Source organism: Botryllus schlosseri, chromosome 14, assembly GCF_051294905.1.
Source record: "Botryllus schlosseri isolate E-star chromosome 14, Bs_hap1, whole genome shotgun sequence".
NCBI classification, from domain to species: domain Eukaryota; kingdom Metazoa; phylum Chordata; class Ascidiacea; order Stolidobranchia; family Styelidae; genus Botryllus; species Botryllus schlosseri.
The window spans coordinates 8,654,988-8,772,191 of record NC_137249.1 but is presented as its reverse complement, the minus strand read 5'-3'; the positions used below and the strand labels follow the sequence as shown (position 1 = coordinate 8,772,191).

The 117,204-nt window shown below is 41.5% G+C and overlaps 8 protein-coding genes across 23 annotated transcripts; 4 read left to right on the top strand and 4 right to left on the bottom strand.

Annotated features, from left to right (window-relative positions):
- The first annotated feature begins 19,880 nt into the window (after positions 1 to 19,880).
- On the top strand, positions 19,881 to 21,369 carry LOC145455212 (tumor susceptibility gene 101 protein-like). Its single transcript, XM_080333163.1, has one exon. The coding sequence runs from the start codon at positions 20,030 to 20,032 to the stop codon at positions 21,227 to 21,229; it is 1,200 nt and encodes a 399-aa protein (XP_080189289.1). The 5' UTR covers positions 19,881 to 20,029; the 3' UTR covers positions 21,230 to 21,369.
- Positions 21,370 to 23,619: 2,250 nt separating this feature from the next.
- LOC145455211 (dnaJ homolog subfamily C member 3-like) lies at positions 23,620 to 29,720 on the bottom strand. The gene is made up of 13 exons (XM_080333162.1): positions 29,579 to 29,720; positions 29,334 to 29,430; positions 29,028 to 29,138; positions 28,867 to 28,961; positions 28,692 to 28,796; positions 28,489 to 28,629; positions 27,945 to 28,126; positions 27,761 to 27,880; positions 27,383 to 27,488; positions 27,203 to 27,320; positions 26,981 to 27,113; positions 26,769 to 26,917; positions 23,620 to 25,148 (listed from the first exon to the last, which is right to left on the bottom strand). The coding sequence occupies exons 2-13, from the start codon at positions 29,413 to 29,415 to the stop codon at positions 23,815 to 23,817; spliced, it is 2,676 nt and encodes an 891-aa protein (XP_080189288.1). The 5' UTR covers positions 29,416 to 29,430; positions 29,579 to 29,720; the 3' UTR covers positions 23,620 to 23,814.
- A 4,468-nt stretch (positions 29,721 to 34,188) lies between these two features.
- Positions 34,189 to 37,270, top strand: LOC145455424 (mitochondrial chaperone BCS1-like). Its single transcript, XM_080333394.1, has 7 exons — positions 34,189 to 34,785; positions 34,892 to 35,077; positions 35,148 to 35,287; positions 35,780 to 36,038; positions 36,093 to 36,262; positions 36,449 to 36,563; positions 36,617 to 37,270. The coding sequence occupies exons 1-7, from the start codon at positions 34,652 to 34,654 to the stop codon at positions 36,870 to 36,872; spliced, it is 1,260 nt and encodes a 419-aa protein (XP_080189520.1). The 5' UTR covers positions 34,189 to 34,651; the 3' UTR covers positions 36,873 to 37,270.
- On the bottom strand, positions 36,415 to 39,007 carry LOC145455425 (SAGA-associated factor 29-like). Of its 2 annotated transcripts, XM_080333396.1 has the most exons (6): positions 38,480 to 38,703; positions 38,181 to 38,333; positions 38,010 to 38,124; positions 37,827 to 37,944; positions 37,138 to 37,296; positions 36,415 to 37,071 (listed from the first exon to the last, which is right to left on the bottom strand). In XM_080333396.1, exons 1-6 carry the CDS (start codon positions 38,622 to 38,624, stop codon positions 36,877 to 36,879), a joined length of 885 nt encoding a protein of 294 aa, XP_080189522.1. In that variant the 5' UTR covers positions 38,625 to 38,703; the 3' UTR covers positions 36,415 to 36,876. The 2 variants fall into 2 exon arrangements, with proteins under 2 accessions (XP_080189522.1, XP_080189521.1); XM_080333395.1 differs by having other exon boundaries at positions 36,415 to 37,296; positions 38,480 to 39,007.
- A 616-nt stretch (positions 39,008 to 39,623) lies between these two features.
- On the top strand, positions 39,624 to 42,795 carry LOC145455426 (NADH-quinone oxidoreductase subunit I-like). The gene is made up of 2 exons (XM_080333397.1): positions 39,624 to 40,004; positions 42,406 to 42,795. Exons 1-2 carry the CDS (start codon positions 39,734 to 39,736, stop codon positions 42,747 to 42,749), a joined length of 615 nt encoding a protein of 204 aa, XP_080189523.1. The 5' UTR covers positions 39,624 to 39,733; the 3' UTR covers positions 42,750 to 42,795.
- Positions 42,796 to 46,056: 3,261 nt separating this feature from the next.
- LOC145455750 (splicing factor U2AF 50 kDa subunit-like) lies at positions 46,057 to 54,442 on the top strand. The gene is made up of 9 exons (XM_080333728.1): positions 46,057 to 46,198; positions 46,287 to 46,483; positions 47,529 to 47,769; positions 49,083 to 49,289; positions 49,353 to 49,502; positions 49,993 to 50,113; positions 51,077 to 51,237; positions 52,923 to 53,072; positions 54,114 to 54,442. Exons 1-9 carry the CDS (start codon positions 46,172 to 46,174, stop codon positions 54,306 to 54,308), a joined length of 1,449 nt encoding a protein of 482 aa, XP_080189854.1. The 5' UTR covers positions 46,057 to 46,171; the 3' UTR covers positions 54,309 to 54,442.
- Positions 54,443 to 57,857: 3,415 nt separating this feature from the next.
- LOC145456111 (A disintegrin and metalloproteinase with thrombospondin motifs gon-1-like) lies at positions 57,858 to 82,711 on the bottom strand. Of its 15 annotated transcripts, XM_080334149.1 has the most exons (32): positions 82,554 to 82,711; positions 82,350 to 82,497; positions 82,170 to 82,293; positions 80,134 to 80,302; positions 78,621 to 78,800; positions 78,002 to 78,181; positions 77,188 to 77,370; positions 75,900 to 76,079; positions 75,031 to 75,210; positions 74,752 to 74,934; positions 74,102 to 74,281; positions 73,059 to 73,241; positions 72,595 to 72,774; positions 71,645 to 71,827; positions 71,164 to 71,343; positions 70,606 to 70,788; positions 69,955 to 70,134; positions 68,166 to 68,348; positions 67,160 to 67,339; positions 66,880 to 67,062; positions 65,249 to 65,428; positions 64,490 to 64,672; positions 63,681 to 63,860; positions 62,842 to 63,018; positions 62,590 to 62,769; positions 60,928 to 61,101; positions 60,494 to 60,640; positions 59,887 to 60,018; positions 59,707 to 59,825; positions 58,794 to 58,866; positions 58,572 to 58,736; positions 57,858 to 58,046 (listed from the first exon to the last, which is right to left on the bottom strand). In XM_080334149.1, the coding sequence occupies exons 1-32, from the start codon at positions 82,684 to 82,686 to the stop codon at positions 58,042 to 58,044; spliced, it is 5,190 nt and encodes a 1,729-aa protein (XP_080190275.1). In that variant the 5' UTR covers positions 82,687 to 82,711; the 3' UTR covers positions 57,858 to 58,041. The 15 variants fall into 15 exon arrangements, with proteins under 15 accessions (XP_080190275.1, XP_080190280.1, XP_080190278.1 ...); XM_080334154.1 differs by lacking the exon at positions 66,880 to 67,062; XM_080334152.1 differs by lacking the exon at positions 67,160 to 67,339.
- A 2,808-nt stretch (positions 82,712 to 85,519) lies between these two features.
- LOC145456001 (uncharacterized) lies at positions 85,520 to 116,011 on the bottom strand. Its single transcript, XM_080334033.1, has 24 exons — positions 115,884 to 116,011; positions 115,136 to 115,222; positions 113,916 to 114,133; positions 113,666 to 113,846; positions 113,157 to 113,424; positions 112,836 to 113,102; positions 111,935 to 112,096; positions 102,648 to 102,800; positions 101,996 to 102,148; positions 101,096 to 101,248; positions 100,439 to 100,591; positions 99,823 to 99,984; positions 99,196 to 99,357; positions 98,298 to 98,447; positions 98,052 to 98,116; positions 97,535 to 97,613; positions 97,405 to 97,463; positions 89,645 to 89,829; positions 89,486 to 89,587; positions 87,167 to 87,424; positions 86,828 to 87,104; positions 86,571 to 86,763; positions 86,020 to 86,316; positions 85,520 to 85,536 (listed from the first exon to the last, which is right to left on the bottom strand). Exons 2-24 carry the CDS (start codon positions 115,196 to 115,198, stop codon positions 85,520 to 85,522), a joined length of 3,777 nt encoding a protein of 1,258 aa, XP_080190159.1. The 5' UTR covers positions 115,199 to 115,222; positions 115,884 to 116,011.
- Between the last annotated feature and the right edge of the window lie 1,193 nt (positions 116,012 to 117,204).

Here is a 117,204-nt window from a genome sequence, read left to right as displayed (position 1 = left end):
AAATAAAAAATGTCAAAATTTTGACATTTTGGGTCAAACTTTTTCGTATTCTTGGCAAAAAAAATCCCCCCAGTAATAACTAGTGTACATTTAAAACAAATCGTGCAGGCCAAGGGGCGGTCGATTGACTTATTCATCGTATCGTTTCGATTCATTCCCTTTTTAATTTTCACAGTATATCAAAAATAGCATAATAAAATTATGATGAAAACTCACATGTTTAACACATTTTTGGAATTGAACCAAAATTTAGAATTTAGTCGCCAAATATCCCAACTATCACTACGTATGCAGGCGAGGTAAACTTGCTGATAGTCGTCGGGTGTGTGTGTGTGTTTGTGTGTTTGTGTGTGTGTGTGTGTGTGTGTGTGTGTGTGTGTGCGTGTGCGTGTGTGGAGGGAGCGAGGTACACTTTGCTATGGGCGCACCAAAGAGAAAAAGTGAAACATAGAGGCCTTTTTGAAGATTGAGGTTTTTTTTTACAAAACCTACCCATAGGCAGAGGTGGTCAAAGTAGTCAAGAAAGCTACTCAAGTAGAAGTAGCGACTCAAAAATCTACTCAATTACGAGTAGATGTAGTCTTTTTGAAAACAGCCCAAAACTACTTGAAGTAGTAATAGATTTGACCGAATTTAAATCTACTCAAGTAAGTAAGTACTTGTGAACTGTCAAAAGCTGCAAATTGAACTATGCGAAAGGTGCAGGGTTTGATTCATATTGATGCAATCCAGGAGGTATAAATTTTCGACTATATACTAATCCTCTGTTTACTCGAACACTCTGATTTAGAAAATATTAAGGTATGGCGCCCTCCCCCGTAGATTGGTCGAAGAGCAATACGGAGAAGCAATACTAGTCCATCCTCAAGATTACCGGACTACGACTGACCTATCGATCCCGCCTTCCATGACATGATGACACTCCATTATTGTCGCTTGCTTTTTTCTATACTGTCTTCTTTACTTTTCACTCAGTTTGCCTGCCTTCTCTTTACATCGCCTAGGCCGAGGTGGGTGTTTGATTCCATAGACTACTCCAAGTCGCTTCGACACCATCCTATCTTTTCATTGTATCGCATTTTGTGGTGTATTGAACTGATAAAAATTCCTCATAAAACAATGATGAAGTTGTGTCACATACGGTGTTAACACTTTACGCGATTAGTAAACGTTAATAAAAAATATGGCTGATCCTAAAAATGCCATATAGTGTAGCTTTATTTTCGGAAAATAGAGGAATTACTACACTCGCTTCTATACTTCAACATGTATGTTCTCCAGACAAAAGAACTGAAATTAATTAGAACTCAAAGTATCATAATGGGAATTGAAAGAGAAATATCAATACTACGTCTAAAAAGCGGAAAATATATTTCATATCTTTCGTCCAGAAAGTTTCAACAGTGGTCAGCTAAAACAGGTGTAAAGCTTTCTGATTGGAGGATTAAACTACTTCTATTTGGCAAACTAAAAATAGCGAAAAGTAAGTAAGTAGATCACAAAATATTACGAAGTAGAAGTAGCGTGAAATCTGATCTACTTAAGTAAGTACCCAAGTAGCGGAAAACTACTTCAGTACTTCAAAAAGTAGAAGTACTTCGTTACTAACCATGACCATTGACCACCTCTGGTTATAGGCCTATATGCAGGCCGTGTTATTTTTGGCATTTCAGTAGCCAGATGCCAAAACTGCCAAAAATAAAAATTTGAAAATGCCAAAAATAAGCAATTTTTGGCATATGCCAAAAATAACACGGCCTGCCTAATAGTGTATTTCGTTCATGGTGTTGTGTTAACAGGACCGCGTTACAAGCGAGAAGAGCGTTTGTGAAAGGCAGGTTTCTTAATCTGGGTCCAGCCCACCCATTAGGGGTGAAAGCATGGTGTCCTAAATGGCGTGGGCACAGCGACATTGAACGGCTGACTGCATTTGGTTTACGTCATACTTTCCATTTGTCGAAAGGCAATTTTACGACCATTTTTGACCGGCTTGTCGAGCGCTAAATTTGATAAAACGGGTATCAATGAGAAGCTGCCGCAGTACTGATTATTAAAATATAAATTATATTCTGCTCATGGAACTGGAACCCCCAAAATCAACCACGATTTTTGCATTGTGATCGAGTTGAACATTGTAACGCAACCAACTGTCTGGCTATTTCTGAGCTGCATAGTCTCGTTTTGCCAGACAGTCTTGTTGCGTCAATGTTCTTAAACAAGCTAACCTTCCCAGGACTCTTCCATGCGAGTTGGTAATATTAAAGCCACCTGAAGTGACAAAAGTCCTCCGAAAATATATTGGTAGACTGAAGGATAGATGATAGTCACGCTACTAAATAGGATGTGTTGAGAGGATGACACTGGTGAAGTGATCTCTATTCATGATGCATGGAAGCCGGTTCGGCCCTCCAAAGATTTTGAAGCTCTGAAAACCTTTTGTGGATGACTGGCAACATTCTGTCCCTCAACGGCTACCGATATTTCCCAGATTCGCTGGGCGAGAAGTGAATTTAGGAGAAACTTAGCTGACCTGAGTTTGGAAGCACTGTTAAAGTGCAAACGATTTAAGCCTATTCAACAGCTGTAACAATCAGCTGTTGAGCGTGTTTGTTAGGCTTTTCTTTTTTTTTTTTTTTGCTTATTGGCACCGATTCCGATGGATACTGCACATTTTGTGGTTTCGTTTGATATTATTAACCTATGAAATCGTTAGGTTTTTTCTTCTTCTTATTGATTGTTGACACTGATTATACGTGGGTGCTGCACATTTTGTGGTGTATTTCGACAAACTAGCCCAAATAAAGCGTTTTTGTGACTAATTCGAGGCTGAAACTATCTATTGAGAGGACGATGCCAAAACTGCCAAAAATAAAAATCGAAAAATGCCAAAAATAAGTTATTTTTGGCAGTTTTGGCATATGCCAAAAATAACACGGCCTGCCTATATGTCATGTTCACATTGATTCTTGTTTATCACATCAATGACATCATAGACCACATTTTACATTTTATGTCTTGAGCGGATATAATAATAATAATAATCGTGAGAAAATGTGAGAAATGTGAGAAAATGTGGCGATGCAAAATAAACATTGTACCGATAGTCATTGGCGCTACAGGGGTCGTAAGCAAAAAACTCATGAGACATATCCGACAGATTCCGGGTAACGTTCGATTCGACATGATCCAAAAGATCACGTTATTCGGCACTGTGCATATTCTTCGGAAGGCGTTGAATGCACCACTGGACTAAAATTATACTAGTGAATCACAGCATCATTTCTGTAATTTCGATTCTTCATTTTCAATCATCTCTACCTCTGCTCTGTAACCCTTGCCAATTCTTCATCTACTGCAATTCTGTAATCTGACTTAGAATCCATGTATTGCATAGGAATAACAATTTGACTGCATTACTGAAATTTAAAAAAATTTACTCCAATCTCGCCATTTTCCTTTGGGTGCAGGTTGCTCCCCGGATTATGTGTGTATTGACCAGTTTCTTACTGTGAATAAAGAATATAATAATCGATGAGTTATATTTTTCATCTGAACAAGTCACACACAATGTACAATGTGATAAGACACAATGCGATGTCATGAAGAGATAGGAGGATGTAGAACGACACGTATCAGTAGCGATCCTTTACTCTATCATCCACCTCGGCCTAGAGTGCCCGATGTCACAGTTCTTTTCGATGTTGATTTTTTGAAGCCGCGGCCTTTTCTACTAGTTTTTTCCATTCCTTGTGAGTGCTTTCTTTAGTCTGGTCTTTTTCTGGACTTTTTTGTCGCCGTAAGAACGGCAACGGCGGGGGAAGAGGAGCCCAGATAAACCTCCGACGGAAATCGAATCGGGTCCGCCAGATTTGTAGGCGCTTATCGTCACCAATCATTGGGTTATAATTTTCATCTGAACAAGTTACACACAATGTACAATGCGATAAGACTCAATGCGATGTAACGAACAGATAGGAGGATGTCGAATGACACGCATCAGTAGCGATCCTTTTCTGTAACATCCACCTCGGCCTAGAGACAGACAGACAGACAGAAGTTTATTTCCAGGTGTAAGAAAGTAATGCTGTGAAATGGTGGCCAGCGATACGCAGAGGTGGTCAGTAACGAAGTACTTCTACTTTTTGGAAGTACTCAAGTAGTTTTGCTCTACTTCTGGTACTTACTCAAGTAGGTTGTTGTTGTTGAGTATGATTTGATTGGCGATTTTAACTCAATGGTTTTGTTCGCCATTTTCGTGATAACTGTTCAGTGTTCATGCATTAGATGACTGCATTCGTTGATAGAGTGAAATCTATTACATCCTTGAAGAGACGTACGTCTGTCAGTAGTACTTCCAATCTCATTGGTACTTTGAGGTGCGAGCATTTGTTAATTAGCGCTTTCCTTTGGCGACGGTACTTTCGACAGTACATTACGTAGTGTGATACGTCTTCTAGTTCATTACACCACTCGCAATTTGGAGAATCCGACAAACCAATTCTGTTGAGATGTGCTCTTAATCCACAATGCCCGGTTTGTAGGCGGAATAAAATTGACTGGCTTTTCTTCGGCATTTCAAAGAGACTAACAGCTGAATAAACATCGGGAACAAACTTTTTGAAATGTTCTGCAGTTTCGGACCCTGTAAATCTCGAGTTCCACTCTTCATATACATGTGTTCGTATGATTTTAATGATTTCCTTCGAAGTCAGGCTTGGCTCGTCGTCTTGTAGAGCAGGTGAGCCGGCTTCCGTTTTCGCTAGGAGATCTTCTTTCTCGTTCCCGTGAATTCCGCTATGTCCAGGAATCCATACCAATACGACACCGATTCCTCTTCCTTTCAATGCGTGGATGCCTTGCACAATCTTTCCGATAAGGTGATGAGACTTCAATTCCATTTCCTGGATCGCTTGAAGGGCACTTAAGCAATCAACAAGTAATAGAATGTCCTGATGCGCATTTCCATTCGCCCAGTCTATTGCCAGTTGAATTCCAACAAGCTCGGCGGTAAATGACGACGAGTTCTTTCCCGACGATTTTGCTCCGTATATACTTTTAGAGATATAAAACGCCCCGGCGGCACCTGCTTGGCTTTTCGCTCCATCTGTGAATATTTTCAAGAATCCTTCATCATATGTGCCATTGATATACTCGTAGACAATTGTTGCCGCCCGGGTTGACCTTTCACCAATAGTTTTGTAATGTTCATATCGACAGACGCCTTCTTCACATTCCATGCCGATATGGGTGTGGGTGTAGGAATATGGTCTTGGCACAACGTCAATTTCATATCTATGAAGCCATCCCATGTTGATATTTGATTGAAACTCCTAAAAGTTTTTCGCTTTGGCCAGCATTCTTCCCATGAGGACAATAAAAGTTGGTCTCTCCATGGGTGATTTAGATTTACCATTATCGCATGCCTGAACTTCATGCATAAGAATCTGTGTCGTAAATCCAATGGCATTTCCCCGCATAGTACTTGTATAGCGCCGACTGGAGTGCTCTTCATTGCTCCACAGCACAGTCGTAGTGCCTTACTTTGCAATATATCAATTTTTTTCAGCCACGTGCGTGAACCGCAGTAGTATGCCTCAAAGCCTTATTCTATCAGTGACCGTATTAGAGTTCGGTACAAGATAAGCATCGACTCGAGTGGTGATCCCCAATGAGTACCTGAAATCATTCGTAGAAAGTTAATACGTTTCATACACTTTTTATGTAAATTGTCAATGTGGTAGCGGTATGTCAATCTCCGATCAAAAGTGATTCCAAGATATTCCACTTTATCTTTAACTGGAATCATATGAGAATTATATATCAGCTCGACGTTTTCGGTCTTCCGTCTATTGGTAAAATGAACTGCGACCGTCTTAGCAGTCGATACCCTCATACCCCATGTATTGCTCCAGGATTGGAGATTTTCCAGATCCTTTTGCAGAGAACTTGTTATTGACTGTACATTCAAACCAGATTCCCAAAAAACTAAATCATCAGCAAATAAGGCTTGTTTAGAGGATATGTGTTCCGGTAAGTCATTTATCATAATGGAAAATAATATTGGGCTGATGACACTCCCTTGGACGATGCCGTTCTCCACAAAATATTTCTCGGATAGCTGTGACCCTACGCGAACTTGTGCAGTTCTCTCGGAAAGAAAGGATCCTAGCCAGCGCAGCATCTTTCCTCTTATGCCCATGTGGAACAATTTTGCGAGCAATCCTCTGCGCCATACCATGTCATAAGCTCGTTCAAAATCTACGAATATCGCAATCACGCACCTTTGATTTGAGACGGCCTTATCTATATCATCGTGCACTGCTGTTATATGATCACGAGTACTTCTACCAGGTCGGAAGCCCGATTGGCATGCTGGGGATAGGATGTTATGCTGAAAAAGGTACCATTTCAATCGTTCTGCAACCATTGTCTCCATAATTTTGGACAGGTGACTGGTGAGGGAAATTGGCCGGTATGAGGATGCCACCTCATTTGGTTTGTTCCCTTTGAGAATCGGTATGACGATCGAGTGTAACCAATTTTCTGGAACTATACTTGTGCCCCACGATTCATTATATAGATTCAGCAAATGTAGCAGCGCTGTGTCGCTCAAGTGTTTTAACATAGTATAACTGACCTTGTCACAGCCAGTTGCCGTCGATTTCTTCCGTGCTATCGCCCATTGCAATTCCCACATTGTAAAAGGAGCGTTTATCTCGTCGTCAAAGTTCAAGTGTAATGGTAATGCTTCAAATGTATTTTCCTCGTAGTATTTCCTGTGTGACACAAATGGTTCCTGGAGATTTCCATCGCTACTTATGTCATAATAGCAGTCCGCTATCAAATCCGCTTTTTCTTTGTCTGTCGACATTATGTTATCTCCGTGTTTTAGTGGCGGGATATGGAAACTGGTACGTTTACCCGAAAAGGCATTTGCCATCTTCCACATTGTTTGCAAATTCGTTGTTTCCCCCAGGCCTCCACAGAACTGTTTCCAACTTTGTTTTTTGGCTTCCTGGATAGTTCTTCGGCATTTAGCTCGCTGAAGCTTGAAACTTACAATTTCCTTCAGATTGAAGGACCGTTTCATCTTTAAATATGCCACCTTTTTCAATCGTACTGCTTTCGCGCATGCGTCGTTCCACCACGGCACTGGTTGTTTTCTATTTGGTTTATCACCAACCAGAGGTATATTGTGTCTGGCAGCTGCAAGTATTGATTCCGTAATGTAATCGTTTCTTTGATTTACGTTTCCAATCCCAAGATCAAATTCGTGGAGGGTGTCGTCAACGTGTGAGGAAAATGCTTTCCAATTTGCTTTTTTGAAATTCCACCTTGGTATTTTCTGGTTTAATGACCGATCCGGTATACAGTCGAAATATGTCATATTTACGTAATGATCACTCCCGAGAAGTACGTCCGAGACGAATGTGCTGCATCTGTGGGCAATGTCCGACGAAGCGATGGCCAAATCAATTAAACTCCATCGGTGTTGAGCATTAGCGGACAAATTGATTCTTGTTGGAATCTCCGTGTTAAGAATAGTAAAGTTGCACTCATTTACTATCCTATCAATGTCGTTCCCTCTTCTGTTGGAGTAATGAGACCATGTGTAATGGTGGGCGTTGAAATCCCCCACCATGAGAGATTTCCTTTTGCATTCATGCATGAACCGCAACGACATGCGTTGGGTGTTTGGCGGGGCGTAAACATTTACAAACTTATATCGACCAATGTGAAATATTTGCGTTTCTAGTCCATTATCGTCCTCAACCGTACGCTCGGTAAATGCAATGTTATTTTTGATAAATGTTGCTAATCCGCCCCCTTTTATATTTCGATCCCTCCTTTTGAGCGTGTACCCCTCCAGATTTGGTTTATATTTATCAACAAGATGCGTTTCCTGTATCATGATTATATCCGGTTTTCTAGCGCAAGACGATATATAGTTTTTAAATTCCGGCAATTTCCGATATAATGACCCACAGTTCCACTGCATCACAACCATACCTTTTCCCTTTATGTTGAACATTCCCCAGCGTTTTCCCTCAAGTAAAAGCATTCTGACACGATATTCACAATGTCTGCTTCTTCTCGATTTGCGGCTGCTGCTAGCACTTTTTCGACCACTTCCGCTATGAAGGAATAGAAGCTCCATCGGTTTGTCTGGAGATTTCTGATCAATATTGTTGCCTGCTGTTCCGTTAATTCACATCGTGGGTTACTTTCATTACTCTCTACTACTTGATCAACTTCTTGATCGCTGTTACCTTGATATGATTTGTTCCATGGTACTTGTTGGGCTGTGGCAGCTTTGATCCTCAATTCAGCGTTACAGATTTTGGTTCCGCTATTTTCAAGGTGCCTCCCTTTTGTTGGATTCGCTCTCTTGGTCTTGTGAAATTGTTTCTTAGCTTCCCAATACGTTGTCTTTTTTTCGTTACGGATTTTTCGAATTACCTTCTCGTCTCGATACACACTACAACCGCCATACGCTGCACTATGATTGCCTTTGCAATTAACGCAGAACCGAGCCTTTTCGCATTTATCCCTTACGTGTTCCGAGCTGCCGCAATTTGGAGCATATTGCAGTTCCTCGACAATGTTTGGCGATGTGTCCGTAGTGATTACACTTGTAACATCGTCTTGGAGATGGATGATAAGGTTTAGTAAGGAACCTAAGATACATTATGTAGACGAAGTTTGGTGTTTCATCTGTATCAAATCCAACCAGTACCGACATACTCTCGACATATTTTTCCTGATCTGATTTTCTTTTCAACCTCTTTACAAATGTAGGCTTGCATGGAGTCATTTGTTGCAGAATCTCGGTTTCCGTTAGTTCCATTGGAACCCCAGAAATCACTCTTCTTGCTTTCGTGTTATCTATACGATACAATGTTGCCTTTATTGGTATGCTCTTGTCTTTGGATCCCAAGTCCTGACAATCCAACAGAGATTGCATCTGTTTTTTGTTAAAGCATTCCACTACTATGTCCCCATTTCTCAACACTCGGATATCTTTGTATGAGCCTATGAGTTCATTCAGCTGCTTGTTGACGAGAACCGGGTGATATGATTTCATGGTCCTTTTCGTTCCAGAGATATTGACGACGTGTCTTGATTCTGTCTGTTTCTGCTTTACAGAGTCCTCTGTCGCCCGTATTTTAGACATTAGTTCATTTTCAACGTCTTCCTCACGATCATCTATCGTCCTCTTGCTATTTTGCTGTCGCAAGCCCATGACCTCTTGCTGTTCACACATATTCGCCTTGTATTTCGCGTCGTATTCGGACGGCGCTCCCCTCCTAATTAGTTTAAATTGCTACGTTTGCTGCCGTTTCACGAGAACTGATAATGCGTCCGACCTTGCCGACGTCGACGGAACATGTGTACTCAAGTAGGTCTGATCTTAGCTACTTCCACTTCTACTTCGTAATATTTTGTGATCTACTTACTTACTTTTCGCTATTTTCAGTTTGTCAAGTAGAAGTAGTTTAATCCTCAAATCAGGAAGATAGCCTGGGCAATTTCGGGGCTGTTTTCACGGAGTATCTACATTCAATTTTCATAAAAGTTGAATAAAGCCCAAAATTTTCTTCGCGATTCGTGCTCAGTGTATACGGCGTAACCAGTATGATTTCACGAAAGTATCGGTGAATATATATTAGGTAGAGGGTTGGCGTGGTTCCGTTCACAACGCATTGTCGCCCTTCGCCGATGTGAAATATATGGCTCACCATAACGCTGCAAACTGATGTTCGCAATCTAGCATTTACTTATCGTATCGTAATCTAGCAGTAGGCCTACATGGCGTGTCCTAGTCTTGAAAAGTGGAATCTGACTTTCTTTTAGTTTTGGAGCTGTTTTAGCATACCACCTTTAAAAAATTCTGGATAAAGACATGAAATACATTTTTCACTTTTAGAAATAGTATTTCAATTTCTAGTATCAAATACTTTGAGTTCCAATTAACATCAGTTATTTTGTCTGGATAACATACATGTTGAGGTATAAAAGCAAGTGTCTTTAATTTCCAGAAATAAAGCCACACAATATGGCATTTTTACGGTACACTGTCTTTTTTATTAACGTTTACCAATCGCGCAAAGTGTTTACACCGTATCCTATACAACTTCTACGTATTGCTCTTCGACTAAACTACGGGCCTTATAATAGTGGGGAGTGCGCCATACCATGATATTTTCTAAAACGTGCTGTTCGATCAAATAGAAGATTAGTATCGCATTTTCATATCAATACTATCGTTTTCATCCTGTGACGCGGACTAATGCTTATGCTGTCGAACATTGAATACTTCCTGGTATGCATCAATATTAATCAAGCTCGGCACCTTTCGCATAGCTCAATCTGCACCTTTTGACAATCCATGCGAACGAATTACGATCGTTTTCACAGCTACTTACTTACTTGAGTAGATTTCAAGTCAGCCAATTCTACTTCTACTTCAAGTAGTTTCAGGCTGCTAATGGAAGAAGTACTTCTACTCGTACTTGAGTTGATTTTTTCGTCGCTACTTCAACTTCTACTTGAGTAGCTTTCTTGACTACTTTGACCACATCTGCGATTACCCCATGTCTGTCTACAATACTGTACATGTAGGACTGGGCGCTATTGTGCTAAATGGGCAAGTTTAGACGGATAATAATTACTATCTCTTCAAGTACCGGTATAAATTATCCGAAGGACATGAAAATAGCATCCTCATTTACAAATATTTTTTCAGTAAAAAAACACTAGATTTGCCGAATTTCGAAGGAAAATGCACTAGGATACTAGGTTAGGGTTACTATATTATTGTTTCACAAATTCCGGACGCTCTTCAGCGCCCACTAGCGGATTTCAAAATGAGGTATTAGCACATTGTCGATCAATATGACGTCCCCGCAGCAAAGCTTTATCTATCGACTAGAAGTGGTCACGATCCGGTTCAGGGGTATGTGATTTTGTGTTGTAACCAGGACCAAAATCATATTTTCAGCCGTGTACCACCTAAATGAACACTGATCTTGGGCCCACCGTACGGTAATCGATGCAACTTGTAGGGGCTTACTATATGCATCTGGTCGGTAAATAATTTGAATTAATCATGTCAATAATTTTGGTTCTTCCATATATAACTATATAATGTTGATCCTCTCTCCGCCCACATGATCAGAGTTAGCGTTAGAGCTAATGGAGGATGATGACTTCGAAAATGCAAGAAACGTATAATTGTACATCGTTAAGTCATATCCATGTCACAAACTGAGCTATATAAACCGAAAAGATTATTATCAGCCTGATGTCGGTGCGCACTGCACCACCGAGCTATATAAACACCCCACATCCTGTGGTTTACAGCCTCCTATGGTCGCAACTCAATTTCCAATTAGAAAATGTTCCGTGGCCCAGCTCAAAATTTGATGAGCTGATTACTATGATTAAAGGTCGGCTCATTTGCCCAGACTTACTCACGGTCTAATCTCACTGAGCTGATTACGTTCAACATATGCGCGAACTCGAGAATAAAGGCGAACTACCCAAGGTTTAGAACCTCTATCTTTGAATAAAACATCCAAACGGCCTAAACTGACTCTACGAATATACCGTTATCTTGTAATTGCGAGTACAATTAAATTATTTTTGTAAAGCAATGTAATTTTTATTTATTTTCGATCGCAGTTCTGGTGAGGGTGGTAGCCCCCCATATTAAAACCAATATACGCGATAAGAAATCGCGCGCAGCGCGAAAAAATTTCATGTAGCATAAATCTGCCCAAAAATAATATTGTTTATGTCGATTTACGAAAAAATTATGACCTGAAGCCTTCAAAATTCCGGACATTTAGGCGTATTTTAGAAATTCATCCCGGACGCAGTTTTAACAGTGAAATTCCGGACATGTCCGGGAAATTCCGGACGTATGGCAACCCTATACTAGGTCAAGTCAAAATACTCTGGATCTAGTGTAAAAACACTAGGAGCGGCACCACTGACCACAAACAACGACAACGCAGGCTATGTAAGTAGCCTATACCAATCACACACCACAATTAAGGGTTATAGGTATTGCAGTTGAACACAGCATGAAAGACGACAAACAACGCCAACGCAGCCTATGCAAGTAGCTGTCACATACCACAATTTAACGTAGCTATGGATGGAAAATACATAACACCTACATAAGTAAGGGAATGTATTTACTACCGAGCGAGATAGTGTAATGGTTATGCGTCCGGCTTCTCGAGCGGTAGGTCGTGGGTTCGATCCCCGGCCGGGTCATACCAAAGACTCCAAAAATGGTATCCGCAGCTATCCTGCTAGGCGCTCAGCAATCACGGATAGCATGATGGAGGAGAGAAAAAACGGGGGCGCAGACTAGATGACCTCATGGGGCCGTATCGCAACTCCGTCGCCAAAGCATCTCGATGGTGCAGGCGAGAAAGAATATCATATCTCTCTCTCTCCGCATTACGTATTTGCCGTCGCTACTATATAATTCCTACATGACTGTTGTATTCCGAAATCGATAGCGCGTTTCACTGTGCTGCGATAGTTCAATTGTTAGCGAATAGTGCATGAGGCAGATTCGTTTGTACCTCACCTGTCTATCGTTTCTCTGCGACGGCATTTTCTGTAATAAAGCCGAGTGTCACCTTCCTTGGCGATTTTGGAGGGGTTCTGGTGCTCTGATAGTGTTAATATTTGGATTTTTAGAATCAGTGTGACGATAGCATTTGATTGATACCAGTTATTATGAATTCCGAGCTATTTATGATGAATTGCATTGTCTTAGGTGAGGCATGCACGACCCGCCCGTGCCTCACCTGTGCCTCGCCTCTCCTTTGGCGCTGTATTTTTGAATAATAATAATGCAAATTGATGGTGTTGGGTAAAAAAATGTTCAAATTTCGTCATTTATGAACATCGATGTAAAGTATATCAATATAATCATCGACTCATGGAGGGTTTTCACAATTTTCACTCACTCACCCTGACGACAGGTGAGGCACTGCCTCACCTGCCTCATCGGACCGCGCGTCACTGCATGATCGTGACATCTAATATTGCATTTGAAATATCGGTAGGATCCGCGACGTACAAGGTATAGCAGGAGTTCCACCATGTTCCACCCACTGGCGTAGCAGCATATGCTGCCGCCCCTGGCTCTCGCTTAAAATGCCGACCCCCCCCCCCTATAAGTAGACCGCAGCAAATTTCGACAAATATTCATGTTCAAGCAGTCTTTTCAATTAAAATTAGTACAAATAATATGCCGCGCCTCAGTCTCGCCGTCTCAACGGTAATAAGGCCAAAAATAATAGAGACAAGACATCAGTGTTGGGATGACTCGAGTCAACTTTTTCGAATGACTTGACTTGACTCGAGTAACTTTGCAAAAATGACTTGACTTGACTTGACTCGGCGCTTCAAAAATGTGGATTGACTCGTGACTCGGAGCAAAGTTTACGAGTCAATTTCAAGTCATCAAGTAAACGGTGTCGACTAAATCAATGTTTTTGTACATGTTCGCATTATTCACGATACGCCGTTGTAACTTGTGAGAGCGACCAGTCATTCACTCGTTGCACGTTTCACTGATCCTACATTGTTACATCACAAATACACTGACCGCAAACGAAATGATCACACTTTGCGTTGTCGTAGTAGCAGTAATTTAATAGCAACGTATTGCTGTTTATTGGACGGCTCTGTCCTTACATTAAACCAGAGGTCTCAAACACGCGGCCCGCGGGCCGCATGCGGCCCGTCAGAGCATTTTGTGCGGCCCGCGACGACGTTTTAGATTTTTAATAATTTGACAATATATAAGTGTCACATATATCTTTTCAGGATATAAAGTCAAAATTCTTTCTTAAATTCCTCCGAAAACCTGAAACTATTCATCAAACTTCACTATCACATCTATTGCAAACGCTACCATGCAGGGGAAGATTCACTATTTCGCCAAATTTCCAATTCATGATGACAAAACCTGACCCTTAGACGATTCGTGACGGAAATGTGTGAGTTGGACTTGGACGCGACCTTTCTGAGAATTACTCAGACTCGGGCTAACTCGATGGCAAAATGAAAATGACTCAAGTGGACTCGGAGTGACTCGGAATGCCGTGGATTTGTTAGAACCATGGACACAACAAACTAATCGTTTATCAGGGGAATAGTTATAGATCGTAAGGTCGCAGCTTGGTATTTCGCTAACTAAGCAAGTAGTTATGACAACCATTGGAAATCTGTTAGTTACATCTTTGGTCGCTAAACCATGTTATTAAGGCAACTTCAAGGTACCGAGTACCGTATTGGTACTCTCCAACGATGTAACAACAGTGGGCCGTTCGGCGTTCCGACATTTCAATCACTAAGACACGTTCCATTTTTTTCTGCTCCTGTATTTGAAGATATTTGGCCGGGCTATGAGATTAATATAGCCTACATGTCAGAAAGTACACCCGAATCCTGGATTTAAATTACAATGCTCAACCTAAAAATGTTTTGATATTAGATCAGTCTCTATTAGCCTAATAATCTGCTAAATTCAAAATATTCATAGTAGCTGCAAAATTATAACCCGATAGCTTTTATGATAGCATCATACATTTGTCCGCCCATATGATGTATACATCTTATAATTAATATATATCAAGCACAACAACAATTATATTCAAATAGTTATAAATGTGACGATTCTTTTCGTGCGAGGCCTAAATTGATACAAGAGTAAATCACATTTTGACGATATGTGTTTACTGTCAGTCTGCTGGATCGGCTCACTTTCAATAGGACAATTCATTCCCGCCAAATAAGGCCAACTTGGAAAGATATAGAATACCCCTATAAGTGCTGCGGCCCGTGGCGTCGTCAAAACGGGTAAGCTGGCCCGCGAGCACATTTGAGTTTGAGACCTCTGCATTACACGGTGCTCACCTTTACAAACCCTCTTGTATGATTTAAATCGAACAAATATATTTTATGCATTTATATCCTCGCGGATGTGTATAGATGGCTAGTGTATTTTACGATATCAATTTCTTTCATCTTCTCGAGGCTTCGTATTCGATCCTCTATTTTGGCTGATAATAAGAAAATGTAGCATGTAGCTCTGAGTTGTCAAACTCAACTGACGTCGATGGTCAAATTCAAATATTCAGATCACTCGCGGGCCGCACTAGTCAAATGATTCCAAAATATTACTAACTCTTAACTCAATATATGCGCTTTTTCGCATTCTCGGAATTGGGTGTCAATGTCAGCGATTTTCTCCTGACGATGACTACAATCAAAACTCCGCTGTCGGGTGGTTATAATGTGGCCTATGAACATGAGCTGAACATACTCGAAATTTGCTATCTTGAATATTTAAATGTGTTAGATAAAATTACGCAATTTTCAACATATACTCATAATTTCTTCGCGGGCCGAATGAAATCATTTGGCGGGTCGTATGTTTGACATCCCTGATGTAGCTATACAGTTACTGAAATATTTTATTAGCAGTTCTACGTGTGCGTGAGCGATACAACGCATTTTTGCATGTATATTTAACTTTTTATTCGTTATTTGATTCAAGATAAATGACCAATATTGATCTCTTTAACAAAGCTATAATAAAATATAATGAATTTGAATGATCACTCATACTTCGATTTGAGTGACTTGACTCGTGACTTGACTTGACTCGAGTCACCTCCAAAAAACGAGTGATTTGACTTGAATCGAGTCACCTTTGAAAATCGATTGACTTGACTTGACTCGAGTCCAAATGTCCAATGACTCGAGATGACTCGTGACTCGAAAGTAGTGACTTAATCCCAACACTGCAAGAAATAGCGAACGAATGTATTTCATTTTCGAGTCTTAATTAACACTTATATAAATTTACGCACAATGTGTCAATCTGACAATTATTACCAACTCAAACAGTTCCTGACCGGTTTACCTTCACAGCTGTCTCAGTCTGCTGTACCAAATCGTAACCCGGAGTATAATTAAATAGTATATTCATATTGAAATGAACCCGAATATTTTCGGCTGACACTCGTCAGGGGTAATCGTCAGCAACTAGTAGAGAATTGGAAAGAACATTGTATATCAACAATCGTATCACAAAATATGACGTCACCAGCATGAAATTTCGAATGAGAGAGCGTTCAATGTACTATTTTTAGGTATCACCTAAAAATAGTACATTGAACGCTCTCTCATTCGAAATTTCATGCTGGTGACGTCATATTTTGTGATACGATTGTTGATATACAATGTTCTTTCCAATTCTCTACTAGTTGCTGACGATTACCCCTGACGAGTGTCAGCCGAAAATATTCGGGTTCATTTCAATATGAATATACTATTTAATTGTATATTGAAGTTCTGTACCTCCAAGAAGCTCTTCAACCCGGAGTATAGATCACTAACCTACAGATAGATGGGCAACTTATAGTTGTCACACTTGAATACCCAGACAAGCCTACTGCTGAGACAGCGAAAAGCAGCATAATTGGTCATGTTCATCCTATTGTTGGCCAGGCACTTCAAGCGGTCAAATTTAACAATGCTGCTCTTAATCGAAAGCTATCGTTGCCCTGATTCCGGAAATACAATTAAAATGCTGGTCTGAGAATCGGCATTTTTCCGAATAATCGCTCGATATAATTTACATTATCATGGTCAATTGGTCATTGTGTTGTGGCGCTCCCATTGTTAGGAACAAGCGGCCTTGACGGCTATTTAGGAGTGATTCCATTGTCATGCCACTATGCAGCCTCATTTTGCCGCCCCCTTGGAGCCTGCCGCCCCTGGCGCAGAGCCAGAACCGCCAAGTGGCTGCTACGCCACTGGTTCCACCATGCAAATTTTCTCAGTAATCCCAGATTCATGGGTGAAATTTCATTAATGATAGTTTCAACAGGCCGACATGAATTTGATCTGATGAAATTATGAAGAGACTGATATACTTACAGAATCGTTGCGGTGGAATCAAAGTACCTTAGGTCCATTTTTCAAATTTTGAGATCCCTTTTTCAAAGTTACAGTAAATCAAGTTTTTGTTGAAATTTTAATTTTTTTCGGTCATATCGATGATATATCATTGGCCATATCTTGGCCAAGACCAAGATGTTTAAAAGTTGATCATCGCCAAAATATGGCCGAAACAAAATGAAAACTTCACATGAAGTAAATTTACTGAAAATCTGTAAAATGGACATAATCTACTCCGATTCCACGGCGATGGGATACGCTTATTACACAATGCAATACGAAAATCACAAAGTGAACCATAAGATAGCACGAATATGATGATAGCATTCGACAAATGTGCACCAAAGGACTGGTAAGTAATCAAGTTTTGCAATACGTTCATGTAAAATGTTGTAGACGAGCTTTCTTGTTGTTTTGACGCTTATTTATATAGCTCAGTGGTATTTATTCAGATACGGAACTGCCGTCTTTTTCGTGGCGGTGCTTTTTAGGGTTACCCCACGTTTCGTCCGCTCTCGTCTTATTTCCTTGATGCTGGAGTGTGAGTGAGGTGAGGTAAGAAGAGAACTGAGAAGAGGCTTGTCATGAAGTTGTCATTGTCACGCACCAGGAGTTTAGTCTTGGTTATAGATTACCAAACTACGGTGCTAATCTATAGGTTAGTAATCGATAGTTTTATTGCGGTGGCCGTACCTCGTTACTGTTATCGGTAACCTAGAGTCTAATCTATACATAACGAAAAAATAGAGTCACGATACAGCTGAACCAGGCTGCTTTTATCGTATATAATAGCCTCGATCATCTTTTATAGAAATAAATTTCACCTATATATACGGTGTACAGTTAAGTACCAGAATGCCACTCGTACCACTGGTACCAGTGCTGCCCGGTACCTTACCTCATAGGGCTGTTACCAGTTACGGCGGTTAGTGTCGCGCCGCGCAGTCACCAAGAAAACACCGTACTCTTCATTTCAATTGATAGCTCATAAATGTTTCTTTGTGTGATTTTTCATTTGAGTATTTCATAAGATGTCTTCTATTGACTGTGCACTAAGGTGTCTATATTTGATTGATGAACTTTAAAACGTCGTTTAGACTCCTGTCTTTTCAATGTATCATGATCCTGTTGTCTTTTAAATTGTTTAAGATATTTACAAGCAGATGCATGTATGAATTACTTCCCTGCACAGTGCACACTATGATTTTTGTGTTTGATATAATTGAAGCTTAACAGTTCCACTCACAATTTTGCTATCTGGTCAATGGTGGTGAAGTGAATAATATTCACTGAATAATAACATACTTTCAATAAATGACGAAATGACTTTCACTTTTTCCCTCATTCTGTAACTCCTTTCGTATATTGCTCAATATCCAGATATTTGTTATATTTATATTATAGTATACTATATATAATATTACCGTAAACCGGGGTAACTTTGGACAATTTTCAACAATTCCGCTTTGTATCTTGGAAATGCTAGGGTGTAGGGGAGGCAAGTTTTGTGTTTTTCAGGGGTCCTGGAGCAAAGATTAGAATTAACTAATCCAAAATCTTCACGGTCATAAATAAGTACCTTATTTTTGTAAATTAACCGTGTCTAAAGTTACCGCGGCATGTGGGGTAACTTTAGACAATGTAGTTTTTTGTACGTCTTTACACTCTATTGTTTATGAAACCTCGTAAATGAGGCTTATTTGGTAAGAGTTGATGAGAGCAGTGGCTAAAACTGAAACAAAATAGTATATGTCTGGCCTATTGCATGATTTTTACCTAATCCCCCCCCCCCCAAAATAAAATAAAATAGGTAGGCCTAGTTTATGAAGGCGAATGCCCCCTTATTCATCCCTTATCTCAATTTGACCTCATGCCTTCACCAATTGGGACTTATAAATAACATATCGTGATGAGGGGTATCCGACTGCCGATGTCAGCAATCAACAGCAAACATTAAGCATGTTACCGCGAATATTTTGCCGATTACAAATATATTACTGTTCTTTGAAAGATACACCTTCCCTTTCCTATGTCCTCTGGTGTATATATTTGTCGTAATTTACGATATCCCATATTCAGCAGTCGCACCTTCAAGAGTTGTGATTAGTTTTTGAAGTAGCTAACACCCGATTACAATCTCTCGGCTTATTGCCTACCCATTATTTCTATTTTGGCAAACTTTTAATTTATTAACCTTCTCATTCCGTTTTAAAAAGCCATCAGGCCGGTCATAACGAATAAAGTTGACGATACACTTTGACACATATGAAGCAGCCACTTGCCAGAGCTCTAAATATCACATTTCCCACTGTCCAAAGTTACCCCGTTAGGATAAAATATGACGGGGTAACTATGGACATCAGATTTTCTTATATTGATCTAAGGGGGAGCCCACTGAGATTTTTGCCATGTATTAAGACTACTTATAGATTCAAAACTTGGCAGCAGATACCTCTGACTCTCATGCTATCTATGTTTGGTTGTAAGAATTTTAGCAGCCATCAATTTTGATGAAATTGACCCCTGCCATTAATTTATCAATGTTGGGTCAAGTTCATCTGGTAGTGAAATGAATCCACCTTTTATTGAGACTACTTGTGGTACTGTTGCCTCATGAAAAAGAATTGGACATTCAGCGGCAACCCTTTACCATCAATAACCATTTGAATCTTTTACTGCTTAGTGTCCAAAGTTCCCCCGGTTTACGGGTATACCTTTTTAACTGAACCATAGTAAAATTGAACGACATTGTCATGTATATGGTAATAGGGATAATATCACTTGTTGATAAGAATGGCATCTGTATGTTTTCCTCTATTGCACTTTTACAACTTGTTACTGATTGAGTATCATTTTAGGTTGTGATTTTGAGGTTTTCAAGTGTGCAGTGTCAGCCATTCAGAGGCTGTCGGTGACACATTGTTGCCTAAATAATTCAGAGAATGTCAAATATTTAACTCAATGTTATATTGTGAAAAATGATTTAGATACTACATATTATATAAATATAGGTACATTGGCACAAGATATGGCATCCCATCACGCTCCATCAGTACAACAGATTCTGCAGGAGTGCAGATACAGCCAAATTCCTATGACAAAGACGCAGGTTAAAAATGTAATATCTCACTTTGGTGACTTGAAACCTGCTCGTGAGGTATTCACTTTTCCCAACGGTACCCAGAAGCATCTGCTGTGTTTGAACGGTACAATACCAGTTCCATATCGAGGAAATGTTTACAACATACCTGTCGCTATATATGTGCTTGACAACCATCCTGCTTCAGCTCCCTTCTGCTTCGTGAGGCCAACTGCCAACATGCAAGTACGTCCGAGTCAAAATGTTGATGTCAGTGGCAGGGTGTATCTGCCGTATTTGAATGAATGGAGGCAGAATTCACATGATCTGACCAGTCTTGTACAGATAATGTCTGTTGTTTTCGGTGATGTCCCTCCTGTTGTCGCGACTCCTTCCAGTCACAGGGGATTTCAAAACTCGACACCGCCATACCCTCATGCTGGTCACGGACATCCTAGAGGCCCCCCATCTACCAGTTATCAACCAGCAAATCCGCCATATCCTATGGCGAATCAATCGCATCCTCCATATCCAGTTAGTCCACAGATGGGTTATCCCAACACGCCTTATCCTGTTTCCGTACAACCCCATCAACCAATGATTCCATACCCGCCAGATATGAGCAAACAACAGCAGATATCTGACGATATGATCAAAGCCTCATTAATGAGTGCAGTCAATGATAAGTTGAAGCGTAGGATGAAGGATGCATGCTCCCAGGCTGATTCTGAGCTCTCTTCCTTGAAGCAAACCGAGTCGGAACTACGCAGCAGACAGGAACAGATTAAAGTCATCATGTCAAAGCTGGAAAATGAGCTGACCCAAGTTGACTCAAACATTGCCATTTTGAGTGAGAAAAATGAAGAGATGAAAGTTAAGATTGACGAAACGGAAGGGAAACAAGAAGAATTGGATGTCGATGAGGTAGTGTTTCCATCCACACCCTTATACAAGCAAATCCTCGACTCCTTTGCTGAGGAGCAAGCTATCGAAGACACCATTTTTTACCTCGGAGAAGCATTGCGAAAAGGTTCTGTTGACTTGGACTCGTTCTTAAAGCACGTACGATCTCTATCAAGGCAGCAATTTATTGTCTCTTCAACTCTTAAGAAGGCAAGGCACACTGCCAACCTTACCGATGTGTTTTGATCTTTTATTTGATCTACCAGCTGAAAGCAATTTTCTCTTTCACTCCCACTATCATGCATTCAGCTTGGCACCTGTAAGCTAGGCCTCTATACTGTCTGTATTTGGCGAATCGCTGTTACAATTATGGCACTCTGCTGTTGATTCCTGGGTACGCAAGATAGTTGGCACTTTCTTGCTTGTAACGAGTGTAACGAGCAGTAAAAATCACGAACCCCTAACCCTAATGGGTACGCAAGATAGTTGGCACTTTCTTGCTTGTAACGAGCAGTAAAAATCACGAACCCCTAACCCTAATTTGGTATGCTAGTGAAAATGCTGTTCAATAGTGCGATTTTTCTATTATACGAGGTTACTTGCTATGTAATTATTGTTTTATTATATATATCGAAACATTAAACAAGACCACCTGTCGAACTCTTCTGGTGAATGTTCTTGAGGGTAGTTATGCTGTTTTTAGAAATTTCAAGATCTTGGTTGTATGCATTAGAAATTTCAAGCAAGATCTTGGTTGTATGCAAAGCAATAATCTTATTTTTTCACACAAGCTTTTAGAGCTCCCGCTAGTCATTTAGAAAGTTAATTTAATGTTGCCACTGATCGTAACCCTCCATGTTCATTGGGATAGCGCTGAGTCGGTGTATATTTTACTCATAGCACTGGACACAGATCTTTAGATACTACATCACAGGGAACCGTGCTGCAGATACTTGAACATGTTCTTGTTCTGAGTAGTTGGTGTCAGTTAACTCGATAGTAAATTAGTGCAGGCACTTACACCCGTCATATACTAGCTCCACTGCAAGGCCCGATGTGTCAATTCATACCCCCTGTCACTAATATTATGACCGACGAGAATTTTCATACACTCGCTCCGCTCTACGACACCTAGATCACTGAGCCATTTCCGCAGGATTACCTTACAATATTTTATCGGAAAAGGAGGTCACTTTTTTAAAATTTTCAGACAGAATACTGAAGACAAATCCGAAAAAAAATGGTAGATGGGTGTTAGGTGACTAAAAAAATAGTGTCGACTTTCCGGCTCAACTCCAGAAATACAGTCTTTCTTTCACTTGACGTTGGTCGACTATAAAAAAAAAAGGTCTCCACTTTGGTTCGAACCATGAATTTCCTATTTAGCGTCAATCTTGCCCATTTCCACTCGAATCTATCCACTGTCTTAGCTCTAAAGTCTAAATGCTGTGAAGGATATTTTCGAAAACCTGAAAAAGGCGGACGTACGGTAACCCGAGGGTTATCTCCCTTAAGACAACGCTAGACCTGCAACGGACAGATCATATTTATATCTGCGAAGTGGCAAACTGGGTAGTAATCAGTGTCTTAGCTCTAAAGTCTAAATGCTGTGAAGGATATTTTCGAAAACCTGAAAAAGGCGGACGTATGGTAACCCGAGGGTTATCTCCCTTAAGACAACGCTAGACCTGCAACGGACAGATCATATTTATATCTGCGAAGTGGCAAACTGGGTAGTAATCAGTGTTGTATCAATGTCAGTGCTTGGGGTGTAATTCAAGGATAGATAGTTGACAACCTAATGACCCTACTCGTCTAACCCATGCAGCTGTGAGCACTACCACCCTACATTCCTTATAAAACAAATCAGACAGCATTGTTTGTAAAGTGCATATTTGGAATCCAAAACACAAGAGCGCCGCTCGCTGAGGCACTGCAAGAGCAAAAATAAAACATCTAGTAAAGTCAAAATATCGGCGCAATCTCCTCAAGAATCCGTCGGTCGAAAGGAACCTGTCAAATAAATGACGATCGTTTGCAGGCGTACTTAAAGCCATACACTCAGGTCAAGGCAGACTCGAACATGTCATAGTAGAGTTGCAGGTTGTTACAACTTACAAGTCAGTTGCTCGAGATTTTGCTTAGCAAATGAAGAAATGTGAAAATTTCCGAAGCATTGAACAAGCGACTACTTTATCGTACCTAAAATGTCCGCCGACGTGGACAGCAGCACTCAGAGCTGTAGTAGCTAGATTTCTTAAATCTATGGCACTAGTGTCAAAGCAACTGGCTAGGAGTCATACTTGGCACAGCCATGGCGGAGAGAAAGGCTGCTTCGCCTTTATGTACATACACAATCACATCCTTACCTATAAATAGTTCGATGATTTGTACGTTCAAAACTCGTCGTTGAAATGGAATTTGAATCCGCCGCCACCACCTCCGCCTCCAAACGGATTGAAATGAAAACCGTGTCCGCCTTGCCAGAATTTCTGTCCGCTCTCCTGCTCCGGGTCGAGCGGGTCCTGCCCGTTATCGAACTGTTGTCTTTTTTCTAAAACACGCAACAACGCATTTCCAATTACACGTTGATACCGTACTAACTAAGCGACAAAAAAAACGGAGTAACCGCGAAGCTCGGTTTTTTCAAGATTTTATTGCACAAGACAAACGACAAAGCATAACATCGCGACAAACAGTGACAAATATAATTTCAACGTGTAAAATTACGTGCAAAGCACACAGTCCTCCGGGTTAAAACCTTCTGCGAATCAAGGTTTTATCACGATTTCTAGTCCCGGGCGTCTTTCCGCTCGAGACTACAACACGCTTCACAGTTCTTCGTGCCACGGCGCTTTTCTCTTTCTGTTCTCAAACTGTTGCTGCTGCGCGCGCATGAGCCGCTGCGCTATCATCTCCTGCTGCTGCATGATTTCCTCAGTCAGCTTGTGAGCGGATCGGAATTGTTGGCTCGCCGGATTCGCGCGGCTGTCCCTTTGAAATGTTCCCGACTTTGCGGCTTCTGCGCGTCGCCATGAGTCTGACGCGGCGCCGGAAAACGTTGAGTCATCAAAATCATCGATTTCATAATCAGAAGACTTCCTGTCGCTTCGAAAATCGGCAGTGTTCCTGCCGCTGCGCGGATCGCTTCTGCCGGATTGACTGTTGTAAATACGTTTCAAGCCGCCGTTTGGCTGCAGGACGTACTCGTTGCCAGCCCGGTCATAAATCCTACCAAGAGAGTCCTGGTATTTTCCGTCACGATTAAACTCTCTTTTACGAGACTGGGGACCGCTGCTAACCACCCACTTCCCGTCCGGGCCCTTTTCATACCATTTCCCGTCGGTGCCCTTCGTGTACTCCGGTTCCGTCCGAAAATCTGACCCGAACGCAGATTTTCCAGATTTTTTCTTCGACTTCTTGCCCTTACGCCGTGGTTTCTTCAATTTCCTCGCCTTCCCCGGATCATCGAATCTACGACCGGACATTTCGTCCTCAAAATCGTCATAGTCTGTCATAGTCGACCGAAACGAACCCTGACGACCTTGGTTCGATTGTGATTCCCCTGAAGACTGCCGCCTCTTCAGATCTTTGATCATCTGCTCCTCGTGGGCGAGCTGCTCCCGCATCAGACTCATCTTCTCCTCGCGCACCTTCCTTTCCTGCTCCTCCAGCTCCTTGCGCTTGTGTTCGTCCCGTTTTCTCTCCCGCTCCAGAGCGCGCCTTTGCTCCTCCAAGTCCATCTTCAACTGCATCTCCTCCTTGTACCGTCGTCGCTCTTCCACCTTCGAACGCTTCTCGTCTTCCTCTTGCTTCTTCCGGTCGTGCTCCGCTTTCTTGTTGAGCTCCGCCTGGATCTTCCTCCTCTCGTCCTCGCGTATCAGTTTCTCCCGCTCTTCCCGCATCTTTTTCTCAGCCTTTCGTCTCCTGCTCTCACGGAGAAACTCCTCATCTTCGTCTTCATCCTCCGATTCCTGGGCCTGTCTTCTTCGGTCTGTCGCTTTCTTCGAAGACTTGTCCGTCTTTGCCTTGTTCGCAGCGGGGCCGGTGTGGAAGAAGAACTGGAAGATTTTGTTCATGTCTTCCGTCGACTCTCCTTTCTCCCATTCTTCGACGTCCTCGCGATCCAACGGGTCGTAGCCCGCCAGGTAGATCCGTAGCTTATCTGAAATCGGAAAGCGTGCAGGATTAGAGACATGATATCGACATGACCCCGGACACACGAGACTAATTCATCATACGGGACCATTTATATTACCAGGGAAGAGTTCATATTTGTAAGATTTGTACTTATAAAAATATATTTTCCTTATAACATTTACCTTATTTCTGACTTGTGTCCTTATGTGTCTTATTTTCAGCAACGAGGCCGGGACTAGAACTGGGCGATAGTGATGACCTTTTGGCCTATTCCTTTATCTAGTCATCAGTTTACAAACCGGATGGTAACCTTCCAAGTCACAATAAAAAAATATAAACACGATGTACCCCTAGATTACAATAAGTGACTGACAAAACTAAGCAATAGGCATAGAATAGTAATTTTTTCACTTGTTAGAAAATTGCTACTTTAGTAATAATTTACGTTGTGACTCTACTTGAACTCGAGTATTAATCATGATTATTTTGAATATCTTTTTCTATATACTCAACACTGGGTCAGCTCGCACGAACGGTTCGCTAGATGAAACTAAACAACAATTACAAAAAACAGCCGATACGTACCTCTAGCAAAAATTTGATGCTCCTCCGCAGCATCAAATTTCATCACTACTGCGTCGGCGAGCAAGCAGCGAACTACACTACGGCAGCAGAAAGAATTCAACTGAAAAACGTTTACAATCGTTCCGATACCGTATCCACATCCGAAATTCGTTCGACACATTACATCACCCGTCAGAAACCGCGAAATATTGAAATTCGACTCCTGCCGCGCCTACCGTAAATCTCAAACAATGCTACATTCTAACGCTGCTACACAGGATGAAAGAGTGGTAACTGATCGATAGCTACAGTTCTACAATCTACATACACGGTATTCATCTAACTGCCGGTAACGAATGCTGAGTAGAAGCTCCGAGTTCTGACTCTGAACAGTGACCACATTCTACAACAAATCTTTAAGCACGACAAGTTTTGCATCTTCACAAAGTTAGATACCGACGCAACTGCAATTCTCTCACCGAATACAGCAATTCGACATATGTAAAAGTATACACCAATACAAACTCGACTATTAAACTAGGGCTGGATTGGATTCAGAATTAAGTATTAGCCTTCGAGTCAAGCAGCCTATTTGAGTACCGCTCAGCATGATGTCAAAACGACTTGAACATATCAAAATTTTCGGCAACCATAAATAAGATGCTATTTAGGCAACACTACATTACAGATAATTTGCTATTTTTCGGCCATATTCATTTCATGGCACTTTTATGACAATGCTGATCACTATTTCGCTTCTGCTAACGTGCGGAGCCTTTCGTCACATGTTCTGCTGGTTTCAAGGCTTCCACGGCAAGACGAAAACATCGATGCTATCGTGCTAATTGATGAAATCACTCGTATAGTGGCAAAGGGCGCATAATTTCAATACTCGAAAAAAATTGATTTGCACAACCTAAAGCACTAGAACTAATACTCAATTCAGATCCAAGCACTCGCATCAACGCGCCTAACCATAACTCTGACTGAGGATGGTAATCTACTTACAAAACATTCGACTTGGTATCGAATATTGTGACAACAATTTCCATAAGTGGTTAAAAGGTCAGCAGCAACTCACCGGGATCCGTTAAAACTTCTTTGGCGGCGGCCAAGTCGATAAACTTCTGCTCGGCAGTCTTCTTCTCTTTCTCCCCCTTGAAATTATCAGGATGGAATTCTCGAGCCAACTTCCGGTATGCTTTCTCGATCTCTTTTTTCCTCGCATTCCTATAAAATACTGATGTTTTGTCCCTCCGCTCACTAGAACAAACGTTCATATTACGGTCACACCTGCTTACGCCCAAAATTTTATAATAATCTCTTTTCTTCGACTGTTTCAACATTTTTTGGGCTTGCTTGATTTTATCGTCCAAGCCTGGATAATTACCATCTATGTCTTTTGCTCTTTGTAACGTATTCACAGCTGAAACAAAAAACCACCATCAGCGTCGATGAATTGAATAACCGTCAATCAAAAATTAATCAGGCAACAGTTTTGAAATCGCTTCTTACCCTCTTCATACTGTGAGTTGAGAGTTTGCGCCTCAGATAAAAGTATTAAAGCAGGTATATTCCTGTCATCGAAAGCTAAAACGTCTTGGCAGAACTTGAGGGATTCAACGGAAGACATCTGTGCGTGAAATCATTGCCTCGTAACATGAATGCATCGGCTATCAACAAATGAATACAAACCTTTACAGAGCATTCACATATTTTAAGCTTCATTTCCAATGTAAGCATATGTATACGTGTTTCCTGTGTCAGTACTTTGTTGAATTTTGCAATTGCATCGTCCCATCTGCAATAGCCATCAGAGACAATGTTTTCATGAACTTGAAGTTTTAATAACAACTATATCTGACTAAGCTGGATTCGAGACCGATTCATCAAAAGATTTCAAAGCTATCATATGTATGTATGCGACATACAAATAAAACTTAGAAATCCACCATCTTGGAAGTGCTACACTATGACAAGTTCCTAGTGTCAGAAATTAAGAGAATCGCTTTATGGCTAAACACAAAGGCAGATTTAAGGAGTCATTATGTCACAAACTAAGCAATATTTTACCTGTCTTCTTTCATATAGCCTTTCCCGGATTCAATTGTTTTGAATAACTTTTTCACGCCTTTATAATGTGTGTAACACTCTTTGTGATCTGGGTCCAACTTGAGGCATTCTCGAATTTCTCTGCAATTTTGAAAATAAAAAATCAGGAAGTATATGAGCAATGACACTCTACATTTTCACTTACGCCAATGATTGTTCAACATCACCAAGTCGGTAATATAAAGAACTTATTTTGAGATGACCAGCTGTGTTATCGAGTCGCAACGTTGTTGTTGGTCGTAGATCAGATATAGCATTTCTCAAATCACCAAGTCCCTCGTAGGCCATTGCCCTAATCTCACGAAACTCTGCATTCCAAGGACAAGCCTGTGCATTGTGCAAGGAAGGAGAACAATTACAAAATGCCGCGACTGCAGAGAGTGGTCTACTTCATAATAGTGGTATAAGTGATATTTAAACATGGAGACTATCAGAAGTTCTGCAAAGTTTAAATTTATATCAGCGTCATGTTAATCTCAGAAGTTATATTATTTGTTACAGATATCCAGCTAAACATCGGACCAACCTTAGAGTATATTTTGTAAAATTTTGTTTACCTCAAGAATTGATCGAATTGGTATCTAGTGATCAATCACTTAGTGCCAATATTCATTCATAACTTACATAATCATAAATCTATATAAGGCTACAAACAGTACACACACAATTATTGAACATTGTATTTTTACCTCAATAACATCTTTCATCATAGCCACTGCTTGATTGTAGTCTTTGGTTTGCATTGCTCGACTGGCTTGATTTAAATTACGTCTCAAAGGTCGAATTACTTCTACCTTGCCTTGAGCTTCCATATTATCTTCCTGGCTCAGCTATGAAAAATAAGCTCAACAGTTAGCTTATTCACATTAATACAATCATTTTCACAACTTACGACAGACTCATAGTCGCTCTGTGCTTCATTAAACCTGCCCATTTTCAAATAAAGGTTTCCCCGTTGGAGTCGCGCTTTCACGAAATTTGGTTGTAAAATGATTACCTAGAAGATATATGATGTTAAATCGTAACATGAAAATGTATCATGTAGTAGAGGAGTGTTGTCGACGAACCTTGTCAAGATCGCCCAAGCCTGCTCTAGCTTTACCCATGGCAAGATACACAGTGGCTCTCATGTAATGTGCTTGATAATTTCTATGATCATTTTCTGAAGTAACGACATCACAATAATCTCAAAACCATGAGATAAAAAGGTCATAAAGAATATATTTACCTATCGCCTTGTGAAATTCTGCTAGTGCGTCTGCTAATTGTCCAGCATGCAGTAATTGACTGCCAGCAGTAAGATGCTTCTGAGATTGCGCTGTATTCAACCCTAACACACCTGAAATACACATTGTGTTACAAATCTTTATAGAGTAAAAATAGTATATCTTATGCTACTGTGGACTCTTTTAATGATTTAATGTATATTATAAATTTACAGTTACAGTGGAATTACCAAGGAAACTATTTCCAATTCGATTTTAATTACATGTGAACCATATAAATCAAGGAAAACTTGGAAAAACAGTATTACCTTCACAGTGAAGTTCAAATAGCACCAAAAGTATTGGTATCTGAGTAGTCATGAGCCTTATCAACTCGTCCACCTTGTTCATATTTCCTGTTAGTTCCTGAAACACAGTATTAAGTATGATGATAATGAATATGTAATTATACACGTTTATACATCGAATCGTATATTACAGATTATGCCTATACTTTGCCAACAACAAAAGTATGTGGTAGTATAACAGACGGATTGAATTATTGCGAGGTTACCTCAACTATGAATCCAAATGAATTTCCACCAACTCTACGACTGACTTCCTTTCTTGAGACGACTCAACTAGAACTCGACTACGCAGCCCTACTATGTAGCATCATATTTTGCAAAACAGTGCAAAAAAACACGAAGCATAACAGTCAGCGTACCGTGATACCCGTGTGATACTCTGATTGGCTCAAGTGAGAATCAAACCGTCACACAAGACTGACTGCTGCTGGTGACATTCCGGCAGAATAGATGTTGCTGAAGTTGATAAACATATTAATTATCGTGAGATCATTGTTGAGGTCAGATGATATTTTCATCTGAACAAGACACAACTTACTGTCTCTTAAACTGATATCCACATCGACGTAGTGGCGTGATGTCACAGTTCTGAGTTCAAGTTGAAGTTCAAGTTTATTCAAAAAAATTCATCATTTCAAAACATCACAAGACTGCGATACAATGAAAAGATAAGAAGGTGTCAGAACAACTTAGAGTATCCTTGAATATCAGACACCCACCTCAAAATACCGTTTGAGCATCACTGATGTGCTAATTTACGGCATATCACTCGCATTTTGCTCTAAATATGACCTCAATTTTCCAACAAGAGGACAAAATCTCAAAAAAGAGGACAGAAGGGCGTCCTCTGATGACTATTTCAAAGAATTCAAAAAATAGGACAAATCCTCTTAAAAGAGGACGTATGGTAAACCTACCTAAGAGCAGCGACTTCGGGGAAGAGGATCCTAGAGTAGCGTTGCCATATTTTTGTTACACAAATTCCGGTCGCTCCTTAGCGTCCACTAGTGGATTTTAAAATGAGGTATGAGCAGAATGTCGCTCAATATGACGTCACAACAGAAAGCTTTGTCTATCGACTAGAAGTGATCACGATCAGGTCCAGTTCAGGAGTATGTGGCTGTGTGTTGCAAGCTGTAACCACAGCCGACGCCACATTTTTTCAGCCCCCTCCCGCACAAATAAACACTGATTTTGGGCCCACCGTAGGGTAATCGATACAACTTCTGGGGGCTTCCTATATGCATCTGGTCGTTAAATGATTTGAATGAATTAGGTCGATAATATTTGTTCTTTCGTATATTACTATATAGTTTTGATCCTCTCTCCGCCTACATGATCAGAGTTAGTGGTAGAGCTGGTGGAGGATGATGATTTCGATCAATCAATCAGGTTTATTATTATTTTCAGCGTTTCAAAACATCACAAGACTGCGATACAATGAAAAGATAAGAAGGTGTCAGAACAACTTGGAGTATCCTTCAATATCAGACACCCACCTGAGCCTAGAGCGAAATAAAGAAGAGGCATGCACACTGAATGAAAAGTAATGCAGAGAATATAAGACGCAAGCGACAAAATGAGGTGGCATGTGGCGGAGGGCGAGGTCGATGTTAGGTCGTGGTCCGGTAATCCTGAAGACCGGCTAGTATTCGAAAATACAAGGAGCGTAATTGTACATCGTTAAGTCATGTTCATGTCACACCGTTAGTTATTTTTTATGATTACGCTCGCACGCACGCGTTTGCGAGCATTTCGATGTCGCAGTTTCGTAATGTCACTCTTTAATCACAATCGCTAATCAGCATACACTCGACGGCATATTGTCCCCAATCCATCGAGAGATAGGAGCCGAGCATGCTCAGCCCGAAACGCAATGGTTAGACCAACGATGATATATTTCGTACCAGGCCTATTGCAGATGCAATTGCGCAGGCCAGCGATAATATCGTGAGCACCAAGCCAATGCAGATGCGATTGTACAGGCCAGAGATGCCATGGTGCACAGGGTCTACTACAGATGAAGAGGTGGTCAGTAACGAAGTACTTCTACTTTTTAGAAGTACTCAAGTAGTTTTCCCCTACTTCTGGTACTTACTCAAGTAGATCTGATTTTCTCTACTTCTAAGACATGGCCCTTCAAAGTAAGGACAAATCTTAGAAATAAGGACGGTATGGCAACCCCGCGTATAAGATACAACTTTTCCGTATTGCTCTTTGCCTAAACTTGGGGCGTTATAAACATAGGGTAAGGCCCCATGTCATGATGTTCTCTAAAACGGGGTCTTCTAGTAAACTAAGGGTTAGCGTCACATTTTCATATCAATACTATAATTTGTATCCCATGATGAGGAAAAATGTTTATTCTGTCGAAAATTGATACCTCCTGGGATGCATCAATACGAATCAATCTCTCTGCACCTTCCGCATAGCTGAAATTGCAGGTTTTGACAGTCCATGCGAACGAATTATGACTGTTTTCAAAAACTATACTTACTTACTTGAGTAGATTTAAAGTCAGTCAATTCTTCTTCATAAATTAGTTTTAGGTGGCTTATGGAAGAAGTACTTCTACTCGTACTTGAGTAGATTTTTTTCGTCGCTACTTCTACTTGAGTAGCTTTCTTGACTACTCTGACCACGTCTGTGCGGATGCGTTTCTTCTAGCCAGCTGAACTAGACGCTTGTTGAAGACGCGATAAATCAGGCCAGCGACTATAGCCGAGCTCGCGGCAATCAACGACCCAATTTCTAGATCTTCTCAGCGAGAGATCGCGCCGCATTACATTTTGCGCACACTGGTGCGGAGTATGGACCGGAGCCGGATTGGATATCCGGCCGGATATATTCAATTTGGGCCGGACCGGACTGGATCGGAGCCGGATCAGTACTTTATCCTGATACGGCCAGAGGCGGATCGGAGCCGTACCAGAGAATTGGCAAACCGGATCGGAGCCGGACCAGAGAATTTGTCGATCCGCTCCGCACTACTGCACAGTCATATCTCGCTAGTTGGCCGCGCGCAACACTCATAATATGACTTATTTAAGCTCACTAAAAAGTGTAAAACGCATTAGCAACAATACTCCTTTATCCGGTTAACCGGCAGAATTATATCCGGATATCAGATAATTAAAAAAATGCGGTTAATCGGTTACAGTCCATCCTCAAGATTACCGGACCACGACTGACCAATCGATCTCGCTTCCCATGACATGCCGCCCTATTTCTTGTCGCTTCCTTTTTCTATACTATCCTCTTTACTTTCATTCAGTGTCGCCTAGGCCAAGGTGGGTGTCCGATTATCGATAACTAACCTACGTCCGATTCCATAGACAACTCCTAGTCGCTGCCACATCTTCGTTTCTTTTCATTGTATGGCATTTTTTGTGGTGTATTGAACTGATAAAATTGATAATAAACCAATGATGATGATGAACCGTTATCCGGATAATACAACCCAACGTCACTGAACTATGAGTGACTACCCTAGTCTTCAATGGATTAGGATCAGGATTGGATTCACCGATTTTCGGGGAGATTGGTGTCTGTGGCGAACGGCGACAAAGACTTACCAGAGTTACTTCATCTTCATTGGCACACCTTTAGCGTTTTATGTCTTTTTGCAGAATTATAGGCGTAAGATGTAGGCTTTCCAAGTGGAATTCCAAGTTTGAATCGGATTAGGATTGAAATAGGCTTGGGTGGGCTAAGGTGGGTGTCTGATCTTAGAGGCTACTCCAAGTTCTTTCGGCACCTTCCTATCTTCTCGTTGAATTGCAGTCTTGTGTTGTTTTGAAATGATGAAAATATTAATAAAACTGACTGATTGATTGATATACAAAATTTCTGGATTAGGCTTTCAAGCTTCGGATTTGGATTGGATTAGGGCAAGGGAATTTCAAATCCGCTCAACTCTTCTCAGGCTGTAAAAATCACTCAACCGGTACACTCGCATGTTGTTATTGTATTGCCGGCATTTGACCAGTGTTGCCAATTTAGCGATTTTCGCGCTAGATCTAGCGATTTTTCATCCGGTTTAGCGCCAAAAAATATGGATCTAGCGCCTAGATATAAATCTAGCGATTTTTGAAAAAGTATTTAGCGATTATTTAGCGCTTTTTTACCGAAATAACCAATAAAGATCAGTTCTGGCTGACGACTGCATTGGCTATACCGGTCACCAGAGAGCGGACTCCGATGATATATAATTATAGATTACTACCTACCGATAGATAGTAGTAGATACGCAACTCCTGGCGGTTACGCACGGGCAAACAGTGTCTCTTCTTGCTGAGTAATGTAATTGTAGCATAGTTGGCAGTGCTACATCTGGCGACCTTAACGCTGAAATTTAGTAAAATTGGCCAATGGCCATGATCGAAAGATAGTGTCGCAGTGATTTCGAAAATACAAAATAAAATCTCGTCCAGACAATGGAACCATGCACCCCGAAACAGCCCTCAAAGTCTGAAAACCGGCATTATTGCTCCAACAATGGCACCGCCGCAACACAATGAACATAACAATGACCAATTTCGTCCAGCGATTGTTCATATCAATGCCGATTTCCAGACTTTGGGGGCTGTTTTGAGGTCGCTCCAATGTCTGGTCATTCGTTTAAGACCGGATTAATTACAGTTAGCATTAATTACATTTTCCCGGGTTGGTCCTCGGATTATTTTCGTAGGCTAAGGTCTCTACTTATAGTGGCAAACAAACCCGTTTCAATGTCGTGTTGTGTCGGGTCAAGTCGCATGTCGTGTACACGGGTGTCATGTCGTGTTCAAGTAGGCCAACTCCAACACAGTTTAGAGAAGAAGTCAAGCGCATAACCACGGTACATTTCATCACGTATTCACGGACGCATCGAGTAAGGCACGCTGATATAGTGAGCGGTTATGCCTGCAAACCTGGTCAGTGTTCAGTCTGTTCACGTATAGCGATCGTTGCGCAAAGCGATCTGCTTTATCGAAATGCACTGCCGTTTTGTCCCGCTTAGATATGACTATTACGTATTATGAACTAAAAATATGATAAGTGACTTTGGCCCCAGACGAGTAAAATATAGCTGAGAAGAATATATCGATATAATGGTTCAATTTAATACCTTTGGCACCTTTTGCAGATTTAGCGCTATTTTTCAGCGCTTTTTTGTCAATATTTAGCGCCATCTAGCGATTTTCTTCCATCCGGAGTTGGCAACACTGCATTTGACCTGTTGCTGTGATTTCACGTACAGCCCGCACATCAAGGGTGCGTGTAAGTAACCCTTCGAGATGCCGTTGCCCGAAGCCCTATTGACCCTCGGTGACAACCCGTACTTTGGCGCGGGATTCGGACTTTTCGCTATTGGAACTGCAGCAGGCTTGCTCAAAAAGAGCTCTGGTTATGCTACCCAAGTCATGAGGAGGTATATTCGCATTCTTTGATACTCAAAATCTGTCCTCAGGCAATAAGTCGATAGCGCGTCCATTAGTATCACAAATGGTCATAGCCATCTTTCAAATTTTTTTAAGGTACCTCATCACCACCCTGGAGATACCAGTGTCCGATCACAGCTACGGCTGGGTGCTACAGTGGATAGCAAAGCGTCCAGACATGTCCTGTCACGTCAGTGTCAACACTGCATTTGAACAGCTTCACAGCGGGAAAATCTCAACCTCGTTCAAGTTCATGCCAAGCCCTGGATCACATTACATCTGGTATTCCGGTAGATCTTTTTTGAATTGCTGCAGTCTTGGTGCTAATGGGCTGTGTTTAAATATTTGACAGGTATAAGAAATTTCCAATTCGGATTGAAAGAAATAGAGAGAAACAGATGGTAGACCAATCACGGCATGTTCCCTATGAAACCGTAACTCTTACAACATTAGGGCGAAATAAAGAACTATTTGAAGACATATTATATGAAGGTAAGGATAACTCAAGTCAATGTAGGAATAGATCATATACCTATACTCTGACCCAATATATTTTCAGCACCCCAAAGAGGTCTTTTTACTGTCAGCTATCACAATGAAAGTAGAATTGTGACGTTTGAGTTCGATGTTCTACATTTCCTTGGTGGCCAAAAAGTTTATGACAGATTGTTGCATGTAAAAAGGCCCAGCTGTTACCGAGAACACCGAACAATGTGCGCAATAACAATTAGGAAAGTAGGGATGGCTGTAGTATTTTTTTTTTGTAATAAATACAATGTCTCGCTTCAAAGTCTTGTTTACAGTATAAGCAACTGACTCGAAATCCGTCCTCGGAGTACCCTTCATCGAAATGCGTCCTCGGAGTATCATTCACTTTTCTTCTATGGTAGGCCTAATATACTACATAGTGGTCACATTCTATGATGCTCCGCCATTAATATTCTTACTGAGCTCGAGCAAATATTGAATATTCAACTGTTTCAGCGAGAAACGATGCATTTATGGAACGTCAAGGCATGACGTTGGTATTCAAGCCAATGGGTCACGAATGGCGCCAATTTGGTAATCCGCAACGCCGTAGACCACTGCATTCTGTAATTCTCGACCAGGGACAAAGTGAAAGGATTCTCTCCGATGTTCGTCATTTTACATTATCTCAAGAGTGGTATACTGACAGGGGAATACCATATCGACGTGGTTATCTTCTCTATGGCCCACCTGGTTGTGGTAAAACAAGCTTTATGTGAGTTGTTTCTGTGCGCGTTCCATACAAATGTTGATTTGTATGTCTTAACAGTACAGCCCTGGCAGGAGAGCTGGAGTACAGCATTTGTGTTTTGAACATCGGCGATTGGTCGTTGTCAGATGATAGGCTGTTGAGTTTCATGGCCTCCGCTCCTCCTCAGAGCATAATCCTCTTGGAGGACATTGATGCTGCATTTGTGGACAGGACAGCTGTTCAAAATGGTGCGTGATATGATGAAATTCTTTCAGTATGCTTTCTTCGATTGCCCAGCCTTGGTTTTATATATACTGTGTGAAATAATATGAATATGGACTTTCTCCTTATCATGCGATAAAGCTAAAGTTGCTGCTACAATGCAGAATTGACACAAGCATTGTGTTTTAATCACTATTTTATTATTATTACAGATCCAAGATATCAAGGAATGGGGTCTATCACATTTAGCGGATTACTGAACGCTCTGGATGGCGTAGTGTCTTCGGAAGCAAGAATCGTCTTCATGACTACAAATCATATTGAAAGGTAATCGCCATTGCATTTTTGTGGTATATTTCTCCTGACATCCTGTTGTTCAGACTTGATCCCGCACTCTTGCGGCCTGGACGGGTGGACATGAAGGAAATGGTCAGCCATTCTACAGAGTACCAGCTGGCATGCATGTTCATAAGGTTTTTCCCGAATGCTACTGACACACAAGCACACGCTTTTGCGCAAAACTGTGCTAAGCACTCCCAGTCGCTGAATATGGCTCAAGTTCAGGCACATTTCATGCTTTATAAAGATGATCCGGACAAAGCACTGCTTCATTGTGACAAGATTTCTTCTCTATGAGGACCTAGCGACGTCGACCATCTCTCATCTCCTTGGGCACAACCACATACCTCTGCGCTACTGGAAGAGAGGGAGAGTATCCGTCTGGGTATGAACTGTCTTCAAAAAGAACCATATATTCATCTTGGGATGTCTTCGGTTGTGAACAAATGACGGCTCGGTAGAAGCATGTCGTCTGAGGATACAACGCCATCACCAGCTGAAAATTCATGGAAGTTGTGTTGATGAACCAAAAAACAGCACCACTACCACTACTACCCCATACCGTTCCTTTGCTGTATATGGCATCTGGATCTGTGTCTGGGTTAGCCCTCCACTGCGGCAGCGGGACTACCCTTCTCTTGCTTAAAGTGTGGCATTCTTTCCCCTCTTCGTCAATATCATCGACTTCGTATTTATTGCTGAGTTGGTTGAAAGAAACAACCTGAAAGATGATAATAGCAGGAAAAATACTTTATGAAAATGGTTAGTGATATGTGAATTGCGTAACCTCAGTTGTTATAGAGCTTCTTGGAGGTACAGAACTTAAATATACAACTGAATGGTATATTCATATTGAAATAACCCGAATATTTCCGACTGACAGTGAATATACTATTCCTTAGTTGTTATTGTGAAAGTACACTCATCAATTCAATTGGTTGTATGTGGTCAGCGGCTGTGGTGTCAATATCCAAATGCCAGTGAAACCATGGATCTGGTTAATCAATCCCTTTGGGATTTGAATTATGTGTAGGTGCATAATGGTATAAAGACGATTATGCTAAGCCAAGTCAAACTAAATGTGGATGTCTTTCAACTACGACATTGATACGAGTCGTTACTATTATTATCGTCGAATCCGAGTCCATTCAGACATCCCGACACTGCTTTGAACTACGTTAACAGAGGAGCCTTTAGTGTGTCGCTAACACTGCATAGTGCATGGGTATTGGGTAAGTCACCACCACCTACTTCTGCAAGTATCCATTGCTCTTCTTCTTCCATGCTCGGTACCCGTGCGGCTACTTTATCTCCAGGCTTGGCCACATAGTCTGCGGCTGGTGGAATAGCTCCACACAGTGGAGGTGGCCTGAACGAAAGACCACATAAACAAAGAGTCTAGGAAAGAGTTTTGTGCTGCTAATAGTTTTATACTTCTCTCCTGGTTTGCCAATCCAGAGCGGCAATGTTTGTGCTGATTTCTGCAACATGCTCATAAGAACACCCCTTCTCATTGTTTTGCGAGGCTGGTCTGTGCCGCCTTGGGATCCTACCAGTAAAACAGGTGTTTGATCATTGCATTTGGACAATGATATTTTAATGCACCTGTGTATCTCATCGCCATACGTTTTTCTTCTTGCAAGTTCTTGATTTTTGTTATAATTTCCAATCCGCTTTTCAACGCATCACATTCTTTTTCGGCATCTGTCAAGGCTGAGGAATAGAAATTCTTCAGCTTGTGTTTGTAGTATGGAGATACTGAAATGAAACAAGCATGTTATTCAATACTCCAATGATGATACTCCACTTGACTGACACAAGCTTGAAGCTATGAGCTTATACAATATACACACATACGATCGGAGTCAAATAGACTTCGAGACGGATAATGAGGTAATAATCACATTTGTTCTCTGCTTCAATCTTGTCATGAGCTTTTGAAATGTTGTCCAGATTTTTTTCGCTAAAGTTTCGTTCCTCTTGGGCTGAACAGACAGCGTCGTGTAAATCTTGCAGCAACGCCTTTATTTTGATATCGTGTTCACTCATAGTTGATAGTGCTGTAACTGAAAATACCTCTTGAAAGCTAAATCTGGAAAGCGAAAGATCATGACAGTGGTTTATCAGGCATATAACAAGTACTACCAGTGGGCCGAGGTGGTTGTTAAATTGACTGTACTTGGCCGTCCGACTTCCCTACCTTTCAATTTCATCACATTGTGTGCCTTAGATCGCCCATCGGAGGCAAATAATCGAACTGTCTATTACAGATACATACTGTATATATAAACTCTGCAGTAGCGGTCAGTTAAAATATTGCGTAAGTTCATGATTACATGCACTACACATATAACTATAGATTACTAACCTACCGCAGGGCGCAGGTTAGTAATCTATAATATAACCACCCAAAGAATAATATCTGCTATATTCAGTTTTCCATGAAAATATTCATTCGTCTGCCATATTACGCAAAAAAGAACGTAAAACAAGTGCTGCGCCGCTAGGTAGGCCTACTATACACTGCTGTGCGCTTTCTGTCTACGTTGTCGTGATTAGTGCAAAAGCAAAACAAGCGGGGTAGATTAAAATTGGCGATGTCAGCATGTCATGGACTAAGCAAGGAGCATGTTTTGTAAGCTAACCCCTGACTATAGTACAACGTGAAATCGCTGCAGTATATTTTGACATCGTCATCGTCAAAATATAATGATGACTTCGACAATGGGAATGTATCTGTTGTTGTGTTGTTGTACTGTTGATGTCGGAACCCTATCAATATCCGGTGTCACTAAAATAACGACAGCACCGAATTACGCGGACTACGGTAGAGTAATCATGAAATAATAATCGTTTTCCAGACGTACGCATAAGATGGTGAGAAATAAGATATATATGTTATATATGTATTATAATAAATGAGTGTTTTATCTCATAACGATGGAATAAACAAGAATGAAACGTAAACAAACTGATGCTTTTGTCATCGTCAGCTAAATCGTTCCGTTGTTTCCGCATACGCCATCATCCGTTTAAAGGCACCCTTGTACAATTGATTTTGTTGGTGGTGACTTTGGCTAAGCTTGACTACTGGCAGTTACCGGCCTCTTACTACTGCGTATCCTCGCATTTCTGTATGCCAGGCTAAGTCTGTGGAAATGTTGTCCTGTCGCCTATCCGGAGTCTGCAGGGTTGCTCAAGTTGCTGTTCGACGACCAATATATACTGCGTCCAAGTTAAGATCTTACAAAAATGTAAATGACAATCTGATTAATCCATCAGTGTCCGATGTGTTGGATGCAAATGCCACATCCCTTATGGCGTTGGAAGTATTTCGTGCTTCTGGGATAATCTTCGGTAAAATATTTTCCGAGCCAGCAACCATAAATTATCCGTTCGAGAAAGGTCCGCTCAGTCCTCGTTTCCGCGGTGAGTATATAAGTAAAATAGTATTTTATTTTCAATGTCAATCGTCTTACAGCTGAATTCAGCAATTCCGCTGCTTCTTTGCAGACAATTTAGTTATTTACAGGCAAAAACAGTTACTAAAACTGTTTGCAATACCATCCACCAGTCGCTGAGATATTTCAACTAGAATATATACGTACCGGTAATGCACCATTGTACTAATCGACTCCGCTTAATTCCGATAGGGTTGGTGCTCGTACCTTGCAAATGGGCAAGGACTGATTTCACCTTGCAAATAACCAAGAACAGCCGAAACACATGACATGGTGGGGTCATCAGCCCCCACTTGAGCAACCCAAATGGGTCCTCCCACCAAAAATTCGGCGAAATCCATAAATCCAGATCTTCATATGTAGGCCTACGCCCCGCTCAGCACTCGGCACCACCAATTCGGAGAAATCCAAATTTCCATCAAATACTATAACGAATAACGTCAGAATAACTGGTGCAATACAATAGACCTGGAGGTCTAACTAATGTGTGAAACCAACTATACATCTTACCCGATCAATCATCTTACTATGCTTTGAATTTTTTCCTTTTGCGCTGTTTTCCAGGAACGCGATCTGTTTTACTTTAATGGAGTTACATCTCAATTTGTACCGTGCCAACATTTCGATATTGTAAAATAGGATGCAACCCAAAGCCCCTCAGTATCCCCACTCATGAGATGACACCTTTCGTTTTCCATAACATAGTCATAGTAACGGAGATGTTAGACCTTAAATCCCGACTGGAATTTCGGTACGTTTTGCCTAATATATAGGCTATATAGCAGGTGAGCAGTGACGGTTCTAAAAGTTGAAGTAGGGCGCTCACAGGGAGCACAGGACACCGATTCCATACATGTGTTAATGAACGCATGTCAGTCAAAATATCATATCTGCTCCAGTTAGAATAAGTGCCTGGAATTCGACTCGCAAATGGAATCGGGCATTGGTTGGAGCTTAAAGGTTCCAGAAAATATTTGTCCAATGCATTCCATTTCGTCAAAAGACAGCCACCGGTACTCCTTTCAAAAATAGCATTAGATTCGTCAGTTGATGACATCTTCAGCAATACTGTCAACGAACCAATACATAATACCGCCTCTGGTTTTGTGAATATTCACCTATTAAAAGTGTTCATCAATTGGTAAACTGCAAATTTTCCGTTCAGAAGTTTCAGAAGTAGCCTACACTATTACACTCCAGAATTTTTGTGGGACGAAAGTTGTCAATCGCTGCATGTCGTGATATGACCCACCTGAATAAGCTGTTCTAGTGGAAGTATTGCGTTTTTAATAAACGACCCAAACTTTACATTTGGAATTCCGACTCAAATATGAAGCTACTTCTTTCCAGTGTTGGGATGACTCGAGTCAAGTCATGACTCGAGTCACCTTTTTGGTATGCCTTGACTTGACTCAAGTCACTTTGTTAAAATGACTTGACTTGACTTGACTCGGCTAAATTCACGAGTCAATTTCAAGTCATCAAGCAATCGATGTCGATAAAAATCACAGTATCTTGCAATCGGATTGTTCTTGAAATGCTGGTGTAACCCGTGAGAGCGACCAATCAATCATTCAATGATCGTGCGTTTTACTGAGCCTCGCCATTATTCTCTCACAAATAAATTGACCGCTTACGAAGTGATCGAAGCTTACAGCTTACGCTGTCGTAAACTAGTATAGTAATGTAAAGTAGTAAAGAAAAATGTCTATTACTGTTCTCTGTACCCGAACCAAACCTCTTGTTTTATTGAAATTAAATTCGAAGATAGGTTATATAGTCCTCGACCATTGGCGCAGGCTCGAATTGTATCATATCCATTTGTAAATGGGTGATGTATTACATCTTATCAATTCGTTTCTCTATTCTTTATTTTGGCTGGTAACTATAAACTGAGGCTATGCAACTATACTTGCGTAGTTTAGCATTTCTACGTATATGTAAGCGATACAGCGCCGTCTTACGTGTATATTTAACTTCATATTCGTTCATCGGTTCAAAATCAATGACCAGTCAATCTGTATTCAGACAGCTAGCAAAACGCAATGGCGTAGGCATGCTTCGTACTTCGAAAAGGCAACTTGACTTGAAATGTGACTTGACTCGTGACTTGACTTGACTCGAGTCACCTCCAAAAATCGAGTGACTTGACTCGAGTCACCTTCGAAAATCGATTGACTTGACTTGACTCGATTCAAAATGTGCAATGACTCGAAATGACTCGTGACTCGAAGGTAGTGACTTGATCCCAACACTGCTTCTTTCTGACTGCCTCATGACAATGACATTACCTTTACTCATAATAATCTGATTGTTTTTTGTGACTGTATGTTGGTTTGCTTGTATGATTTGCGCATTGTATTTTTTAGGTGAACATGCTCTGCGAAGGTACCCATCCGGGGAGGAGCGGTGCATTGCCTGCAAGTTGTGCGAAGCAATATGTCCTGCTCAAGCCATCACAATCGAAGCGGAAGAACGTAGCGACGGGAGCCGTAGAACAACGCGATACGACATCGACATGACAAAGTGCATTTACTGTGGGTTCTGTCAGGAGGCGTGCCCTGTGGATGCTATCGTTGAAGGCCCCAACTTTGAATATGCTACAGAAACTCACGAGGAACTGTTGTACAATAAAGAGAAATTGCTCGATAACGGAGACAAATGGGAATATGAAATAGCCGCAAATATTCAAGCCGATTACTTATATCGTTGATGGTTTGTTGGAAGATTGTTTGATCAAAGAGAAATTCTTTATAGAAGACTGTTTTCTGTTTGAGTGGTTCTGTGACATGCCGGTCCGCAGTATGACTCTGAATAAGTTAGTATCCAAGTAGTCAGCAGTGGTGGTCAAGTAATCGAAGCAATGCTGTCAATTTCTACTCAAAAAGTAGTGTAGATTTACAGGTATTTTAGGCTTAGTTTTGTGCAAATAAAAAACTAAAATCTGGCAAGATCAAGTAAGAGGTGCGAAGCTGACCCTAGAATGAATGATCTCTCCCGCTAATATGTAATGTGTTCGCTGACAATATCAGAAGATTTCAATCACTCCGTTATAAGAACAAACGACTACAGTATGAGCGAGCTTATGTTGTCGAATTGAAATTATAGGAACTATTTTCGCAGATGTCCGAGTCTCGTCCGGAATCCCCTCAGAAGTGATTACGATTCTGATCGGTGAGTTCAAACGCAAATCGAAATCAATTACGTCGCTGGAGTCTAACACCGGTCACACCCATCCGCTTACGTCAATCAATCAGGTTTATTAATATTTTCATCGTTACAAAACATCACCAGGCTGCGATACAATGAAAAGATAGGAAGGTGTCGAAACAACTTGGAGTAGCCTTTAAGATCAGACACCCACCTTAGCCTAGGCAAAGTAAATAAGAGGCATGCACACTGGACGAAAAGTAATGCAGAGAATATAAGACGCAAGCGACAAAATGAGGTGGCATGTGGCGGAGGGCGAGGTCGATGTTAGGTCGTGGTCCGGTAATCCTGAAGACTGGCTAGTATTGATTTAGCAGAAATTGCCTGTATTCCGACTTGAATGCGGACATGCTCGAGTGCTCGACGACTGTCGGATAGGCGTCCTCGCGGTCTTGAGCCGGCATGACATCACGATCGCAGGAGACACGATAGTTTCGACGGCCACTACGTATATCGTATCTCTACACAACAGGATATGCCAATCACTCGATTTCGCGTACAGCACAATTACAGTCTCAGCAGGTCGCCGTTCGTGTGTATTGTGCAATGTGCATGTGCAGTGTGCACCTGTGGTTCCATATATAGCCCATTCTCGCTAAATAGGATGTATTGATAATACGAATCGCTGACCTGCATAATGAGCTAAGAATGATCTGGGATACAATCGACATTTCTAAAGTGTGGGGTTTATAGTTTCAAGGGAGAGGGGGGCTATACGTGCCTGAGAAGTATAGTCCTAAATCATTAACAACTTGACGAAGTAGTGCGATTAGGCAAAGTCTAATTGAAGTACTTCCACAAGTAGAAGTATAGGCTACCTGCTTCGTTGCTGACCGTGTACCACTATTTGTAGTTGGTCTGGCTCATATACTACCAACGCCAACCATTTCGTGATTCAAATCATGACCGCTGATTGTTGCTCGATACGTTTAACTGGACGAGTGAACTAACAGAACTAGAGATTTTCAAGGCATGCTCCAGCTTTGGTAAGTCAATCACGGGTGAGAACTTTCGGAATTACAAAATTTCAACTTATCATTCTTTTCAAGTATAGTGATGCCACAAATAAACTGAATTTTTGAAACACACTCGAATACCATGATAGTTTCATTCAATTCGACGTTCTGGTTGATATAGAATGTAAGAAGTAGTTATAAGCCTCCAAAGGCATAGAAATACAATGGAAATAGTGTAAAATTACCACTACTTGATCGAGTAGGCCTATAAGTACTACGGCAATATAAAACTTTCGTCAGTAGGCTAGCTACAGTCCAAATTAATATATAACTACTTTTGTTACTATATGGTCGCCTCCGTCGGCAATTCAAATCACAGATGTCGAGTCATTTAGGACGTTTTTAGTTATCCGTACAATCACCTGGCTGACCAGGCAATAAATTTTTCTATTTAATTTATTCTCAACAATTTCATCATTTCACTACACCGGTTCTGCGATACAATGAAATATAGGAAGGGGTGTTGCACTTATGCGCTTTTGATTTCGAGGTTATTAAAAGTCATTAAAATTTTTTGGGAAGTGACCGCGATAGAACCAAAGGTGGTCAAAGTAGTCACCGTCGCTACTCAAGTAGAAGTAGAAGTAACGCCGGAATTTCTACTCAAGTAGAAGTAGAAGTAGTGGTTCACAAGTAAGTAAGTAAGTAGGTATTTTACGCTTATTTGTGCCTACAAAACTGAAAACTGTCAAGTAGAAGTAGAAGTAGTCTAAAATCATAACTACTTAAAAATTAGTGTGGGAAGAAAAAATCTACTTCAAGTACTTCGTTACTGACCACCTCTGGATAGAACTGATACACAAACTTGGCAATTTCTAGTTTACGCATATATTTTGTGTTTAGGAGACCGCAATTTTTGAGCAGTGATTTGTTGGACGCGCAGCCTGGCTCCCTGGGCCTGGCAATGATACGAAGGACCATATATTACCAAAAGGAGGACATTTTGGTGTTCTCGGAAGACATTTTCGATTTCTTGAAAAAGGTGGACAAATCTTCCTAGGACGTAAATGGTGACCCTGGTTTTTGACAATGATATAAATAAATCCAGAGGTGTTCAAAGTAGTCGTCCAAATATCATATGATCGACCGAAAAGATCATCGCTCTACCTGATGTGTGGAACAGTATCCCGCCGGCCATCCGACAGTCGACGAGCATGTCCACATTCAAGTCGAAATACAAGCAATTACTACTAAATAAATACAGTCCATCCTCAAGATTACCGGACCACGACTGACTTATCGATCTCGCTTCCCATGACATGCCGCCCGATTTCTTGTCGTTTTTCTATACTATCTTCTTTACTTTCATTCAGTGTGCATGCCTCCTCTTTACATCGCCCAGGTCAAGGTGGGGGTCTGATTATATAGACTACTCCAAGTCGCTTCGATATCTGTCTTTTCATTGTATCGCATATTTTTGTGGTGTATTGAACTGATCAAATTGCTAATAAACCAATGATGATGATGTAGTCACCGTCGCTACTCAAGTAGAAGTAGAAGTAACGCCGTAATTTCTACTCAAGTAGAATTAGGAGTGGTGGTTCACAAGTAAGTAAGTAAGTAGGCATTCTACGCTTATTTTTGACTACAAAACTGAAAACTGTCGAGTAGAAGTAGAAGTAGTCTAAAATCATCACTACTTCAAAGGTAGTGTGAGTAGGCAAAATCTGCTTCAAATACCTCAAAAAGTTGAAGTACTTCGTTACTGACCATCTCTGTATAAATCATTGTTTTAGGGAATATATATAGCAATTTATAACGTAGCTATATCAACATAGAGATGATCGCGACATATCTCAACACACGCTGTCGCTGTTTGAAGAAGCAATTTTTGGCGGATGTAAAATGTGTTCAGATTTGTCGGCGGCGTTGGCGTATTGAGTTGAGATTTCTGAATTTACGTAGCAAGATGGAAGCTGTCGGAGTCAATCACAAGGTACGATGTTATTCTATTTGTCAACCAGTGATGAGATTTCATGCCCACCGTGATGTAGAGTTTTTAGTAACGTTGCTCATGTGTATAGGATGCCGGCGGTGAAAATGGATTGCATACATTACCTCAAAATGCCGAAAAGAAAAATGACGGTGATGTAGAAAAAAGAGAACACAAAAAACGCGACAGATCTCGGGATCGGGACCGTGATCGGCGACGAAGCAGAGATAGAGACCGTGACCGAAAGCAACGCAGCAGGAGTAGGGACAGGGACAGGTCTCGAAGACGGTAAGTATATGAGTTCTGAAAAATATATTTAGCTGGAAATATTCATTATTTTCAAGCATCCAATAGCACTATAGCAGTGGTACTATGGTACAGTACATACATGGTACCATTACAGTACAGATGAACCAAAGCTCATTTTTCTTTTAGATATCCATTGATTATATTTTATGAGGTTCGGTATGTCACACAAAATATGATGGAATGGAATGATAAAAAGTGGTCATTCTTTTAGGCAATTAGTAAAATCATGTAATTTAATCAGCATTGGGGATTTTGTAACTGTTAATATTGTTCTATTTTCATAAATGTATATTTATTTGCATTTTAATATCTGTATCTTTGATATGTGTTAGATCAGGCTCATTTTTACCTAATTGTTTATTATTAATGTTCATGCTGACAATTGTCTTTTGTTATTGCACAATCTCATTTGACGAGCGTTTCGATAAATGTCATACGCAAGACTATACTAGGATGTGCTTTTCAGTTGCACTTGTTTTTAGCAGCTCACAATTACAATTACAATAAGGATCTGTCTTGACTAGGGCCAAAATGCTTTGAAGCAATTCAATTACACTGTTTCAGGCTAATGTATCATTAGCTGAGTGAGATTACTTGGTTTTTGATTTGTTGGGATACGTGGATTTCGTAAGCTATCAAGTAAAGAGATTTATGTTGAAATTAAACGTTCGATAAACTTATTTTGCTATTGTGCTCATTTTGTCATCTGTGAAAATGAGATTTGACGCCCTGCACTCTGCCATCCTCATAGACTTGTTAGCAATAGCAAGAAGTGAGGAATCTGGTGTTTTCAGTATGATCGTTTGCTCGCGAAATAGGCATCAGTATATCAGCTCTGGTTTTGATTACACGGTAAAAGTCGCCAGTTATGGCAAATAATACTCTTTAAAAATTTCTAGAATTCAAATATACGTATAGTTATGCCGTGACCAGAGATGTCACACTGTCGCTTTCAGCACAACGTTCAATTCATCACTCTTGTTTTCTAATTGCAGCCCCCCGAAATTTTTTTTACCCCAAACAGGCCCCGCTCTCGATCCAAGGAGAGAAGACGCCGGAGCCGGTCCCGCAGCAAGGAGAGGCCAGCCAAGAAGAAGAAGCAGTACAAGTACTGGGATGTAGCGCCGCAAGGATTCGAGCACTTGACGCCTTTGCAGTACAAGGCCATGCAAGCTGCCGGTCAGATTCCGTTGATGGCCACTACTCCGAGCCTGGGAGCCGGAGGAACCGCGACGCCTGGTGCACAGATGACGAGACAAGTCTGTGTGAGTTGACGATAGTACGCTATAATGTTTTTCAATGTGCATTGGTGTTTATGAATTTGGTTTGGTCCACATATCCAGCAACCTTTGCTTGATGTGCACTGTGCAGAAGTTTTTTGAATACCTGTTTTTTGGTCTTTTGCACTGGCACGATATAACAACAACAGCGAAGTCTTTCACATATGGAGCCTTGGCGCTTATAGATATGCGTATGGCTGGGTTCACAAAATAATTGCTTTTGTCCACAATCTCCACGTATAGCCTATGCTCTATCACCCTTCTGCTCGGTGTGCCTTGAATTTTTGAATATACATTTGCGGTCTTTGCACCAGTGTTGAGATCAAGTCACTACCTTCAAGTCACGAGTCATTTCGAGTCATTGCACATTATGACTCGAGTCAAGTCAATTGATTTTCGAAGGTGACTCGAGTCAAGTCAAGTTGCCTTTTCGAAGTACGAGGCATGATTACGTCATTGAATTTTCCTAGCTGTCTGAAATACAGATTGAGTGGTCATTGATTTTGAAACGATGAACTGATATAGAGTTAAATATACGTGCAAGAAGGCGTTGCATTGCTCACATGTACGTAGAACTGTTGAACTACGTAAGTAATTGCATAGCCTCAGTTTATAGTTACCAGCCGAAATGGAGAATAGAGAAACGAATTGTTAACATTCAATACATTACCCATTTACATATTGATATGATACAATTCGATCCTGCGCCAATTGTTGAGGCGTATATAAACTATATTCAATTTCAATAAAACAAGAGGTTTGGTTAAGGTAAGAACAGAAATAGATATTTTGCTACTAAATTGCTTTACTACTAGTTTACGACAACGTAAGCTGTAAGCTTCGATCACTTAATTTGTAGCCAATTTATTTGTGAGAGAACAATGGAAGCTCAGTAAAATGCATGGTCATTGAATTATTGGTCGCTCTCACGGGTTACACCAGCGTTTCGCGAACAATCCAAAAATATGCAAGATACAGTGATTTTTATCGACGCCGATTACTTGATGACTTGAAATTGACTCGTGAATTTTGCTTCCGAGTCACGAGTCAATCTACATTTCTGATAGGTCGAGTCAAGTCGAGTCGTTTTACCAAAGTGACTCGAGTCAAGTCATACAAAAAAGGTGACTCGAGTCATCCCAACACTGCCTTGCACTGGCCAGGAATAATGGAAGCAGCAATGTTGATAGATCGAGCATGAGGCTACTCGAATTTGTTGGGATTCAGCTGAAAATTGCAGAATAAGTTTTGAACTTGTTCGCGTTGAACGCTTTTCTAATTCGGGTCTCATTTTGCAGCCGTTCTACTTGTTTCAAGCCAGACGTCTGTACGTCGGCAACATTCCGTTCGGCGTGACTGAAGACGCCATGATGGATTTTTTCAATCAACAAATGAAAATGTCAGGGCTGGCGCAGGCGCCTGGCAATCCGGTTCTCGCCGTGCAGATCAACTTGGACAAAAATTTCGCATTCTTGGAATTCAGGTCCGTCGACGAGACCACTCAGGTAAAAAATGTGATGAGTCCGGGGTCGTTCATAATGTCCCTGTTAAACTTTCCTTCTCTTCAGGCGCTCGCTTTCGACGGAATCAACTTCATGGGGCAGTCGTTGAAGATTAGGCGTCCCAGCGATTACAAGCCGTTGCCAGGATCATCCGAGACTCCGTCTGTGCATTTGCCCGGCGTTGTTTCCACAGTCGTACAGGACTCGCTTCACAAGGTGGCCTACTTGTTGCTGTTCTTGTGTAACGACGTCAAGTCGAGCTCTTGCATCCGATGCTGTTTGAGATTTTGGTGTGAGGTCGATTCACAAGTATTTGGAAAGTTCTTGAATGAATTTAGTTATTTTTTGATGCCGGGTGAACCTGATATGGATGGGATGTCAGCGGTACGACCGTGTTACTCGGCATGTACATCAAGGGACAGCACGTTGGCGTTGATCGTGAAATTTTGAGCCAAATCATGTGTGTAATGATTTATTGGTCCGATTCCAATCGTGAGCAGTACCAACGTATAAAACGGATGTATATTGGCTGGAAACTGTCAATGCTTTATTTCTTCAATTCAACTTTCCTTACATATCCGCTTTGTGTTTTCATTGTGCGTGTGATAAGGTTGAATATTTGTGAATGGAAGGGGTAATGTTGTGTTGCATGTTTTAATTTTTGTTACTTCTGGCAGCCAAGTCGGTATGTGAAATTGTTTCGCAGGTATTTGTCGGCGGACTGCCAAATTATCTCAATGAAGATCAAGTCAAGGAACTCCTCACGTCTTTCGGCCCACTTCGTGCGTTCAACCTTGTCAAGGATAGCGCAACTTCCTTATCGAAAGGTAAGTTTTGAAACATTATGTTAGGCACGGTGTGATACGGTTGGTGAAAGGTGGGACGAGGTCACTGGTTCTGCAATTGATTTTACTGATCTATATTTGATTTGGGGCAATCGATGAAAGATTAGAAAATTTAATCTTGGGTGGTGATAGGGATGAGCAAAATTGAGTAGCTTAGTGATTGCATTTCGAGTTGAGTATTCCGTTGTCACCTAATAAACTCCCTTGTCTGCTATTTTCAAGACGAGAATATTAATCATGATTTTAACACCAACAAAAAAAGGTACATATATTCATCGTTGCGATTTCATATTGGATTTTGTTGCCTTGATTACTGTACTAACATGTGGAACTGGAATGATAATTTTAAATATATAGACTTTCTAATCATTGATTTTAGTTGCAACGTCATACATGTGGAATCAATTTGTAAGACGTAAAATTGTAAGGTGGCAGTCGGTGTTTGTGCCCGAGCATCGTTCAGGTTCAGGCAGTTGTTGCGCTCATTTTGAAAAAATATGCTCACGCAACTTCCAATGGCCCATGCAGCAACTGGAATCTAGCTGAGCCACTGATTCGTCAATTGAATTCATTTGATATAGATGAAATGCGAGAAGCTAGTTTATTATCATTAGAGATAGACTTTTCGTATTGTAATTTTATTTGAATCCCTGTATCTTTGCTAAGTTACATGATATTGCATGTGCGTCGGAGCAGGACTAAGTGTGCTTGCGATTAGAATATTAACTTGAGCGAGAATCAAATCCCGTCACAAGAAATCTGTGGGAACCACCCAATCAAAGTGTAGTATATTTATATTATATCTACGCGAGGCAAATTTGTCGGGGTATAGGGGTGCTATTGTCGAATGGTCTTCACTCTTCAAGGATCAATAAGTGGAATATCGAAATGAATATTTGAAAATTAAAATGTAAATATCAAATACTGGAGTCGCGTCGTTTTCAGGCTACGCCTTCTGCGAGTACGTCGACCCCAACATCACCGACCAGGCCATCGCCGGCCTGAACGGCATGCAGCTCGGCGAGAAAAAGCTTATCGTTCAGCGGGCCAGCGTCGGCGCCAAGACCGGACTGATGAACATGATGACGACGCCCGTCACGCTGCAGGTGAGCGACCGTGTCTCGGCAGGCGGTCGTCTGATAGGGATCCATCGCTAGTGTTTATGTAGCGGTCAAAGTAGTAGTGTTTCATGGAGAGGAGGTCATAGTAGACATTGGTTCTCAAGTAGTAGAAGTAACATCAAAAATTTCTAGTCAGGTACAGGTAAAAGCAGCGATTAACAAGTTACTAAAGGTAAGTATTCTAGGGTCTAGACCAGTCGTTGCAACCTTTTTTACATCGTGCCCCCTCAGAAAATTTTGTGAAATCCACATAATATTGTAGAGCAGTGGTTTTCAACCATTTTGGATGTCTAAGCCGCATTTCAAACTTCAGAGTACGTATGGAGCCGCATGAAACCACTTAGGGTACTAATACCGAAATTTTGAGACCGCTAGCTGACCTCTGGATCCCGACATCCAGCTAATTCAAAAGCATGCACATTGCACATAGACTTCTATCGATTTTATATCGGTTATTTTAGCATTGATAGACGCACATTGGCGAGTGCTATGCATTGAAATAAACTCAAAATGCATATCATTACTACAGCATACTGATATGTCGTTATGTGATAGCGCTGCAGACGTTCCAGCACTTGCTGCACAAGTTTAAGGGGATTATACGCTGAGTAGCGAGTAGTATTGGACTTGTTGCAATTAATACTTGACTATGAGTCGTCATTTTTATGTTAGTAAAATTGTGTCGAAATTTACTCAAGAGACAATCCGTAAGGTCTATGATAAGCAGAACGCAAGATTCGTCCCTATATTCATCAATGCGTTTTACGCTACTCACCAAGGTTTCTCTTTTCCCGGTTTTAAGAAGCGGCCCTGGGAGGCTTTAGACGTAACTAATATCCCTTATTTTAGCATTCATTTACAGAAATTGATTATAACTATTCATAAAACGATCAATCAGAGCCGCTAGAAGGCTAGTTTGGAGCCGCGGTTAGGAATCGCTGGTGTAGAGGCAGCATTAATTAGTGGTTACATTTTCAGTATAATATGATTGTCCTAGAGAGCCAGTCGCATGTCGTATTGAATATACAAGACACTACGCTACTGCTTCTTCGGAAGTACTGCCATGCAATGGCATGACATGACCCTCCGGTTACGCTTTACTTCGTTTGACCCTCAAACTATCTTTCTCAGTCGGTTGTGGCTTTAAATTTCTATTCGTTTCAATATATTTCCTTTGTTATTGTAAAGATGATGATTTGTTAAACAGGTCGGGAGCTCCTAGTGTAGAGTGTCTTTTGCCTAAAAAACTGAAAACCATTGAGTTGAAATTAACGTGAATAATATATTCATATTGAGGCAAACCTCATTACTTTCGTCAGGGGTAATCCTCGGCAAGTAGCAGATAATTGGGAAGGACATGGTATAGCTACAATGAACAATCAAAATGGTCCAATCTAGTCTGTGATAACAGTGGGAGTTTGTGTATCACTGCATTGAGCTTATACCATCTGTTTGCCTCGATTATCTCGTGATACCATTGTTGATAACCAACTTTCTTTCTCTACTAGTCGATGTAACCATGATGAGTGTCAGCCGAAGATGTTTGGGTTTATATCAATATACTGTTCAATTTTATATTGAAGTTCTGAACCTCAATGAGTCGAGAAATAATAGTGGATTAAAACATAGCCACTCGAGTATGTGTTGCCGGCACTTTCCATTCGCTCCAGGTTCCGGGTCTGATGTCCGCCGCCCAGCAAGGACCTGTGACGGAGGTCATATGCTTGCTGAACATGGTCACTCCCGAGGAGCTGCAGGACGAAGAGGAGTACGAGGACATCCTGGAGGACGTGAGAGACGAATGCAACAAGCTCGGAAAGGTGGGTGCCGCCTGTCGGCTGATTTTTTATTGGTGTACCCGGATCGCCGCCTATTGAGATCTGTCCTTGTTACGAAGGCCGACATCTCATGAAATGAGTCGCCCCTATTTCCAAGAATTTTCCTGATTTTTTGACTCGAGTATCGATTTTCTCAAATTTTCAACAATTACAAGACTTCTGTCTCGTCAATCCTATATGCTTGTTGTAACTGTGACGTCATTATCTAAGTGCAAAAATTTGGTCACCACCGACCCCGCCTCCCAAATACTTTATCGAGACGTAAGGCCGAAGACGTTGTCTCCCCTGGTGTTGGTGCCCGCACCAGAGGTGGTCAGTAACGAAGTACTTCTACTTTTTGAAGTACTTGAAGTAGATTTTGCCTACTCACACTACTTTTTAAGTAGTTATGATTTTTGACTCCTACTTCTACTTGACAGTTTTCAGTTTTGTAGGCAAAAATAAGCGTAGAATACCTACTTACTTACTTGTAAACCACCACTCCTACTCCTACTTGAGTAGAAATTCTGGCGTTACTTCTACTTCTACTTGAGTAGCGACGGTGGCTACTTTGACCACCTCTGGCCCGCACTAAGAACATATTTCCAGATTCTTTTGTAAAACATAGCTTTGAAGTAAGGAAGTGCAAACTTGATTTTCATGACAATCATGTTGTAAACTGCAATGAATCGTGACATCAACACTAGGAATTATACAGGGAAGATGGTCAGGCCAAATTACGTCACATTCGTATCCAACAGCACAAGGCGTGCGTTGTGGTATATAAGAACTTGAAGATTTCGGCAGTTCTTTTGATGACCATTTTAATGAGAACCCAACGAGACTCGCACCTTGAGACCCTATCCTGTCGCAGCAATTTAAAAGACAGCATTATATTTGAGCCGATGATCTCGATTTGTTGTTCCTGTCGTATATGACACCAGGCTCTTCGCTGATTGCCACACTCGCTAGGCTGCTTGTACTTTGTAGGTATTCACTCGTAATGAGTGCAGGGTTAAAACCGTGTCCAAATCTACGCTTCAGGTAAAAAGTTTGGAAATTCCGCGCCCAGTGCCTGGTACCGACGTGCCGGGCGTGGGCAAAATCTTTGTGGAATTCTGCGACACGACCGATTCTCAAAACGCGTGCTCGGCGTTGTCCGGGAGAAAGTTTGCCAATCGTGTGGTCGTGACTTCCTACTATGATCCGGACCGTTACCATCGTCGCGAATTTGATTGAGATGGCGATTCTCGCGCGGCGACACGTGATGGACTCGGAATGCTTCCATTGCTGGAAGTGATGGCTTTGGACTGCAGGGCACTCGGATGCTATACAACTATTTTTACTGGATGTAAATAAAGTGGTCTGAACTGCTCGGTGTGATATTTATGGCTCTTAACGGGGTGAGAGAGACTGAAGTACTTCGTCAATCATGAAATACGGAAGCTTTATTAAGTCCACAAGGAGATGACAAAATGACATTACATGTCAGCGGCGGTGTCCGGTCAATACCGAGAATGCTATTACCGAGACTGGATATTACCGTGAATGCAATATATGCAATGCAGGCATGTTATGCATATGAACAGGTTGTATGTGTGCATCACGGCGTTGCCCCATTCGGTATCGATTCTCGGTTTAAATTTCTCGACAACGCCCGTCCCAGTATGGTAGGTTCTTAGCATTGGCCATTCTCGGTAAGGTCCATTCTCAGGAATGTCCGTTCTCGGTAATGTCCATCTCAGTAATAGTATGGAACCGCCAGCGACAGGTAGACTAATCGATTTGTTCCCGTAAGTCATCATTGGTTTATTAGCAATTTTGTAGGAAAACAAATCGGACAAAGAGAAAATAATATAGGAGAGCAGTAGGCAGGTTACTAAAATTGAGGTCGCGCTTCGATTGTTGACAGTGTCAGCTTGAGTGCAACAATTCGACGAAAATATGCATTTGTGATTTGGTGTGAATGAATGCTGCAACAATCGGCTTGGTTCTGAGCAGGAGTTCCATGCGTTATGCATCATGTGATTTGGTAGCAGAGTGGCTTTCGTGAGTGTTCTGTATCACGTGGCGCCTGAGGAAGGAAAGCGTACTATATTACCCGGAATAGTTGGGGTTAATTCAAGTGTCATAAACGCTAATGCGTCTACATCGACTGCTACACCGGTGCTGAGCTCGTTTTCAACCATATGCTTGCCCGCGCGAAGTCAATAGATAACGGTCTCGATTTGATTTAGCTAGGTGATGATTGACTGATTTCTAAGTATTAAGCGGGGTTGTAATGACTCGAGTTGAGTCACGATTTTCTGATGACTCGAGTCATTATCTCCAAATACGGAAATGGCTTGAGTCAATCTGTTAATTGACTCGATTTGGACTCGAGTCATTGCGCATGACCAGAGGTGGTCAAAGCAGGGATATCTAGAAACTAGATTCTAGATATCCCTGGGTCAAAGTAGTAAAGAAAGCTAGTTAAGTAAAAGCAGAAATAGCGACGGAAAAATCTACTCAACTTCGAGTAGAAGTAGCCTACTTCTTCTATAAGCAATCTAAAACTACTTGAAGTAGAATTGGCTGACTTTAAATCTACTCAAGTAAGCAAGTAGTTGTTGAAACGATGGTGATTCGTTCGCATTGATTGTCAAAAGCTGTAAATTGAGCTATGCGAAAGATGCAGAACTTGATTCATATTGATGCATACCAGGAGGTATCCAACTTCGACAGGATAAGCATTCGTCCGCATCATAGGAGGAAAATGATAGTATTGATATGGAAATGCGATACATTCGAACAGCACGCTTTAGTAAATTTGGTATGGCGCTCTCCCCGATATTATAAGGCCTGTAGTTTGGTCGAAGAGCAATACGGAGTTGTATCGGATACGGTGTGATATTTGTATCCATCTCCCGTCAAAAAAAAAACTACAGATAGCGATACCTTCGAGCGGATGAAAATCATCAATCAATCGGTGGTGAATTAAAAATGACTCGGGTCAAAACTATAAAAGTGAGATTGACTTGTGACCAGAGGTGATCAGTAACGAAGTACTTCTACTCTTTTGAAGTACTCAAGTAGTTTTTCTCTACTTCTGGTACTTACTCAAGTAGATCTGATTTTCGCTACTTCTACTTCTATCTCGTAATATATTTTGATCCACTTACTTACTTTTCGCTATTTTCAGTTTTCAAGTAGAAGTAGTTCAATCCTCCAATCAGGAAGATAGCCTGATGAATGCCGGGGCTGTTTTCACGGAGTATTACCATTTAATTTCCATAAAAGTTGAGTAAAGTCCAGAATTTTTGTCGCGTTTCGCGCGCAGTGGATACGGAGTGACCGCTAAAGCTTTCACGAAAGTATCGGTCAGTATAATTTAGGCAGTGGGTTGGCGTGGTTCGGTTCACACCACATTGTCGCCCTTCGCCATATGAAATATTTCAACACAGTATGTATGGCTCATCACAACGTTTGAAACTGATGTTTCGTAATCTAGCATTTACTTATCATATCGTCATCTAGCATGTCCAATGTCCATGGGGTATCCCAATCTGGAAAAGTGGACTCTGACTTTTCTTTTAGTTTTAGAGCTGTTTTAGAATGCCACCTATTGAAACTTTCTGGACTAAAGACATGAAATACATGTTCCGCTTTTAGAAGTAGCATTTAATATATTTCACTTTCAATTTCCAGTATAATACAATTTGAGTTCTAATTAATAGAAGTTCTTTTATCTGGATAACATACATGTTGAAGTATAAAAGTAAGTGTAGTAATGCCTTTAATCTCCGGAAATGAAGCTACACAATATGGCATTTTTACGGTCCACCATATATTTTATTAACATTTACTAATCGCGCAAAGTGTTTACACCGTATCGTATACTTCTCCGTGTTGCTCTTCAACTAAACTACGGGTCTTATGATGCGGGGGAGGGCCCATACCATGATATTTTCTCAAACATGCTGTTCGAGAAAACAGAGGATTAGTATCGCATTTCCATATCAATACTATCATTTTCATCCCATGATGCGGACGAATGCTTATGCTGTCGAAAATTGGATACCTCCTAGTATGCATCAATATGAATCGAGCTCGGCACCTTAAATTGCTTAGTTCAATTTGCATCTTTTGACAGTCCATGTGAACGAATTAGGATCGTTTTCACAACTACTTACTTAATTGAGTAGATTTAAAGTCGGTTAATTGTACTTCTAGTTCCAAGTAGTTTTAGGTTGCTTGTGGAAGAAGTACTTCAACTCGTACTTAAGTAGATTTTTTCGTCGCTACTTCTACTTCTAATTGAGTAGCTTTGTTGATTACTTTGACCACCTCTGCTTGTGACTCGGAGGCTTATGACTTAGTTACAACCCTGGTATCAAGTAGCCTACTTCACAATGCTCCGTGTCACAAGTCAATCTCACTTTTATAGTTGAGTCATTTTTAATTCACTATCGATTGATTGATCATTTTCATCCGCTCGAAGGTGTCGATATCTGTAGTTTTCTTTGTTAAGACGGGAGATTGAGATCAGCGTAGAATAATCATTGAATGACGATCCTTAGAAGCGGTAGATAATGCTGTCAACATCGACAAAGCACCCCGATCATATAGGCTACTTTGCAATGTACAGTACATGGGAACGAACTAACGTCCACCGTATGTACAAAACCCCATACTGAGAATAATGTACCGAGCGCGACAGCAAGAAGCCTCTTTCTGTTTTCCTATCTAAACCAATTCCAATTCATTCTCGAACCTAGCCCATGCCCATCTGCTACAATAAACACTCGATCGGTTCTCAGAATATTCCCCTATTAATCGTAAGCTAGCAATATGTATGGGAGTATTAACAATTGCATGAAATAGTGCACACATGATATCATATAATTCATCTTTGCTATTTTTGTCTGGAGCATTCCAATGATGTTGACTTCATATCGTTTCTCGATTTATCTTTCACCAGGCTTCTTGACTTTCAACCTGTGAGACACAACAGCGAGATTCAGATTGAAACAAGATGCAGTCATACTCTTTTTTAGTAATTGTAAGCTATATTTGTACTTAAGATTATTGCAATTCAATGCAACACAGATGTAGGATATGGCTTGTAGCATTTGAATATCGTCACATGGAACTTAGAGGAGTGGAGGATTAAAAAACATACACAGACTCAGAGTCAGCAAAAATCAGAATGAATGGGGCAAAAGACTTTATAGTAGGAAAAGCATGACAATGCAAATCCGCTTTTTAGCAGTACTCGAGTAGGTTTAGTCTACTTGCTCAACTCGCTCAATAAGTGATGCTTTTCAACTAGATTTCGTCAAGCGGAAAGTAGTGTAGCAGATTTGCATCGGTACTGAGAGCAAAAACTGTACCACCAACCGGGCGATATAACCCCAACGTCAGTGCCACGGAATACATTTCAAAATCGCACCAACGCGCGCATAACGTCTCGCAGATTGGTTAGCAACTGTACATCTAGGGTGGGATTCTAATCTAAAATACCATCCATATGATCCATCCCAGATGGCTCTTGCATGTCGGTTGGTGCGGGTGGTGGGGGTGGTGTAGGTTCGTCTGTCTCATCAGGCACTGTTGGAGGAGGACCGCCAAGACCTCCGGAGGCACCTCCTAGACTTCTCCCGAGTGCATTTAACGAATACGTGCCGCCTGGAAAAACGTCTCCAATGTGATGAAGGACAACGGGTTAAAGGGCAAGGATCTTACTTTGACGGTAACACCAGGGTTCACCGGCCGGCACAGTATCATCGTAGCAGCAGTTGCGGACGTTGGTGCACTCCTACGAACAAAACAAAGATGGCTGTTTAGCGTATCTCAAACTAATCGAACGACAGCCGGATTGTTTACGCGAGTGGTTTACAATCTGAAGTCGCTTGCTTTTTTTGGGTAGTCAATAATGTGTTGACCGGTGTTTTCATATAATTTCATTAGTAATTCAATTTCATTTAGTAATCAGTTAGCAATCAGGTCCTTTTCAATTTTTTAGCAACGAGCTAACCAAATTTAGAGCTCGGCCGTGTAATCGTGGAGTTTAAATTGGAAATTGGGCCGTGGCCTTAAAAAGGCTGGGAGCCAATGGTTTGTGTGATTGTAAACCGAAGTGCTCAGTATTTGCTAATCCAATAACAGTGCAAGACTCGCTGATTCTGGAACACCGAGCTGGTGATCCTTAAATTTGACCGTCCAGCTAGTTTTTCGATAGGTCTTGTAGACCGAATCACATCTCTCTACTACCCTACCATGGCTGTGTTTATATTAGAGTGCCGATATCAGTCTGGACAGCGGTATGTTTGATATCGGTCATTCGTTGCACCGTCGAAATGGGTTTGGGTTCCAAAGTTACCCGGGTCTCAACGTGTCCCAAGAATATATCGGTATTTACAGTGTCATACTTTGTTTGAGGTTCTTTTCAAGATTACATTGCTCATAATTTCGCCAAATCGATTTTCATTCAAAGATCCATTTATGTGCTGGATATTGTGCCATTAACTTCCAATAAGGAGCACACGAAAAGTCTTTGAGTTAAATGGTATTGCTACAATGACTTTTCTTTGTAGAAGACGGCCATTTCAAGCTATCAAAACGCGTCTCCCCATTCCAATATCACATGTCAACCCACCTCAGCAGATATTCCACCGAAACCGCAATCTTGCTTCAGAATTCCGACGACTTGGCAGGACCCGATGCTGAACGAACCGCCTCTCGGGCAATCGGTGCAAGTCCTTGTTCGTCTGTATTCTGGTAGATGTGCAGGCGCGTTGAAAACATGCCAGTATGGCCACAGAACACAGTTCCCTACCTTCGCAATCTCGGCCGCAGTCGGTCGCAGTCCTGCCGCCCACGCACACTCTCGTTTGCGTCGATGTGCCGCCGCAAGGTTGGGTGCAAGGGGTCCAGTTGGACCAAGCTGTCCATGTTCCTTGGGGACGAACTGAACAAGAGTTTACGACGTGAGAACAGGTGGTCAGTAACAAAGTACTTCTACTCAAGTTTTCAGTTTTTTAGGCGAAACCAGGACCAGAATACATACTATTTTAGTTACTTGGAAATTACTCGAGTACAGATCTACAATATTACTTCTACTTGAGTACCGGTGATGACTACTTTGACCATCTCTGACACAGTGCCTGGCAACAGTATCACACGTTATCAATTCAGCTCGAGGTTATATGAGCGATGAATGCCACGCGCTGAACAGGATCATGCGTGCTGGCTGTAATGATAATACAATACCAGTCGATGATGACTTGACAATTTGTCTGCGAGTCTACAGGTGATTCCACATTTCTCATAAATGTCAAGACCAAGTCATTTTGTGGTAATGACGTGAGTCATTCGAATATTGGCTTGCGGTGTATTTAAGAAAGAGTCATAACGGGTATACAAGTACACCAATATCCACCAACCTTCGCAAGCAAAATCGTTGCAAATCTGAGCTTCGCGACTTCTTCCGATGCACCTCTCGGTGGTGCACTGTCTTGTTCTGATACGGACACCGCCGTGACAAGTCAAGCTGCACTCTCCCCATTGCGCCCATTGGCGGAATACTCCAGCTGCGAAGCAAGTCGAGTTTCAAATAAAGTGTCTACGAGGTATTTTGCGCTGAAATTCCCTTGTCATCGACAGCTCAACCTGAATATTGTTATTGCAATATTTTGACTCCCATCAAAATATTACTTTGAATACTCTTCAATACTCAAGCATTTGGATGTTTCAGAACTACTTCCTGATTGTGATGATTTCATATTCGAGTCAACGTTATATTGTACACACAACACACCATTTGAATGTAATACTTTTCCGACACAACAAATGATATTTGTCATAGTCAAATACTTACGGCAAGCACGTTTCATGCAAGTCGCTCTGATGATGAAGTCGTTTGGATCGTTGCTACAGCCGGTGTTGGGTCCCGGTTGGCCATCTGTCGTCACGCAAGTACGGGTTCTCTGCATGTTTCCTTGTCCGCATCGGGAATCGCATTTGCTCCATGAGCCCCACTGTGCGAAGCGGTCTGAAATGATGCATATTTCATAGGTAAGTTACAATTCAACTTGAACAATATGGTTCTGAGCAAATTCAAAATCATCACATTTATCTGCTATCACTATAATTTGACTAAAAGTACCGAAGTATACTTCACCAAGAAGTGATGTTTCTATTTTCTACATGGATACAATTGTACTGTACAAGTGCACGGTGTACACTTATCAAAGTCGATCGGCCATTGTGATGCTTTCTAGGTTTTACTACTCAATGGGAAGAAAACCAACGCCTTTGGCATGAGAGAGGGGGCTATTGCTCTATAAACTTGGCCATACGCGAAGGTTACAACTTTATAATGTCTTTGCGGAGCCTTTTTGGCTTAGGAGCACATCGTTGTATTCAAGACATCAACTATATATGAGACGGCTGTACACACGCTATAACGGCCAATGGCGAAAATTGAATCTTTCAGTCGAGTTCATTCATTATTCCACCATTCAACCCAAAGCTTTGTGGTACGTCAATTCCACGCTGTTCTGTTCTTGGCCTCTTTCACTACTGTCAACATTCGATAAAGTTGTTGCTCGATAGTATTTCAACTTGCTAATCCACCCGGCTTGTTAATCCACATATCGCATGTCACCATCTTCTCCATTTTATCCAAGAGAAATACGTGCATCGTTGAAGCAAATGTTAATGAAATGCAACTTGACATCACATCATCGTCGTAGTGTTAGTTGGTTTCACACTTGTCAGATTTCCGTTATTGGTTTGTTAATAATCCAGAGACATGCAGAATACAATGGTAAAAGCATTTTGTGTTATACACCTCTGAGATGTAACACACCATTACGACATTCATATACTGAGATCATTACTTCTATGACTACATACCCTCGGAGTATCAGTATTCAAAGTAATCTGATTTGAATTACTAAAATAGTCCCTGCCTGCAAATCACGAGTACCACAGTCCTTGCTCTCAATTCTAATCATGAATGACGCTCACCAATTACGCTTCAGATCTAAGAAAACAAAAAAATTTACTAGCTACCAATCTGTCGATGAGCGATATTCATTTACCTCTCAAAACAAAACTCCCTATGACTGTAGCTTTGTTTCAGGTTAATTCTTCGTATGTGATGTGCTTCACATGTCAAGCATTAAATATTGATTGTAAACGCGAGCTGGTGAATATTATTGTACAACAATCACAATTAGCCAGATGAAAGCACAATGATGTTAAGCTACCGTAACTGAAGTGCAACTAAGCTCTGACAACTGCGCTGTCAACTTATCTACGCTGTAATTATAGCGACACATTACGTTATATAGTCCATACAGTTTGAGTTACATCTGTCTGAATTAAAAATTCGGGCCCTAAAATATTCTAGCACCTGACGCAGCACCTCTGCCTAGCAAACAACCATGTTAATGCAAATCAGGTCCGGACACCGTCACCTTATTAGTCACACATACTCTAACAAGCCTGTCGGAAACTATCCCCATCAACTCACAGCAGGGTCCAAGGTTGCAGGTTTGCGATTGGAAAGTGCCCAGGTTCAAAACGTCGATGCAATTCGTTGCTGATACCACTTCGCCGTTGTCCTCGGCGACACACTGCCTGCTTCGGAATATCTGGCCCGCTCCACAGGACTGGCTGCATTCAGAATATGCGGTCCACTGCGTATACGAGTCTAACGAGAAATCGCATAGAGATCATCAAACGCTTCGACGCAGAAAGCGCTATCAAATTTTGTACAACATACAGCATCTCGGCCCCCGGCACGTCTCTGTCAGTATCGCGCCAGGCTGTCCTGGGATGGCACAGTTCTCGTCGTTGGCAAATTCCCCTTTGTCGGTCTGGCAGCGTCGTCTTCTGGAGGCTTCTCCGACTCCGCATGTGACGGAGCAGTCTGACTGACTGGACCAGGACGCCCATCCGTCTACAATTGCATGCCGACACACTCAGAAACTGTGCCGATGTTCAAACAATGAAGTCGGGCAACTAAGCCACTTTCAAAGTAAGCTACTTGCATTCTATCGATTAAATCTTGTTGATCGAGGCTCTAGCTTTAGATCGAATTTGACATCACCGACGTCAGGTGATGCTCTTGCATCGCAAAAAATCTAAAATTCTTATAATCTACACCAGGGCTTCTTAATCCTTTTGCTATCAATGATCCATGTTAAGAACCCCTGACCATTCCTTACCCGCAGTTCCGTAATTCCAGTTGTACTACACGATCACTAGTCTACAACGATGTGGTTTCAATCGGTATAGGCTGCACAGGTTTTGATTGAAAACGATGCAGCAGTTTTCGAGGCTACCTTCGGCATAACAGGATAGTAATAATATAGAATGAGAATAGAATAACTCATAGTTGTCTTAGTTGCGAGAGGGATATTATTTCGGCATATGAAAACATTTGACTCGAGGTGCTCGACTTGTTTGTCCAGGTGGGATTCAATGACCGTTTGACCTTCCGAAACGATGTGTGACATACCCCCCTTCCCAAATTCATCATTACTTCTTTTACTTGAAACAGCTACGATCAGCGACTGCTCTAAACACTTCCGTCAGATATACTGATAGAGAATTACTCACAGCAAGGTCCCAAGTTACAATTCTGTGACTGGAACGCGCCAGCGTTGGTGGGATCGGGGCACTCGGCAAGGTTCGGCGAGTTGGACCCGTCGGACGCCGCACATCGCCTGGTCCTGAACGACTGTCCGTCGCCACAAGTCTGGGAACATTCCGAGTACGAAGTCCATTGGGTCCATGAATCTGAATGAGGGCAGCAATGGAAAAAACTATCCAAAGAACGGATAGGTTGGTCTCGGACTAGCCTCGACAAAAGTGGACTGTATTCGCTATGTTTGGCAGGGATTAGTTAGAGATGGATTTATTGATTTTAGTGGATCTCAAAGTGGGCGATTTTGTGACATTGTGAAGAAAGAAAAGGTTGAACTTGATGTAGTATACATGCAAAACTGCTTGAGTAAGTGGATACTACCTACTTGAATAATACGGAAAAGTGGAATGATGAGGTCACTGATGACCTAGATATGTTGATATTGATATAGGGAGGACGAGTCATAAAAGTTTGGGAACCACCGATATAAATTATTATTATTTCGAAACCAAATTTGGATTCAGACTTGGACATGAAATTTCTCATCACTTTCAATTTCAACAAATTTCATCCTTTACTGGATTTGAACTTGGTGTTGATAACGATACCAAATTAAACATGCAATTTGGCTTGAATCTAAAATTCAATACAGGGTTTGGATTTGAAAACATTCAATGTGCTCATCTCTGGGTTAGTAAAATTCTTTACCGAAGATACAGCTTTCAGGCTTTGTACAATGATTGTACAGTCTCTGGGTCGCTGTAAATAACGTGTCACTTACAGCAGGGTCCTAGATTGCAAGCCTGCGACTGGAAGGCACCCAAGTTCAACGGGTCCGAGCAACTCGACAGGGACGGCGCGTCGGTGTTTGTGGCGATGTCCACGCATCTTCTGCTCCGGCTGATCTGACCGGCGTCGCACGACCGAGAGCACTGACTCCAGTCGGTCCACAGGGTCCACTCGTCTGAAATTGCGCGTTTATATTGACGGAAAACGGACATTGTTAGCAAGAACTCCTAATTCTGAACTGCCGTTGGATATGCCAAGAATACTGTTATTGCAATTGGTATGCGAAATAATCCTCGATAAAAGGCGGTAGGCGCCTATTTTAACTCAGTAATCATAATTGCCAAGTTGCTGGTAATAATTCCACTCTCTATTCACACATCAAATCAAGTCCTGGAAGGCCGTTACATGTGCATTATCTACTGACGCTTGATTTGTACAAAGTTTGCTCTCACTACATATTTTGGGATATTTTTAAAACGTTTATTGAAAAAATTATATCATTCTTGAAGCATGGCTACACTGATCGATATCCTGTATCCACGAAGAAATGGTTAAAGTATATTTCGATGTGTTAACCCAAAAATCGTTATCACAGAAATATTGACGTGAACAATGAACCTAGATATCCACCCAAGGCAAATTAGACATTATGTGACAGTTTCAAAATACACCACCAGTTTATGATTAGAATGGATATGAAAAATGGGATCCAGTCAAGATATTACCACGATAGGTGTGTCATACTACTTACAGCACGGTCCAAGGTTACATGCTTGCGACTGGAATGCACCAGCGTTGGTCGGATCCGGACATTCAGACAGGGACGGAGCATTTGAGCCATCGCTGGCGGCACATCGCCTGCTTCTGAAGGACTGGCCGTTGCCGCATGAGGCGGAACATTCCGAATAACTGGTCCATTGAGTCCAGGAATCTGCGTGCAACAATTCCCAAGTCAACACTCGATACTTGGTTCAATTTAATTCTTTGCTGAAAATTTTATCATTTCGATACACCACGAAACTGCGATACAATGAAAGATACTAAGGTGTCGAAAAGACTTGGAGTAGTCTTCGAAATCAGACACCCCCACCTGGCCTAGGCGATATAAAAAAGGAGGCATGCACAATGAATGAAAAGTAAAAGAAGACAATATAAAAGGACAGGCGACAAAAAAGGTGTCACGTGACGGAAGGCGATATCGTTATGTCAGGTCGTGGTCCGGTAAACTATAGGGCTAACTAGTAACCAGTAATGATTCAGTGTAAATTGTTTGTATTTCGACTTGAATGTGGACATGCTCGATGACTGTCGGATAGCCGGCGAGATACTGTTCCACAAATCAAGTCCTGGATATTTGATAGAGTGATGATCTTTTTTGTCTACCATACGGTAGTTGGATGACCTAGTCGCATGAATGTCGTACTTATGGACTTTTAATACCGAGGTAAAGAAGTTGTTGAAGTTTTCGGTGCAGAGGAACTCGTACATAAACTTGTCAATTTCTAGTTTCCGCATATCTTTTATGTTTATGATATAAGCAATTGAGCAGTGATTTGTTGGACACACATCCTTGTCCCTTTGGGGCCCTGGCTATGATACAGAGGACCTGATGTCGTAGTTTTTGCAGTGGCTTCAGTGCGCTAACACAGGCCGCCGCCCAACAGATGATGCCAATTGAAACCTATGATTGGAAAAATGATTTAAAGAGTATCAGAAGGACCCAGACTGGTATGTAGTCTAAGGCTGTAGAACAAACCACAGTTCTGTGATCATTTTTTTCTTGTGACTGAATGTGACTCTTCCAGGACATGTTCGAGTCTAGTAAAACTCCAAGGTATTTCTCATTTTCTGAGTTGGAAATAGGAATAGAACACTTTTATTTTTGTCCTTGATGTTTTGAGGCATATACATTGCCTAATGTAGCTTAGATTACATGCGGTACGAAATTGGACGTAACACTGATTTGATTGACAACATCGGCCGTGTCACAGCCACTATCCTGTATGCGATTCTGTCATAGTAACAATCCCGACAAAGTGATCAGAAGTTACAAAAAGTGGTAATCAGGGATGTCAATGAGATGGATCAAAAAGTAAGGACAGATAAAAACAGATAAACTGCTGACTAAAAAACATCAGGACTTTCAGCTAGTCTTAATCATGGCATTGTCGTCATTGGGTTTACTTGTAAACCCACATGAATATTGTTCGTGAATACATTGTTACCCATGGTGAGCATTGAAAATAACGGCAAACCAAGGACACAAGTTAAAAATAAGGACTAATCTTATAAGAAATCTTATTGGCAGCCTTGTTCGTGGCTCTAAATTCTACCGCAACATCTTAAATGTTGTGCCAAGCACGCATAATTGTGTCTACTCACAGCATGGTCCCAAGTTGCACGGCTGAGATTGGAACGCTCCCAAATTTTGTGGATCATCACAGTTGCTGAGGGAAGGCGAATCGATGTTTGTAGCGAGATCCACGCATCTCCTGGACCTGCTGATTTGTCCATCTCCGCAGGTGGCAGAACACACGCTGTATTCGGTCCAGACCGTCCAGCCATCTGTCGACAGTCGTTCAATCGGTCAAAGTCGAAACCACATCGAAACAAAAAAGGATTCGGAGAATTCTCGACGAATCTCGGAAGGATTCATGCTCACAGCAAGGTCCCAGGTTGCAGGCCTGGCTCTGGAAAGAGCCGAGGTTTTGTGGATCGGGGCAAGCGGACAAAGAGGGTGCGGACGTGCCGTCACTTGCAGCACACCGTCTAGATCGGAAGGATTGACCAGCCCCGCACGGTGCAGAGCAAACGGAATATGAGGTCCATTGTGTCCACGAATCTATTTGTTGTGGTAATTCAAAACAGCGGTGTCAATCTGGGGTTTCAATATTCTGCTTGTGCAGATTATGATAGCGAACAAGAAACGGTTTTGTACAACGCATAAATGTTTTAAATTGATTCCAAAGACGCCTTTCGTGACTGGCATCTTTCGCAGTCAAACTCGGAAGAAAACAAGCCGTCGTATCAGAAATTTCTGCCGGACCACAGACAATATCAAAGCAGCGTAAGCAGATATCGACAATTTCAAATTGACACTGATGAATACGTAGATGGTACGCCGATGAACATGCTACATAATTAGTACCTATAAAATCAATTGATGTGAACTTGAAGATGTCGCAGGGCTACGCAGCGGAAAGACCCAATAGGGTGCAGGTACGAGTTTGCGTACATGTGCATTTTTGATTAGGATTTACCAACCCCAAGGGATTCAGAACATCATTCTGTAGTGATATCATTAACGTTTCCAAATGTAACCATGACTTCACAGATATGTCATTCCACTAACGTTTGTAGCTTTGCATTACGGTGCATGTTTCGTGTACCATGATACGCCCAATCGAGACTCACAGCCTACCGCAGTTGAGAAGAATGTTGAAACTGTAATTCTGATCGATTACTCAACTCTTAGTGGCAAGCGGCATAAAATTTCAGTACTCGCAAAACTGATATTTTACTTATATTTTATATATTACAACGAACTATTCGGAATTTTCTGCACAAAGGAAATGAACAGCTGGCGCAGTACCTAGCAGCGATTACAATTCAAATGCAACACTTATAAAATTGGATAGTCAACAGTTCGGATGACGGGTTATACTCACAGCAAGGTCCCAAGTTGCATGGCTGAGACTGGAAGGCTCCCAAATTTTGCGGATCGTCACAATTTGCTAGGGAAGGCGAATCGATGTTTGTAGCGAGATCCACGCATCTCCTGGACCTGCTGATTGATCCGCTTCCGCAAGTGGCGGAACACACTGTGTATTCGGTCCAGGCAGTCCAGCCGTCTGTAAAAAACGTCGGCAATCAGTTGCAGCGAAAACGACACATGCCAGCCATGTATAAAATACGATGTAACATCTGTTCAAGATGAGCGATTCAGTGTCATTTCCATCAATTAATTGGTGGAGACGGTTAAGCAGGTTACTTGTAAGCGATGGATTACTACACACCTGACATTGACATAGCAGGATGATTGTCCTCAATGTCTACCGCAGCCGTGAATATCATTCACATACACGTATACACCATTGTGTTGTCAACAACACAATGCAATGATTTTATGCTCTTTTTTCAATATCGCATAGGTGTGTTCACATGGGATTCCTGAAGCACGGCTACCGGCTGCCAAAACCAAGTTTAGTCGAGGATTAAAATATTAACTCACACCAGAACACCTTCAAAAGGTGTCATCCTCACTCATACTGGGAGACTTATGGATAGCTATCAAAGTTCCAGTACTAGTACAGTAGACAACGAACTGACAATATGTACAGAATATACAACAGTAAAGTAATATGAAAATCATCATTTGCAAAATTATCATTGAATGAAATGTCGACAAGTCTTTTTGAATACCACGGTACAGAGAAATATTGATGTCGTCTTGGATATTCTCCGATGGTGCATCATTGGTAGGGTCATTTTTATATGACCTTAAAAAATCAATTATATGACTTTATTTTTTGGAAAATATGACTTTATATGACTTTATGTGAAAATCGTGTATTTTTACATGTAACCAACTCATGGAACAGGCGAGTAAAACATACACAACATAACAGTTGCAGAGAATGCTTGTTGCAGAGCTAAGGAGCGGGTCGTTCTTGCTTCCACCCATTCCTTATGCATGAGTGTTGCAAGATGCTGTTCAGCAAAAAAACGTTTCTCATGCTTCACAATGCAACTGCATATCTGACAGGACACTTTCTCTGTAGGGGAGATTTTGAAGTTCTTAGATTCATTTATAGCAGCTTTGACTTTCGCTGCATTATATTCTCTCACTTTTGGCATGCTGAACCAGATATTCTCTCTGTATCTAAGTCTCTTATGAATAAACTTGAAGTTAAGTGTATATATTCAACTGTTATATTCTTCAGTTTGCTACTAGTTGTAATGCATTTGTACATAAGTAGACCAAGACTGAGCTTTTCAGCTTGCCTGCCGACTGACTGAACTTCAAATGACGTCCCACTTCAGTGCACAGAAGTAAAATAAATTTTGTAGCAACATGATGCAATATCTGACCACATAATGCAATGTGTGACCTCATAGGTCTGTGACTGTAATGTTGTGTAGGCTAACCATATAGTTTGCCTTACTTAGTTAGTGCTTAATCGCTTCACCGCTTAAATTGGCACTTAATATTTAAAGCATACAGCAATATGACTTTATAACTTGAATATGACCTAACCAGGAAAATATGACTTTATATGACTTCATAACTTTCTTAATACACCCCATAGGGATACGGTTTTTACGTTAAAATTGATTGCAGGACTTACTGATGCATAGAAAAAAAATATGACTTTAAATGGCCCTAATCATTGGTATGGATACAAAAAATGAGATCCGGCCAAGATATTACCAATATAGACGCGTTACAGCACTCACAGCATGGTCCAAGGTTACACGCTTGAGACTGGAAGGCGCCGGCGTTGGACGGATCCGGACATTCGGACAGAGATGGTGCATTCGAGCCATCGCTAGCGGCGCATCGCCTACTTCTGAAGGACTGGCCGTTGCCGCACGTTTCCGAACATTGCGAGTAACTGGTCCATTGAGTCCACGAATCTGCGCAAGAATCAATCAGACCATTCAGATACGTACGGACAAAATACTAATCGGCCGAGCTGGCCCGAAAAATGCAACAGCTGAAATTAAGCAAATCTTAAACCAATTTTGGGGCATTGTCGTTGTTTCTGTCAGTTTAACACACCGCAACATTGCGTTACAAGAAAAGATGGTAACCAGTCGTAACAACTCGGCTACTGATGAAACGGCCATCATGGCCAACATTAGTAATAAAAATACACATGCTAATGTGAGGCATGCACAGTTGCACACAAAATGAAAAATGCTGGGATAAAACATGACTTGCAAGACAAAATATAAGGTGATATCAAATTGAATTTTCTTTCGAGCACACTATTCGGAATTTTTGGCAAAGTACCGTTTAAGAGCAGCACTCATAAAATGGGGTTATCTTCATCAAATTGCTACTATGAGTAGACGAATATGAACTAAATCTTTTAATATACTCACAGCACGGTCCCAAGTTGCATGGTTGAGACTGGAAAGCTCCCAAACCTTGCGGATCGTCACAGTTTTCTAGGGAAGGCGAATCGATGTTTGTAGCGAGATCCACGCATCTCCTGGACCTGCTGATTTGTCCATTTCCGCAGGTGGCGGAACACACGGTGTATTCGGTCCAGGCAGTCCAACCGTCTGTGAACAACGTCAGCTAATCAGTCAGAGTGAGGAAGGCTGGAATAGTAGGTTAACTGGAGCCTAGGGATGCACAGCAAACAGAACATAATACTAACCTCGTTACTATAGTTATCACACATTTATCTACACAACAGTGTTGTCAGCACACAATTCATTGATTTTGTGTTTATTGAAAAAAATAACACCATTCTTGAAGCACGGCTACTGACTGATATCCTTTATCGATGAAGAAGTGGTCAAGTAATTTTCAATATGTTAACCCAAAAATCGTTATCAGAGAAATATTGACGTGAACATAGATATCCACTGAAAGCAGACTAGATATTATAAGACAGTTTCAAAATACGCCCCCAGGTGTGTCCCACTACTTACAGCACGGTCCAAGGTTACATGCTTGCGACTGGAATGCACCAGCGTTGGTCGGATCTGGACATTCAGACAGGGACGGAGCGTTTGAGCCATCACTGGCAGCACATCGTCTGCTTCTGAAGGACTGGCCGTTTCCGCATGTCTGCGAACATTCCGAATAACTGGTCCATTGGGTCCACGAATCTGTGTCACGGAATTGAGATGTTTTTACGCTGACTGACAATTTTGCAATTTTCACATGGCAGTAGAGTAATACAGTAGGTGATGACTGCAATACTATGGACACAAAGTTAATGATATGATAAAGCATCAGCTGTAATCAATAAAAGGAGCCATTCTACAGAACACAGGAACTATCGAATTAATAAATATTGGTCATGCCACCCTTTGAAAAATAGGACATGACGTACCCAGCAGTGAAGGGCAGTTAGGCCAACATCAAGATTATCAATTTTAACACCATGAATACCAAGAGTGTACTCACAGCAAGGTCCCAAGTTGCACGGCTGAGATTGGAAGGCTCCCAAATTTTGTGGATCGGGACAGCTTGACAGAGAAGGCGAATCGATGTTTGTAGCAAGATCCACGCATCTCCTTGATCTGCTGATTTGTCCATTTCCGCAGGTGGCAGAACAGACTGTGTATTCGGTCCACGCAGTCCAACCGTCTGTAAATAACATTTTCCAGTCAATCTCGTTCAAACTAATGGATGCCAATTTTTATTCTATGACATTATGCCATTTCAATCTATTGGTGTATACTCTTTACACACTGCGCCGGTTTGCATGGCTGGTTCAGGCAAGTCCCGAGGCTTACAGAATCAGGAATCGTGGTTAAAGAGTGCGGATTGCACAGCTGAGCAATGGTTCTGGTCTATTCTGTCCGCGAGGATGGTGTCAAAATTTGTCAAAACAGATTCTCAAATCCAAAATCGAATATGAAGTGGAGACACACTTTAATCTGTGTGCCTTGGAGTCGACCTTTACCAGAATACATCAGCCCAAACTTTGTCAACAAAAGGAGTTTGTGTATCATCTTAAAATAGTACATTGAACGCTCTCTTATTTGAGATTTCATTTCATGCTGGTGACGTCATATTTCGAGATACGATTGTTGATATACAATGTTCTTTCCAATTCTCCACTAGATTACCCCTGACGAGTGTACTATTCAACTGTATGTATGTTCATGTTCAAGTTCTGTACCTCCGAGAAGCTCTTCGGAGTGGAGACAGTATTTTATGCTACGTTTACCGGAATACCCAACAAGATATGGTGATATACTGACGTCACCATCGATAGCTTATAGCAACGACACAGGAATTATTATACAGGAGCTCGGAAATAGACTATCAACAGATCACTGAACACAACTACGAGCAATGAGATCCTGCCAATATAGAAATTATCAAGATAGATGTCTTATACCACTCACAGCATGGTCCAAGGTTACATGCTTGCGATTGGAAAGCGCCAGCGTTGGATGGATCCGGACATTCAGACAGAGATGGAGCATTTGAGCCATCGTTAGCGGCGCATCGCCTACTTCTGAAGGACTGGCCATTTCCGCACGTTTCCGAACATTGCGAGTAACTGGTCCATTGTGTCCAGGAATCTGTATAGAACAAACGAAACGTTTTGACACTGCCAAACAAAATAGTAGTGGAGTAAATAATATGGTATGTGGGTTGTGCATTGTGGATACAACGAGAAAAAAGCAATTCTAGTCATTACTAGAATCTGCCGAATGTATCATTGCTATTTTAGTTCATGCTAGTCAATTGGTCATGGGCACTTGCAAAATACGAGAAAACGATGCTGCAACTACTACGTCACTTTTGGGGCAAGCGGACATTCAAGAAAGAACTTCATAATTACACAAAGCACGCATGTACTCACAGCAAGGTCCCAAATTGCACGGCTGAGATTGGAAAGCTCCCAAATTTAGCGGATCGGCGCAGCTGCTGAGGGAAGGCGAATCGATGTTTGTGGCCAGATCAACACATCTCCTTGATCTGCTGATTGATCCACTTCCGCAGGTGGCGGAACACGCGGTGTATTCGGTCCAGGCCGTCCATCCGTCTGCAAACAAAACCGGACATCCAGTCACAATCAGAACAATAGATGCAAGCCGTGGAACAAATATTAGCCGACACTAGTTTAGAGGGAAAAAATCAGTTCCCGAGAAATCAATTGGTGGGAATTCTAGCATATCGCGGTGTTACAAGGTTAGCATTGGAGAGCTCTAACAGGGTTCACGTAGGCCATGGTTTTCCTAGCTTATGCACAGCACATGTTAGATTAGAATTTATCACTTCTTTGTCCGATTATTCGAAATTTCATGCACGTGACGTCATATTTTGTGGTACAATTTTTGATATACGATGTTTTTTCCAGTTCTACACTAGTTGCTCAAGATTAACCCAGCCGAAAATATTTGGATTCATTTCAGTAATAATATATTATTCAACTGTATATTGAAGTTCTGCACCTCCAAGAAGCACTTCGAATTTATTGGTAGCAAGAGATACAGCGTCTATTGCACATTTTTATCTATTATAGTGCTATTGCACATTATAATGATTCTTAAATCATTTACATTACATTAAGGCTTTCATATGGAATCCAGATCCAGTTTTAAAATAGACTACCAGTATATCATATCAAAGGAACACTCTTCAACACTGATGCAAAATTTTATTAATCGGAACTATACCGACATCAGGAGATTTTCAAAAGCCACACCATCACAGGAAATTCAATTTGTAACTATCAACCTTTCATGCTCTCTTTACTTGAAGGATGTTTTAGTTACATTGGTCGCAGTGCTCTTGGTCCCTATGGAGACAATGCTAGACCTATGTATTGTATGTATAATAATATGATATGAAAATTGAGATTGAATCTAGATATTACCGATACAGACGTGTTGTACTACTCACAGCATGGTCCAAGGTTACATGCTCGCGATTGGAAAGCGCCAGCGTTGGACGGATCTGGACATTCAGACAGAGACGGAGCATTCGAGCCATCGCCAGCGGCGCATCGCCTACTTCTGAAAGACTGACCATTGCCGCACGTTTCCGAACATTGCGAGTAACTGGTCCATTGAGTCCAGGAATCTGCGCAATAATAGATCATAAGTCATAACCCTTCAGATGCGTACAGACAAAATACTAATCGGCCGCGATGGCCCGAAAAATACAACAGGTAAAATCAAACAATGCTTAAACCAACATTGGACAATCGTCGTTGTTTTCGTCAGTTCAACTCACCACAACATTGTGTTACAAGAAAAGATATTAACGAGTCGGAACAACTCGGCTATTAATGTAACGGCCACTTCAGCCAACAATAGTAATAAAAATTGACATGCTAAAGTGAGGCATGTGCACAAAGTGAAAAATAATGTGAGACAACATGACTTGCAAGACAAAATAAGAGGTGATGTCGAATTTAATTTTCTTTCGAGCACGCTATTTGGAATTTTCGACAAACTAGCGTTTAAGAGCAACACTCATAAAAGGGGTTACCTTCACCCAATTGCTACTACGAGTAGAAGAATAGGAACTAACACTTTCAATATACTCACAACACGGTCCCAAGTTGCATGGCTGAGACTGGAAAGCTCCCAAACCTTGCGGATCGTCACAGTTTGCTAGGGAAGGCGAATCGATGTTTGTAGCAAGATCCACACATCTCCTGGACCTGCTGATTGATCCATCTCCGCAGGTGGCGGAACACACGCTGTATTCGGTCCAGACAGTCCAGCCATCTGTTGATAGTCGATCAATCAGTCACAGTTGTAAAAATAGGAATAAAAAAAGGATTCGGAGAAATCTCGACGAATCTCAGACGGATTCATGCTCACAACAAGGTCCCAGGTTGCAGGACTGGCTCTGGAATGAGCCGAGGTTCTGTGGATCGGGACAGGCGGATAATGAGGGTGCGGACGTGCCATCGCTTGCAGCACACCTTCTTGATCGGAAGGTTTGACCGGCCCCGCACGGTGCAGAGCAAACGGAATACGATGTCCATTGCGTCCAAGAATCTATTTGTCGTGGATAGTCAAACAGCAATGTAAATCAAGGATTTCAAAATTCCTCCCAAAATGATTATAATCGCAAATGCAATCCGATTGAACTCGGGTTATGTACCCCTGTACTAGAGATAGAAGCTGCCCATAATGTGGATGTTATTACATTGCATTATTCATTGTACGCCTTGAACAGAGTGAATGAAAATAATAGAGCCGCTGAATATAGCCTTACAGGAAATCTTCAATAGGCCTTTTTCATAATGGGGTAGTTGACGAAGTTGGTTAATCCACTGTCAGACTGAAGTTGAAATCTCGGCTGTAAAACGTTTCAAACTGTCGATGGTACATTTGGGTTCTTCCTCACCTGCGTCACAGTTCTTATGACGTCTTTATTAAAAAACCAAGAGAAAGACTCGATGACACATATATAGGCTACTAAGAAAAGAATGAAAAGAGCAGTGAAAATAGGGTAAATAAGGAAGATAGAATACCAATCACATCGAGCATTAATACTAGAAATACCAGTATGCCAAGGAGAACATTAGAATGTTTGACCATATACCACATACTCCTATCTGCTTATTTCAGCGTATTGAGTCACGTGTATCACCTTGTACATTGTGACTTTGGCAGATAAGATAATAGAGCAGCTGATAATAGAACCGCTGGAATTAGACAACAAAGCAATACGGTTTACTTACAACAGGGTCCTAGATTACACGCTTGCGACTGGAAGGCTCCGGCATTGGTGGGATCAGGGCATTCGGAGAGAGAAGGCGCGTTTGATCCATCGCTAGCAGCGCATCGTCTCGATCTGAACGTCTGGCCGTCACCGCATGGGGCGGAGCACGTAGAATAACTGCTCCATTGAGTCCAAGAATCTGTGAGCAATATAATTTGGAGGTGACGACGGATGCTGCGATATTGAAATTGTGACTTTGCGGATCATCGCTCATGACAAGAGTTCAACAGCCAGTGCCCTAATCGCAAATATTCAGATCTGTCGAACTTATTTGACTAACTGGTTGTTTAGCATGAATCTACTGGCAATAACTCGACTTTTTGCTGCATTGAAATAGGAATGTTGACACTTGATTTGAATGAGAGCTGATTTTAAATAATGTAGGGAAAGACAAGTCCCATTTTCAAGATTGCTCAAATGAGGTGGTCAGTGGTCACAAATGAAATACTTGAGTTTTTCAAAGTACTCAAGTCGATGTGGTATACTTCCAATATTTACTTTGGTAGTTACGTTTTAGACTACTTCAGCTTTTACCTCAACAATTTTTAAAGTCAAATTACTTTTTTTCGTTTCATCAAGTAGGAAATAGCATTTTTATGGATTTGCATCACCTTCATCAGTGCAATTTCCATTTCCATACCAACCGGCACGACAAATCCTGTATGACAGTAACAGATTGAATTTTATTCGGACATGTCCTCCCAATCTACCTAAAACTACCCACTTGAGAATTTATCAAAATTTCTCGTGTTCTACTTCTACTTCCAGAAGTAGCTTCAGCATGTCTTTAAAATAGTAGCATTTACTTGTGATTGAGTTGAAATTTATGGCATTCCAACAATGACTGTATTGAGAAACGCTCATGATCAAGGAGTACTGACATTTTTTTAGTTAAATTGGGTTTTGCATACTTGAAATATTCAAGCAGTATTTTATTTAGGCACCTTTCACTTTCCAGTAACAGTTTTTTAGGCCAAAGCACTTAAATATTGACACGTACCACTTTCTCACAACACTTGCGCATCGATCAAAATTCAATTCAAAGGAGTCTGGAATACCTTTGAAAATTTGATTGGGAATGTCTATGTACTTGAATGTCATCGATGTGTGCTAAAGTACCTCAGTATACGGTGAGTTAATGCGAATTTGACTGGGGAATTGCGAATTATTCTGACATTGTTATTCCTCACAACACGTGCATAGACCAAGCCTTTGATGCGCGCTCCTTTACACAGACTGTTACTTACAGCAAGCTCCCAGATTGCATGGCTGCGACTGGAAAGCGCCCAAGCCTGACGGATCAGGGCAACTGGCCAGCGATGGCGAATCGATGTTGGTGGCAATATCGACGCATCTCCTAGACCTTGAGATTTGGCCAGGTCCGCAAGACGCAGAGCATGATGTGTACTCGGTCCACTCGGTCCATTGGTCTGAAATTCGAGGCGCACAATGAAGGAATTTCTAGACTTGTCTGCAAACTGGCCCACGGGTTGAAATACTTCAGAGCAGTAGCAGAAAAAATAATAATTTCAGATACATCAGCATCCCAGATAGCCAAAGTATTGAAGGGGCACTGCGCTCTAAATATGTGGTCCCAGACTAAAATTGAAAATGAGAAGAACGTTTTGGAAGCAACTATTTTCCTCAGAAAGCAACCGCAGCTGAGCTGCAGCTAGGGTTTTTCAAGAACGGTACCATTACTGTTGACCAACCCCTGTGATATCCAGGTGAAACCTTATCGCTTCTTAACCCGTTGTGAACTTTCTGACACGCATTTCTTCACTATTGCACTTTCACGACACGGTCAAGGCAAACCATAAACTTTAGACAGTTGTCAGCTGATATTATGAAAGAACCATGTTTTACAATACCGCGGCGGCTGCGATCTATAGCAAGCAATAAAAATCTTTCAGCTGCAGTTCAAATTCCTGTGGCTAGTGGCTACTGCCAGAATGTTTTTCACACTTCATACCTGATTTAAGATCATATCATAATTAGAAGTCATTGCCCTTTTAAGGCCTAATGATATGCAATCAGTACAAAATCAAAACCGTCACTCACAGCACGGTCCCAAGTTGCATGCCTGTGACTGGAAGGCGCCCAGGTTGGACGGATCCGGACATTCGGAGAGAGAAGGCGCATTTGAGCCATCGCTACCGGCACATCGTCTAGATCTGAAGGACTGGCCTGCACCGCATGGGGCGGAACATGTGGAATAGCTGGTCCATTGAGTCCAGGCATCTGTATTGTGTTCAAAAGCATTTCAATCGATTTTCTACAGGAATTCCACCATACAGGAATGGGGTGTAAAAGGACTTTCACATACGGTACTGATTTGCAGATGTGGACGGAAATTAAATTATTCTACTATTTCACAGTACCCAAGTGCGTTTTGTCTACTTGCACTACATATACAAGTGGTTTTCATTTCAAACCACTTCTCAACCAAGTGTCTGATTCCATGTAAATATCAGAAGAAAAATTTGTGATTGAAATTTACATCTGATTTCGAGAAGGGCCGTCCCCAAGTCCAGTTAAATCGGAAGGGTGCGGTACAGAACCGTCGCTAAATCAGTGAGTGCTGATGCACTGTGGCAACAGCACACTCGGCAGAAGCCGAAAGATACTCTCTCTCTCTCTTTGCAGAGTTAATACAAAATTGAAAAGATAAATAACTTACAGCAATCCCCCAGGTTGCATGGCTGCGACTGGAAAGCACCTTCATTGGTGGGATCTGGACATTCAGAGAGGGATGGAGCATTGGAGCCATCGCTAGCTGCGCATCGTCTCGATCTGAAAGATTGACCTTGGCCGCAAGAGCCGGAACACGCAGAATAACTGGTCCATTGAGTCCATGTATCTGTATTGTGTAAAAATGACGTTTTAGCGGATTTTCGACCATATTTGCGTCGCATGAGGAGGTGTAAAAAGGCACCGTAAATGAGTACTTTTGGGAGGTGCAACAATTGTCAGTACCATTCTGAGGAAATGGACTGTTTTTTAATAAAAAACGGTAAAACGTGATTTAGTCAGACTGTGAATTTGTACTTTTATCTTTGTTTGAACGGAAATGCATGTATGTTACCACAATCATATTGCATTGTATAGTTAGCATTTATCGAATAAATATTCACAGTGTGCCTCCAATTATAGACTAAAATTTATAAGTTGTGTCTTACGACTCAGTGGCGATGGCTCGCAATCTGCAGGCTCAGTTGTCACATTAAAACCCAGGTTAACCAGCCATCGGCAAGCACAGCATATCCCAGTGCCGGACCAATGGATGATGGAGAGACAGGAAGGGATTCTGGTGTAGAATATCTCTACCACTACCACCATAGCAACCCTAACACAAAAATTGTGTCCTGGGGCAATTTGCTTTCCTTCTGGCTGCTCAAGTTGCACCAAGAGGGGACCACTTATAAGCCGACTCTAAGGGTATCGGGAAATTACAGAGTGTTCTGCTGATGATCATTTAGGACCACCGACCACGTATAATTTAGTCTGCTGATATTTTCGGATGAGTGTCCGTGAGTGTCAACTCTTTATAATGCAGCAAATTCCCAGTTCTGTGAATTTCAAGCTTTGTAAACCCGGCAGATTTATTGGCCGTTCAAACCAAGCAGAGGGCTATTAGGGCATAAAGATCAATTCACTTCAATGTCATTTTCTGCAATTGTATACAGAAGAGCAGGGTGGTCATGACTCTGGTCATGACTCGACGCACGATTTTCAATTTTCTAAACATTGATGACTCCACTTGTAGGTACTCGAGTCATTGCGTATCACTCTGGAATCGGATGGATGAGACAGGCACTAAATTGTAACTTCAAAGAATAGTGGTTACACAAAGAAAAGTTCCACATTATTGGCATATCGTATATCAGTACTCGTACATCAAAATTAGCACCAGAAATTGTTCAGAATCATGAAAACCAGCATACTATGAATGCGAGGCAGTCGAGATCACCCAAGCAGCAGAGTTGTAAAAAATCGGGGTGAACATTACTCAACTCGGGACTCGACCCTCATTACCACGACTTCACTCTGTGCTGAATTGAAAAGGATTAAACTTTACTCGAGTCAAAACTACGGTATGCAAGTGAGATTGACTTGTGAATCGGGACCAATGTGACTTTTTTACAACCCTGCAGGCAGAGTACACATGTTCACATAAAACTGATGCATCTTACAGCATGGACCAGCATTGCACGCTCTTGTGGCAAACGTCTCTTCAATGCATTCTCCAGGTCCTTGGCATACTCGAGTCCTGAATTGTGAGCCTTCTCCACATGGTGCACTGCATGCGGACCATGTAGTCCATGGTCCCAGAGTACCAATACAAGGTGTTAGAGCACAGCCCTGAAAGTAACAAGCAAAGATGCTGGACGGTTTTCTAAATGTCGGCGGTTCATTGAAAGTTGATCACGAATACTTCAACTAGTTGTTACAGGGTTGTAATGACTCGAGTCGTACATTTTCGTTGAATCGACTTGAGTCAATTTATTTTCTTAAAAATGGAAAATGATTCGATTAACTGGAGTCATTTTGTGCATCAACTCTGACTTATACTCGAGTCATAGCGCATGACTCGACCAAGTCATATGACTCAAGACATTCTATATGACTTGGTGCAAATCTCGTGAATCAGGGCCGATGCTTATGAATGTGAGGCCTTCAATATTTTCTTGGTATAACAAGGGGGCCAAACTCGGTTTATGTTATGATGGTGTAATAAATACGCTCAAAAAGTAAAGGAAGGCCGCTGAACTATAAATGAATGCTAAATATATTACATTACACATATAGTTTTTTGCTGCTGAAAAGTCTACATCTGTAAAACTTATTAGTTTCGTCAGGATTTTGGTGTTGTCAAACAAAGCTTGAAGGGCGGGCGTTTCGCACTTTGCAATATCAACAACAACAATGGTGACAGTACCCTGTCGGCAACAGGAAAGACCGTTAGTTCAGATCACAGTGATACCCAAAAATGCAAGAAGTGTGTCGTAATTTTTATTGCAAGACATTAGGAGTTGCTCGAGCAGGTTGTTTCTGGCAAAAGGTATATAATGTTATATGGCACGGCTCGTAAATATACGAATAAAACAATGACTTTGGTACTTATCTTATTTGTACTGTTCTTTTTGAGTCTAATCATTGTCCCAAAAATCATGTCAACGGCAGCACTGATTAGAGCGCTGCCGCGCGTCGGAAGCCGTGCGCCCGCGACCGATCTAATTTTTCTCGCCTCCAATGTTGGTGATTGTTTGTATTACTGGCTGAGCGGTGAGCGCGTTCAAATTAACTAGTTTTCTCAGACGAGAGAAGAATAGGAGAAAAGGACATCGTCACATTGTGACATTGTTCGGCGGAAACGCTAAGCGTGCATCTAATTACGAATGAGCGATTATGCTGAGAAAAGTTCGATTTGGGATTCTAAAGGAAGGGGTTGGCTACTTGATCCTAGAAAGGGACTGTTCGAAATTACGAAGCACCCTGCTGCCTACGCCTAAAAATGTACTTCTATTTTCCGAATAGTAACAGTAGTTCTCGATATTAGTGCGTGTATCGAAGAGTACCGAAATTGACAGCAATACTTCTCGTACTACTACGTATACCCAATGGTTTATTTGACCACGTGTGCACTGGGGTAAGCAGTGGAAACAGGTAGCGACTACACGTCAAAACCGAAAAATGGAACTAACGAACCAGCATGGTTACTAACCACTCCTGCCTAAAGGTGGATTACATAGAGCCGTTGGGAAGTCATTCATGATGTTCATTGTTCATCAGATTATCGAACAGCTCGGTGATAGATAGGACAGTAATCAGGTACTGTATAGATTCCCAACTTTTGTAGATAAGCAACAGCACTGCGGCAGTCATAATGAGTATAATTATGGTGCGAAGTGGATAGGTATATTGCCCAGTCTTCAAAAGTTAAGATGGGATACCGATTGTGCGTAGTCCAACTTTGGATATTTTAGGATTCTGTTTCATATTTTAACCCATAACTTCGTTTAGGATAGTTCGGATTTGGATTAAAAAATTCTGGAAATCGAATTCGGATTCAGAAACTCGACAATAATTGCTTTCGCAGCAGATTCGGATTCTTAAAAATTACATAGGGTATAATCATTCTATGGGTTTCTATGAATGCGATTTGCAGACTGCTGCATCAATGCGTCAGACATATGTGGTATAAATCGCAAGCGCGAATGAGGTTTACCCGGGCTTGACTCGCGTATCCGTAGCATCCTTCTCCTGTAACAATATCAGAGAACCTCCCCTGTCGCGTATTTGGTGACTGATCGCTAGAACCAGATGACGCAGCCGCTATATCCGGAACGCGTCTGTACGAAATCTCAATGAGAGTGGGTTGTTTTTCGAAATTATTTCAAGGTATTACCCGATGTCGACTATTTCTCTCCTGAACCAGCATTCTCTGCGCCGTTCTTGCGTACCAACTCCACAGGATCCAGTACACCCACTCCAATTTGTCCACTCTCTCCATGAAACTGGATTTCCTTGCCAAACCTCGAGACTGAATTCGCTTCCTGTAAAGTATTTCCGTAAAAATACGTAGGGCGGGAACATTTCGTTATGCTATTACCAGTGTTTCTAACGTTACCAAGGCTCAAACCAGTCACCGCAACAACTGGTTCTTGGCTGCCGATGCCAGGTATTTGGGCATGAATTGCCCCAACCAAAAAGGTCAGCAGTAGCAAATGAAATAGGCTCTCCATTATAATTGTTGGAGATACTAAGCCTGCGTGGAAGAAAATAGCTCGTCAAATATGGTCAGGCGCTATTGACGGATTACCAGTCACGCTTAAAAATCTGAACTACAGTCTCGCTAGTAGAGCTGCGATTGACATCTGAGACTACGCTGAATGGGCTGAAAATTCATAATCGTCCTCCTATATTGCCAAAATACTCCTGTCTCTAAAAAAGAAACCTTATCTGATCAGCCTTCCTCCAACCAGCACTGCTACCCCACGACATCTTCAGCTGGTACTCTGCCCCCCGGGCGCTACACCGAGCTAAATTTTGGTTAGTTTGAATCACAAAACGTTGGATGATTTGAACGTATAGCCGCTGCTCCGGGAGAAACGAATACATCCCGAATATCATTTTATTACAACACTTAGCTTTTGTGTAAGCGTATTGCCAGTTATCTTAGCTTGTGGGTATCTATTTTTTAATTGAGATCGTATGGAGATGGAACCTTGAGAAAATACGAGGTTGACGGCATGGACCTACATTTATACCTATATGAGCTTCCGGTTAAATCACTTCAACGTCTATGCGGATCTATGCAATTGCCTAAAATAGTTTTTGATTAACTAGTTATAGCGTTGATTGCCACATCCAGCTAAAAATTTGAACTTCTCCTAACCAATAATTTGATAATTTGAATTAGCAAATCCTGTACATATTTCAAGTTACCGCGTCGTTCACCATTAATGTCATAAAATCTCGGTCGTATGTCGTAAAATATCCTTAACGTATTGCTTTCAGAATTGTGGAATCATTGGTTTTCACCTCAACATCTTCACACTGTTGTTTCTTATTAGACTGCAAGTAAATCAATTCGGTATCATAAAAGTAACCACATGCCGGCCCTTATCACATGATGACCGAAATTAGATCGTGACGTTTGTCGTGTAGAACGCGACGACGACAGACTATAGCTCCAGAATTGTGCGCCATCCCGACGAAATAGTAGGTTTCTCGCCGCGGGGGTTATTCGTATATAGCTGTGACATTCATAGGGTTGTGTTCTAATATGAGTTGTAGTAGAGGGTTAATAAATATTTTCAATATTATTTTCAATTCTAGTGCAATTTGACATTGTGAAGTTATTTCTAACACGCTCATTCCTTGTTTTGACCCTCTTCAAAATCCAAGCGATCTTGGTTTGAAACCACATGAAATCTCTCGTTATCGCTGTTGGCTCAATTAAGTGGCGTGAAAGGATACCATATCTGTCTACTAAGTGATCGAGAAGAATGGCTTACCTTGTTTTATACATAAAACTAGTTATTTGCATGTTATCACGTTATTACAGGCTCGTATGTTCGGAGGATTTTTTGCAATACCGTATGTGAACTTTCAGTCAAAAATAGTTTCAAAAAGTCAACGTTCTTGCTAATATATTATAGAGTATGTTATGGATTTCATACACTGTGCGTGCAGCTATGATGATAATAATATTTTATGCATACATTTTATCTGATAATTATCTGCCGATGGATGAAAATACTTGAACATTAAAACAGCAATAGGCATATTTCAATCGCAATAATTGTTATCGGCTAGGCTCATTGGTTTCCTATCAGCAAGAATGCTGGAGAGTCAAGTTGAACCGAAAAATGTGGGATTATTCGAGTTAATGTGGGCCAGTGATAAATAGAGGCTGTGGTCGGACTGGAATTTTTTGTCATCCGGTTCTATCACAAATGTCACATTTTTCAGTCAGTCCAGTCATTGCCTGTAATGCTAACCGGTTCCCTAGTTTCAAAAATTTCGAGAGGCCATTTTATAGAACCAGTGCGGACCGACTAAATTCGACAATTGTGTGTCTGGTACACGAGGGACGCCAGTTGCGCGTCATTTAATACTGGGGAAAATTGATAATGATCGAATTCTGAATATACTGAAAAAATACAACTTTATCAGCATCTGCTAATAGGAGTAGGCTTATTTGATGCGATATTGAGAGATTACTTTGGAAGAAATATAGTTTTCTTGTAGAAGCCGCAGGTGCATTCAACGTCGACTATACGTGACTACTTCAATTTAGAATCCGTGTCTTATTTCTAGCTCTACGATATTACTCATACGCGTATGGAAGGAGAATATTTCATAGGTGGCTCGAATTTCTGTAATTTTCGACGTAATGGCTTCAATCTCGGAACAACCGGAAATTTGAGATAACATTTTTAGCGTTCGATTTAGAATAAAATCGAATATATATAATATCGTTTAGGTGATTAAAGTTATTTAAGATTTTAATTACAGATGCACGTGTAAGTCGTGTATGGTATACGTTTATCGGAACTTTATATAAATGACGTACTATATATAGTAGATATTTATCGAGCTTATTCAAAGGTTTGCTTCGGACTATATATAGGCGTCACCTTCAATATACTACAGCGAATATGTCCTGCCTGCTACAGTCTCAAATCTGTTCTCGGTCCACGGTTTCTGCTTGTATATTATGCTTCTATTCAGGTTAATTTACTTGTTTGAAGAATATATTTAATGTCGTGAAGTAAGTATACCATATAGCGCGCTTCAGGATCGAGTCAGAGATCTACAACTGCACAACGAAACGAAGTCAATCGACATTGGAGATTCTCCGGACTTTACTGCTTTGGCAATTCGGTTCAGTTCGTATCTCAACTTTCTTAAAAATCTTATCAGATGATTTCAAGACTGCAATTCGGTTTATTCGGCTCCGTGATTTTACTTTAAGCAACATGGCAAAGAGAAAACATGAAATGTAACTATTAAACAGAATAAAAAACTCTATATCCGCACTTCCTTAGAAATTGCAGGAACTGTCCTTCTTCAACCGCTGTTAGGATCTGTAGAAAATAATCATTTGTTGCGTATGAAATTGGCACGCGAATTGTGTTTTGTCAATAAGTCCGTCGTTTCATAAATAAAAGCAATGCAGCATGCATGCATATTTAAACATGTATTGTATCATTAATTTGCATTAGTTATTCTACAGTCGATGGCGGAGAAGTGCTCAGAGGCTAGTATACAAAGAAGCCTGTAATTGCGGCAGATGTATAATTACGCTAAAGTGGGAAATCTATACTTTCACACACACACACACATACACATACATACACACACACACACACACACACACACAAACATACACACACACACACACAAACAAACACACACACACACTCACTCACTCACTCCGTATTCACTCTTTTGTGATACCCATACTTTCACAACAGTAAATCTCAGCCCTAATGTTATATAACTTGAACGACTTCCATTTCGATATATTTGGATTCATTGGTACACTGCGAGAACATTCAATAACTTACGATAGCACCAAAAGCTGTTGAGCGATGAGGAGTCAAAGCAGCATCCGGACTGCTCACACATACTCCGCGTGATTCCAGGAACTCCACAGTCTACTCGATTCGACCAGGACACTGCGCACGGACCTTCCGGTTGAATTTCAGGCGCACTATCGCAGGTACATTCCACTGCTTGCTCGAAAGCGCCGACGCATCCGATGTCTATGGAGCAGCTTCTCCTTTTGGTCTTGTAACATTTCATTCCGTATGGCTGACAAGAACTGTACGGACCCCATTCTAACCATTGAGCGTCCGGTGATCCTGTCGTGGCGTGAGGCGTTTCTTAACAACTATGAATAGGCATAATCTACAACTGTGGTTCTCAAACTTTTTTAGACAGAATTCTCGAATATGAAATTCGGACTGCAGACATAGTAAATACCGAGCTGGAGGTAAAGCGCGCATGGCGCGAAAATTTATTCAGTTGACTGCGGCTTCGCACACCTTTCAGAAGCTTGCGCGCCCCCAGTTTGAGAACCACTGATCTACGAGAATAAAAGTAGGCCTATTCTCACCACATGGATTATGGCCGCATGGGCTCTTCTCTTCCAAAGGTTGAGTACATTGAGGCATTCCCGTCATAGGGCTCGTGCACGTACACGAGCGAATTCTCCTCCTAGATCCTCCGCCACAAGTAACAGAACAGTCCCCAAACGGACCCCAGTTGGTGAGGCACGTGCCGAGGCCACATTTCTGATCGCCGCATTTCTGAGAAAATGTCACTTCCATGTAATACAGCTGGAATATATCACACAATCGGATTATACTTTACCGTTCTTTCTATGCTCAAGCCTGTGCATTGGGTCGCGGATGACGACCCGGATGACGACCCTTGACCTAAGAGTTGAAGTAGTAAAAGAGGGTCTATGCTAGACGAGTTGTTATTGCCCATATTCATGAGCATTAGCATGAGTGACATGTCCGAAGACTGGTCTGTCCCAGAATTGGACAGTAAATTGATGAGAGGCAATATATCGGACATTCCAGACGAATTGTTGCTGCTCATAGAGTTGAGGAGAAGCATGGTGATCAGAGGATCCTGCGAGGATCTGTATGAAGACACCCTTAGTAATATATTTCTCGTTCACTGATTACGGCCAGGCCCACTCACAACCCTCCGCCGTTTCCGCTGGATCCACCCAGACCGCCCCCTCCAACTAACATCAACATCAGCAAGTCATTGGAAGAAGAAGACGTTGAGTTGTCGGTCATTGACGTGAGCAAGAGTAGTGTTGTCAACGAATCGGTATCACCCATACCAGTTGAACCACCTCCAAGAGCGCCCGACATGATTAGCGGAAGAAAGCTGTTACTTGATGAGGAAGATCCTAGCGCATTCATCAGCATGAGAGATGACACATCTAAAGATCTAAAAATATCTACATTTCTTGTCATGTATGACTAATTTAATACGTTTGACAATGATCTAGCACTAAATCACCCAGCGCAAATTTTCCAGCACAGCACGAACACAGGCGTAACTAAATTGGGTTAAAACACTCTTTTCACATTAAAATTGAGTATAATGTAATCCGGACATAGGGCATCGCCATCTGTAATCTAAATCAATCCCGGCCATTCAAAGACTTTCAAGTAATAATGATTGTAATCGGTTATTTTGCACAATCCAGTACATCGTAAAATAGCGATCACGCAATTATCTTTGATCAAAATGAAAATATAAAGCCTCTACCCTATGACAACTAAAGAGACAAGTAACAGGCATAGGTGTAACCAGGATGAAAATTAAGGCCATGTGAAAACTTTTTGCGATAGCAATATCTAACAATAGCGTGACGTCACGGATCTACTGTGACCGAGTGGATGCTGATAAAGTTACGATGTCCAGTCGAATTTTGTTTTAGGCGGGCGAACCCACCTTCGAACTACCAACTGCGCCCCTGGTGATACAGATGCGATAGCTGTGTTGAAACGTCCGTGCTGATAGCGTAATTGCAATATCATCCCGCCATGAACATGACATGATACCGTTGCATTTCTAGCCTCGAACAAATGCGGAAGGCAAAGGTGGCCTACTTAGATTAAAACGTTTTCATGATTCATTAATGTCGATACTCTCGCGATTAGCCGAGTCGATCAGTCTACGGTGTGATCACCACGAGGCAAACATGCGGGGGAGCATTCAGACGGATTAATGTCGCATAACTAGTCTAATTAACGAGTTGGATGTTCGTATGTAGCATGAATATTGAATATTCAAGTATCAAACCATGTATGCAAACTCAGTGGTTTCAATGTAATCGTCTTACTGCACATTTATTTCGGCATATTTCATACATAGTAAAGTAATTATTCGCATTGGAGCCGGGATTCATCCTCGTCCATAATGGACCAGAGATATCATGATATCGCTGACATTGTAGTAATACTAAGGTTACCATATTTTGGAAATCTAAAAAGAGGACACTTTTTCAGAATTTTCAGACTTGCAAACCCGAAGTAGAATTCTCAAAAAATAGTAAATTTTTCCCACTTTGTGGTCGGTTGACTAAAAAAAGAAAAAGGTCAACTTTCTCGCACGGTGCCCATAATACGGTTTTTTCCTTCACGTTATCGGGTGGTTCAAAAAGGTCAACTTACCACTCTGCTCCCGAAATATGCGCCGGAGCGTCACTTCGGTGCTAATTCACCGCGTCTAAGTCGAATTTTGCTATAAATATGTCCAAAATTCACAAAAAAGAGGACAAAATCGCAAAAAAGAGGACAAAAGGGCGTCCTCCGAGGACAATTTCCAAAAAGTCAAAAAAGAGGACGAATCCTCTTCAAAGAGGACGTATGGTAACCCTAAGTAATACGCTATAAACCGTATTTACGTGATGGGGTGATTGTTATGACAGAACCTCGCTCTCGTTTTACGCCATTTTGTTGGAATTATCAAATATAATAGAATGACAAATTTATATAATTCGTTGTTCTTCATTCACAGTTGCAATCTATTGTTTTTATACGCCCAAACACATCTGGTCAATATGGGCGAGGCTGGAAAATGGAAGAAAGAACCGTCAGCGAAAAGTGACGTCATTGATAATTTGTGACGTAACCAAGGAAATATATATACAACACACATTGTATACTTTGTTTTATAGTAACTCAAATAATACCTCAATCGCTATTTAGTCTTTGAACATGTGTAGATACAGAGCCAATCTAAATGCAATCATGAATAATCCTGATTCCGTGGAAACGAGTGGGATTTTGCAGCAATCGCATTCGCTTTGTCAACGGAAGCGGAATCGTCTCTATTAGAGTGATATTGGAACCTTACCTTAATTTCAATCCAAAGCTAGCCTGCTTTATGGTCGTTAACTTTTGAATTTAACAGAACATTTTCGAAATTAAAGCGTGGAGATCGAACTTTGAGAAGCAGTATCGTAATGAAAAATTAGTTCCGGTAGCTAACACAACTTACCCGCCACTAGCAATAAGTGGAAGAAGAGATGAGATGCTAGATGACGATCCGGAGCTTCCCATACTCTCAAGAAGCATCAATGTGGTCAGGTCAATAGATGATCTGAAGTGATACCAATATTAATCAAAGGAAGAGTGCAAACCCAAACGCAATACGGACCCTGATGTCTTGGCGTTGCATTTCCTAACGCGACTGATCATGCATGACGATGAACACGGAGACCAAGGACCCCAATCCGACCAACTGCCAGTATCTTGCGTACCGCTATCCGTTGGATACAGAAATGCTGATGCAGTTGATGCAAAGGCTAACAGAACTAGGTATATTGATTTCATTTCTGTCCGTCAAGTACTGGTATTAATCTTACTTACGGCTAAGAAAACTGCAAAGATACATCCAAAGTTACTAGTGCACCCTGATTCAGTAGACCCCTTGCAAAAATGTTTGAATAAACTATCTGACCGTTTATATAAGCATCCCTCGACAAGTGCATAACTCACAACTTCTTCTTCCGGAGAGATGACATCGTAAATGACTTATTTACTATCGTCGTATAGGGAAGAATTAGAATACTTGGTATTTACAGCTAGTGATTATTAGGTGTAAAACATAGTCATCGTGGGAAACGACTGGAACGATGTCCAATAAAGCAATTACTATTTCTTACAATTCCAAGAATAGGTTCATCGGATTAGTTGACCATCGCCTTGGGATAGTTACAGAGAAATTGGAAAGATTGTCGATTGGCTGGTGGCGCAACATAAGTCATGCGTTATGTCATGGTGATGATATTCGATTACTCAAAAGTGGCATTAACTATATTTGGCGCATATAGTATATCAAGTCTCGTTTTAACGTGATGTTTTGCGTTGCCCGATATTTCGTCCTCCTTATATGCATTGTATGCAGGGCCGTATCAGCACTTCGCCAGCCCCCCCCCAAAACGTTGGTCTTGGGCCCCCCATATGTTGATGAACCAGACTTCTGGAGAGCTTCGCCCCCCAGCCCCCCTCACACTGTTCGCTTAATACCGCTACTTACTTATCCTCTATATTGGGGGCCGTTTAGTGGGTCAGCTTTTCTCGCCTAAACGCGCGAAGCGCGAAAATTTTCTATAATTCATTATTCAATCAGTCAATATGATCGGGAATTGCATATATGTTGCTATCAATTTTTGTCCTCTCTCTGCTCACGTAATCAGATTTACAAGTAGAGCTGAGTGAGGTGTGTTTGAAAAGGTAGGACCCCTCAATATTATAATTAAACATCTTCGGGCGTATACCCGTTGGCAGGAATGAAACAGCACCTCGTCAGGCCCCGCAAAAAATCTTGGGTTTGGGGCTCCCATAGGGTGATAAACCTACCCCCCATCACCTTGTTCGCTTTTGCGACGAAATGAGTTGTACTGCTCAGCGAGCCAGCGCGAAGCGCGAAAATTTTAGAAAATTCATGATAAAATCGGTCAATAAGATCTGGAATTGCATATACATTGCTATCAACTTCTTATCCTCTCTGTTCACGTAATCAGATTTACCGGTAGAGCTGAGTGAGGTGTCTGGGACACTGTAGGGACCTTTGGTATAACTCCTTAACATGATGTTATTTCGTGACCTCCTGTCCGCTATATAAAAAAAAATATAGAATCGCCATAACGTAGGCTACGAAACTAAGAGACGCACACGATTTCAAATTGGTATTTCTTCACTGGCATACAATTTTTTCCTGTGGGATGATATTTGTCTTGTGAGGTTCAGAATGCCAAGACAGTATTTTGTATCTATAACGAAGTTTTCGGTCAGCATTAGGGCAGTCCTTTTTGGCCAAGTTTTTCTTGCTGCCGATTATTCTGGCACCCTTCTTGGAGTCGCATGTTACATGGCCTACTTTATATGACTTGGTTCGTCGTGGCGCGGTAATGGCCAGCGCCAATATGCCCAGTTCTATAAATCTTGCGTATATTTTCTTGAGGGAAGAGAACCCCAAAATCAAGATTATTGGCAACCTGAAATCGCGAAAAATTTTTGAAAAAGTTGCATAAAGTTTCAAAAAATACTCTATAATTTATGCTAATTCACGAAATAATTTTGGGCCCCCTTCGAGCTTGCCCCCTCCCAATTGGGGGGTTTGGGGTGCGGCAGTTATGGGCCTGATTGTATGTATGCATGTAATGTACGTTCCGCAATCACCAAGTGATTTCTGGCTATTCACAGAAAGTTTCGACAGTTTATATGACTTCGTGTGGTTTTCGTAAGCCTTATTAAAGGGGGACTCAAATAGTCGCTTATTCAATTTCTTCCAAGCCCAATGATGAATTAACTGCATAGTTAATGAGTTACTATTCGTTCTGAACCCACTGTGACGTCACGAGAGTAAATATCGTTATCGTGATTAGAATAGTGTTGGGATCAAGTCACTACCTTCGAGTCACGAGTCATGTCGAGTCATTGCACATTTTGACTCGAGTCAAGTCCCGTCAATCGATTTTCGAAGGTGACTCGAGTCAAGCCAAGTCATTCTTTTTTTGGAGGTGACTCGAGTCAAGTCGGGTCAAGTCAAGTCAAGTCACGAGTCAAGTCACAATTCAAGTCAAATTGAGTTTTCAAAGTATGAGAGATGATTCAAAGTCATTACACTTTGCTAGCTATGTGAAAGATAGATTAATTGACCATTTATCTTGAATCAAATACCGAATATAAAGTTAAATATACACGGAAAAAGGCATTGTATCGCTTACGCACACGCAGAACTGCTAATAAATGACGTGATAAGTATAGAACCGAATACGAAGAGAGGTTGAAAAAAATTTATATGGTACAATGGCCTACACTCAGTGGTGGCTTTTGGGGTGGGCGAGGTGGGCAGTCGCCCGCCTCCCCCCCTGGTCGAAGGGCCCCACTCTTTGGTTTATGCGTTTTTTCAGGGATAATAGCGAATAAACATGGGAATCCGTGTACCAAGCAAGAATATGATTCCGTACAGATGTGTCAATCATCATCAAATCGTCTCTGCATTTGTTAGAAAAGTCCCGTATCCCTATAATCATCACGTCTCTGCATGCGGTAGAATTAATTAGTTTTGATGTAGTCTATCCTTGCACACATGCAATAATAGATATGGCCGAATCCAGCATCTAGCCAAACGTTGACGCGGTGAAAGATAGATAATTATAACATATGCGAAAGGGGGGTCTGGGGGGGCAAGTTACGGTTAGATACTTATAAGGGACCCCACGGTAAGTCTCGCCCGGGGCACCCCGTTCATAAGGCCACCACTGCCTACACCACCATCTACACATCCGTGAGAATTTTCACGTACAAACTATACTTGCTCGCTTGAAATCATACAAAAGGATTGGCAAAAGTGAGCACTGCGCAACTTAAGCAATGAGCCGTCTAAGAAACAGAGACACATTGCTATTAGATTAATCTAATACTACGGCAACGTAAGCTGTGATAGTTTTGTTTGCGGTCAATTTATTTGTGATGCAGCAATGGAGGATCAGTGTAACGTAGAATCAGTGGATCACTGGTTGCTCACGCAAGTGACACATGCGTATCTCGAACAATCTGAACATACACAAGACACAGTGATTTAATCGACAACGATTACTTGATGACTTGAAATCGACAAGTAAATTTTGCTCCCAGTAACGAGTCAATGCAGATTTTTGAAGCTCCGAGTCGAGTCAAGTCAAGTCAAGTCAAGTCATCTTTCCAAAGTGACTCGAATCAAGTCAAGTCATACGAAAAAGTTGACTCGAGTCTGACTCGAGTCATCCCAACACTGGATTAGAGTAGGGCTTCCATAAGTCCTCCTGGATTTGTCGTCCTTTTTCAGGTTTTTGAAAATGTCCTCCTCCGACGCCTAAATGCCCTCCTTTTTGGTAATTCGTCCTCCTTTACAGCTTTCACAGCTAGGATAAAGGACAGATTCGACTGAAAATGGGCATAAATGACGATGAATAGCAAAAACGGACGTTCGAGTGGGAAATCGTGAGTCTATCGAAAGAAGTGTTACCGTATTTTGGAATCGGGAAAGGAGGACACTTGTACCAAATCAGAAAAGTTAGTTGATCGAGACTGAAAACAGGCGATTTCGCTATTTTTACTGTGAAATTTGGTGAGTCGACTAAAAATAAACATAAAAAAGGTCATAACTTTCATCCGACTCCCAGTTTACCCACTTTTTACTTAAATATTCCGGAGTTGACTAAAAAAAGTCACTTTCGACCGAGCCCTGAATTTCCCGCTCGAATGTCCGTCTTTGCTATTTAGCGTCATTTATTCCCATTTTCACTCGAATCTGTCCATTATCTTAGCTGTGAAAGCTGTAAAGAAGGAGGAGTTACCAGAAAGGAGGGCATTTAGGCGTCGGAGGAGGACATTTTCAAAAGCCTAAAAAAGTAGGACAAATCTTCCTAAAGGAGGACGTATGGTAACCCTAATCGAAAACGACTTTCTCTTTAGTCAACTTCACAAATTTTCCTGCAAAAATAGTCAAGCCCGCTGATTTCAGTCTTGGACAACTAACTTTTCTCATTTGGTAAAAGTGTCCTCCTATCCCGATTCCAAAGTATGGCAACCCTAGATTAGAGACCGACTGACGATATCGATTCGATATGACACTTTCAAAGAAATATCGTTATCGGTACAGCATGGTAGTAGGGAGAGAGAAAACAATAATCTGGGACTGCTAAGACTGCATGGGTAATAGTTGGATTGCTGGTGGAGTTTTGGGCAATTCCACCGCTGGTACAGCAATATAGGTCGTGGCCGAAATGATGATAGGCCCATTACTGTGTCTTGGCTCATGTGCTGCGTGTGCAATGTATCGCAACACGCTAAAACGAAAGTGACAGGCCCGGACACGTTAACAGGATTTCGGGCCTGGTGTTGAATATTACGAATTTATTTGACGCTTGACCCAATTTGAAAATCCCAGAACTGCCATTCGATAAGTTAGATTTATTTTTGAAAGCAGGTTCACCTAGATTACTAACCTACGGATAGATACGCAACTCTCGCAAAACCCGTCGTTACGCTCGGGCAAGCAGTTACTCTTATTGCTGAGCAATCTAAAAGCAGCATAATTGGTAGTGCTCTAACTGGCGACCAGAGCGCTGAAAATTAATAAAACTGGTCTTAATCGAAAGCTAGTATCGCACTGATTCCGACCATACAAATTAAAATTTTGTCCGAGCAATGGAACCTCCCAAAACAGCCCTCAAAGTCTGAAAATCGGCATTGTTCCTAACAATCGCTTGACGAAATTGGCCATCGTTATGTTCATTGTGTCGGGGCACTGCGATTGTTCGAACAATGCCGATTTTCAGAATTAGTGGACTGTTTAGGGGTGGTTCCATTGACTTGACAAGATTTTAATTTGGATTGTCGGAGTCTGTGCGACATTAGCTTTCGATTAAGACCAATAATATTAAATTTCCGCGCTCTGGTCGCCAGTTAGAGCACTACCAATTATGCTGCTTTTAGATTGCTCTGCAATAAGAGTAACTGCTTGCCGAAGCGTAACCACCAGGAGTTTCGTATCTATCCGTAGGTTAGTATTCTATAGTTCACCGCAAACTCTGACCACTGAACGCAGTATAGGTTTGCCGGGCGGTATGGAGTAGAGGTTGACCGATTACACTGGTCAACAAAATAAAGAAAAAAATTGGCCGAGCATCTGAAAGCCGTTTCTGGGGTTTTCGAGGTTGCTGATTACGAATATCATATTAGTTTTGCCAGATTGGCTCTTGTTCAGAAGATATTTACACCTCTAAAAACCCAAAATTGCTGTATTAACCCTTGAATATTGCACTTGATAGGAAGAAAATCGCAGTTTCTTCTAACTTTATGCTGCGAATTAATAGATAATTGACTATGAAGAGCCCGCATGTTGTTCTCAGTCATTCTATCAATGTTAGCATGACCTGGTACGAAATATTTTTTATCAAAAAAGCAGTTTAACAAGCCTAAAAATAGTACTTTTGCACAATGGAAATACATACTGACCTGTTTCAATTGGTCATTGTAACAAGATTACAGAGGAGTATAAAGTTATAAACTTTGTCATTGAAAAGCTTAACTATAATGCTCATATGCGTCTCATTTCTTTTGACTTTACAATGGATAATTTTCCGCTGAGTCAACAAAGTGGGTATAGCTATATCTCTATCAAACACGAAGCTTTAATCGGGTATCTTTGATAGATTTCAGATTCGAATACGGGATGGAAGATTCCAATTTCATATTAGGAAGGAGTTCACTGCATGTAATTTATCTTGAGATGTAGTAAATAAAACTTTTTAGATGATCACAACGCATCCAACTATACTAACAGTTGGTCCGAAAATTCGTATCTGCATATGGAAAACTTGGAACAAAAATGAGCATAAAAGTTCACTCCGTGTTCAGTCATCTTGATATATTTCCTGTTGATCTGATTGATTAGCAAGGGGAGAGGTTCCACCAAGATATCAAAACAACGAAACAAAGATATTAGGGCAGATGAGATGAACATATTATGGCAGACCATTGCTGGAGCCTTTCGAGAAACTGCACTAAATTGCTTACAGGCGAAAATCGAACAAAGCACAATTGTGATTTAAAATAAATGAATAATATTATATTCCAACTGGTCATTTCAAATTTGCAATGGGTGATGGACGTGAAACTTATTGAATTATTGCCACGTCATTCGAGTATATAGGTAAATACTTATGCACATGACTGGAGTTTATTTATGCACATGATATCCGTGAAAGTCTGTAACTACGATAAATCTAATACCCCTAAATATATCGTTGTTGCTGTATCTTGATTTAAAAGAGTCTCATGTGAGTAAAAACAAGAAGTAGATTGAACTTTTAAACTTTATAGTACGACTGAGCCGATTACCTAACTAGCCATTATACAGCGAAAATGGGAGATTTTGTTCAAAATAGCCCCGTGTGTTATCTCCAAAACAAGAGCCAATTTGAAAAAAACTAAGGCCATATTGATATTCGGATTCAGTGCCCTTCAGAACCCTTAAAATCACTATTGGGCTACTTCGTTCGCCTAAAAATATGTGATGACCAGTATTATCGACCTGGCCGACTATCGAGGCCGATATTTGGAACTTTACCGGTTATCGATATCGGCCTATGAAGGCCGACATTTGATATATAAAATAAATTCAAAAATATTTAAAATTCAATACTCCGTGTTCTCAATCTCAAGAAATCGACGACGCAAATGGCGATACGTGACAGATTTACCCTTGCAGGACGAGTTTAACTGGGTGAGCATGCAGAGAAACTATGCTTCCTGCATTACAATCTTGGACTGATCTGCAATTCTGTATCACGTTTTGCTTTCTGGGTTATCCCAATTTTCAATGAACATGCACATTGCAAAATTAAGCAATAATTCTTTTTGATTTGAGCTTTCTTGTTTGTTGTTCAGCTTTCTGTGGCATGTACAAGTGCCATCCTGCCTAATATATAATATTTTTGTCGAAATGGTTCTCTGCTCCTACCATAATAATATCGGTTATCGGCCTTGCGAATGTGTCGATAAATAGGCTAATAATCGATGTCGGCCTGCGCAAAAATCAATATCGGTCGACCTCTAGTATGGAGCACCACATGCATTGTGCCAGCGTTCTATAATATATTCGTCCTGTCCTCACTGAAGAGTTTTGAATTCAGTGCTTCATCATGACGCATAATAAATATTTATTACGTTATAGGCATCAAACGCTCTTACCAACGACACATTCAAATCCTATAATCCCACAATCAAAAAGGCGAGTAAAGATGCAAACAGGTGGAGCAACAACTGTCTATAAATAATCTGATATGATCTGATATCAGTGATAAATATTACAGCAGTATCGTATATGGGGTAGTGGGTATCGGGCGGAAAAACTTTTATCTATGCTCGCTCCGGATTTGCGTCTGTTTCCGGTTCAGCTGATGTTCCATTTTGCAAGCGACCTGAAGAAAATAAAAGTTGAAACCTCGCCACTAATCAGACAGCGAGAGAGACACTTTTACTCAGGACATACTTGAGGAGTCCGCTGTGTGAAAGCACCATATAAGACCGTCCTCTGCGTCGTCGTAACAACATCCTCGGTCTCTGCAATCCTAAAATGATTTCGTCTCATATCAGTCTGTGTCTCTGAATAGAGCGCTGGTTCTCAACCATGTGGTAAACGAAGGAAATATTCTGCTACGTTCGTCAAATTACTTTTAATTAAGACAGCTGATTCTGCTAATTAGCGCTGTTCGTTCACCACATCGCGCAGTCAATGGGTTCCTCCCCGGCGAACGTATTAGCAAGGCGGAATTAATGGCATAACTAGGTTGAAACATAAGTTATTCACTGATTGATTCCTGTATTGCTTATTCACTTTGATCCAGATCTCCAAGTTTCCAGGACTGCCAACAAACTATCAGGTCGTAAGAACAGATGCTATCTTCAACTCTCGTTATGAGACTCCGTAGTAGAATAGAAAAGCTAAGTTCCGATGTGGTGCGCAAACATCGGAACGCTGGAATAAGGCGATTTATGAAAGGGATTACCGTGAGCGAGATTCCCGGGAAGCCACAATCGTCTCTATCCTCAATGGCGGCGGTGAAGTTACATGCTGTATAGAGAAGAAACTGGTATACTTTACACGTCATGGTACAATAATACAAAGACATGGTTACTCGTTACGCAATGGAACGTGTAACATGTAAAGTGAATCTTCACTGTACAATCTCTGAACCGATATTAATATCGGTCCAGCATATAATTTTGCTCGGTATACGGTAGAGATTACTCACCAGGACATGGATCTGCTGTGCATGGTTTGTGTTGCAATGAGTCTCCCGTGCAGCCGCTTTCCGATAAGCAACTGCGAAGTCTTATTTGCCTTCCGACTCCGCATGTCGCTGTGCAAGTACTATACGGACCCCAACTCCCCCACTCCGAAGCTAAATATTAAACGTATGAGGTTGCAAGCAATTTTGTGTACATGTCGCTGAAAAACACAGGGCTGGCGATAAGAAATAGGCTACACTTCACTTCTACAACACGTCGTAGCGTCGACTATAGCCTATGTTACACGGGCTCCGAACTATGAACGATTGCAGTCTTGCGACATCTAACAATACAATATCAAGTGTCAGAGTGTATCATTTTATGAATTTACATTCTGAGAATTATGCGCAACTAACATTTCTGTCTTAACAAACGCAATCAGTAAATTTAGCAGGCGGCATTTGAAACAGCATTGTCGGAATAGGTGACTGAAAGGAGTTCTCGTCAAAGCGGAAATTCCGCGGAATATCGGCTACTAAGTCTTTATAACTCATTTCAGGTGATCTGTGCTGGCCTTGAGAGACTTTGGATAAATGAGCTAAGATGAGCTCGTTCTAATGCATGTTTACTCAATTGTATGAGAGTGTAATCGCTAATCGGACCTGCATAGTAGAATGGAGGCCGAGTTGTATTCGCATGCAGATAATTTGACAGTTTTGCACAGTCGGTATCCAAATCTTAAAATATTGCGCCCAAAATATCTGCAAAATATCGATGGCAGTGATGTTTTTGTATGCGTCATGCATGAGGCTATAACGCTTTTAAAATCTATATATAGACCTGTCAATTGGCCATGTATCCTCTCACAGTAATGAGGTGCAATTGCAATACTTGTATTACGGTAAACCTTTACATACGTACGAGGAGGTTCTGGCAAGCACGCGACATTGTCACACGACTGGTACTCAACGGACGGGCCTTCGCATGCTCCCGCTACTGGACACGTTCGGTAGCGCGTTTGATATCCTTCTCCACACGTCGTATTACACGGAGTGTAAGGACTCCAGGAATTCCAAGTCGTGTCTGTTTCACATCAACGAGTTCAGATTTTGTGTTTCAATCGGCAGTTATCGTAGATATGCATTCGTAAAGCTGCATTGTAACGACCGCTTGATGTTGGTCGAAAATCAAGATAATATTTACAGCGCCTATGCCAGCCAGCGGAGGGTTACCATACGTCCTCTTTTAAGAGGATTTGTCCTCTTTTTTTGTAGGCTATTTCGGGAGCTGAGTCGCAAAGTTGACCTTATTTTTTCAGTCAATCAATTGATAATGTGAAAGAAAAACTGTATTTTGGCAGCTGAGCAAGAAAGTTGACCATTTTTTCAGTCAAAAGGCCACGAAGTGCAAAATATTTACCATTTTTTCAGGATTTTTCTCAGGTATTGCAAATTTTGAGAAAATTTTGAGAAAACGCCCCCTTTTCAGATTTTCAAAACACGGTACCCCTATACTATAGCGCCAGCGCAGTTCAGTCACGACAATCACCTAGTCCGCGTTCAACGCATGGATTGTTGCTACATGAAGACGTCTGACGAGATGTTCCTTCACATAGTCCGCCTGATGGACAAGTTCGAATACGAATCCTTTCCCCGGGCCCGCAAGACGTTGAGCAACTGCTATAGGGACTCCATTCAGTCCATGTCGGAGCTACGATAAAGTATATACCGTTATCGAGTATAAAATAATATTGGTCGGAGTATGGGATTTCTGCGCTTAATCCAGTGGCGTAGCCACGGAGCGAAAGGGACCTTCACTGACTTAAATTCATTGAACCCGAAATTATGATGCCATAACTGTTCGTTACGTCACATTGAATCCGTGACATTGCAACGTAGGTAGAATATATCGCCCACTCCCTTTTTCGCTGTTCCTTTAAAATTCCTACCCGCAGTTGAAAAATCTACGAATTCCCCCTATTGGATTTATGAAGGTACTGGAGATTTTGCGGTGATACATCAGAATGTATGTATAATCAACTCGTTTTTTTCAATTCTCGGCAATAAACAAGAATAATATTTTATTTTCCCGTTGTATATATAACAAATTTCTAGAAGCTTGACGCTACCGACAAAATCGTAGACGAGTCACACATCACCCTTACCCTCTGGACATCGCGCAGTAAGACATGGTATTGTCTCCTGGGACATTCCAGCGCAGGTCCCGTCTCCAGAACATTCTCGGGTTCGTGTTTTTTCTCCAAGGCCACACGTCGCGGAGCATGCGCCGTACAAACTCCATTGACTCCATTCTTGTGCTTGGTGACGAGGGACAATTGAAAGTATAAAGTATTTGATACGCGACCGCTACGTATCCTATTCACACTTCACAGAGCTATACGAAACTGTATCAAAAAATTATGTTTGCGCCATGAAATTTAATAGTTATACATCGTTGAACTTTCGCAGTGAATTTTGCACGCACGGATCGTAGAATGTTTAACAAATTGCACGCGATAGTGATCAGGAAACGGGTCGAAGGGCCCTATCTCTTGAAGTATCTCGTCTGTAAACAGTAATTCGCGATTGTATTTCACGTACCTCTCGATTGCGGTAACTACAGACATAATTTGATCGCGCGATGTATGTTTCGAATTGTATGTATGATATGAATCGGTAAATACAGATAGCTTTTTGCTCGAGAGCTATTTTCCCAATCCTTCATATTGATAATTCACAATGAATCCAGTGACAGAAGATATGTCAAGATATGCCATACTCTCAACGCCATTTTCGTAATAAAGCCCACATTTGCAACTCACATGTTGGGCATGGTTTCAGAATGCATCCCATTATTTCCGTGGATTTCCCGGAACATTGACCAAGCGATGAGCAATCGCGCGTGCGTGTTCGTTCTCCAACCCCGCACGTTTTGGAACAGGAATTAAATGAGCTCCACTGGCCCCATACTGCCTCTAAACACGATGCATGAAAAATTGCGTAACGGCAAATTGATGATATGAAACAAATGCGCTGCATTAGTCGATTGTATTCACTCAGAAGTGCCCATTCAACTTCATGCGAATGCTAGCAGTGCGTCGCTGACTGAAACGAGTTCAAACATATACATATGAAATTGATGCAATATAAATTCCTTTGCCTAATGAACTCTCCATGTTTATCATTGTTTATCATTGTTTGTACGGATTTTCATGCGCAAAATCGATCCTCTGTACTACAGTTACTTTAAAAATGTCTCGTTGTTCGTAATCCTGCAGAACGTTAGGCTGCATTGATTACGTTTGATGGACTCTTTAAGTGCTCGCAGGGCTGTTAAAAATTAACCCCGTTTCAGATTTGACTGGCTAAATTGTTAGGTTGCCTACACAATCGCTGCTTGAACGATAAATTCGGTTGAATTCCAACCAGTAGAAGCATTGCTGTGAAAGGATAACATTTTGGATATATTAAATAAAAATGAAATATTTTGTTCAAATTTTACCAGCTACCCCATGAAATTGTTAGGTTTTCTAAAAACGAACGTAGCATGACAAATTTGGCTCAATTCCAAGCCGCGGAAGCGAAGTTATTGGAGTAAAATATTTTGGTTTTGAAATAAAATAGTATTCTCGGTGGATAATTCTATAATGATTAATAATTTATAATGAACCGAGCGAGTCTTGTCACGTCATCGCGATAGCTGCTGCGCGATTGTCACTTACGTTGGACGCACGTCTCTTCGAGACAGGGGATCGTTTCTTTCGCTAGACCAGAGCATCCACTGGCAACGGTACATGTCCGTCGACGTGTTCTCTCTCCGACGCCGCATGTCTTGGAGCAAGCACTGTATCTTCCCCACGATTGCCAAGTGGGCGCTGGCAACAGAGATGGTCAAAGTAGCATCAGAAGTACCGTCATAAATTTATACTTTATTTTTAAGACATGCACAGACTACTTCAACCGGGAGTAGTAAATTTTGGTATGGAAAGTACTCAAGCAAGTAGTTTCGAAAAGTAGATTTGATGCAGGTGTCCCATACGTCACGCAATTGATAGGAAGTGACTCTACAATTACGGAATTGTAACATGAAACCTCGCGACCAACGCAAAATGATTAATGACGCTATAAATAGGTGAAATTTTGGTGATACAGGCGCTATTTCCCGTAATTGGTATGACAATTTTCACCATAAATGTGATGCAAACATACTCAAAAACAGCTTTTTACTATAAATAAAAAAGCTGCAAGAAGTAAGACACTTTACCTTGAAAATTGTTAATAAAAGAGCAAATAGTCTACTGACCACCTCTGGCTGGTAATCGGATGTACCGTATTTGAAAATGCACGTTCATTACTTAAGAACGGCGCACTTACGTGTCGGACACGGTTGTACAAGGCAGGGTCTAATTTCTTCGATAAATCCGAGACAAGCTCCTGGAATCGGGCAGATTCTACGGCGTATCTGTTCGCCAGCACCGCAAGTCTTGGAGCAGTCCTGGAATGGTCCCCAGTCACCCCAAGTTGGTGCTATAAGTTATAAACAGTATGATAGTCAGAGACAACCGCGTTACCCGGTTTATGGAATACACTCTTGCTCTCCCCAAAGGAATTTTGACTAGTGAAGTATATCGCCATCTGTTTTCGCTATGTCAAAATGATTCCATGATGTCACGTCATTTCAAGCAATTTGTTCGCCCCCATTAAACTTATCAATTGCTTGTCATAATTGTTATCCCCGCCACGCGTGTTGAAACAGTTGATTTTTATTTAACCACACTTCCGAATCGTGGAAAATATTAGGAATTCGAAATACATGGCTTGTTTGTGGTGAAAGTGTGAGAGAATGATTCGTTATGCAGAAGTCCGTATTTACTGAGTTCCCAACGAACTTTTCGGGGACTAAACATGCCCTTTCGCGAACTTGTTGTCGTACAACACAAATCGCAGTACAATCTCCGTAATGCCTCCATTCTGACCAAACCGGTGCTACTATAACCAAACGAACATCATTCGTCATTCGAAAACGTTAAAATTGGAAGGAACGCGAACCCAAAGCTCTTAAATTAATCGGATTATACACATGTAAGATGCAACAAAAATATATGAACAACAAACTTTGAAGTTTACTTAAGTGACGCGACAAGCGATTAATTGTATAGTATTCAACCGTTGTCACAGTGATCACTGATACTACTACAGGGCTGGCCGAGATCGAGGACCAGAGTGATTCGAGCATCAAAATTATGACGTCATGATTGCATTATATTCTTATATTTGCCATTCTCGCGGCCGGCTAATAAAAGTTGTACGTCATCAAATATAAATTTCATATGACGTTTTGCTTCTTGCTTACCATGCACAATTGCATACCATGGATATTTGGAGCCTTGTGCAACATTTTTCTGGACGCTGTGCTACGGTCAATTGAGACGTCTACTGACTAGCTATAGGCTCTCACCGCGGGAAGACATTATCGAAAATATATGATAGATATCATTGTATCTGATAGAAAAAGTGACACGGCAAGTAATTTCGTTACTCAAAATAATTGACTGTCAATACTAGGTTCGAATTATTACAATTGATTCTTGACTAGGACTCGAATCGTTGTACCTAACACTCTAAATGTTTCTCTTGTACACCAGGGGCTCCCAACATAAAGGTCTCGACGCTAATGAGGTCGTTTGCGAATTCTCTTGGGGTCGCGGGGACAAAAATTAAATACCAATAGCTACAACAAGATTGCCAATTAACCGGATGCTATCGGCGGCTCATTCTTCAAAATGTTGGTTGATTTTTCGGAATAAAGAAAAGGTCCTTTCAGAAAGCGAAGCCGGCAGATAAGTTGTCATTTCAGTCGAAGCGTCATTTTAATGTGCCAGCAACTATAACGTAAGACTGGTGGTGTCTGACCACGACCATCCATGGTGTTTGTCGCCTACTATGGTCATTTGCACCGGAGGTCAACTCTTCTTGATTTTTATTCAGTGGCTGCCGACTTGTAAACGGCCCATTTCTAGGCTTTTATAAGATACCGCTTACGCGGCTGAGATGGCGAGGAGCTCCGATAAACCACCCACGCTTAGATAGGAATTCTGGAGTCGACCTCGGTCGGACTCGAACCCACAACCCATTGGTGTTGTAGCTATGGATTACACCACTAAGCTATCTCGCCTCTACCAATAGGGCGGTAATTTCTCTTTCAAGAAAAACTACATGTGACCGGTAGTACTATGTGTTAACATTATACAGCATACACCAGTGGTCGGGAACCTATGGCTCGCGAGCCATATACGGCTCTTTTGGATATAGGATATGGCTCTTTGAGAAATTTTTCATTTTGTTCTTAATTTATCGATATTGCAGCAACTTGTTAGTAAATTTTCATGGCGGCCAGAATAATTATTCTCGTGACAGCATAAACATGTCTTTGAGAGATCAAGAGAGTGGAGTATTCAAGGGGCCCATACCTCTTTTCTATATCCCCAAATTTAAGTTGCTGTCGCACCGGCGACTCACGCCACTCGCGAATTCGTTCTATCTGTTATGTTCGTGCATTTACGTTCGGTGTCGTAGAACTCTTCTTTCTCTAGGATTAGTAATTTCAGCCAATCATTATTTCCTCGTGTGTCATGCTTGTATTTATACCCTGTGTTCTGTTGTCTCGTGGTCTTTTCATTTAACTGTACTCTGGATCGTGTCGCTGCCTTAAAGTCATACTGCTGTTAAATATACTGATTTCGTATTGCAACCTCGTCGTATTGAGTTATTGTTCAAACAAGATCAAGAACATAACAATTGGTGTCAGAAGTCGGATTCATAGTTATATCTGCGACGAAGATACAGCATGGATTCAGGTATATTGAAGCTTCTCGAGAAGCAGCAGGAAATGATGGAGCAACAACGCGCACAGCATGACGAAGCAATGGCGAAAGTCATGGCTGGGTTGGAACAGCAAAAAAACCAACACAAAGAAGAAATGGCACAGTTAACGCAGAGGTTGAGTCCCGGTGCGTCAACATCTGAAGCTACCGCTCCCAAGTTTGATTCATTTGTAAAATCAAAGGAGAAATGGGACCAATATCTTCAGCGATTCAACCATCACCTAGCAATTTACGGCATTTCCAATATGGAGAAGAAAAGAGCGTGTCTACTCTCATGGGTTGGACCTGAAACGTACTCGCTCCTACGTAATTTGTTTGGTGCTGCTGATGTCAGTGCGCAATCCTTCGACGCGTTGACTGAGAAATTGTCTACACACTTCAAGGACTCAATTCATGTGCAAGCAGCCAGGTACGAATTTTACAACTGTAAAATGCAACCGGGACAATCGTACGCCGATTGGATCGCTACTCTACGCGGAATCTCCAAAGATTGCAACTTCATATGCTCAAGAGATGGCTGTGATCAGAGCTACGTTGATGAGCTAATGCGCGATCTCATCATTAAAGAAACGCCGCACGCGGATGTGAGACGGCATTGTCTAACACAAACCAATCCATCCCTCGACGACGTTCTCAAAGTAGCCGCAACATACGTGAGAACGCTGGAAACTGATAGGGTTATCCAAGGCGAGAGTAGCGGTAAAGACACTTCCGTCGTCAACAAAATGACGGGAAGTTATCAGAAGGGGAGAAAACCTTCCAAATCCATTCAGGGCAACTTCCCGGAAAGACTGAAATCCTGCAGCCGCTGTTTCATCGATCACCAGAGAAAAGACTGTCAGTATCGACATGCAGTATGTCAGAAATGTGGTCGTAAAGGTCATATCAAACCTGTGTGCATGTCTACCAAACCTAGTATCACGCAACAGGTCACATCCGTCAATTTCTGCTCAGTGCCACTCGTCTCCTTCGACATCGATCAACTATATCGACGCGTGGGAAACCAGCTCTGGATCAACTCCAGCATCAACGGCATTCCGTTGCCGACACAGTGGGACACTGGTGCACCCTCCGCCATGGTGGGATTGACTGGGTACAAAACTTTGGGCTCTCCGAAACTCTCAGCATACCATTGCTCTTTCGTAGCGTATGGCGACAAGCCATTGAAAGTGAAAGGTATTTGCACTGTAACCGTGCAGGTGGGTTCTGAAGTTCGAGTTGGCTTAAAATTGGTGGTTCTCGACGAACACCGTGGGCAAAACATTTTTGGTCTCGATTGGAGCGATGCTTTCTCCATGACCGCTAAGGGAACGTCTGCTTTGGATGCAATTTCCTCGCAGATGGTCGAATCGCAATCATGTAATACTATTGACATTTGTGATTCGAACGACAAATTGGTATCTTTTCAGTCCAAATTTCCCTCCGTTTTCTCTAATGTATTAGGACGATGCACCAAGACAAAGGTGACAATTCACTTGAAACCTAATGCCAAGCCCGTATTTAACAAGCCACGCCCTTTGCCTTTCGCAAGGCAAATCGCTGTTCAAACCGAATTGGATAGATTAGTCGATCAAGGTATCCTCGAACCAATCAATTACAGTGATTGGGCAGCACCAATTGTTGCCGTCACTACGTCAAATGGATCAGTACGCATTTGTGGTGACTTCAAAGCATTGAATCAACAAATTCAGATAGATCAACATCCCCTGCCCTCCTTGGATGAAATCCTTCAAGTTACAGGGTGGTTGTATTTTCTCGAAAATTGATCTTGCCGATGCTTATTTTCAGCTAGAATTAGATGATGATGCGAAGAATTTGTGTGTCATCAACACGCAATTCGGTCTATTCCGTTATCGCCGCATGTGTTTCGGAGTCGCATCTAGTCCCGCAAATTTTCAACGCTGTATTGATGCCATGATCGCCGGCTTACCCGGTGTTGCTAGTTTTATCGATGACATAATCGTTACTGGCATTGGCGAACGCGATCATTTTCGCAACTTATCGCTACTCTTTGAGCGCCTCACCGAGTACGGTTTCACCGTCAACTTCGCGAAATGTGAATTTTTCAAAAGTAGTATCGAGTATCTTGGTCACATAATCGACAAGGACGGCAAACGCCCGTCTAACAAATCCGTTGAAGCAATCAAACAGTTGCCTAAACCTCAGGATGTTCGCCAGCTACAGGCATTCCTGGGCAAAGTCAATTATTATCGCGCGTTTATTCCTAATTTTACGAATAAAGCCGCTGCTTTGTACCGTCTTCTTCAAAAAGACGCAAAATTCATTTGGAATACGGATTGTGACTCAGCTTTTCGCATTCTCAAAAACGACGTAATCGACGCTACGCAGTTAGCTCATTATGATGTAAACAAGCAGCTCATTTTGTCAACTGATGCTTCTCAATTCGGAATCGGCGCTGTCCTCTCAATCGAGCACAATGGCGAAGAGAGACCGATCGCGCACGCATCGAAAACACTTTCAGATTCGCAAAAATCCTACTCTCAAATCGAGAAGGAAGCTCTGTCAATCATTTACGGAGTCACTAAATTTCGTCAATTCTTGTATGGTAGAAAATTTACGCTCGTAACGGACCACAAACCGCTTTTAGCTATTTTCTCGCCGGACAAGAAAATTCCCGTGATTACAGCGCAACGCTTACAGCGATGGGCACTAACGCTCATGGCTTACCAATACGATATTCGCTATAAACCGACTAATCAGCACGGAAACGCCGACGGTTTATCTCGCCTACCAAAAGGTCCAGACCCTGAGTTTGACGAACTGGAAATTCGTGAAAACGCGGAGATCGTTCACGCTATTAATATGGCATTCGATGGCTTGCCGTTAACTCGCAATGAAATTCGCGACGCGACGCTGAAGGACAAAACCATGAAACTAGTAAAATTATCGGTCACTCATGGTAATTGGAATCCAAAGGTGCACATTGATGATTTTTCTTGGTTTTCGACTCGCAAACATTCGCTTTCTCTGCACGAAGACATAGTCATGCTCAATATTGATGGTTTTCAGCGCGTAGTAATTCCGCAGTCACTTCGCTCGCGAGTATTATCATTGTTGCACGAAGGACATTGGGGTATCGCGAAAATGAAGCAGATGGCTCGACGTTACATCGCATGGCCTTCCATTAATCGCGACATTGAAAATCTCGTTAAGAGTTGCGACGCTTGCCGCAAAGTAATGAAAGCGCCTGATCGTCAGTATCGCGAATGGCCTAAAACGTCTGAAAGCTTTGAACGAATTCACTTGGATTTCGCAGGTCCAATAAACAATAAAATGTTTCTTGTCATCGTCGATGCGCATTCGAAATATCCTTTCGTTAAAGTAATGAATGTCGGCTCTACCACAACCTTGTGTGTGGTCAACGCTTTGAGGGAAGTCTTCTCTATCGAAGGCTTGCCCGTAACGATTGTCACGGATGGCGGGCCGCAATTCACATCGAATGAATTCGATACGTTTTGCTCTAATTTGGCAATCAGCCACATCGTATCACCGTCTTTTCACCCTGCCTCTAACGGGGAAGCGGAGCGTTTCGTTCAGACTCTAAAAGCTGGATTGTTAAAAAATTGCGACGGGGGAAAAGATCTCAACTTCGCGCTCCAAACACTTCTCGCTACGTACCGATGTGCACCGCACCCGGGCATAGACTGGAAAACGCCTGCCGAGATTTTACATGGTCGGCAGCCGCGCAATTTGTTAAGTTTGTGCTCGCCCTTCGACAAATCGAAACCCGTTACGCCTAGACAATCAGTCACTCATTTTGAGATTGGGTCCTCGGTTTACGCTCGCAGTTACCGAAGCGGACCCAAGTGGGTTGCTGGCGTGGTGACGGAAATACTGGGGCGTGTTGTGTACATCATAAAAACTGATCATGGGTATTGGAGGAGGCACAAAAACCAACTCCAACCACGCTTGATTTCCACTGGTCATGATACAGCCACACAGGAAGTTGCTCAGCCTCAACAGTCCCAAGCTGAGCAACCATTGGTCAGGAATAGGGCACAACGTCCTGCAGCTAGCCCTGCTCGATCGTCGGGCAGACGTTATCCTCTGAGAAATAGGAAACCCACCGATTTCTATAGACCGTAAATGTGGGCAACCCTCTAACTTACAAGGGAGGACTGTTATGTTCGTGCATTTACGTTCGGTGTCGTAGAACTCTTCTTTCTCTAGGATTAGTAATTTCAGCCAATCATTATTTCCTCGTGTGTCATGCTTGTATTTATACCCTGTGTTCTGTTGTCTCGTGGTCTTTTCATTTAACTGTACTCTGGATCGTGTCGCTGCCTTAAAGTCATACTGCTGTTAAATATACTGATTTCGTATTGCAACCTCGTCGTATTGAGTTATTGTTCAAACAAGATCAAGAACATAACACTATCCATGATCGCACGCCTCAAAATCTTGGATTGCACGATACCTTGATTGATTAAAGACAATAGCAGACATGGCGATGCTTGCACGACAATGCAGTTTTCATATACACATTGTCTTTTTGATCTATATGCCGAGAAATAGAATGACTTGGAAGTGACATTCACAATTACAAATTCAAATTAAAAACAACGCCATAGCTATCAATTTTCTTAATCAGTTAGTAGCTTTATAGCATCGCCGTAAAAATGCAGGTTTGTAACTCAACGTCACGTTACGCCGAATACTTTAGAAGTCGATCAATACCTAAATTTTCGGAATCAGGGCGACAATTACATTTGATTAATATCAGTGATTATACATTCTAAGGTATTTACGATGAGTTGCGCTACCATACATATGAGACTTGGCGCGTTTATGCCTCATCTGTGCCTATTGCCCCGCCTTTCGTTCAAAATCTAGTCATTCATAAACATCGATAGAAAATACCATAATTATTGAAGGTTTCACAATTTTCGCTCACTCATTCCTGGCGACGTCTGAGGCACTGCCTCACTTGCCTCCTCAAACCCCATGTCACTGACGTATCACATAGTGCAGTGGGCATGTACTGCTGTAGTGACCATGTTTGGCTTCACCTACGCATGTAGGCAGAAAAAATATGGTGCACACTACGAATCCCATATATTGATAGTGCTACAAATACGTCACGGATTTTCAATTGTGACGTAACATGCATGGCTCTTTGGGAGTTACAATTGAAAATATTGGGTTAATGTGGCTCTTCATTCGAAAAAGGTTCCCGACCTACATACACAGACAGTACACACATACACACACGGTCGGCGCGGCCGAATTACACATGTATCATTATCTGGATTTCGCGTGACGCAGAATTTCACGTAGCACTAGTTGACTACTGCGATCGGATATAGATAGAAATCGTTTCTATAGTCTTTATAGGTTAGCGAGTTCATACCTGCATAATTGCTATTGCAGCGCACATAGTGACCAGTGGTGCACGTATAATTTTAGTCAAGTACAGTACACAAAAGAACCCGCGTAAGTCTGAACTTTCGCTTATCGACTGTAGCTATCATAGCCGTTCGCTTATATAGTCACCAGATATTTGAAGACGCGCATAATTTTTGAAAACGTCGAATACTTCGTACACGCTGTCATATTGGTTACATGCTGCACGTAACCAAATGCCGGGATAATGCTTTACATTTTATTTCTCGATTCACTCGATTGCGGCCTGCCACAATACAAATTCATAAATGAGAACCCTATTGCTATATTTCTATTGAACAGTCGCAGTATGATATTGGCTATATTAATGCACTAAAGTATCGTAAAGGTATCAGTTACAAACGTCTAGTACGATTTGATGCACAGGCAAAATTTTGCAGAAACAAATTAACGTGTGATGCAGCGCACCGCCAATTCCGCGTTTGTAATTTGAATACTAACAACGTGTCTATCAACGTGTCAACGCTAGTAGATCCCTAAATAGAATGTTTCATAAATATCTTCATAAATGGCCGAAATCACCGTAGTGCTGTTTATTTACAGTACAAATAAATTTTCTGGCCATGATGTTCATATACTCATCAACACCTTCACTATTCTCAATAAATGATTTTGAATGTTATCGGAATGCCAATTGCTAAAGGTTAATGTCATTTTTTTTATTTACAGTAGTGCGAGAATTCTTTAAAACAGCGAAAGGAGGTAAAGGGATAATTACGTTGTTAAGGCGCGAAGGTCAAGATGTGTCTTCTGCGAGTAATGCAATCGTAGGTATGAAACGTTTGTTTCTGATCGAGCGTATATAGTCTCACCGCAGGCAATTGAGCAGGAATTGTGTGGCCATGGATTCACCAACCATGACCGAGCTAGGATAACCAACCATACAATCATAGTGTCCTACAGAACACTATGATACAACGCAAAGTACTCTTTCAAACATTTGGATTGAGTGAATGAAGGAAGCCAAAGAGGGCTATTTGAATCGCCGTTGCTCGATGCACCGGCGCTTCCGTTAGTCATAAAATTTGATAATGAATTCCGTGAAGGTTGGAGAGAACAAGGCAGTGACTCGCTATTGGTACCGCGACAAGCTCCAACCACTGAGCAGATGCGCGTACGGTACTGATTCCCCATACCACATGAACTTATAGTAACTGTTAGATCCCGCCACTATATATTTAGTAACAGCTAAATATCAGGTAGTGTATGACATGGCGAAAAAATATGAGGAACCACTCATGAGACGCCAAAATGACAGCATGAGGGGCCCGTGAGAACGCAAACCTACGGTTTATGAAGTATACAGTTGGCACCAGCATTAAACAATCAATATTCAAGCAATATCCTCCTCACGTGTGGGTGACGTTGGACATGGCTGTTGAGCGCAGTCTGTGCTTTCCAACGAGATTCCGCTGCATCCGCCGGTAGTGGAGCATGACCGACTCCGGAATCGTTTGCCACCTCCGCAAGTCGACGAACAATCCCCGAACGCACCCCATTGCGACCATTCAGGATCTGACATATATTCGCGTGTGAGTTGATGCACATTTACTGTTTTGAGCAAAGCGGACGACATCACAAGTCAGATCACTTCTATGACGTCACAAACTTTGTAATACAAACAATAAACCAGTGAGACATTTACCGAGAAAGAGCCGTTAGAAAACCTGATTATATCGGCTATTTGCGGCATTGATGTATACGTTAAATGATGGTTTAGTCAGGTATGATTTTGTGACTTTACAGGGAGAATACATGATGCGTTTAACTATAACAACTGAATGCAGAACCCACAGTTTCAAGCCACCAATATGCAGGTAAATCAATATAGTTGTGGGACGTCGGCTAGCCTACGATCTTCCATGAAATCATGAATTGAGCTCATGAGCCGCGACACGATAGAACGAGAGAATCGCGCACTTTTGCAACATCTCCACCACCTGCATTTCCATTAACATTCCGGCTGCGTTTTAATGGTTTCATACATGATAACATAATTTATCTAATTGTAAGCATTCACATGTATTGTTTATTTCTGAAATTGTGAATGATTAATATTTGTTGCATATGCGTTTATACGCTGATGGAAGCTTTATTTACTGGCTATCAGAAGCAATCATTTATTCTACCGCGATTAAGCTAAATAAATTTTGAATTAATCTCAAAAGGCGTCCAATTTAAAATGATTAAGCTATATTTCAGTAGCCAGTAGACACACATAGGAAAATCTTATCCGACATACATTTGGTTTTACCTGGACAAGCTATAAATGGGCACGGTTGAAATTCTTGAAATGTTCCGTAACAGACGCTGCTCCCCGAACACGGTCGTCTGCGACTAGTGGCACTGGTCTTTCCGCATTCTGACGAACAGGGTTTCCAGTCTTTCCATGCTCCCCACGATCCCATTGGTTGCGCGAGCGTCGTCGTCGTGGTGGTGGTGGCGGTTTCTGTTACCGCTACAGTCGGGGTGGTGGTAGGCGAAGTTGCGGTGGGCGAAGTTGTGGCATCAGGAATAGACGCTATGTGTAATACATGGTTAGTATTCACTGATAGAATGTGATAGGAAAACTTACCGCAGGGAGGCAAATCCGGACACAGTTGGGAGATTGTGAGCATTTCCGTACAAGAGGAGGCTCCGGTGATTGGATTCGCGCATCTACATTCTCGCGTCCTTAGTTTTATCGCTGTACCGCATGGCGATGAGCACTGACCCCACGGACCCCACGCTGACAGGCATATCTGCGGCGGATTATTTGTGATCGGAGGTCCGAAGGTACTCGATGGAGGTGAACCTGTAGGGAACTCTGTCGGCGGAGAGATACAACTTGGTCCAGAACAAGGCTGAAAATATGTGGCAATGTTTACGAATATATCGATTTAGACAGGATTATGACATAGAAGAGACTAGTGAATTGCGAATTGCATGTCTAAACACCGAAATGCCTAGAAATATATAGAATATAGATAAAAACAAAAATTGATATAGAATATCGATAAGAACGAAGATTGATATAGAATATAGAACAAAGATTGCGATACTTTCGCGATCTCTCGCTACACATTTACGTATTCCTTGACCTACCGCACTTCCGATTTGGTCTCCTGGACAACCATTCTGTTGCTGTGCAATCATTTGGGATGACCCACCTTCTCCTTGTCTCGTCATAGACATCATAGTCAGCAGTCCGGTCAAATCCATCCCGGAATCTGAGCTTTGGTCTGCCATCAAAATAAGAGGCAAGAGACCTGTCGCGAGCGAAGACCTGAAAAGATTGACATCAATTATTTCATTATAGCCTATATGACTCGAAGATTAGATCTAAATGTTTTACCTCCCACCATTAGAGGTCTGTCTTGGTGTTTCGTCATACCACGCGAAGCACATTCGTTGACGACGCATGATCCCGCGTCCGCACGTGACAGAGCAGGAGCCGAACCTTCCCCATTCTCCCCATATCATGTAACCCGGAGGAAATGACGGTAGTGAATTTTGTGAGGTTCCTTGAGAAAACTGTGCATGGGAATTTTGCCATAAGCCACCCATGGGATTCTGTAAAAAAGATAAGTCGCGGAAACGGCGCCATCTCCAGATTCAAATAAATGACTCTGTTCGAGAATACATATTTACGGATTTACGATTAAGTTTTGATTGCGTTCTCTGCACATCTTGATATCCCTGATATACTCAGCGTTTTCATTAATATAAATATAATACAATCTAATCCAGGGGTTATTAAACTGGGGTCCACGGACCCCTTAAGGAGCTCTACATCATCAAGAAACTACAAAAGCAGAATATTATCCTTCGAGAATGGCGTCATGAGTGAGAATGGCGTCGTCCAGTCATTAGTTAGCTTATTTTAGGCAGCATGTGATGGTCTAAATCAGGGATACCATATGTAGTACACGTGATAGCCGGCCTATCTGGAACTGGTGCAGAGGGTGAATAAAGGGTCAATCGAACGTAAACTGTCCGTGGAAACCGGATTTGAAATATCGACGAGGAAAGTTGACCCTTTTTAGTAAACCTACCGGGCGATCAGAATTATGAACATATTTTCCTCAAATTTCCCTCTTATTGTAACTTGAAGAAAGTGGTGAACTTTTTCTTTTATTTTAATCATCGGCCCCTCAAGTTTGGTGGGTACCCGCAATCGCTCACAAAAATTGAAGGGGTCTGCGATCAAAAAAAGTTTAGAAACCCCTGTCCCATAGATTTGATGATCTAGTAACCGCATTTAACAATGACACAGTAAATGAATAACTAGTCACATTCCGCAAGAACGAACAAACTCATCTCGGTGAGTTCATATCGTCGTCGATTCTATAAATTTAGCACTTTAACTATGTGAATTACTGCATAAGTACTGTAATTTGTCCATCATTCCCCCATGCCACCTGTGGTCATTTCATCACTAATATAAATCAGACCTTTTCGCATGTCAACTTGTTAATATGCTGCCTGTATAACACGTCGGAAGGTAGTGCGGAAGGAATACAGACGATGATCTGGTGATTCGTAGAGGACTAAATTCTACGCTAGTGTACTCACGGTCATTTGTTGCGCTGTCACAGTCCGCAAAAACAGCAAAACGAAATTGCAGATAACCCGCATTGCTAATTCGCCAATGCTACGATTCTGCAAAAAAAAAATACATAGTACGATATTACTATATGCAGTACTGCTCCTGCGGAAATCTATGAAATGGACTATTCATGATGATTGTCTCAATACATATCGTTTGTCTGTCACACTGTCTCATGATTTCGCATATTTTCCAATTCGGAAACGCTGCGTCGTATATTAGATGCGGATAGAATCGAAGGAGTTCATCATATCTACTGTGGCATTTCGAAAACACCGATACTCATTTTTCAACATTAATACTATTACTGGAGTTTGGTGGGTCAATGACATCGGAAGCGCCAAGGCTTATTTACAGATATTTTACAAGGGGTAAAACGATTGCTTCGGAGAAGTGAACTCATCATTTAACGAAGAATATAGAACCAGTATTACATCATAATCTTCAATCCTAAATTCGACAGGACAGAATTTTCTTCTGTATGTGGTATTACCATGAGCATAGAGCAACTGCCCATTGACAACACCCTGTAGACACAGTTCTGATGACATGGTCATTACAACCACCTGGACGAAATGTACATAAATTGTTAAATTTCGTCTTCAAGATTCAAGCGATCGGATATTACTACCAATAACTGTTGCTTACAATAATGAATGTCACATTGCACACATCAAACAACACTACAGCTATCATGAACGCAAACTATCCTACATTTCTCAAGTCAGAACTGTTCCTTTCGTGATGCACGGCGTTGGTTCGATACCGAAAACCTGGACTGGCGATTCTTCTTGATGAGGCTCGTTTTCAAGTAAAGTAGAATATGAAGACATGTTTTGCGATATGCTTGAAGATCTCCAGAAGGTTCTTCTTTCGTATACCAATTCCATTTAGAAGTCTTATTAGTATGCATGTAATCTTGGGAGTTAAATGGGGTCTAGAGCAGAGTCAGTCGGGATAGTTTAAAATTTCAAACAAAATTGCGTGTAATGATGTCAATCATAAATAGAAAATCTTTCCATTCTAAACCCTTCCCGGCTCGCCTACGGGCGAAACATATCATTAGTTATATTAAATAGAGTCACACGCGTATGGTGATAACACTGCTATCCGTAGGAATGTATGCATGCATCAGTATAAGGATCATTCGTAGCCAGTGGTTCGACTGGAAAAATCCATGAATATAATCCGTCGTTAAACGCAAAAACTCAAGCGTAAGCAGTGTTGATCGATGTTGAAGTTATGAAGAACGATTGAAGAAGATATGTCAATTACGGACTATATAGTCTACTGTTGTCCGTCTATTAATGGATCTCCAATTACTACTACTTGAAGCATCATTCACTTTCGGAGTGTCATCTTAAAAGTCCATTTACCAATCATTAACAACATGAATCCCAATCGCGTCTTCCAGTCACATAGCGTTTTCATTTTGGTCATGATTAAATACAGACGTGTCCCTATTCGATTCAATTGAAAAAAAAACGGAATGCCCAACGAGTCACACCGCGTACCACTCGGAGTACGGCACAATACCTTGGATCACGACCCTCAGGTGCCACAATGAATGTAACCGTAACATGAATACCCTTATCTCGATTTCGCAAAGGAATCCACAGAGCGGAGACGTTTATCTCGTACCAGATTACAGCGCAATTTGCACGGTACCGCACGCCGCCTAGTACATACGTGGGAGTTGATTCGATCTGTGGTGTCTGCGTTATGGCCGTCATGATCGTGGAATGCATTCTGTCTGAAAACATAGTGGAAAAGTTCATTGCATCTTCGCGACAATGCTACATGCAAAGTTTGCTGTACATATAAATATATACACCAGTGTTGGGATGACTCGAGTCATGACTTGACTCGAGTCAGACTCGAGTCACCTTTTTCGTATGACTTGACTTGACTTGACTCGACGCTTCAAAAATGCAGATTGGTTCATGACTCGAAGCAAAATTTACGAGTCAATTTCAAGTCATCAAGTAATCGATGTCGACTAAATCGCCGTATCTTGTATAAGTTGGGATTGTTA

Coding starts and splice junctions, on each gene's coding strand:
- LOC145455425 (XM_080333395.1), bottom strand. CDS start 38,624: ATGAGTGAACACGATATCAAAATAAAGGCGTTGCTGCAAGATTTACAC. Junction 38,334..38,479: donor GATTGAAGCAGAGAACAAAT/GTGATTATTACC, acceptor GTTTCATTTCAG/TATCTCCATACTACAAACAC. Junction 37,945..38,009: donor ATTGGCAAACCAGGAGAGAA/GTATAAAACTAT, acceptor TCTTTCGTTCAG/GCCACCTCCACTGTGTGGAG.
- LOC145455750 (XM_080333728.1), top strand. CDS start 46,172: ATGGAAGCTGTCGGAGTCAATCACAAG. Junction 50,114..51,076: donor CGCAACTTCCTTATCGAAAG/GTAAGTTTTGAA, acceptor CGTCGTTTTCAG/GCTACGCCTTCTGCGAGTAC. Junction 53,073..54,113: donor AATGCAACAAGCTCGGAAAG/GTGGGTGCCGCC, acceptor TCTACGCTTCAG/GTAAAAAGTTTGGAAATTCC.
- LOC145455211 (XM_080333162.1), bottom strand. CDS start 29,415: ATGAACAAGGTGGACGAGTTGATAAGGCTCATGACTACTCAGATACCA. Junction 27,114..27,202: donor CAACTCACAGTATGAAGAGG/GTAAGAAGCGAT, acceptor TTTTTGTTTCAG/CTGTGAATACGTTACAAAGA. Junction 25,149..26,768: donor AGAAGTTTTAACGGATCCCG/GTGAGTTGCTGC, acceptor TTCCGATTTCAG/ATAAGCTACGGATCTACCTG.
- LOC145455212 (XM_080333163.1), top strand. CDS start 20,030: ATGGCATCCCATCACGCTCCATCAGTACAACAGATTCTGCAGGAGTGC.
- LOC145455424 (XM_080333394.1), top strand. CDS start 34,652: ATGCCGTTGCCCGAAGCCCTATTGACCCTCGGTGACAACCCGTACTTT. Junction 35,288..35,779: donor TGAAGACATATTATATGAAG/GTAAGGATAACT, acceptor CAACTGTTTCAG/CGAGAAACGATGCATTTATG. Junction 36,263..36,448: donor CAGGACAGCTGTTCAAAATG/GTGCGTGATATG, acceptor TTATTATTACAG/ATCCAAGATATCAAGGAATG.
- LOC145456111 (XM_080334149.1), bottom strand. CDS start 82,686: ATGGAGAGCCTATTTCATTTGCTACTGCTGACCTTTTTGGTTGGGGCA. Junction 82,294..82,349: donor AGAGAAATAGTCGACATCGG/GTAATACCTTGA, acceptor GATTTCGTACAG/ACGCGTTCCGGATATAGCGG. Junction 61,102..62,589: donor CTGCAACCTTGGACCCTGCT/GTGAGTTGATGG, acceptor GCATCATTTCAG/ACCGCTTCGCACAGTGGGGC.
- LOC145455426 (XM_080333397.1), top strand. CDS start 39,734: ATGTTGTCCTGTCGCCTATCCGGAGTCTGCAGGGTTGCTCAAGTTGCT. Junction 40,005..42,405: donor GCTCAGTCCTCGTTTCCGCG/GTGAGTATATAA, acceptor TGTATTTTTTAG/GTGAACATGCTCTGCGAAGG.
- LOC145456001 (XM_080334033.1), bottom strand. CDS start 115,198: ATGCGGGTTATCTGCAATTTCGTTTTGCTGTTTTTGCGGACTGTGACA. Junction 114,134..115,135: donor TGACAGCGCAACAAATGACC/GTGAGTACACTA, acceptor TCTTTTTTACAG/AATCCCATGGGTGGCTTATG. Junction 112,097..112,835: donor CCCATTTATAGCTTGTCCAG/GTAAAACCAAAT, acceptor AATATATGTCAG/ATCCTGAATGGTCGCAATGG.